We start from the raw sequence: 144,179 nt of genomic DNA, 5'->3' as shown, positions 1-144,179 counted from the left end.
GAAAAAAAAAATGGACATTGTTAGTTAAAAGTTCTTAAGTACTTAATTGAAATGCAAGTTATATGCATGTTAGTAAAGGAAATTATACAACTGAATGTATGCATCTGAAACATCAATATTAATTTAACTATGTTACATTGATTGTAAGAGGGGAGGAGATGTTGTGAATTTCAGTTCATGTCTTTATATTGTAAACTACATTTCCTATGATCCTCTGTGCTGTGTTGTAGTCTAAAGGAATTGCACATGCTCAGTAAACAAAAAGATATTGAAACCATGACTCATGTCTCCTTGTTGTATTTGCAAGCTAAATAAAAAGCTTAAAAAAAAGTTCCATATGCAACAGTTATTATTGTACTGCTGAAAATATTTGTTAGAAAATTCCATGACTTTTCCAAAACATTCAGTGTTAACCTGTTTTTCCATGACTTTTCCAGGCCTGGAAAACACAATTTCTAAATTTCATGACATTTCTGCATGGATTTCCAGGATTTTCATGACCGTACGAACCTTGAGTACTTTTTATACAGATATTTGTCTAAAAAGTACTGAATGTGTACTCTCAAAAACAAGTCTTGTGCTGTATAAAGATAATATTCTGAGTGTTTTACAGTTGGTTTTATATCTCCTGGTCAGACGTTCATTGAGATTAATAGATGTATAGAGATAATATAAAAAGTACTGAACTGAACATTTACTCCCAAAAACACGAATTGTGCTATATGAAGAATAATATTCTGAGTGTTTTGCAGTTGGTTTCATGTCGCTAGATCTAACATTCATTGAGTTTAATGGAATTAGAATATTACAAACATTTACACTACTATGTTTATTTGGAAAAAATTAAAATGTAAAATCCACAAACAGAGCCCTTTGTCATGAAAGGGATACTTTTAACATTTCATATTTGCTGTGATGTCATACTATCAAATGGTTAAATTGTTTAATTGATTTATAGGGGTAATACATTTGATATGAAAAATAAATCTCATTTTTTATTTTTATTCAGCTATTAATTCACCTATTCATGCATTTCCATGTTGGTTTGGCTTGAAAATGTGATTTGCATGGAAAGTTTAATGCGTATTGTCGCAAATGTCAAATATAAAATAACTTAACCACACTTAAGTTTACTTGCAACAACAACTCAAAACAAGCCAAACTATAGTCCTTTTTAGTTGCTAGGTAATTAGCACACAGCAGCCATAGTTCCTGCCAATTGTTTATGTAGTGTCCTTGACTAGCGCTAGCGAATTCAATTAATTTCATATCCGAAAGATTGATAATTGTTATCATACACAAAGACAGTACTACAGAACACAAAAATGTGTTCATTTTCTCTGCAGTGCCAAAGCCTTGATAGCGTTTTTTTCTGAGACTTAATGTTTTTCATCTGATGAGACCTGACTGTGACGGCTGAGGATGTAGTTTGTTTATCAAGTCTTACCTTCCTCAAACTCATCGTCTAGGTTACGTATAACCTCTGTTCCCCGATGGAGGGAACGAGACGTTGTGTAGTAGAAGCGACACTAGGGGTCTCTCTTGAGCGCCGATATATGCCTCTGATCTATGAAAAAAGGCCAATGAGAAGTTGGCAGATGGTATTTGCATACCCCGCCCCCGGACATACGGGTATTTAAGCGGGCAAATACGTTCATTCAGGATTTTTCTGAGGATTTTTCACAACAGTGGCTCAGCTCAGCGACATGGCGGGGAAGACACAACGTCTCGTTCCCTCCATCGGGGAACGGAGGTTGCATGCATAACCTAGACGTTCCCCTTCTGTCGCTCTCTCCACGTTGTGTCGGAGAAGCGACACTAGGGTCCCACTTCAGTCATGTCATGCACTGAGCCGTGTACGTGAACTGCTGATACAGAAGTGGGCAAAACGTGCCCAAACGTGTATTCTTTACGTGCAAAACGTGACCATCTGTATCAGGCTGCACGTACCCTTCCCCAATGCCCCATTAAAGTCATCAGAATCATTCTGGTTACCCTAGAGAGGGGAACAAGGTGATGCTTGCCAACCTGGGAACGGGCCAAGCCTGGCCGGGCCTCTTTTCTCTCTATGTTTCTCGCATAGAGCAATTGTGGCCGGGGCCCTTACATGCATTAAAGGAAGGGGGTATTTTACCCGGTTTCCTATTCTTTCAGGGGGAGAAGACCCTGCGGAGACCACACCTACCCTGCAGGGGAGGTAAAAGTGGCGAATACATCACATGGCCATTTAGGACATATGTGGGGAAAGTTGGCGCAGTGGTAGATCCAGCCTCGTAGAGGGGGGAGTTGCTACAGCACGCTGACCGAGGCAGCTGGAACTGCCTAAGGGTTGGGCAGTGAAAGCCATGCCTCTAAACTCTGTGCTAGGGGCACAAAGGGGACGAGTATTTTGGACATACCCTGACTTGCATGCTGACACCTGTACTTCTGCGTGCGCGCTGCAGTGGCTAACTGGCTATTATAGCAAGCACACAGGTGCGCGCTGTGCAGACATAGATTTCTGTGTGCATGCATAAGATTTGTGATTTTGGTTTTACTGGGGCACAGCAGATTTATACTGGGGCACATGCCCCCTATACTTAAAACTCATATTGGGAATGGCCGAGGGTTGTGGAAATTACTATACACAAGCAGGGTGTCAACTCAAAGCTGAATGTCAAATTTTGTGACATTCTGCCGAGTTTCATTCATTTTTAATGCTAGCGGGTGCTATAACTTAATAAAATCCTACACCGTAAAAAAAATCCTGTTAAATTTATGGTAAAAAAAACGTCAGCACTGGTCGGCAGAAATTCACCATAAAAAATACGGTAACCACATTACAGGCTTTACGGGATATAATTTTGATACCTGTATATTTTACGGTGCATTACCGTCATTTATATTATTAAATAAGAACTTGATATGTTAAATTTCTGGAACTGTAAAAATCAGCTTTTTCACTTTATGTATTGTTAATCACCGTAGTAATTACAAAAGGATGACATGGTTCATCAATAGATGCCCTTACTGGAGCAGTGACCAATAAACATGTGATACGGTGCTCGGTGTCACTAAACACCATCATGCAAAATTAAAATAATGTAATAAACATTAACTAAACTACATCAGATATAACACAGAACACCCCAATGTGCATAACTGATATAAAAAATAAGAAGAAACATAACTATTCCCATAAAATATAATGAAATTAACTGGGTCACTGGGAATTCTGGGAAAGCCTGATTGTTTTTACCCTAATTTTAACAATAATTTACTGTAAAAAGTACATGGATTATCTTGTTAAACATAATATAAATTTTTACAATTAATTATACAGAAAGTCATATGTTTTACATTTACATGATATTACATAACAGGCTGGGATGGATTACCACCCAAACATGTATGAATTTTTTTTTACAGTGTATGTTGGAACTGTGCTCAAAGCAGGTGAAATGTCACACCAAAATGGCTGTCCACAGCATCCAAAGGATCTTTTATGCCAAATTTGATTATTTTGGTCATCTCGCCATATGTGTTTGGCCCCCGACAATAGCTGCTTGTGGCTACATTTATTATTATTATTATTTTTCTGCCCTAAAAGTGCCTGGGCTTCAGAGACCGTACATTGCAGGGGATGGGATGATTGCACCCACTACTCAGGCAAGCAAACACACATTTGTCAGACACTAGGTGGCACTATAATAAGGTCCTTCACTTTTTCTATTATAACTCTGGCACCGTATGGGCTAGAATCAAAATTCTCAACAACAAAAAAAACCTATAAAAATAATGCTATTGGCAGTTTCATTTCCTCATATGAAATTTTTCCACCATTTAGAATAAAAAAAATAAGTTTTCAAAATAATTTGATTCATCAAAGCGCCAATTAATTGGTCAGGCGTCCTCCAATTTTTACGCATTGTCCTATATCTACCAAACGAGAAGGCCAAACGTAACAACACTTAATACACATAGACAACAGGACATTCTGAGGCTGCATTCAACTATCTAACTTATTTTCGAGCGCTGAAGTATATAATATGACGTACTTCAGTTTCATTAGCTGGTAGGTGAGGAGCAATGTCATGGGAGCACATACAAAATGCTATTATATACCATGATGTTAAATATTTATAGAATGGCGGCTGGCCACAAGATGAGATGCCCTCATCCCGAGCTCGGATGGAAGCAAGCAAGCGTGCTGGGGGCGGATGGTCCGTGGGGATTTACCCGGCGAAACTAAGCCCGTCGTCATCCCCAAATCGCCTTCATCGCCAGCCGGGTTGTCCTCAATCCCATGGGAAGGAGCGATGCGGGGGGCTGCTGAATTGTCTTTCTCTCGTAAGAAAAAAGAAAGTCGCGACCGCAACGTTGCCATGGCTATGTTCTTGCAATGAAAACATGAACCATTCATAAAATGCCGCCTGCGTGTGATCGTAGCCCAGGCACGCAAGGCAGCTTTTATCACCGTCAGAAGTGGAGAGAAATCGACCGCATCCAGGAACCACACAGAGGCAGAAAGACATCTTTAAAAAGACGTGTCCTGAAAAGGACTTTCAATGCCTGCTGTGTAATGTTCTTTTGTGATTTGAAAACTCAAACTCTTTTAGAGAATATTTTCTTTTAAGGAGGGGAAAATACTCTTTCAGGCAGTGAAAGTGCTGTCAAAGCGCCCAGGGGCTTAACGAGAGAGAGAACGCCACTGGAAACACGCCGTAAGATCCAACAGCAGTGCTTCTTGCCAACAGAGGTGAGTGGAAATGTGGTGAACTTCAGCTTGCTGTTGCACAACCACTCGGCTCTGAAGAAAATATCTGACTGACAGATGAACGCCGCTTCCCCTTATACCCGTATGTCCGGGGACGGGACATGCAAATTCTGTCTTCCAATTTCTCATTGGCCTTTTCTCAAGAGGTACGTGAAGCTCCCAAGGAAGACCCCTTGTGTCACTTCATTCGACACAACGTCGAGTGAGTGACAGAAGGGGAACTGTAGACTTTGACCTGTAAGACATTCATGTGGTATCCAATAAGGATGTACGATCGCGACCTTACACGATTACAAAACAGCAAAATTATGCATGCTATAAAAATCTAGCAACACATGTTGAGCAGACAGTGCAGACGTTTTAGATCCTGGTTATCTTCTCTCTCCCTCCGGATGTAGTTTAAACAGAGGCATAAAACTCTTGCAATGTCTTACTACGGAAGAGAGCAGAGTAGGTGCATTAATATAGAATGGTGATTAAAACTGACTGGAACTACCTGTGCATTAAACGGTTTTAATGCATGCATTCCATCCAATCAGAATCGAGTATTCTAACAGACCATGGTATAAATATATATAATTGTATTATTTTCCCTGCAGTCCACACATAATGTTAGTAAAAGTTCCACCAAATCAGTCATAATTTAGTATTACATGATCTCTTTCCACTCATGATCGTTTCTGCCCCTCTATCTGAAAAGCTTGTTTTTGGCCTCAGCGTCTTCTTTAACCTTCCGTTTCCTCTAACAACATGCATTATTACTGCTGTTTCTTGGGTAAAGCACACTGTTAACTAAATGAAGATGAATTTTGCATTGTTGTAATAAAATAAAACCTGTACTCATAAGGAGGTAGGATAATACTGTAATCTAGCTACCATAATTTATTCCCACAACTATCAACAGGGTTGGGAGGGTTACTTTTGAAATGTATTCCATTACAGAATACATGCTGTAAAATCTAATTTGTAATGTATTTTGATAGATTACTCAAGGTCAGTAACGTATTCTAAATACTTTGGATTACTTCTTCAGCACTGGTAGATTTTTTTTCACTTGTTTTGACTATAAAAACTGTCTGTTGACTAAAAATACATTCTCTGAAAAAACGAAATATCTTATACAGTGTTGTTCTAAAACAAGATAAATTAAATTGTTCTTGTTTTAAGGATTTTTTGATATTTTTACAGAAAACAATAAAAAAATTATTATCAAGATTACTATTTTTGCCTTACTAGAAAAAAATAAAATTACGATCCAACGTGAATTTTCTTGATAAAAAATATGATCGTGCCTGGTAACATTTGTATGTAAAATGGCTAGAAAAATAATTTTAGCTTAGCATAAAGCTGACAATTTACACAAGGTTTATTTCTATTTCTTCTGCTCCAAACTTACTTCTCTGTCTGCTCGTATGAATGTAACACATCATAGGAAAGTGTTTCTCCGCTGTTCAAATGCACTTTGGATCACATCATTTAAATGGATAAATGTTTTCCTTCTGAAAGCACTAAATATTAAATGAAACAAATGACAATAAAATGCAAAGTAATCTCTTCAGTTCTTTCTGAATTTAACTCTATTCTAAATACCAATGATTAAAATTTTAAATTTAGTGGAATACAGTTACTTCTATTTAGTATTTTAGATACTTAATCCCATTACATGCATTCCGTTACTCCCCAACCCTGACTATCAATATAACAAGTTAGCGAAAACACAACTTTATTTTGTCGCTTTGTTACCTAAATAGCTCCCATTATATCAACGAGGTTGTCCACACTGAAAGCATCCTTTGCATCACGTCACACCGCATCACTCCCAGGTGCGGAGCTAGGGGCCATGGCCATGCCACCCCTCTCGCAATGACCTTTTGATAATTGAAAAGCTATTGTAAACTATTTCAGAGGACAAAATTAGTGTTGAAAAAAATCACTATGAAATCAATAGTCAGTCTCTGCAGTCTGCACATGAGATGTGATCTAAATTTTAAGTGATCACAGATCACTTAAGTGAGTAATGTGACCCAGAATATTAAATCTTAAATAATTAGACCTAAATAAATAATTAAAATATGGTTAAGAAAGTATAGTATGGGTGTGCAATGAGTGATTTTCTCTATCTCTCTCATGCACATGTGCTGAGTAGGTGAGGAGTGTACGAGTGTGTACTACTTTCTATAACTTTTTCTTATTGCTGTTTTTGTGTTTTTGGTTCTTTTTCTTTATTTGTGATAGTTTAGTGAGTTTTTTAGTTAAGGTAGGAGTTTTTTTGTTTGCCGTTACACCGAGGCGTTTGCCTCAGGTGAGGTGTGTAATGCATGGCTGTTACAGGTGCAGAGTATCTGCACTCCCTCACACAGCGTCATGCTGTTAAGATAGCCTCAAACACCAGCATAGAGGAGTGCAGCTTAGCCGTCGGAGAAACTGTTGGTTACGCAAACATTATTTCTGCGTCAAGAATGAACAACATGATCGTGATTTTTCTGAAAACGGTGGAACTCATGAACACGCTTGTGGAAAGTGGCGTGGTTATTAATGGGACATATAACACCGTACTTCTCCTATCAACACCATCCAAACAGGTAATACTAATGTACCTCCATTTATTAAAAATGAATTGTTGTCTGAGATGCTCTCACATTATGGGAAGTTAGTGTCACCAATTAAAATGCTTGAGATTAGCAGTAAAGTATGTAGAGAGTCGGCCCAGTCTGTTGATTCTCAGGCCTTGGAAACAAACACTGACACCACTGTGGTCATAGTGTAGTCACTAGTGACATTGAACAGCATAATGTTGAAACTACTGACACCACTGTGGGGTTACAAAACCTTGATGTAATCACTGCTTTGGTACATATGGATGAAAGTGTTAATGTAGTTGTTGGTGAAGTTGAGCAGTGCTCTGTTCAAACTACTGACATCACAGAAAGCACAACTAGTTTAATTGCTGAAGGGGAAATTGATGCAGAAAAGATGGCCGGTGATGAAGTTTTTAAAACACCTAAGAAGAGAAGATTAAAGCAGTGGCACACAGTTAGACAGACTAAGAAAGGGGAGTTTTCAGAGTTAAGTCAGACTGACACAGAAAGTGAAAGCGATGTGTCTGAATGCAGTTTCTCAAACAGTCTGAACTCAATGGAGCCCTCATGTAGAGTGTATGGGGGTAGATGATATTAAGTTTTTTTCTGAAAAGAACAAAGAATTCACGCAAAGTTTAAGTTGATACATTTTTTTTCGAAGGCTATCGGCTAAAGAAGATCTTTGCAAAGATAAATGCCCTTTCCTGAGTTTACCTGAATTGAGCAACTGTCGTGGAATATCGCGATGAATCTCTCTAAGTTGTAAGAAAACTCTCGGAGTCTTGAGTTCCAGATGCCAAAGTTGTAGTTTATTGAACACCAACAAACATGAGACCGGCCAGCTGTCCTTTCTGACTGTCTTAGTCCAAAACCTCCTCTTCTATACAGTTTGTTATCTGGCATTACCTCATTTCTGTGCCCCTTTGTTATTTTTGTAACCAATGGATACTATTTGCCACCATTATCTCACAGAGCCTTTTGATATCTTTTTACTGGTAGAAACTTGGCTTTAGTCTATCTTCAAGGTCCTTAGTCTCATTATTTTGTTACAGCTGTGTGCTCTTTGTGGCCTCTGCAGCATCAACACTTTTAGTAACCTCATATGCTCTCTCCTGGGTCACACAAAGGCCAGGAAACTCATATAAGTATTTTGATATATAAGAAACATACTAGAATATTGAAAAATATACTATATATTCCCACCTCTGAGACTTAAAAAAGTCTCACACTCTATTTCCCTCAAACCAGAGTGCAGTCACACAAGCTAGCCTGTCCCATTTCATCATGTAGCCAAAGTAGGCCACTCAGTCCACTATCCAATGCCATCTTTATGGGGCTGCACTCTGCAGAACTTGGGACCAAACCTCTCCATCCACACTTAACTAGGAAGGAGTAAAAGATCTCAGTCCTCTAGCTAGCGCTGTGCCTGGGGGTGGGTGACAAAAATCAACTCATTTGTAATAAGCATGTGCATGCAAATGTGAATCCTTGCGTGATGTAGAGTACAATTGATTATCCATTGAGTAGAAGATATATATATATATATATATATATATATATATATATATATATATATATATATATATATATATGCTTTAACAAAACACTATTAAAAGTAACATAGTAATATTTATCCTTCGTTGCCAGAGGAACTCACAGACAATTCCGGTAGCCTGGAGCGCTATCTGGTGGTGTGTTGGAGCAGACAGCGGGTTTTTAAACCACCAGTTTGCTCTTGCAGCCAAGCACTGAGGTGCTCGTCGCTCCTGTCTTCAAATATAGCTCTTATATGTCTTCTCTTGGCAATAACTTCACATATACATTATATGGAACCATAATTATCAAAAATGCTACTTCTATTTGGTTAGATACAGTGTACTAAAGATATACTTCACCAATAAGTAATAAGTAATTGGTTACATTGATAATAGAGGAATATGTCAAAAATAACAAACAAAACACCCTCTAACTCCTTTCTTGAGATGCTACCTATTTTGTTATGTAAAATGAAAGTACAATAGTCTTGCTGTCTCCCTTACTATCAAAAACATGAGAAAAGTGTTCAAAAATAAAATTCCCCTTGCATTGTTATTTTCTTGATTGCTTCTCAGTAAATCTCATCAAGTTCATCCAATCCTGGCCCAATGGTATATTGTCTGGTTGCTACACTTGTTTGCGTTGTCATCATTGATACAGCTACCATTTGCTTAGCCTCCGTTCTAGTCATAATTGATCTCAGAATGGGTATAATACAACATAATAATAATGCAAGTAGGGTCAGTCCCATAACTACTATTATACATATTTTCATTAGCCCCAACTTCCATGAACCAAAAAGATCATCAAACCATTGCCCAAACCGCTGATCTCTCCCTACATTAGATTTAACTTCCTTTCTCAGGTCATGCAGTTTCCTCATCGCCTGGGTAAAAGTTCCTTCTGGGGATGTATTATTTGGTATGTATGTATATACAGCAATCTAAATCTAAACCTAATCACATTATTATTAAAAAACATTTCATCATCTAAATGCCATATTACTGCACAATTGCCCTTAAATTGTCCTACATTCGTGTTTCCTTTAGTTTTGTTAAAGCATTCATACTCCAGTTGACGATTTATTTTATATGATAATGTGCTTTCTTTTTTCTCATTATCCACACGTATTTGTCTAATTTTCTGCCTTCATCTCCCCACCCTATCATCTTATAACATTTATCATATTCCGGATGACCCAAGAATGCCAAACATTCTGCTGGGCAGTACACTGTTCTCCCTGTTTTACCACAATTTTTTGGCATAATACTCAGCGCAATGCTTATAATCATACTGATTTGGGACTACTACAAATTTTTTCAATGGAGTGGGCGAGCACATTACACAGTTTGTCATTTTTGCTTGCTTAGCTGTATATCTGGCCCATTTATACCAGTCATTTTGATTTGCATATTGTAATAGCTCCTCTGTTCCTGCTGACTCTATGGGTTCCATATCATTTTCTAAATTTATTTGCTTTTTCAGTCTTTGGGTGATTATTTTGACAGGTGTCTTTTGAGGCCGATTCTTCGGTTTGTTCTGCTTAGCCAAATTGCTTATCCAGATTCTTTGCTTTTCGGGTTCACCTTTGTTTAGTGATCCAGGCGTTCGCTTCTTTCTGATTTCTCGTGCTATGTTATCTAGACTCTGCTCATTCGGGGGAATAATATTGAAGGTCTGAGATGTCAGTTGTAGGAAATTCATCATACCATAGTCGTTGTGATGGTCCTCAGCCTGGGGAGTCTGGGCCTTAATTGATCGCCTGTCCGGTAGGCCCTGTATAGGAGGCAATACCTGTCCCAAATATGTTAGTAACAGCATCATCAACACTAATACCTCCTTGAGCTTCCATTCTTTCTCCATGTGCCACAACTCTTCCTCGAACAACTGCGCTTGTTGGCCTGTTTCATTTCCTTCAGTTGTTTCTGTATCTGTTTCAGCAGGATGATAACTTTCTTCTTGTCTTTCTCCTTCTTCACCTTCTTGGTCCTGTTCTTCTGTGACATGTACTTCCGCTTCACTTTCTATGCTTTCCTGCTCTACTGCGGCACTTCAATCCCTTTTTCTGCTGCAGCGTGCTCTTCCCCTACTTTCGCTTGTCCTTCTACTTCCTCTTCTCTTTCCTCAGATTCTGTAGCCGGTTCCTGCTGATCTTCTTCTTCCTCGGGTTCTTAGTTTTGTGCTTGCTGCTCTTCTTTGTCTGAATCTTGCCTCGTATTCATCGTTGGGAAGTCCATATTCATAGTTTCTTCAATACAGTCCGTCAAGTGCTCTGTACTTTCTTAATTCACATTCTGGAGTATTTTGTTTTAGGTCAGCTTCATTGGAAAGGCCATCCAAGATCCCCAAGGCTGATTGTAGGGAACCCACTCTGCAGTATGCTTTCTTAGAATTGTTCATCTGGTGATCCTGGTCCTTCTTGGGACGTTTCTCTGGTAGGCCCCATCATTGGGGGCAACACTTGTCCCAAGTATGTCAGTAATAACATCCATATTAATATGTCTTTCTTATTCATTGGTATTGTAGGCCGCAATTGTTTTCCACCTTCTCTCCTTCAGCTGGTCATCCTGTCCTAACTTGCTTCAATGATGGCAACAGCATGACTATTTCATTTTATATGCATAAAGAACACTGTAATCACCTCATATGGTTACATGTTTTATATTAACTAACAGTCATTACTTTCTGCATTCATTTGATTAATATATTAAATGATTTCCTTATTAGAGTCATTTGCTACACACACATTTGTTGCATCTCATTTCTAGCACTAAATAACACATGGGTCCTCTGCCTCCTCCAGGCAGGAGCCAGGCATAGCCTGACTTTGTTCCAATTAAAAACATTAGATCATCCCTTTAGTATCTATACACAACATTTTTCATGGTCATTCACAGAAAGGGTAATTCACAAAAGGCTATAATTCACCACAGAGGAGGTAAACTACCACAGGTGTTCCTTATCTTAAAGCTCCCTACTCATTCACTTATCACATACATTTCATTTCCTCCTGTTTCCCAAGGACTCTCAATGTCTGTATCACATTAATTAATTTTCCCTGCAAGCTAAGCTGTTTTTCATAGTTTCAGACTATATCAGAGTAATTCAGAGTATTAAATCAATAAAAGAATTATCAAATATATAACATATTATTGGAGGAATCAATTTCTCCCAGTTTGGTCTTTCTGTTGCATTGGGCCATTTACATTGATCAGTACTTCATCTGGTTTTTTACATAATTATTTAATCAGTGGTAACACACAATATAATATTATTCCCTCTCAAGAATTGTTGTTTCAATTATTATACCAATTGTAGCCAACCCTGCACCCTATTTCTTAATTAATTCCATTTATATTGTTACAAACAAACAAGACAAGCAATCTTAATCTTTAGTCACCACCATGTATCTTTTCCATTCTTCATTACTTTTACAATGTACATGAGTTCAATTAAAGCATAAGTAAAAGTAATAAATCATCTTCCAGTCTAAATTCATTATCATACAAACATTCCCCATGTTTGTTTAATACTTCTATATAAAGTCAAGCACTCCTTTGTCTGCAACGGTTCTCAAAACTTTACCCCAAAAACCAATCTATAAATAATCCTCTACACAGGGTATGATCCCCTGACAACACAGTGACAGAACGCTTGGTATTTAACACTGTGATAAGTTATTTTAGTAAAGCGGTTATTAAAATGCAGCATTTATACACCCCTTAAAACCCTTTCAAACCTTCTTGGCGGTGACGCCATTGTCAAGTCTTAACCGTCATTGGGTCGCCACCTCTTGCCCCTGGTCTTGATACTGCTCAGTCCTCAATCCGTAATAATTTGGTATCAGTAAACAGATATTTTCTTTTTCAGGGAGTATCACCAGAGAACCGACACAGCCAATGGAACATCTACAAATGCTTAAATATGGAGACAATTCAAAACATGGTTAAATTCAAAAAGCATAATTAAAAATTCATCAATCTATTAAAATTGTCCAAAGTAAAAGTAAAATATGCTAAAATTGAACTCATTTAAAGATCATTCATTTCCATTCAGGTTTTATTTCTGCTACTTTAGCAAATGTTACACAAAACTATGTATCATGGTGGGGACTAACATCAGAACAAAGCCTCTCACGCTTCTAGGAAGCTTAATTAAAAACATCACCTCAATTCAATAATAGTCTCTAGATAGTTTTTGAACCTACATTTATACTTTCAGATGAATTTTCAACTTAATCTCTTTTCTTTAGTATAAACCCTTAACTTTAGATTGCCCTCTGAATATATAAAATCTTTAATCATTGATGAAGATAGCTGTTTGAACTCCTTCATATCATTCTATCTAAAATTATTGTCAAGGCACATCATTTTACATATAAAAATAAAATCAAACCTGAAATAAAACACTTATGAATATTTCTTCAAATTCTGCTCTTGTGTTTCTGTTTCAAGCAGACACTTATCAATTTTAGACTGAGAGTGAGGAGTGGGGCATTACACTGTTTCACAATAATACATTTAATTTATTCTTCAACAGTAAAAATAGTGATATTTATAATAACTGATTATATTAACTGCTTTCAAACTTTCTCATCTCACACCATTTAAAAACAAAACTACTCTCATCAAAAACTACTCTCATCTTACTTTCTTCTGTCCATTCAAACAACATACAAATAACCTTTCTAATCTTTAATAAAACAGAACACAATGTCTTTTTTCGACATTCTCTATATAATCAATACAACTTATGTTTAGCCTTCTGTTTATGCAGAGCTTTACATTTACAACACCTATCTTATTATTAATATATTATAATCCCTTTTTATTATTAAGTAATAATTTATTATTACTACTTTCTCCATTTCTTACACTTTCTCAGGTGAAGGAACTTCCATTCTATCTAATAAAATAATATAAATCAAGTTTTTAAACTAACAGAAAAGTAAAAGATTAAACATAATAAAGTCTTAAAGACAAACATATCTAAAAACATATCTCTTTTCTTGTGTTTTGAAATAATTGCTCAGTAAGATACACTACGTTACTTTTAATTTCTCATGACTCATTACATTATTTATTTATTTATTTTATTTATTTTTTATCCAAATGTTTCATCATCTTTTAACAGTTATCACTATTATACCTCTAAAATTACACTTTCATGTATTAACTATGGCAAACTAAAATAGTAGTAATAGAAATAGACACTCAGTCAGCACTTTATAGCACACACTAAGCTCCTTTTTTTTTTTTTTTTTTTTTTTTATTATGAGGGTACTCTCTGGAAAATTTGGGGGAGTAACCCATCCAATAGGTAACTCTATAACTTTGCCACATGTTTGTAATATTTACTCTTCAAATCAATAAATCAGTGGTTAGCTGCTGGATTTAAACCCGTTGATGGCATTCTGGAAAATCATAAAGTGATCGTGTAAGACTGAAATCAACTTTTCCAGAGAAATTTTAATCCATATTATAAATGGCAAATCAATAATGATTACCAGCAGTAATGAGCGCAGGAAGATCAATCAGAACAATCACATCATTTTCAGTCTTCTTTGTGTCCTGATTTCCTCCTGCAGCATTAGTAACTTCTATAAAATCATCTTTCTCAGCCGTCTGCAATGGTGAGAAACTAGTTCCAGAATGAGTTAGTGAAACAACATACATAATAATAACAAATGAAACACAGAATAGACACATGAATATGAAGTTATTAACGTTCATATATGAGGAAGTTATGATGTTCAATTTAATCTTAACCTTTCTCCATGGGCTTCACCTGCCCCAAGACTAATTTTTAAATGATCCAAATCATTCTTAAATTTATTTTCCTTTAATTTTAGTCTCAAATGCAGCTTCTCAGTGTATCCACGATCAACCAAGACCTATTCTGTGTATACCAAACAAAAATAAATAAAATAAAAATAAAATAGCTATCTATCTACTTTCTATCTTTTTCTAAAGTCAGGGCCCCTTTCTGTCTGTCTGAAGACATCAAGAGAGGCCTGTTTCCCTCAAAGTCATCCTCAATGCCCTCATCAGACAGTCCCTAACAAAAATAAAAAATCTCTGCCTATCTTTTGTTGGTTGATCAAGTTTACACCGATAACGCTGCACTCACAATTAAATTGTTCTCCAGACATTTTTAAAATCATAGAAAATTCAAAAACAACTTTCTTGTGTTTAATTTAATAATGTTAAAATAGTATTCTCTCAAAAACTGGACCAGACAGAACATAAAATGGACACATGAATGTGAAGTTTTCACATTTAAGGTTTAACTGCATAAGATACAAAATATAATTTTCTTATTTTATCATATCTTTGGTCCTCTTTTGCCATTTGCTTTAATATAACAACACTTATCTTAAATACAACCTTGGTTTAAAATACAATTACTTATTTGACTTTAGTTTAGCGTAATACACTCGACTCAAAGCTTTATTGTTTGTCCAGATAATGTGATTTCCCAAATGCAATTCAATCACTTTAAAGTTATCACTTTTTTATAATCTAAATATTCTTACTCATCACTTTGATATAAAAGGAGTTATGATCTGACACATGTCCATTCAACAGCTGCTCCTGCTCAGTTTAGTTAATCTTACATCAGGCTTCATTCATGGCATGAAAAGAACAGCCCAAGAATAAACATTGTCCAGTCCGCTAAGGGTTAACTTTTTGATTTCATGCACATTTTTGTTTTAAAGCTATTTGTTTGTTTATACTGTATTATATTTATCCTTATACATACATACATACATATACATATACATACACACATTTACACAGACATACAAATATAATTTTTATCATTGGTTTTAATTCTACAATCATAATATTTATTAAGTGCCCTCTTTGTTTTTAATCATCAGATCTCTTCTGCCTCTTATATTGATGAAAATAGTCTAAATAGATTTTCTTTTATGTAAATTGCATACATACTCCTCATTAGTTATGCAGCAAAGGATCAACCTCTCTATCTGGATGGATATTTATAGGGCTCATATAACATACACTTCCATACGCTAATCACACTTCAGTCATACTTCCCATACTTTAAAACACAGATTCTCTCACAAACACAGAACCTTTCACACTTTTTACAAACACAAGGCCTTTATAAACACAGAGCTCTCAAAAAATATTATACTAAAACAAACCTATTACTTCTGCCCCTCCTTTTGCTCTCCTCTTTTTATCCCTCTCCTTTATTTCCATAAAAAACACTCATTATTTACAGTGGTTGATTGCTATATCTGTTACTTCTTTTTATATTAAAACTCATGTACTTCCACCCACAGAGGTCACATCCATTTTGGGTCTCTGTTCAAGACAATTTCTACATTGGTGCTAATTCTCCTTTACTCTCCCTATTAAAAATCACCTTAACATTTTTGACTGTATTTAATTTGTTCATAACTCCAGAAATGATCACTAATTCCCTGTGTTTCTATTATTAATCTTTTTAATTCGATTTCTTTTCTCCTCTCAGTTAGTCTCCTCTCAAATTCAGTAACATCTTATTTCCACATTATTATTTCTGCTTCAGGAGGAAAACTGAGACAAGGAAAAAAAAGTATTGTTCTGTTTCTCTGTGCGTGCTCAAAGCCCTCCCTTTACAGCTCCCTATTCTCACTCTAGCAGCCCCTCCCTTCTCTCTTTCCCAGCACTCAGTCTCCAGCGTACTGTAAGAGAGAGAGAATGAAAAAATCAACAACTGTGCTCATTTATCCGAGTCTTATCAACTATACTTCTGGATAACATCCAACTAAATAAACTAAATATTTATTACTACTAATCCTTATTTATATATTTATTATACTTATTTTTATTTCTTATCTCTTCCCCTTATATTTATTTATTATCTTTTATTTCTTTCTTTTTACTCTTTTTGTTATCCTCTTTATTTTCTTAACTTATATTTTCTCTTATTCTTTTATTTTATTATTTGCTTATGTTCCTTCTTTTATTGCTTATATGGTTTCACTTTATTTCTTCTCAAAACCAACTATTTGTTTATTCATGCTTTATGTTTGTTAGTATAATCTTATTTTGTGAATTACAAAACTTTTCTTAAAACATGGTTATACCTCACATACTACTTATACATACATCTTGGGTACAAAGTCTAAACTGGATAATAAGATTATACATTACTTATTTCTTATACATACAGCATGGTCACAAGTGTTTAAACTAATGCATTCATTTTTCTAATTATTTGCTTTATCATGCATTATACTTTCATTTTTGATCACATATGTATTTCAACATGAGCAATACATTGCTTTCACATAAGTAATGCATCATTATCTATGTCTTTATTAGCAATACACACTTAAGTTTTGCATTCTGCTTTATATCATGCATATCTGTGTTTCCCTATCCAAGTCTGCCCTCTTAAAACAACGTTTCCCAATAATGTGCCACTTCAGATTTCAAGTAAGGAATATTCGCCTCCTTGACTGACACTTTCAAATGTCCCTTGTATATATCTATCTCATCTCTATGGTCTGCTTTACAGAGTGTAGTTATGTGATCCACAAATAATTTAGGATCTATGTTCCTAACCACAACATCCAACCAGTTAACAAATGGCCACTCCTGTTCTATTTCTCCTAAATTCACCACTTCAGTTAAGGTTCTCATTAACTCCTTCTTTTTTGCAGTTAATTTTCTCTTCTGCCCTGCGTAATCTATGTACTCTGATTCTTTCCAAAAATGATCGCTGATTCCCTTTAACTCTTTCCAATTCTCTCTCCCACTCTTCAGATCTGCATTGATCTCCAACTTTACAAAACTCGCTTGTCTCTGCATTTTTCTCTAGTCTTGTTCACTGTAATGGAAAACTTTTTGCCTTTTCTTTATCTTTTTCCCAATTATTCTATTTTTCTCTTCTGAATCTTCCCTTCCCTCACTCACAGAGCTGTCCGTTCAGCTGACCAGTGAGCTGAGAGCAAGGCAGGGAGATATCAGAGAAGCCGGTGCCATTTTGCGTCTTTATACTTTTTCAACAATTGTTTTATTCAATTCACTGTTTCAATTCATTTTCCACTTTTGCTCTCATTTAGCATTTCCTTTGTGCACCTGATTCTCTGTATTATTCTGCCTCTGCACACAATACATCATCAACACTGCAATCATGCATTTGAATAAACACAACAACAGCGCATTTAGTACCGTAAGCACACATGCACCAACAACATAGTTAGTCATGCACATTATTCATTATCTCAAACATGCACATAGTTCAACATTTCCCGTTTTCTACACAGTCCGGGTTCCGTCAAACACTTCAATAAATAACTAAATCTAACACCTGGAGGAATTTTACGCGAATTTCACTTCTCCACCCGTGTTAGGATTTTCACCTGTACAGGATTTTCAGCCACTCTTCTGGCAAAACCTTGAATAAATGCACCTAACCGGGAATTTTCACGCGCATCGCTTCTCGACTCACCCTCAGGCTTTTTCTACCTTCTTCAAATAAACTTTCTTAAACTCTCTTTAAACAGTCCCACCCCCCTATTTTTGAAATCTGGAACTCGCCTCTATTTTAGCCAATTAGTTCAAATTATTCTATGTCCGGACTGGCAAAAGTCTTAGGGAAGCTACTTACCGGGACTCGCTACCACAGATCACACAAAAACACCTTAAGCAAAGATGCTTACCTCAGTTTCTGGCGCCGGTGTTTCTGTGCGATTCGTGCAAGCCGTCCCACCAGCGACCTCTGCCCCTTGACCTCAATGCCAGCCCCACGAGTTGGGCGCCAAAGATATGTCGTGGAATATCGCGATGAATCTCTCTAAGTTGTAAGAAAACTCTCGGAGTCTTGAGTTCCAGATGCCAAAGTTGTAGTTTATTGAACACCAACAAACATGAGACCGGCCAGCTGTCCGTTCTGACTGTCTTAGTCCAAAACCTCCTCTTCTATACAGTTTGTTATCTGGCATTACCTCATTTCTGTGCCCCTTTGTTATTTTTGTAACCAATGGATACTATTTGCCACCATTATCTCACAGAGCCTTTTGATATCTTTTTACTGGTAGAAACTTGGCTTTAGTCTATCTTCAAGGTCCTTAGTCTCATTATTTTGTTACAGCTGGGTGCTCTTTGTGGCCTCTGCAGCATCAACACTTTTAGTAACCTCATATGCTCTCTCCTGGGTCACACAAAGGCCAGGAAACTGATATAAGTATTTTGATATATAAGAAACATACTAGAATATTGAAAAATATACTATACAACCAGTACATCTTAATTCCTTTGTAGCAGTATAAATCTAAATGGGACTAGGAGCTCAAATATTTGAGTTAATGAAACAGAGGAATTTAGATGTACTGTTTGCTCAAGAAGCACATAGTGATGCTGTAGTTGATGCCGACTCGTTCAGAGAGTTTGATGGGTTATCTGTGTTAAGTCACAACTCCTCAACTAGTGGTGGGGTCGCGATTTTGTTTTCCAGGTAGTTTTTACCTGTTTCATATCAAGGTGAGGAGATTGTAAATGGAAGATTTTTAAAAGTCAGAGCACATTATGAGATTCGGATTTTCATTTTTATGTGTGTTTACGCCCCGACTAACAATGCTGACAGGATGCTTTTTCTAGACATATTATGTAATGCACTGAAAGATTGTGATCCTGAAGATTTTTTATTGCTGGGGGGTGATTTTAAATCCACTACACAAGCTTTGGATCGGAACCATACAGAACCTCATATGCCCACTTGTAGAATGCTAACTCAAATGATACACTCTTTTGAACTGGTTGATGTGTAGAGAAATCTTCATGGAGATCAGAGGCAGTATACCTGGACTCATGCTTTTGATAATATGTTTTCCTTTGCAAGGTTAGATTTTATTGTTTTAGAAACCAATCCAGTTTGGTTAGGAAATGTTGCATAGTTCCGGTTACTTTCTCTGATCACAGTATGGTACAATGTGCTCTCTTGCTTAATTTTATAAAAGCAAAATGTGCCTACTGGCATTTTAATAATGGCCAGTTATGTGATAAGAATTTTAGAGAGGTTTTTAAGTTTGTTTGGAAAAGTCTATTAGAGAGGAAAAACCTGTAAATCTTTCAGGCAATGGTGGGATTGTGCAAAAATTCAAATTAGGCAGTTTTGCCAGCAATATTACAGTAATGTCACAAAGAGACATCACAAACAGAATGTCACTGGAAAATATATAGTTTGTCTCCAGGAGCAGTTTGGGGGAGATCAAAACCTGCATGTGTTGGAGGCTTTGGAGGCTTTCACAAAGGCTCAAGGTGTTCTAGTTAGATTCTGCTTTCAAAATATTGAATTGATGGATGCACCATCTAAATTCTTCTTTAATTTAGAGAAGAAGAATGGTCAGATTAAGGATATGTGCATTACTTGAAGAGAATGGGATCTATTAACAAGCCTTTCTGAAATCAGAATATCAGGCCTGTATAGATCCACCTGTTAAAACTCTGCAAAAGATCCAGACTATTCTGAATAACTTTTTCTAGGATGAGATGCACTGGGTTCTTCAAAGTCTACTGTATTTAAGAGGACATGGAGTTGTTCATATTCAGAGCAGAACGGCGGCTTTCCGCATGCAATACATCCAAAGATTTCCGAGCGGACCATTGGACTCAACTGGGGAGCAACAACCTTCATAATTTTAAACTTTGAAGGCCCAGGCTTTGATAAAGCTTTATTCTGGATGGACACAGCAAAGATTAACCTCTCCAAGCTGCCAATTATTTTTCTGAACTTGTTCAAAGTATGGACACTTTTCACTGTGAGGAGGGACAATTAAACTGACTCTCTTTTTTGGCTTTTACAGGAGCCCTTGAGTTTTGATTCTTGTTTGGATGTGTCATGTTATGGACATTCTTTTGCTCTCACTAAAAACTTAAGAGTGCTAAGGTAACAACTTTGGGAAACATGGTTGCACTAACAGGTCCAGTTCTCTCAAATGAGGAACTAGTTGCATAAAACCTAGGAATGAGATGGGTTGGACAAGGCGGAGAGATGGAAGGCTTTGATCTCGAGAGAATAGATGGAACTGTTGAATGGTTTCTGTTCAGATGTTTTAAAACCTGACTACCTCGATTCCTTTCCAAGTTTAACTGTGACTGCAAATCTAGAAAATTGCTCAGGCATACTTTTGCAAACAAAAGTGCTAATGATTGTGGGTTCAACGGAAGGAAAATAAATATACAAGAGCTGTGTTAAAGCCTTGAATAAATAAGCTTTGGATAAAAGAGTTGAGACTCCATTGAGGAAAATGCTAGGTCTAGACGATTCTGTAAGACCTGAGTGGAGAGCACTATATAAATCACCACTGCCAAATAAGTGGGAGATTTACAGTGGAGACTTTTTTATGCGCTTTTGTGTCCATTTTATATCCCAGGGTGAGTTAATGTCCATTCTGTTCGATGTATGAACATGTGTTTCATGCTTTTATGGATTGTTACAGGCTAAAAACCTTGTTTGATATGCTACACAGATTATTTAATGGTTTTGGTGAAAATTTCTCCTTAAAGTTTTTTATTTTTGGTTTTAAATATACACAGAGATGGAAATTTAAATGTCAGATTTTAAATGTTCTATTGGGTGAAGCTTAGATGGCCATCTATCTAAGCAGAAAGAACAAAATGGTACAGTTGTATGATTGCAATGTTGCAAGTATTTTTGTAAACCTAGTGAAGGTAATGGTGGATTTTCTGTATTTTAAAGAAATGAAAGACTTAATTTTGTTTGATGTGATGTTTTAGTGTTTAGTAATATGTGAAAATTCTATTGTTTTTGTACTTGATGTAAATTGTTTTGTGATCATTTTTTGTGTGTTTTGTGTTTGTTCTGTTTTTGTCTGAAAAAAGATTGTTTGAATTAAAAGGACTTTAAAATAAAAATTCTCTCTTCCTCCTCTTCTTCCTTCCAGCAATGGCTGGTTCAAATGCAATTTGGCTCATCTATAGTCTTATTACATGGCAGTAACAAATTGCATGATGCCTAATGGCAGTAAGGCTACAAGTACACAGTGCCTTTAACTTTAACCAGACAATCTATTCATATTTAGCTAGGTCTATGAGTTGTTCAATACTGATGCCCATCATTTTAATCCTGTTCTGGGTGTATCTGTTCAGTTTCAAGCCAAGGTAACAAAATGTTACTTTACGTGAGAGCCCCTTATGATTCACATAGCGTACATTCACGTTACGTGCATTTATTGGGTCACTTTCATTAATCTCTATGAAGATATACCTTGGGTAAAAGCAGGGGTTGATTATGACTAGCAGTTGAGATCTACACTGATCTATTTTAATACCGGTTCTGTAATTTACAGTTAGATTCATTCAAACACACAGCACGGATGTGGTAAAGAAACCACTCAACTGAAACCTGTTCGCTGAACAGCCACTGTTCTTAAAGAGAGAGTACCATTTTTACGTTTGTTATACAGCATGTAAACTCATTGTAAATACTACAAATTATCTATGCAAAATGCATATATTTAAAGGGACCACAATAAATTATGATATATTTAACTTCAAACACTCCTTTAGTATCTATGCAAGGGTTTGGTGAAATTCGGGCAATTCTGGCTCGTGCTGTAATATCTTTTCAACTCATCTGAATGATGGGGTGTGTTCCATTTAAGAAGTGAGCATCCCTACACCCTGTTTCCTTCAAAGACTTTACCCTCCGTTGTGAGCGCTTCAAACGGCTGAAAGGTGTGAGGTACAAAAATAGTGGTCCTCTGGTAATTTATGGGGAAATTCTGTTTGGAACAATCCAACAGCTTGGCTACCATTATTATTCTTCCATTGAAAAGCCCTGCAAAGGAACCATTTAAGCATTTTCAAAGTGTCCAAAAACCCCTTACATTGACAATGTTAAAATGAGTTAAGAAATTGTTTTCTAATGTTTGTGATTTTAAACTTAAGCTGTCACAAACCCTTTAATCTGCTTTAATATGCTCTCTTCTTTCTTTCTTTCTTTCTTCCTGTAAAACCTGTAAATGTCTAACTTAAAGCATTTAAAACTATTTTAAACTTTCAGACAAGGTTTTTTCAGATAGATTCACGTATAATTTTTTTGTAATGTAGGGCAAACATGCAGTTATTGCAATGAATAGTATAATAAATGTTTTTGTTCCACAGCCCTTTTATACAAAAAAAAATAAAGCTTAACCATATAAAGCCTAACACAAAAATAGTCTTAATTATATTTTTAAACAAAAAATAGATTTAAAGGTAGATATTTCTCCGCTTCTGACGGTCATATTTGCTGCCTCACGTGTATGGGATGCGATCACACTGAGCTAGACGATCATGGCTAGATGATTGGTTCCTCGGGTCAGGGCGTCACTCACAACCACACCCCCCCTCGGTTCCTTTCTTAACGGAAGTGCATGATGAGCAAGTCTTGGAGGGCATGTTTTACTGCCCGAATCCGACCTCCTCGCTCGTCCGCTCTCACTACCCTCAACGGCGGGGCAGTCCAAGGGTACACGGAGGTCCCCCAAATGGACAAAGTAGTTGCGGTGCGCCCGAAAAACACGGGCACCTGGCGAGATTGCTCGGCACTCCCTTTTGAGGCCTGTAGGACAACGTCGTCCCTGGCATCCAAAGCCTACAGCGCCACCGGATGGGCCGTTTACACTCTGTATGCCATGGCCCTCATGCAAACCCACCAGGCCAAAGCACATAAAGAACTGCACTTGGGTAGCCCTGATCCTGATGTGCTGCATATAGAAAAGTGTCACCAAAAGAGATTTAAGACTTGACTTGGACTTGTGGCAAAAGACTTGAGACTTGACTTGGAATTTGAGTCATAGACTTGTGAACATCTCTGCTTCTAATAGTTTAGTTAGTGTGGCTTTCTTTCTGCTGCATATGCAGAAAGGTCAATGCAGACTGAGCAGGTGTTCAGTTTTGTTGGTTAACTCTGTCTGACAGTCTTGTTTGCAATCACTTGTTTCGAACTAACCACACGGGAGTGTGATGAAAAGAGCATCGAAGAAGGACAACGCCCACACCTTCACTTACAAACCGACATTTTTTCTCCATCTTGCACATAAAATACAGAAAGGGGCGCAGCTACCCATTTCCATTTCATTTCAAGTTTATTTAAAAAATATCTATAGAATATGTGCCGTCTAATTTCATGATCAACATATCATAGCATGCTCAATGGGGTTCTTTAGGTTCTGTTGGAATGCCAAAGGAGAACATTATCTCAACACACTGGTAAAAGGTAATGTCGGTGGAGTTGTTGCAAATGGACACTGAAAGCCAGTGTGCTTTTGTGTTTCATGAGACCCTCATCTCAAACATCCTGTTATGTTTCTGTATGCATCTCCTTTGGTCTAACCGCACAGCACTCAAGTGAATGTAGAAAGGCTGCTGCAAGACGATCATACTTATTCTTGTCGGTATGCACTGTGGTTTTTTAACCCTTCACAAAAAAGGTAAATGCATATGCACACATCTCAAGGTACAAAATGTGCACATGCATGCAATCTAAAACTTGAGCTTCAGTCTTCTGTCATTTTTTAAAAAGTATTACATTGCAGTCAAAGATGTCATCGTATAATGGGACACTGATTCAGAGGTGTGTATATACAGGTTTTGCTAAGATAATGTAAATTGGCTAATTTGTATCTCCACCTCAAAAAACTGAAAAGGTAAAGTGCTGAACAGTAATTAAGAATGAGGTGCAGTCATTGTTTCAAACTTCCATTGAACAAAAAAGATATATTAGCAAAATGGGACCAACAGAAGTCATATCCAAAATTTCCCACAATCATTTATGTATTGACTCACAGGCAAATAAACAAATCTGGAAAAAGGTTTAGAATGTATATGATGTCCTACAGAGTGGCAATATTAAATAAAAATTTAAGAAATTAACCAACAACATGTAATTACAACAAAATAAGATAAAAAAAAAAAAGAAATTAAAAGATACTGTACGTACAGGAAAACATGAACTAATAAATATTCATGATTATGAATATTCTAAAAACATGTTAAACATCTAACTGTAAAATATATATTTTTTTTTGAGATATACGGTATGTTTTATTTCTTAATTTTGATTACAATCATTTTGGCATGCTCTAACTTTTCCATGCACTGACACCCTGGAAAAAAATAAAAGGGCAAATTAGCAAAATGAGAACGCTTTCTTTGCAAGGGTTACCATTTGCTGTTTTACAGCATTCTTTAATTGTTTTACATAGTATATATATAATGTATGTATAATATTCTGTTTTACCATCATTCTTTTGATTGATTTACCATCTGTTCCACACTGAGACATGGATCCACAGAGGAACACTGAAAAAACAGTTAAGATAATAAAATGCACTATATACAGTCACGGTTAAACATTTGCAAAAGTTTGTTACAATCAAATGTATATAATACATAATAATGTACATAATACATGCATAATAATAATACATAAACATAAGAATCTGCTATAGAACATTGTAAAGTTTTATGTTTGGCCAAAAAGCACTATATTTGTCAAACATTAAAAATAAAATAATAGAAAAGAGATAATAGAAAATTGTAGTGAGAGGTTCACTACAACTCCACCTAAATCATGTTGTGCAACATAGGCTCCAAAAATAACCATAAATAAAAAACAATTACATTTTTTTATAAAAGTACCATAAAAGTAATCCATTGGACTCTCACACAATATTCCAAGTCTTTTGAAGCTATACCATTGATTTGCATAAGGAAATTTAGTGTGTTATTTACTGATAATTAACTGGTATGGACTAATTTTATGGTACTTTCATGGTGCCTTTTAAAGATTTTTGAAGCTTTAATGATGCCATATAAAGATTTAAGACCACTATAAACTGTAATTGTATGAAAAAGAACTTGGTAAAGATTTTGTTTTATTCTTGTTCTTTTATGTTTCAAGGACAAAATAACATGTTTGAATGATGGTGAGCATGATGGCGAGTAAATAATGACATAATAAAAATTTTTGAGAACTATTATTTTAACTTTATTTTGTTGTTACATGAATTACGTATAGAATGTATACTATATGTGCCTTGCTACAGACTCTGCAGATGTTCAGGTGCTGAACTAAGGATAAAACTTTGTCCAATGTCAGCACTGAACATTAATAAATGTTACAAAAGTATATACTGAAGACATTACTGGAAAAATAGTAACTGCAATACGGTAGGACAGTATGCCATTCCAAACATGCTCTACATCTCTTAAGGTCTTAGAAATAGAGGGTGTATGTACATCAGTGGTGAATTCTCAGGGCCAGCAAAGCCTTCTCTGCTGGCGTAACATGCCAAATAAATCAATATTTTTCATCCTTTCATTCTCAATCACTTTTTTGCCTATGTATTTTTAATCGCTTTCCACTCTTAATTAATCTACAAACAAATAGAGAAAAACTTACATTTACATTTATGCATTTGGCAGACGCTTTTATCCAAAGCGACTTACAGAGCCCTTATTACAGGGACAATCCCCCGGAGCAACCTGGAGTTAAGTGCCTTGGTCAAGGACACAGTGGTGGTGGCTGTGGGGATCGAACTGACAACCTTCTGCTTAACAGTTTAGTGCTTTAGCCCACTACACCACCACCACTCCCATAACTTCTCAGTTACTGTCATAACCTCCATTCCCTGATGGAGGGAACAAGATTTTGTGTCGATGTAGTGACACTAGGAGTCTCTCTTGAGAGCCTTGGTTACCTCTTATCTTTGAGAAAAGGCCAATGAGAATTGGCAAACAGAATTTGCATGCCCCTCCCCTGGACATACGGTATAAAAGGAGGGAAGCATGCGTCTGTTCAGCTGAGGAGCCAAGAGTAAGATCCCGGCCATTTCAGCGGCTAGTACAGTGTTGTGGCAAGAGGGACACAATGTCTCGTTCCGTCTATCAGGGAACGGAGGTTACGACAGTAACCGAGACATCTGTCACTCACTTGAAGTTCTGTCGATGTAGTGACACTAGGGGTCCCTATCTGAAAACGCCACAACACTGAACCTTATTACGTGGACTGCTGATGCAGGTGCAAGCAAGCTTTCAAAAATAGCAGGTGCATCAGACTGCACGTAACCTTCCCCAACACCCCAAAAGACGTCATGTTGTTCCCCACATCCATGGGGGGGAGCGACATAATTAGTATGAGAGCAGGACGTGCCAGCCGTGGTCTTTTCTCTCTATATGTTTTCTCTCCATAGAGTGTTAGATGCAGCTGGGGCCATCTAACGCTATAAATGCATCGGGGAAGGTGTTCTTTTCCTATCCTATTCTTTCAGGGGGAAAGACCCCACGGAGACCACATCCTGCCCAGCAGGGGAGGTTAACATGTGGCAAATACGTCACATGGGCTTACCAGCTACATATGGAGGTGGCGCATTGGTAGGCCCTGCCTCAACGGGAAGGAGCTCTACAAACACAGCGACCAGGGGGCAGAGGGAACTCTGCCCAAGGGAGACGCGGGTCCGCTGACAGGGGTCCACTGACAGCGTTCCCTTTCCGCTGTCCACAAAAGCAGACAAAGAGCTGCTCAGAGCATCTAAAGCTTTGCGTGTGATCCAAATAGGTGCACAAAGCACACACCAGACACAGCAAGGCTGGGTCTGCTGGGCAGCTCTTGCTGGTTCACTACCTGATCCCTGAAAGGGGTAGTAGGAACCTTGGGCACGTAGCCCAATCGGGGTCTCAGGATGACGTGACAGAGAACTTGATGGAAGTGAGCGCAATCAGGAGGGCCATCTTCAAGGAGAGGGCTTTTAGTTTACTGACTCTTGTGGCTCAAACGGGGCTCTCTGAAGGAACAGGCGTGGCCTAGGAGGGTTCAGCTTCCGGACGCCTCTAAGGAACATGATGATCAGTTCATGCTTCCATAACGACTTACGCTGACACATGACACTGTGTCATGGTGAGCCTCTATGGCGGCTACATAAACCTTCAAGGTGGAGGGGGACAGCCGCCCCTCCAGCCTCTCCTGCAGGAATGAGAGCACTGACCTGACCGCGCACCTCTGTGGGCCTTCAGATCGGGAAGAACAATAATTTGCGAATAAGCTCCACTATAGGGCATAAGCTGCCTTGTAGAGGGAGCTCTGACTTGAGAGATCGTGTCTACGATGGCTGGTGGTAGACCGCATAAATCTTCCGTATACCATCCAAGGGCCAGGCGCGGAGGTTCCAGAGGTCAGGGCACGGATGCCAGAGGGTGCCCCGTCCCTGAGAAAGAAGGTCCATCCTGATGCTGTCGCGAGGAACGTGAGATCCAAGAACCAAGTCTGAGTGGGCCAGTTAGGGGCCACGAGAGTAACTTGTTCCCTGTCCTACTTGACCTTGCACAGGACTTGTGCAAGTAGGCTCACTGGGGGAAATGCGTACTTGTGCAGCCCTTGGGGCCAGCTGTGTGCCAGCGTGTCTGTGCCGAGGGGGAATTCTGTCAGAGAGTACCACACCGGCAGTGGGTGGATTCTTGGGAGGCAAACAGATCTACCTGTGCTCTGCCGAATCGACCCCAAATCAGCTGGACCACCTGAGGGTGGAGTCCCCACTCTCCGCTGAGTGTTACCTGCCATGACAGCGCGTCTGCTGTGGTGTTGAGGTTGCCCAGAACATGAGTGGCGTGTAGCAACCTCAGCCTCTGCTGACTCCAAAGGAGGAGATGGCGGGCGAGCTGCGACAATCAACGAGAGCGAACACCACCTTGGCAATTTATATATGCTACTGTCGCTGTGTTGTATGAGCGGATCAATACATGCTTGTCACAGACCAGCAGCAGGAATCTAGGCAGTTGATGTGCCAACCCAGCCGCGGTCCTATCCAGGATCCAGTGGCTGCGTGCCTGTTGCACACAGTGCTCCAGTCTGACTGGGAGGCGTCTAGTAACTATGATGCATCTGAACACCTGCTGTAGGGGGACTCCTGCCCATAGAAAATAGAGGTCTATCCAAGGGCTGAACAAGTGATGGCAGGAAGGGGTTAGGGTCACACAGAATGTGCTGCAGCGCCATGCCTGAGTGGCATGACCGCAGCTGAGGATAACATATGCCCCAGGAGCCTCTGAAATTGTTTCAGTGGAACTGCTGTACCCGGTCTGAACGTACTCAGGCAGTTTAGCAGTACTCTAGCAGTACTCCATCTATCTCCATGCTGAGAAAAGAGATGCTCTGAACCGGGGAGAGCTTGCTCTTTTCCCAGTTGACCCGAAGCCCTAAATGGCAGAGGTGCCTGAGCACCAGGTCCCTGTGTGCACAGAGCAACTGTTGAGAGTGTGCTAGGATTTGCCAGTCGTCAAGGTAGTTGAGTATGAGAATGCCCACTTCCCTAATGGGGCAAGAGCTGCCTCTGCAACTTTCGTGAAGACGCGAGGGGACAGGGACAGAAAGAATGGGAGGACCTTGTACTGATACGCCTGGCTGTCGAAAGCGAACCGTAGAAAGGGTCTGTGATAGGGTAATATTGAGACATGAAAGTATGCATCCTTCAGGTCTACCACTGTGAACCAATCTTGATGCACGGAGGAAGAGTGTTCAGAGAGCAGAGTCAAGAGGAAGAGAGTCAAGAGAACGTGTTCTTCATGTTTGGAACTATTTTAACTGAAATTGGCCGCATCCCCCAAAGGTGTCCTGTGCTAATCAGAAGTGACTTTTCACATGATCAGCTGGGCTGTATTTTCCGACAGTTGAGTTATGGTCCTTTGTTTCAGACTCTTAAACATTTCCCGCTTAAAAAATAGTGCATCTTTAATCATGAACTTTATATCTTTCAAATAGTACAAGAGACATGAAATTCATTGTCATCAGATTTTTCTTCATACACAAACTAATTTTTACATACTTAACATGACATGTTTTTATGGATGTTATACGTGTAGGTAATAAAACATGAAACTCTCTGGTTACAAAATGGTTGGTTTTACACATTGCATTTCATCAAGTTAAACCTTATAGTTTCCATTCTTATTAGAATGAGATAAATCATGCAAAATTAAAGATTATATTTATCAATAATGGGTGATTGCACATCGCTACACACATTTTAAAGAGGTACATCAGGCTCTAATCATCTAATCAAACAGTTCAAAGTGAATTTCAGCATTATCTAGCAAGGCTAGGTTAAGATGAAATGACTTAGAGTTGTGCAAATCTGATGGTAACCTTGCACAGAAGAAAAGTCTGCTTTAACTGGTTGGGGGTTCTTGTTGGGAGGCTGGTAATTTATGACGTGGAAACATCCACTTCCATCTCGGCTGGAGGGACCATCTCTATTGTGTTCATGAGCAGAAGGCTTGCGATCTCCGCACATAGCAGGGTGGAGGCGTTTTCGCCCTGCACCGAGGTGAAGCGGACGCCGCTGAAGAGGGGCGGACGCCTGGCAAACTGAATCGCATAACCGAGTTGAATGGTCCTGGCCAGCCACCGGGACTGGTTGGAAAGTGTAAGCCACGTGTCCAAGCTCTGGGCGAGGGGCACTAAGGGGACGATCATGTGTGACATACCTGGAGGTGAGGCCTCACGGCGGGGAGAAGCAGGAGGGGGATGCCCTTGGTGAGCAGATGGGGTGCAGGAACTTGAGCCACGGCAGAGCAAGATGTGTTGGATGGCCTCCGTCTGTTTCTTTACCGCCGAGAACTGCTGGGCAAAGTCTTCAACGGTGTCACCGAATAGGCCGATCTGGGAGATGGGTGCATTGAGGAAATTGTTGAAGTCCCGCATTTCAGTCACCGGTGGCGTTCCTGGACCACAATGGTGGCCATTGCCTGTCCAAGTGCACGCGCTGTGACCTTTGTGGCCTGGAGGGCGATGTCAGTCTCTGAGCGCAGTTCCTGCAGCATATCAGGATCAGGTCTACCCAGTTGCAGCTCTTTTAACACCTTGGCCTGGTGGACTGAGGGGAGGATGGAGGGTTCCAGTCCAGCCCAACACCCGCGGCAGTCCGGGCAAGCATAGCGGACAGCTCAGCGTCGGCCTCAGACTGGGCCGGCACACCCGAAGGCACTAGCCCAGTCGAGTCCTCAGCGTCAAAGTCAGGCAAAATGCTCTCCGATGCAGCGGCGAAACTCTCATCCAGCTCGGGGCTCCGAAAGACACATCAGGCTGGTCGTAAGGCGAGCTGGCCTCATCTCTGAACCAGACGAGGTCAGACGAGCATGCTGGGGAACGGGTGGTCTGCGGGGATTTACCCGACAAAACCAGTCCCGATCTGGCCTCCAGCGCCAGCTCTATACCTGTGGGTAGAAGCCGCGACGTGGGGGGTGGCTAGTGTGGCTTTCCCCCGGAAGAAGGAAAGCCGTGACCACAATGTTGCCATGGTCATGTTCTCGCAGTGAGAACATAAACCATCCACAAATGCTGCCTCGGTGTGATCACTGCCCAGACAGGTGAAGCAACGCCCATGGCCATCAGAAGCAGGTAACGACCGCATCCATGAATGACACAAAGACGGAATGGCATCTTGAGAAAGATGCGTTTTTAAAAAGACATTCAACATCAATATGTACTCTTGTAGAGAAATGTATACTCTTTTAGAGGGCTGTCGAAGCGCCCAGTGGTGTAGTCTGCACTGGCGTGCAGAAGAATAGAAAAGCCACTGAAAATGTGCCATATCTCCAACAGGGTATGTTCTTATAGAGCTGAACCACAACCGCCCGGCTCCGAAGAAAGAATCTGTCTGAACAGACGCATGCTTCCCTCTTTTTATACCCTTATGTCCAGGGGAGGGGCATGCAAATTCTGTTCGCCAATTCTCATTGGCCTTTTCTCAAAGATAAGAGGTAACTGAGGCTCTAGTGTCACTACATCGACACAACATCGAGTGAGTGATAGAAAGGGTACTAAAAGTTTATCCAGTCCTAATTTATTTCTTGATGCTTACAAGCAAATTGTGACAACTGTGTCACAAATCACATGCCCAAAGCAGCGTGTGATTTTGAGCTCTACCCCCTCAGGCCTTCAGAATTTCCACAGAATCCCACAACAGTGCAAATGAATGAACATCTTAAGTCAGGTTGTCAGATTCATTAGCCAATCAGATTAATTTATTTGTTCTTGGTGGGTGTGATCTTTAGGATATGTCCCGGCCGAGGCCTTCTAGCTGGCCTTGAGTGACGTAATCATGCTTTAAGTGACGTAATTTGAAAGCGAAGAGTGCAAGATCATCAACACTGCCACCATCGCTGTTGAGAATGAGATCCTCATGGATGTTAAAACACGAGATTTTCTGCATGTCTTTTTATTTATTTAACAGGAAAAGAGGACTTATTTTCACCTTAAGCAAATTGGTAAGTGCTTTTTGCATTGTTATAGAAACATCAGGAGTTTTCTAAGTGTAAATTAGGCTGCTTGAGCATTCAGTGTCGGATCAAGTTTTGAAAAGTAGTGCTGCATTCCATTTCAACTCGGAAAGTCGGATTTTACAAATTCCTACTAGGAAAAGTGCAATGGAATGCATCTTGAAGTCAGAATTACAACTTGTAGGCTCGTGCAGAAATTCTCTTTGATTTCACCGGGATGCAGATGCATGATGTCACACAAACATGTCGACACTCAGGGAGATATATAAAGTAAGTGATAAACATTCACTTTATTTAGTAATATCGCAAAAAAATATTTTATAGCTTGTTTAACAAACGCCTACAGAAACAGGTGTATAAAACATCATAATCTCTTTTGATAATCATACACCTGAAGCACAAATGCTAGCACTGTAGCATTGTTTATCAGTTGGGTTGCTAGGAGACATCTTTAATGAGAGTCAAACCCCTGCTAAACTAACGGGAGTGTTCAGAATATCGGGGAATGGAATGCATTTATGGTCAGAGATATCAAATAGGAATATCCCACATCCAATTTGAATGGAACGCAGCATAACAGTGTACCCTGAAATTTATTGCAAGCAATATTTAAATTGCAAATTTTATTAGATAGATTATTCCAGGTACTATAGACCTCCTTGGTAGATTCATATGAAAAATTTGGATTTTTGATGTTCATTTCACAAAACAGTCATGCTGCAGTTAAAATTATGCTTGCTTGCTTGAGCATTAAGTGAACGTGTTTTTAAAATGTCAATTGGTATTATTAGTTAGCTGCGACATAATGTATGATTCCCAAAGGCATAGGGTGTCTTATTCATTGTAAAACTGTGTTTTCTTATTGCATGAATCACACTGTTCCTAGACAATGTCAATATTCCTAGACTTTAAATGCATGGCCTGCCACTGATGTACATCATAACAGACTTTACAGTACTGTCAAAACCAATATACTTCAGAAAATACTTAATCTCAATGTAACTGTTTTGTTATTGTTATTTGTTATTGTGGTTAGTTCTTTAACTTTTTCATTTTTATTTTATTTTTTTGACAAAAAGTGCATAGTGGTGTATTTCCTGATTTTCGGAACAAAGTTAGCAAAAGACTACATATGCAGAAATGGTTTCTTACCGTTACAGTCAAACTTTCTGCTCTCAGTGTGCTCTGTTGACCTGTTGAAAGGCAAATAAAAAGAGAAATGAATTATGTGTTGACAGTTTTTTCCCCATACAGGTAGACATATCATTACTTGTATGTTATTACTGTACATAGATTAATAGCTATTACTGCATACGTTATTATACATAGAAAACATAAGGCTATGCAGTTTAATAGTAGAAATCCATGTTACCATAGTTCAGAATTTTGCGGGGGGCATCTTTTCTTGAGAACCTGAAAAAAGGTATGTTTGGGTACTATTGCTTCTTATTTGAATCATACATTCATGGTACTGTTTTAAGTCTTGGATATAAAAAATACTTACTCTTTGGACATTTTTTTCCCATGCTTCTCTGAGAATTGGAATGTAGAAAATTACTTTTATAATTGAACAGATTACAAAAAACATGCAAAAATCTCAACAACTGGACCATTTTAGCATTTGCTCCTTTTCATTTTATTTTTTAAGTATTTTTAAGTATTGATTTCTTCCCCCTTTTTAAACTTCATACTCTAAAAAACTTTTGTTCTAAATAATGCACATTTTCACCACATGTGATTAAACTAACATGTACATATTCCGAATTAGATATTGTTTTGGGGTTTGTAATATCTCAGCCCGCAAAGAACCCTATATAGGTATCTGAAAATTGCAGAAAAATGATGTCTTGCTTGATTCAATATAACAAACCTTACACTTGCGTTCAGTTCACCATCGATTGAATAAATAAATAGGTATATATAGGCATACAAACACCTTAATGTTTTCAATATTCCTCATGTCACAACTCCTGGTTTTATGTGTTCAGGACATGCCACTTTGTTTCATTTTAAAGGAATATTCAAGAGAGTTCAATACAAGCTAAGCTCAATCCATAGCATTTGTGGCATAAAGTTGAGTACCACAAAAATGTATTTTGACTTGGCCATTCATTTCTTTAAAAAATAATAATAAATAGCTGTGTTATAGTGGGACACTTACAATGGAAGTAAATGTGGCCAATCCTTACATTTTAAATACTCACTGTTATTAAAAGTACTGTATATCCAAAAGATGTAAACAATATGCATGTTACAGGAATATTTAGTGTGATAAAATAAAAATAAATCCTTTTTGTGTAAAGTTATATCCAATTTTACAATTTCGTTGCTATGACGACATAATTCGGACAATAGTCCACTGCAAAAAAACTATAGTTTAAACAAATTTGGTGTTAAAATAATGACATCAATTAAAATAAAAAGTTTTAACCAGAAGAATTCATGTAAGTGCTTTTAAATTATAAAATGATAAGCTTTTACACTCTCAAAAAATTGTCCCCATTCACTTCCATTATAAGTGCTTCATTGCTATCTCATTAAATTCTTACCTCTGTATAAACACACGAAGAAAACGGCGGTTACAACCATGGTAAGGATTGCTGCCACAAAGCTGCCATACAGAAGCCAGGGGCATAAATGTTCAGACTCTAAATGAGCACAGCACAATTATTTTAGACAATGTAGTTTCATTAATAACTAATAGTGGGCAATGTTCAAGACTTCTAACTAGAACAATGAGAGGACAAAAACACGTAAGATCTTGCTCCTTTCTTGCTGTGTCATCATTTACGTACCACATCTCTTCAGAGTTTCTGAGATGTTCTTGCCATTATATTCAACAACGCATTGAATTTCATCGCCTCTAGCCCACTCTGCAGCAGGTAAAGTAATATGTGCACGTGTGAATTCAGTGGCTGAATCAGTGGAGTTTGTCCAGGCTGACTCGGTCCATCCAGTGTGCTCTTTCTGACCTATAATCCAGTACACCCGGACCTGAGACGGGACAACGCCGATCACAACACACTGCAGTGGCATAAGCGATTTGTTGGTTTCTTGTGGTGAGTATAGGATGGATAGTTCTGGTTTGATGGATATTTGTTCTACAAACAGAGAACAATTTATAGAACTGTAACAGAGTTAAATCATCGAGTGAACATGACATTATTTTCAGTACAATAACTGTAACATGATAAAAGTATCAATACAATTTCTCTCCAAATGTACCTGTAACAATCATCTTGGTTCCATTGCCGATGATAACCACTGAATTTTGATGGCTAGTACAATAGTAAAAGCCTGAATCTTTCAGAGTTGCTTTTTTAAGACTGAAAAAGCATGTTTTATCATTAGACATAGAGGGATGATTAGACTCGCTGAACCTCGAGGGAGCTAATTCACCATTCCTGAGATTCACCTTGTACAAAGTAGCTGTGGAATAGCAATACTGAACTATCTGGTCAAATACACATCTTATTTCAACGGTGTCATCAACTGAGACGTATATGAGCCCCGTGATTGAGTCACGATGAATGAGAGTGTAGCTGTAAATAAGAAAATAAAATTACAAGTTTAAAAACTAAAATAATGCACAATCTGGAAATATATTTAGAATATTGTTCATTTAAAAGACACTTCATTACTTGATAGATGCTTTCGTATAGGCCTATTACAAGCCTCTTATTAAACAAATTAATACATTTAGATAATAGTGAAAAGAGGTTCTTAACTAAAAATGTAAGCAAAAGCGACTTACTATGTAAAGCAGAAATGCCAAAACATAATAGCATCCAACAGCATTGCGCAGTACCCATGTCACCACCTTCGAAGAATCTAATGCACCACTTTTAAATTTAGAAGCAGATAATGCAATCTAAATGTCAAATACCATCCAGTGTACCAGAGTTTGACTGAAAATGGCCTGTAAGGAGATTAGCAATCCCTTACAACTCTCCTGTGGGTGGGCCTTCCTTGTATATATAATTCACTGTTGCCAGAGCTGGGTAGTAACGTGTTACATTTACTCTGTTACATTTACTTGAGTAACTTTTTGGGGAAAATTTAACTTTTAGAGCAGGTTTAAAAGTGGGCACTTTTTACTCTCACTCAAGTATGATGAGTATCAATGATTTATTTTTTTTACTTTTACTTCTTTACAATGTGTGGCACTACTGTCGTTACATTACTGGGTTTAATTTGAATTAATGTGTAATTTCTTGAGAGTATTGAATGAGACTTTTACGAGAGCAGAAGTTCACAGATGAGATGCTCTCACAGATATCACTCAAATCATCAATGCTGCAGCATCAAACTCTTCAAATTAAAACACTTTCTCCGCTCCACACAGTGAGAAAAAGAATAATTTCATCATGCAATGCCTTCATTTAACAACAAGAAAAGTGGATATTTCAAGAATAAAATCACAGCTCCAACTTCAGGCAGCACGCTGAGGTAAGTTTTGGCTCTAATTCTAACGCGGGATTTTCTGTGTAATGACTTGGTCATTTTCAGGGTGATTTTCTGTAACTGGGCTCTTATGACATCAGTTTTTAAGTGTACATTTTTAAATCAGTGCAGCAATATATATCAGTGTGCTTTGTCCTGCATGTCATAAGCAGTATTTATGCATTTACTTCATGCCCACGTAGGGGTACTGGAAACTATCGCAGCTATTTCAGGCAGATTAACTGTATAAATCCTTGTAAACATCCAAATTAATTGTAAATTACTGCCATTCGCGTGATCGACAACTGGAGCGTGAACAGATAGCATTTCTGCAAGTGCACAGCGAGGTGTGTGCACTCACGTGTGAGATATGTGGGTGCGAGGCAATCATGGCGACGAGAGTGGCTGTGTCTGCAATCATTCACTCATTCACTATTTCCTATATAGTGAATGGCAGTTAGTGAACAACATGAGTGAATTCGGATGTGTGTCGGAGCTCTGGAGCTGGTGCAGCAACGTCACATTTGAAATTTTTAAATACCTGGGCCTTATTTGTTAGTCTTATGAAATAATATATTAATACAATAAATCTTCATACTGTTTGTTATTTTTAATATATATATACTGTGTGTTAATATAAAGAGTAAACACATTTGATCAAATACAGAGTACAATTTAAAATGTATCTGTATGTTTTGCCTCTCTATGTGTTATTATGTTATTTTAATCCAGTAATGATTTGTCAGAAAGTAATTTACTACATTCAGCATGAAATAAAACATTGCAGGAGCGAAGGAAGCAGTAAACTCCCAGCTCGTACGTCTTCCCCATGGTGGATTGCGGGAAATTAACCATCATCGAGTGTACTTGAAATGTACACTTGAAATTAGAATGCATTGTGGGTAAGAATGAGTGAACAAAAGTAGGGAACGAGTGGCTCACTCAGAATTCAGACACTCCTACAAAATAGTGAAAACTCGAAATAGTGCACTATATAGTGTTCTACGATCAGGGTTGGTGCCCTACGTAGGTTGTGTACTCCGCATTTAGAGTGTGGTACTGATGCACAGAACTAATGATCTAAATACTTACAACACTGAAAACTGTAACTACACTGAAATAAGAATCGACAAAGGACTTTAAAAGCTATGAAATAGCAAAAGAAGGCATTATATTTCAGCATTATATATAATGTCCTTGTTGGACATTTTCTGTAATAATTACTATAAATGTTTCCAAACCTCTCTTCTTATTGTCAAATTAATCCAGATCTGACAAGAGCCCTTGAAGGAATAGTTCACCCAAAAATTACAATTCTCATTATTTACTCACCCTCATGCAACCCCAGATATATATGACTTTCTTCTGTTGAACTTAATTGAAGATTGTTAGGAGAATTTCTCAGCTCTGTAGGTCCTTACAATGCAAGTGAATGGGTGGCAACATTTTAAAGCTAAACAAACAAACAAAGATAAATCAGAAGTTATGTGATAGGTGTAGATGAGAAACAGAGAAACAGATCACTTTCACATTCTTCTTGTGTTTTTGGTGATTTGCATTCTTCTCTGCATATCGTCCCTGCTGTCTAGCAAAAAATGACAAATATTGATCTGTTTCTCACCCACACCTATCATATCACTTCTGAAGACATGGATTTAACCACTGGAGCCTGTATGTGCTTTTTGGAGCACCAAATTTTTGGCCTACAGAGGTAAAATATTCTTTATTATTATTATTATTTGTGTTCTGCAGAAGAAAAGACATACACATCTGGGATGGCATGAGGGTGAGTAAATGAAGAGAAAATGACTTTTAAAATGTGATTTCAAGTGATAGCTCAGCCATAATTTAATATTCTGTCATCATTTCTCTACCTTCATGTTGTTCCAAACAAGTGAGAGGCTTTGTATAATGTGGAACACAATATATGTTTTTGTAATGTTAGGGACTGAAAGTCTTGGTCACCATTCACTTTCAATATATATATATATATATATGTTTTTTTTATTATTATTATATATATATTTTTTTTAATTCACTGAAAGTAAATAGTGACTCAACATTTAAACATTCTGTCTAATATCTCCTTATTGTGTTGCATGGAAGAAAAAGATCATATGGGTTTGGAACAACATAATGGTGAATGATGACAGAATTTCCATTAATAATAAAAATGATTCTGTAGGAGCTGTTCAATGTGTAATATATAATGAAATATAGGGGAGTAAATGTCAATTATGTCATTTGTGAAAGTAACGAGTTACTCACTCCTTGAGTACTCTTTTAATTTGATACATTCTTACTCTTACTCAAATAAATATTTATGTTAGTACTTTTACTTCTTGAGTAATTATGTTTTTGAAGTAATTGTACTTTTACTTGAGTACAGTTTTTGGCTACTCTACCCACCTCTGACTGTTGCAAGGTGATAGGGGGAAAGACCTGTTTCACATCAGTCTTCCCAGTGGTACAGGGCTCAATACAATGGTATTAACTTATCATGTTGTTCATGATGCTTATGGGTAACATGCTGCAAAGATACAGTAGCATCAACACAATACTTTAATTGAGTGGTCTTTGAAAAATGGCCATGCTTGATATTACCATATCTCACCACTTTTGACTGTTTGATGCAGTTCTTTGTTCCTGCATTTTATAGTTTTAAGCCTTGGAAATACACTTTCAGTCAATGTGCCAATCTTCTCCAAAGGCTATCAATATCACTATCACCGTAGAAAGAAAACACCTTTTCTCACTCCCAGTGTGAAAAGCTCCAAAGGAAACCATTGTTTATTTTCGAAATGCACATCGAGGAGTGTCAAAAGTTTGCAAAATGTGCAAAAAAAAAACAAACAAAAAAAAACTGTATTTAAGAGTGTACATAAAACTTATGTCTTTTAAAAAACAGACTAAAAGCTAGACGGTTTTTGGTACAAAAAGAGCAGAACCCACTCAACAATGGAGTCTGGAGTTTGTCACGTCAAGCTGCGCTGACAACCACATTGTAATTCTGCTCCAAACACAATCCGTCCACTAGTCTAGTGCCTCTAGTGGCAGAAGGCTTTTATATTTGAACATTTGAATTTTTCCGCTTATACTATTTTAAATGTATAATTTTTAGAAAATCAGCTCTTGCCTATTCAGTCACAATACACAGATGAAAAATTATTAAGAACAAGAGTTCTGAAGAGACACCCATATAGCAAATATTAAAAATATGAGTAAAGCAATAAATACATTCGTATAAATCCTGTGATGGGAGACTGACCCACGGGCTCACCATGACACACGTTAAGTATGAAAGGCCTATGAACTCATGAAGATGGACTAAGGGTCCAATGATGATATTGTATTTTTGGGGTCAATGCTTTTCTCCATATCACGGTGTCGTTTTGTGGTCCGTTCTACATAACGCAGCAGCTCATTTTATCTTATCGCGGCCCATTCGGCCAGTTTCGCGGCCGACACACCGGCCCGCTTGGTTCTCTCGATGGCCAGTCCGCCCCTGATTGGCCCCAAAGTGTGTCGGCCCACCGGGAAAATGCCCGGTATGCCAGATTACCAGTCCAGCCCTGACAATAAGGTAATATTGTCAAATATTACCAATAATCCTTTCTCAATATGTGCTCTAAGCAATTCACCAAAATGTAATTTGATTTTCATAATCAAGGTTGTAAAGCACTACAGGCTGCTATAATAAGGAACTAAACAAGACTGCAATGTATCAATGATGTGGGAATATGGTAACTTGCTGTAATTCAGTTCAATGTCTGACTCATTTCATTTTCGTTATTGTTTACTATGTTACATTTAGAATACATATAGTTTTGCAATTATGTGAGCCCATTTACTGGTAAACCAATCATAACACCCAAAACAATTTAGTTATTTATATGGCAGTCAGTAGGAATGCATATAGATCTGCAGTCACGGTACCCTCATATGTTTATACAGGGCATTTTTTACTTTGGACTAACCACATGGTGCTCAGAAAAAGAAAAAAGAAAAAACAACAGAAAGGCCATCATGATACCCATACATTTTATTGTTTACTATGGTTTTTCAACCCTTCACAAAAGTTATACTGTACATATGCCAAAAATCTCAAACAAAGTGTTGCTTTACTGTCAAAGACAAATTACAGTGTAAAAAGTGGTAATTAAGGGGTGCATAAAGCTACCTCTGGGCCCATGGGCTTGCCGTTCCGTGGAGGCCCCCTTGTCAGTCGATCAGCTGTGGGGAGGGGTTGGGGGGTTGTGGGGCAATTGTTATATTAAGGAGATGTTGCTATCTGATCTAACTAGGTAGCAATCTTAAAATGGGTTTTGTTGGCGTAACCTTTGATGTTAGGTTGATGTTAAATAATATTGTTGACCTAATAAAACCAGTTAATGTCAACCTTACCACATTAAGCACATTTTTAAGCAAAATATTTGTTTCAGTGCTATGGCACAATGGGTCACTGATTCAATGTTAACCGATTTACTGCTTTACATACAATGGCACCAGATGACATTATTTTGATTCTGCACAAAAAAAGACATCTGATATCGAACTTTCATCAGATTTTATAGGAGAATTTTTGCAGTTCCATGTTGCACAAATCTTGTAGGGTCCACTACATCCTGTTAAGAAAAAAGGTAAAGATTACTGATATGTCATTATGAGTAAAAAAATAAAACTGGTTTCTTCACAGTCATTCAATTAGAGATGCAAATGAATGCTTCAGTGTTTCAGTCCATAAGTTTAAGTATGAATGGTGACAAGTTAATAGTTTAGGCTAGGAGTTTTCGAACTGGAGCGAGGGGGTGCTAGAGGGTCCATGGAAAATTTTAGAGAAAGAAAGATGTGTTTATAAATGTAAAAAAAAAAAAAAAAAAAAGTGACACTTTACAATAACGTAAAGATATTTTTTTTTAACAGCAATTATTAATCTTAGTTCATTTTAGTTAATAAAAACACAATTGTTCAATGTCAGTTCATGTTAGTTCATACGTGAGAAATACAACTTTTGTTTTTAAAAATGTATTAGTAGGTACATTGAAATGAACATTATCTAAGATTCATAAATGCCTGATATTGTTCATTGTTAGTTCATTTTAACTCATGTTAACAAATGGAACCTTTGTAAAGTGTTACCAAAAATTTTAAAAAGGGTAAAATAATTTTATTTAAATTTAGATTTAAATTTGTAATATTTTCTCTTCCGGTTTATACATTTGACATTATTTAAATATTATGTATAAAAAAAGATAGGCCTACACTGTCAACTTAATACAAAATAGGCTAAATATTTTCCCGATAACTTTTTTACATTTATTTTGGCTTTTGTAGGCTACAATAACAATATAAAAGGCTATTTAAATTGTATTTATAACATCACACTTATTTTTCTCAAAGTTATAATATTGGCGTATATGCATGAAAATATATAGCAACCTTTAGGGTATATTTTATATAACAATTTAGCAACTCAGATTGATATTGTGCAACATGTCGTTGTCAAGGAAGAATCCACAAATATAGCTGTAGCCTAAAGTAATATTTCTCTAAAGCAAACACAGTTACCATGTTCATTTTTCATTGTAGGCTATTTGTTTTTACCTCGAAGATAGTGAGCGAATGCGATCACCTCTACAGCAATGATAAAGATGCTCTGGAGCCGCTACAGCAACAATGCGCATGCTGAATTTAAGCCTGATCTGTTAAATAATTGTGTTAAGACAAGCATGAAAGATGTCACTAATACTGCTGAAATGTAGCCTTTGTAAGAATGACTTCACCTCTAATTTGCAGACTTTTGGAGATGGTCTGTCCATTACATGCGATAATGCATTAAATTTCAAGACCCCTTGTCCATTCCTCAGCTGAAACAGAGGCATGCGCTTGGTTGAATCGCTGTCGTTTGTCCAGCTCGACTCCGTCCATCCAGTGCGCTCTTTCTGTTCTATCATCCATATAATCTGTTCTACCATCCAGAAAATACGGTACAATTGCGGTGTTCAGAGAAATGAATAGATGGACGACGACAGGATCAAGACCCTGTCATGGCCAACCCAATCTCCAGACCTGAACCCCATTGAAAACATCTGGAATGTGATCAAGAGGAAGATGGATGACCACAAGCATCAAACAAAGACGAGCTGCTTGAATTGTTGCTCCAGGAGTGGCATAAAGTCACCCAGCAGCAATGTGAAAGACTGGTAAAGATCATGCCAAGACACATGAAAGCTGGGATTGAAAATCAGCGATATTCCACCAAATATTGATTTCTGAACTCTTCCTAAGTTAAAACATTTGATTATGTTTAAAAATGTATATGAACTTGATTTCTTTGCATTATTTGAGGTCTGAAAACACAGCATATTTTTGGTTATTTTGACCAGTTGTTATTTTCTGCAAATAAATGCTCTAAATGACAATATTTTTATTTGGAATTTGGGAAAAATTGTCAGAACTTTATAGAATAAAACAAAAATGTTCATTTTACTCAAACATATAATAGTAAATCCAGAGAAAATTATTTTACAGTGGTCTCTTAAGATAGATAGATAGATAGTTTTCTATCTATATACACCTGTTAGATACTGAATTTGTATGGAATATGTCATAACCATTGCTGGTTATTTTATGGAATTAATTTGGTTATTTTTGGGGAACCAATTCGTTCTATTTTTATAGCCATAAAATTACTTTCTCAGAACGTTGCTGATATATGATAACCTAATTAGAACTTATACAGAACGTTCTCTAATGGTTATTTTTAGGTTTTATTTTTAGAACCATAAACAAAGCTTTCCAGAATATGGCAGGAAGGTTTTTTGTGTGTGTGACAACTTAATAAGAACGTATTTACGTTCTCCATACACACACACACACACACACACACACACACACACACACACACACACACACACACACACACATATATATATATATATATATATATATATATATATATATATATACATATTTTCATAATTTGTCATTATTATATAGGTATTTTTATAGACGTTGCAGAGAGGTTGACAACAATGACTGATTGACAGTCACTGTAAAAAAAATCATGTTGTTTTTACAAAAAAAATCTGGCAGCTGTGCTTGCCAGAATAATTATGTAAAAAATACAGTTAAAATATAACACAGAACACCCCAATGTGCATAACTGATATTACAAATATGATGAAACATAACTATTCCCATAAAATATAATGAAATGTAATGGGTCACGCAGGGAATTGTGGGAACGCCCGATTACAGTTTTTTTTTTACTGTAATTTTAACAATATTTACTGTAAAAAGTACATGTACTCTCTTATTCTTTTTACCATTAATTATACAGGAAAATCTTACTTTTTACATTTAAAAATTTTAATTTTTACATTTACAAAACTACTGTATCGTCTTTTAAAATATATTAAATCTTTTTACTGTTTTACAGTTAACATTTGTTAATCAATTAACATATTTACAGTATTTTACTGTTAAAGTTACAGAATGTTTTTTCAGTGTACATCATTTAATTAAATGTAGAAATAAAGATCAGTGTATGGAATGTGATGCATTATATTAAACAGATGTAAAACGCATACAATATTCATATTATAGCCTACATCTAAATAAACTACATTTAAAATCATTTTAAATAACCTATATTTGAATACATCGGGTTACGCCAGCTAAAGTAATTTTAAGGGCATGATCGGGCTTATTAAGGTAATAATAATAATAATAATAATAATAATAATAATAATAATAATAATAAATGGACACAAGTTGTGTGTGCAAATGTGTGTTAATGACAAACATTTTGGGATGTAGCCTATTTATATAAATAGAAATACAATTCACTTACTTTCTAAAGCAAAGAAGTAAAAACCCTGTTCCAACTGCCATGACGATAATCCAAAAGGTCCAGCGTTCACTACAGCTGGCGTTTGTGAGAATTGCGCAAACTGTCCAAATCGACATGCGAGCGTCAGTGAGATTCAAGATCACATGATACTGATAACGTTAAATTACATGCAATTCAAGTTAGACCTAAATGCATTCTAATATAAAACATAAACACGCCACAGGGCTTTACTATAGCCTATTTAGGCATTCATATTTAATCTTTTAATTATAATGCCCGAATTCTACAGATCATGCACTGCAATACAGCCGCAATCTTCCACTGATGCTGACAAGATCTGCGGGGTGTCTGATCCATGTCATTATAGCATGCACTTTTTTAATATATTTTCAAATTGGGACAAATTAAACTAAACTTACAAATACATAAATCGATAAATAATTAATAAAATCATTAAAGGAAGACTGCATCACACCCAAACATTGTTGCACATGCACTGGCCACTTAACGACCATTATGATTGCACACAATAGTCCTTTATTTAAATCAGACAATGATATCATAAGCACACCATACAATTCATTCTAGTCAAACAGACAATGAGCAACATAGCAGTGAAGCGCACAAGCAACCATTTGCGCGCAAAAGCCAGTTTCGAGGTCGGTGCTAAGCCTGAAATCTTCTTTGCTCTTATTAGTAATCTCATCGCCCGCTTGTCTGTGCTCGTTTGTGACCTACTGCACCTATAACAGCGGAACCCTGAGCCAGCTATGCCGACGACAGTCTTGGTGATTATTGAATCCAATGACTTGCATAATAAGCGCAGTAAATGTAAATACAGCAGTGGGGACGGGACTTCGGAGAGCTGCCAAAGTAATCACCTGAGTGAATAATGAGATCGACCTTTAGGCGGCTTAAATAAACACGGAATGCGAGGACAGTCGCGTTCTCTTCGAAGTTCTTCTGAGGAATAAAGTATGTTTCATTGTATCACTTCCGCACGGATGTGATATTAAGCGTTTGATTTGGTGAACTTGTGACTCCGTGATAACACGTGTGACCCTGCTGAATGGTGTAGCCCTCCTCTTTTATTTTAGATTACCACGAACGTTACATTTAGGTGTCAACCCATAATAGAAGCCTTTGCTTGGATCTTGGATAGGAGAAATCGAGGTCAATGAAGTTACAATAACCTAGTTTGTCGAGAAAGCTTGGTAAGTTTACTTTTTAATATTTTAAAATAGGTTGTGTATGAATGCTATTAAACCACACAGCTAAATACATTTACTGTGCATAATCTTATGTAAGAAACAAATAAATAGCCTACTATCCATTACGCCCATATTGAAAAGTGTGTGATGGTTTATAGTTAAACCAGTGTGCATATGTAATGGGAGCCAGCTGGTATGCTGTGCAGTGTGTAATCCTCACTCCCCTGGCCTCAAGAGGCACATTAGCGACTGACTGTAGAGGCTGTAGCCTTTAGCCTCCTTGTTAGCATGCCCGCCTCCCATGCCAGAGACAGGTTTGAATCCCTTGGACAGCAGGACAAATTAAATTGGTGCCGTGACCCAGATGGGAGTGAGGTTTAGGAGGGGTGAGTGTAACCAGGGATGGATTACTGACCGGGCCAGTGCACTGGGGCCCTTGACTGCCCAGGGGGGCCCTAGCCTTTAAGGTTGCGTGATCCAGTTTGTCGATTCCCCCCACTCGAACCCATCAACAATGAAAGAGGCGCACTAGCGACTGACGTTAGAGTTTGTAGCTTATGCCTCCTTGTTAGCGTGCCCGCCTCCCAAACCAAATCCCATTCTTATTGTATAGTTTTAGGTATGCCTTCTGTTTTTTGACAGCATAATACACAACGCATGAGCCTTTTTGAACAAACATGTCTCATAGGGCTTTGGGCTATACATGACATATTTCTGTATAGTGTTCAGACATGGTCAAATAGTGACGGTTTGGTCTCCCTCATATATACGTTATCAAAAAGGAGCTAACTGGTGAGGGGAAATGAGGGAAGATGCCCCCTTTATGAACAAGTCACATTTACTTGATGATAAAAAATAAGATATTTAGAAATAAATTTGTCATAGAACAAAAAGTAAAAATGATGACAAAGAGTAGTCTTACCACTTGGCCATCTTAAACTTGTCCCAGCTTGTGTTTTTTTATTTTTTACAGAATTTATTCCATAATAAACAACATTCTTTTATATTTTCACTATTTAGTTGAATAATTGAACAATAAAAGAATCCCAGTCAAAGAGAATATTGACTCTAAATAATAGACAAACATTAACATGTAAGTGTAAATCACCAGAAAGTATCATTGTATCATCATTATCCTAATTGTTTAGAATCTAACATGGTAACAGGTTCGATTCTATAAAGGACCAAGAAACTTTTTTTTTTCTATGTTAATAATATTTACCTATTGTCCTTAAACAAGGAACAAATGTTGAAATGTTACCGGTACCTCGGGACTGCTACAATTGTTAGTTCCAGAAAAGGTTAGCCCTATAATGTATGTCACTTACTCAAACTGTGGCTGAGAATGATGAATGATGAATGATTAAGTATAAAACAGACAGGAGCCGTAATGCTGTTCTGTGTCTGACCGCTAGATGGCGCCAGTTCAACATGTGTGTGTTTCCCCCCGTGAACAAAACGATTACAGATCAGACACAAAGATACTGGCGGTCACATGAGTTACTCTGGATAATAACGAGTTTAAGACTGAACAGCGGCTTTATGCTTCAGATTTTTTATTAGATCAAGTGGTTTGCCGGTTTTAGTGCAATACACATGGACGGAAGACAATCATAACTGACACGAGCACAATATAACAGATCCCGGAGACGCACCTTTGGATGTGAGTACAACCATTAAATCGTTGAACAACCTTATGAAAGTTCAAATGCATTGATCTAATGTAGAATTTAACCCTACGGATAGTAAAGACTTTTACTTTTATGACTAAAAACCTCACCTGTTGTTGTAGTGTTCGATAAATGACAGTAAAGTGTGTTTGTGCTGAAAGTGGACGGTTATACATATGTTATTAAAGCGCAATGCAGAGATCAAGAGTTTAGTTGTACAACAATGTAAACTCTTGTGTGTGTGTGTGTGTGTGTGTGTGTGTGTGTGTGTGTGTGTGTGTGTGTGTGTGTGTGTGTGTGTGTGTGTGTGTGAATCAAACAGAGGTTTTAGCATTTTATTTGCCTGTGAGATATGTAAGTATTTGAACTTTGGAGAAAAGAGAGATGGAGGGAGAAAGACAAACACATGCTTCTGTATGTCCATGTTTGCAGGATGTTTGTTTTTGTTTTGTCTGGAGGTCTTGTCGGTTGCTCACAGTGAGAAATGGGCTATTAGTTCACCCAAAAATGATCATTCTTTTCTAGGACTCTCACGATTATGAAATTTGGCTGATGATTAATTGTCAAACAAATAATTGCGATTATGACGATTAATTGTCTGTTTGAGGGCTATAATGAATAATTGTCATATAAATTGTCATATTTCTTAAGTCGCATGTGTGCTTCATCTTAAGGCATTTTTCATATTTAACTCAAAATATGTAAATCAAGTAATACAATAGGGATATACTAGATCCTTTTAAGGCTTTAAAACTATATGAATGATATTAAAATGTTTTTAGATATAATATATATATATATATAAAATCGTGACAGGCTTAATTCTTTCATCATTTTCTCACTCTTATACTGAAGAATATTTTTAAGGATATATGATGTTTATATCTATTCAATGCAAGTCAAGTCAATGTGATCCATAACTATCAGCCTCTAAAAAGTACATAAAGGCAAATAAAGAAAATCTAATCTTCTGAGGTGGTATGATTGTTTTTGGGTAAGAAACGGACTAAAGTGTATCTTCATTAGCACTATAAATCATGACATCTGTAGTCTTGGTGCTATGGAAAACATTTTTAGTACCTTTACCTGAGAAAGCTACTCCATCTGACCTCAATGACTTCTGACCAGTTGCCCTAATGACACATGTCATGAAAGTACTGGAAAGACCTTGGACTATAGATAAAACCTGCTTTAGACCCTCTTCAGTTTGCTTATCAGCCTTATGTGGGTGTGGACGATGCTGTCATCTACTTGTTGCAGCGTGCTCATTCTTACTTGAATGGTAGTGGTGGCACTGTGAGAGTCATGTTTTTTTATTTCTCCAGTGCCTTTAATACAGCGCGTCTACTGTCTCCTGGATTGCTGACTATCTGTCGAATAGACCCCAGTTTGAGCGGCTGGGGAGCTCCTTGTCTGATACAGTGGTTAGTAACATTGGAGCACAACAGGGGACTGTCTTGTCTCCAATTCTGTTCACTCTGTACACCTCAGATTTCCAGTATATCTCTGAATTATGTCACCTGCAGAAGTTCTCTGATGATTCTGTGTTGGTGGGGTGTATTAAAGATGGATGGGAGTCGGAGTACAGGGAACAGTTAGAGCTCATAGACATTATGGTTGAGGGGGTTTAAATTGATGACACTACAGATACTTGGGTGTTTACTTGAACAACAGACTGGACTGGAGGACCAACACTGATGCTATGTACAAGAATCTGTCTTCTCTCAACATGATCCAGAGGCACAAATCACCCAAACTCTCTTTTCTCTTGGTTTTGTTTTGATTTCTTGCTCTGTGCACAACAAACCTTACATCTCAATCTGCCTGGAGCAGTATTGGCGGTAGTTTTGTTGGATTCTATTCAGAAAACAAACGTGCCAAAAAATTTGCCATTCTTTCACCACACCTTTGCACGTCAGCTTTAATCATGTTATAACATACATCAGCACACAAATAACACCAGTGCTGCCTGGTAATCGTATCAGTTGTAGTCATGGAAACTGTGCATGGGGATCAAAGCTTTCAATGGGAGAGCAGTTTTCTTCCTCTTCACTGACTCATCGTTTTCCTCCAAGGATCAAAACGAGTTACCTTGCACACAAATGCCACCACCGTTTTCCCCTCAGAGTATCAATGAATGCTCTTCAGGAGGCAGATATTTCCGCATCATCTTGACGTAAGGCTCATGCTTGTTTGTATTTGCCATCATATCATGTTTTGCAGCATCTTATGTTTGCTCAGTTTAGTTTATAGTTTTTTCCTCTATTTTAAAATCTTCTATTACAGCATTGGTTCTTCGCTACATCAAATGTGCTACATTTTTTGTAATTTTTTTTTTTAACCTTTATAAGCATGATTTGACTATTTATTGGGTTAAACCTCTTAACAATTTTAACAATCATATAAAGGAGTAGTTAGCCCAAAAATGAAAATTGTCTTAATTTAATCACCCTCATGTTGTTACAAACCCATATGCCATATGCACAAAATTAAAATTTTAGAAGAATTTTGACACATTGTGCCAGAACAATAGTCCTTAGGACTTGTCGCTATATTCCTAGTGTGCTGCATTCATGAAGCTCTTTTCCATCCAGTGACAGTTCATAGTGATCAGGGTAATCTTCCACTAATCTTCAAAAAAGTAGTTTGAACTCATCGATGCCAAATGCTGTTGGTGCTAATGTGTTGTAACTGAAAATATGTGCCATTTCAAATATGCAGAATGGAGAATGAGATTTGAGGGCTGCTGCAGATGGGAAGCTTTTCTATGCCTAAGTCATATGGACTACTTTAATGGGGTTTTTTGGTCCTGTTTGGAGCTTGTTAGACATGGTCATTATGAACTGTCATGGAGTTCTTGATATATTGGCGGCCGATAATTTGGCATGAAATATCATCATGCCAGTAGTGAAATTATCCCCGATATTTTTGACCATATTTATTTATGATAGCCTAAATTTGCTTGCAGCAGTAAGTGTTAATTTATTGTTTCATTTATTACATTATTACTAGGGCCGGGACTCATGGATTTTTAGTATACCATTGAATAATGACTGAATACATAAGCTTAAGCAACAAAATATTGTTTATTTTTGTTCAACCAAGTCCAGCAGACCAGTGCAATTTTTGCCATTAAGTGTAGCAATAGCATATTTAGAAATATAGTACATTTCAGAAATTCAGGTAGCCTATAGGTATAGTAGACCTTCTGTAAACTATGTTTTTTTAAGTAAAACACAATACTTTCAAGTACATTCAGAACATTGGAAACCCTGACTATTAGAAAACATCTCTCTGTTGCTTCAGAGGCCATAACAGACTACATAAAGAGTTCAACATAAAGTGCCAGTTGCACCAACAACATAATACATAGTCCAACATAAAGTGTACCATTTAAAATAAAATAAAAAAAGTGCCAGTGATTGACCTCAGTGCCTATTCTTCCAATATCCTGATGAAAAATAAATCTCTCCATTCGTTTTTTATAACAAAATTTCCCATCCACGGGGCCAACCAAAGCGGTCTCGTCAGCTTCTTTGTTCATGTTCACTGTGGTTTGTTGTTGTCTGAAGTCATGAACGCTAGTTGGTGCTCCAGTATAATCGGTCCGCCGAAACTCATCCAGTGAGAAACGTTCCGCAGTGCAAAAATAAGTGTGATTAAAATGCGTAAAATTTTTTTAACATGTTATTTTTTGTGTAATTAATTAATCTTAATTAACACGTTAAAGTCTGTAATTAATTAATCTTAATTAACGCGTTAAAGTCCCGGCTCTAATTATTACATGTTTCTCTATGTTTAACCTTGCAATTTTTCAGATTACCATAAATACTCATATAAATGGACATGATACAAAATGTACCGTTAATACTCATAAATGGGCATGATGCAACGAATGCATGTGTAATATCATTTATTTCTCATTCAAGTCATCATATATCCATAACCTCTTTTTTGGGATTTTTGGGCTGCCGCATAAAAAGTTTCACATTCAAATTGAAAAGCTCTCCTTTTACACATACAGTGGACTAATTACATTTAAATGGTCTCATTTTACAGATAACACGCTGCATTTTAAGAAATGATTGCCATAATATTATATATGTTTTAGGGCTGCACGATATATCGTTTCAGCATCGACATCACGATGTGCGCATCCGCACTAGTCACATTGCAGAACATGCAATGTAGTAAGATAAACATATATTCTACTAGTGTAATGTGGGTCCAATTTGTGACAAATGTTTTCAGGCCTTATTTAGTTATTTTATGTAACTAAATGCAATAGTGATGGGGTTCTCTAAAAAGTTCAAATTCTAAGTGTTCAAATGATAGCACATACATAACTTATGCATCCAGGGACTTTAGTGTTTGAAGTGATAAAATGGCTTGCCAAATAGCACCTCCCCACAGAGTTTAATAGGATAACTTAGTCACTTCTAGGTCATGTTGCCTCCACCAAACCTTAAATAGCAGCAGTTAAGAGTGGGTCAGGAAGTCCAGATTCCGAGCTTTTACTAAAATACCTTGTTATTCCAGTTTAAAGAGATTTACACAGAAAGAAAATGATCGATTATCTGTGTCAGCCACAATAATCTGTTAATTATTGGTTATCTTTATCAGCCTGATAATTCCACATTTGTACGTCCCTAATCTATTGTATGTAAAAATAAATAAATCAATAAATAAATATATATAAATGCTGAAAAAATAACAGCAAACTGATTAGAAATGACATGAGGGTTTCTTGTTTTTGTTTAATTATTATTACTGATGATGAACTGTTCTTTTTAATGTTCAGCCCTTTAAACCTTCACATAGTTGTGTGAAATATTTGCAGTGAGATATAATTTTTACCTCCACCCCATCTTGAATCATCTTTTCCCTTTCTCCTTCTCTCTCACCTTTCATCCATCTGTCCATCTATTAGCCCTTTTCCACCTAAATGCCAATGGTTCGCGTGCTGAGCCTGTGCTCTGTTGGTTCACGGCCGGGGCAATCTGGAGCCTTTCGTAAACCAGCTGACTTAAAAACCAAACGGTGATGTAATGGGTTACTTTACCTGCTCATAAACAATCATGGCACGTCACAACGATGTTTGTATACAGCTTTTACTCTTGTATATATGAGGACATATATAAACATACGGATTAATGCAATCCAACGTTATTACATTGCTTAACAAAATTGTCAGAGATGACATCTACGCTAAAGACAACAGGTAATATAATTACATTATATTGTATGAACTATGGCTTAACTTGCTAAATTCTGTAAACTGTAACAATGGAATCATTATTAACATTGGTTTAGGAGATGGTTATATTTGGAGTTTTGCCATAGCATATAATATTATGTTTACGTCTTGATTGAGAATCCATAAGTTTACAACACATTGCCTCAATCTTCCGAAGTTAGAGTAGCTGGTCAAAAACGCCCTTACTGAACAAAACAATGCACAAAATAAGAGAACAACAGTGTAAGGAAAGTTAACAAATATAATAACCTACTGAGATCAGCAGCAGAGGACACCGACAAATCTGTGTTTATCACGAGTGTGACTGGCTGAATTTAATGTCCCGTTTGGATAGTAGGCTGGTCGGTGTCAGAGACCAAAACATTGTTGCTCCATCTACTGTCACATTTTTTTAAGTCCTTCTTACGGTCCCTGCACTCCCTTGAGTGTTTTTCAATTTGTTTAGTATTTGGTCAATTGTCTGTTTCAAACTGGCATGCATAATTTCATAGTTTCGGTTCTTGTGTGGGGACCAGCAAGCTTTTTATGGGCCGATATTGAACCAGGTTTTCGGTCCTGGAACAGCCTTTTCTGTGGTGGAAACAGTTCAAGAATTTCCAACGGCCCTGGAACCCATGTCAGTGGAAAAAGGCTATATGTGTGACATTTGAGAGCTTATCAAATCTGCTGAAAATTTATTTTCTTTGGCCCCGTGGGCACCCCAGTCAGCTTCAGAGGTCTCTGCTTAATCATGTTATCAACACTGGGCTTTTTATTCACCTTGTGAACTCTTTGCTCACTTGCTTTATTAGTTATCTCCACCCTCAGGTGTTTCCCTGGTTAAGTTTCTGTTGGAATGTTGTCCCTGATTGGCTGGCATACCCCAACTAATGTCCCGCCCAGAGCCATATAGAGAGAGAGTTGCGACAACGGAAGTTCTAAATGCTTGATCGTCACGTGATTCACGTAGACTTCAGATAGTTTCAGGAAGTGCTTTGGCAGGCATTTCAAACTGTTAGAGTAGAGTGACAGAACTGCGATTTCTGGTAATTAGTAGTCAATAAATGCATTTATTTTATATATTTATGTAACACACCGACATATGTTTGTAGCATGAGTATGTTGTTACAGCGATGTTGTTTTTTAAAGATCAAATCAGCTAATATTTGAGGATTAGTGTTCGCTTACCGTTATTTGCGTTATTTGCCTTATTTCAGGCTAGGGTTTCTGTTGCCTTTTTATGTTACCTCATGTTCATTGTTTTCATTAATCTCATGGTAACTAAAGTCATATTTATGACTTTTCAGATAGTACAGAGACAGGCTGGTGACAGGTGATTTCCAGCTCGCACCGCACAATGGGTCAATGAACTATTAACTATTAGCAGCAGTTACATAAATGTAAAATTTAGTGAAATGAAGCTTATTGTTTACAATTCTTACAATTCTATATATAGTAATATAATTATTTATGTATTATAAATATTATATATCTAATGTATAATTCTTACAATACTTATTCATATACACAATATATTCAGCTTTAAAACAACTTAAGCATACTCGTATGTAAACTGCCGTTCAAAAGTAATGAGGCTGAAAATTCAGCTTGGCATCACAGGAGTAAATTACATTTTAAAATACAATACTTTATCCAGCTCCAATCCTTGCCTAATCTGTTAGTTATCCGATAACATCCCTTATCTCCTAATTTAATGAGTAATACTCAACTATAAGGTTTTAATTTACAAGTTATTTTTATTTAGATGTACTGATAATATACAGAATAAGATAATATTATTCTTTAAACGTCTCACCTTTTAAAAGTGCGTCGCAAACGGTTTGTTCTGCTTCATCTCTACTGCGCGGCATGTGTTTGCTGCTACTTCCGGGAACTACTGAGAGGCTCCATTGCTGTAAAAAAAAACGTTCCATTGGAGTCAATGGAGTTGTCGCAACTCTCTCTCTATATGGCTCTGGTCCCGCCAAAACAACTTGCTTTAGGGCTTGTGCATGTCAGGTCTTGATTATTATTGGAGTCTTTGTGTCAAGTATGGCAAGGATTCCTTCTGCAATTTGATCTTGGACCTGTAGATATAATATCCATACTTCCAGTGGTTTATTTGCAGTAGTTCTCTACATGGCCTCACTAATGTCAGAGCTGTCAGCAAGACCTATGAAATTATTTTTGTGTTAGATATCAAAGAATAAGATACACATAATTTTTCCATACATTATTTTTAATTGCCTTCTAGAAAGACTACTTGTTTCTAGAAGTAGACAACAACTTAATTTACTAAATTGTCATCCTTTAGGCTACTTCATGTCTGAGCTGCTCTTTTCTATGTAATGAAAATATATTGTGTCACTAGTCTGTCAAGCTCTAGAAGTGCATAAAAAGCACCATAAAAGTAGTCTGTATTAGAAGTCAACGGATATATTTTCCAATGTCCGATGCTGATACTAATATCAAGGGAGCAGGATGGCAGATGACTGATGTAGACCATTACAAGCATGTCAACAACAAATGTATCCTTGTTCAGATGCTCACAATTATTTCCTCAGCGGAAAGGTTATGAATATTGGATCGCTCCTATTATATCAGTGAAGCTGCCTGCGTGACCTGCGGACAAAATAAGGATTTCATTTTTTGTGTTTCTAATTTCTAAGTCATTTAGGATAAAAGCATCTACTAAGTGACTAAATGACTTGTGCAGCTTCATTCATTATAATAGGACTGATCTATAGTCACTTTAAGAGCTCTACCTATCTAACTTACAATTAGTTGGCATACATTTCATTCACCTACCAGAGATAAGACGTGTGTTACAGTTGTTAGTTCTGCACATATCCAGCCATCTCGCTTCACTGAAACGGTTCATACATCCATTTGTGGTTGCTTTATTGAAGATCTAAACACTTTCATTTCAGTTAGTTCCAGTCATCCAGAGAGCATCCAGTCACCGAACAACATGGTCCAAATTTCAATAATGGCATTTTATGAAAATCATGCTAAAGTTAGTAATGATAGTCGTGTTAAAGTCGCTATGAATGAAGCTTCTCCACTGTTGTTTTGAATAAGGGTGCGTTCTATTCTCACGTGATCATCTCTTTACCCTTCGAAGACTTTACTATCCACTCTGAGAGCTTTGAAAGGCTCAAAGATGTGAGGCTCAAAAATAATGGTCATTCGGAACTCACTTTTTAAGTAATTTTTGTTCGAAATTCTGTTTGAAGCGATCTTACAGCATGACTATCATGATTGCTCTGCCTTCAAAATGCCCTTTGGAGGGTGATTTATGCCATTTGGAATGCAGATGGGTTCGAAAACTAGCAGGAATTGTTCAAGGAACAAAAAGACCTCACTTCCTTAAACCGTCTAAAAAGGGTCTATAAAGACCAATATTTACTTTTAATCACTTACATTTTGAAGAAAAAAACAACAACTTTAAAACAGATTTTTACTGACACAAGGGGTTGGTGACACTTCTGTTAATCTGCCAAGTGAACATGGTTATCGGCTGATACTGATAATCGCTAAATGGCCAAATATCGGTTGATATATTGGTCATAGTTTAACTTATACTGTATATTCAATGCTATAATTTTTATTCCAAGTCTTTGAAAATCATAGCTTTGTGTAAGGGACAGACCAAATGTATTAATATGCTTTTATTAATATGTTAATTTGCTGTCATTGTATGGAAATGAGCAGCTCAGAGATTCTTCAAAATATCTTGTGTTCAACCAACCAATCTCACAAGACATGAGGCCTAAATATAAATAATGACAGAATTTTCAGTTTTAGATTAACTATTCCTTTAAGAAATACATATTGTCATAAATCTCAATTTGTGTTTATTTGGGCTTAAACTAAAGATATGGAAATTTTCCACAGTATAAAATGAAATATGTAAGTTATGGGTGAGAGGTTGTGCAGTCATCTACATCTCCTTTTCTTGGTTTTAAAACAACACATACAGATAGTATCAAATGATCTTTAAGTAGACAAGAAGAGAATCTATGTTAAATTAACCATTGCTTTACCTTGAAACTCTTCTTGACCCTGTGTAGTTTTCAGTCTAAATTTGGGACCGCCAGTTTAGGCTCACTGCCTGTTTCGCTTGTGTATTTACGTTTCTGCACCCTAGAGCTTGTATTTTTAATGCAGTATAGTATGACATGCATGTGACTGTATGTTTAGTGCAAGGCAAAGAAAAGTACAGAAAGGCAGCAAGCTCCAATCTGGTTGTGATGTCAAGTTTGTTGTGTTTGTAAAGAGCTTGCGTGACTTCCTGCACTAGAGGTGTCACCTTTCCACACAAACATGCAATCGTGACTTGAACATATTGACACAATGATTTTTTATCATTTATCAAGAAGCTGAAGAGATCATTGTCATCAGTGGCTCGTCTTGAATTCTGTCTAAATTCTCTATGTGCATTCCCTCTGTGCATTCCTTTTCTGTCCACTTAGCATGAATTTAACATGACTTTGCTGGTAAATTTTGTAATTTGTCTAACTGTCTTAGAGAAGTGGATACAAATTGAGAAAACACTGTGGCACAGTTGGGTCCGAGAGGATAAAGAGGGACATATCTCTCTCTCGTCGCACCACCGTCCGCCATCGGCCTTTATCCCTCTCTGAGGCTTAATTAGCCTGATAAGGGACCGGTGTGTATAATCACAACCCGGCCCCTCACTCCGCCCTGTCACATAGTCATATTAGATAAAGTGGACACAGAATAAAGCCCCGTTTGCACTTAATATTAAGATTAGAGATGTTACCATTAGATTAGAGCTAGATTAGAGATGTTAGTCCTGTTACCATTATTTTAAGAATACTCTTTTACCAATACTTCCTTTTCAGTACTCGCCAATACTGATACAATACCTGTTTTTTTAGGAATTCCATATCAATATCGTTTTATACATCAGTATCGTTTTGTACATCAATATCGGGTATCGTTCAAAAAATTTAGATACCAATATCTTGACTTCGATACCGGTTCCTAAACAATACTTTTCGATAACAATTTCATGAAATCCGTTTTAACAAGATTACAAACATTACCTCAAAATACATTGGTTTTATTTTTTCAGTTTGTTGACTTTTTTTTACAGACTCAAAGACTCATCTCATGAGCCTTCTGGTCTCCTCATGCTAGTGGTTGCTGGGGCAGAGGCTATAACATTAATGTGAAGAGAAAACAAAACAAAACAAGAAAGCTAAACTGTTAATTCAGCCAACCCTAAGGATAAGTACGAATAATTAGATATCTAGTTTAATGTACTTTAAACTTGATCAGTAACTGTCAACCGTAAAGCATTTTTAGCATCGATTTAGCTAGCTATCTATAGCCATACATCCAAACAATATCTAATGTTATGTAGGTCCCAGTTTATAGGACTATGTCACCGTGCACAGAAACATTAATTTAACAAGTACACAATCATGTACCACTACAAGTTAGCCAATTTTGTTTGTTGGTTTGTTTGCTAAAGGTTAATCTTACCTGTCGGTGTCCCAGTCATAGCACCGCTGCATTCATCATTAGTTTTGGAGGAGGATTCGTGTGGTGGGCATGTTCAAGGAAGCTCTGTATCAGGAGGACGCTGAGAGGATGACTGCACCAACTCGGTCTTCTTGCAGTCGAAGATGGAGCAACTTTCTGCTCTTAAGTTTATTCCGTGCACTGTCAAGTGCTTCATCAGATTTGTCATGTTGCCGGTCTTGGCAGCAATTGGTGAAATGTATCCACACTTTTGATCTTTTCCACATCTTTTACATCTATGGTGGTTGGGACACATACACACTACAGCTTCACGTGTGAGCCACGTCTCTGGGCGAAACCTGCGTAAACTGGTGTTTTTCCTTGATGACTAAACACAGCCAATCACCGGTACTTTTAGATTTGGGTACAACTAGCATGCTACACTGACGTTGACGAGATTAACCCCTTGGTCGGTGCCTAAAATGTATCAAACTCGATACCAGCCCTAATTATTATTAGTAGTATTACATTGAATATTAAATAAAGTTACATATTTGTGTTGTATTTTTTCCATTTAAATTGAGCTTTTATTTTTCATGTAGCTTTTATTTTGAAGTGTTTCTGTGTTGTTTTGACAGTCGCTTCTCACTTCCAGAAATACAGGTCGCTACGTGACCCATGGTCTCATTTTGAAGGCTGTGTGCTCGCATTTGTCTCGTAGCTGCTGTAAATAGGACCAAAGTTATGGCCACAGGTAAAGTGGGACTGCATCATGGAAATCAGGAAAAACACACACAAAATCTCTACAGTTGTAAATTGTACATACAGAAATGCATGTAATGGCTTTCCCTATTTAGACTCTGGCATGGATGTTTTTGGACTGGTTTGATCCTGCCACTGGCTCAACAAACAGCTCTTGGTTAAACCTATTAAAGAGACTTGTCCAGTAATGGACAATGGCAAAGATTTTGCACCTTGGGCTTTGACCTGTAAGCAATGCTTCCAGGCGCCTATCAGTCTCAATTAAAAGAGGCTACTTGATAGTATTTGAGTAGTTTTTAAAATTACAGCTCTCAGTACATATGCAAGACGTACTTGGAAATCTGAGCTGGTGGCAATTCAAATCCAAATTTTTTAAGTGAAATCTCTGTCGTAATCAGATATTGATGTTATATTCTTCTGCATATGGGACCACCTAGTGCCTAAAATGTTTTTGAAGCTCATGTTGACAGCAGTAACTGTCCTCCCCTATAGTTAAAGTTTTTATTAATTGTTTTAATTTAATATAACGGTTTATTTTTGTTTTAGATAAAAAGAAGAATACGGAAAATGCAACAATAAATGTCCTTTATTTGCCACCGTAGTACTGGGCTCTTGCCCACGGGTCACTAACCAATGCATCTGGGTAATTTTATACTTGTGTTCTTGAGAATTGCAATCGAACTTCGGCAGTGGAAGATGATGTCGACAAGAACATAAAACACGAATGTACATTGAGGAACAGCCAAGGTCATTGGTGATTCAGAAACATACAAACTCTTTGATATCCTATTTTAAATTCTTGTTTCTTTACAAAATACATCAAAACAAGAATGGAAATTGCATTCACCAGACTATTTCATGGGCTGTTTTACATCTCTGTGATCTTATAAACTGAAGAACCCTGTTGAATGATCACTGAAAAGGTGGAATGTCTTGTGCTGTCACACTAGACAACTTGCATGCATCTCTAGAATTTTACACTTCTCAGAAGATTGTGTAGCACTCATCTGACTTTTTCTCAACCACGTGATCACTATATGTTGGTTAATAGCATCTGGGTCTAACATCATGCTTTATCAGATGTGAATGCCTCTATTGCAGTGATCTAGATCTGCTGTCATAAGACAGGAAGTCAAGAAATCCCATTCATCTCTGTCAGGTGGCTGACTAATGCATCAGGATTGTACTAGCACAAACAAACTTTGGCTGGTAGTTTATAGTTTGTTTGTGCTTCAATGCATCATCATAGGAGAGGTTAGATTTTGGGCCTGGATCAAGAGTTGTATACTGTTTTAAAATAACCTGATACTGCTACATGAACCATGTTTCCAACATGAGCAAGCCTGATTAAATGCAACCACTGGTAGTAACCAACCAGTGAGTGCATTTTTGAAGAACTAATGGTGTATTAGGTAATTGTTATGTGACTGTTCTGGTTACTGCTAATGGGTAGATTAATATCAGTGGAAATAGAGACTTGTGACAAATGTGTGCTAATCCATATGAATGAGTAATTTAGGTTTGTATGATGACAGGGAGATTCTTTGGTCAGGAAGGTTTCAGAATGTCATTGTAATGCAAAATAAATAAGAATGGCTAGCGCATTGTGTTGTGTAGGTGTGTAGTTGTCGAAGCAAGTAGCCCTCAAGCCAATGGACAAAAGCAGTGACAAAACTTCAGTTTCCATCCTCTCTTTTTACAATGACAGCTACTCATGTCTCTTGGTATTGTGCAGACACGTCATTACTATGGCAACTGATGCCAATATAGCAGATATTGACTACACTGTCTGAACGCTGTCTTGATTTCATAACATGCAAAATGATTTAAAAATTGGATTTATGTGTGAACCAAGCCATAGAGACTTGGTGGTGGGCTGTTTTGATGTGAGCCAGTAATCAGCCTCCTAGCAACTACCCTGAAAACCCTAGCAACAGCACAGCAGTGTGTAAAAACAGCTGCGTCCCCAATAGAATACTTCTGTACTATTAAATGCTGTTTTGTAATATGGTGAAAAGTTTATTCACACTGAAAATTGCAGTGTATAGTGTGTCATTTTGGACAGCTTCAGAACACCTTATCAACCATATAACAACACCCTGGCAACCACCCTAAACACCCTAGTATTTTTATTAACTGAAAACAAATTTCATGTGATTCTCTTCCAAATAGGTGGAAGGAACGTTGTTCTTTTTCCCCCTTTTTCTTTCATGATAGTTTTTATACTCATAGTTAGGCTGTATCAAATTTTCACGTCTCGATAATTGCTGAAGCTTTTATTACGGTATACAGTATTATCATGGTATTGAGTTACATTACAAAAAAACAGGATGAACAATTAACACTTTATTGTTGTTCTTTTAATAACAAATGTAATTACTTTTTCAGTACCAAACTGGCCTTTAAATGAACAGATAACAAAGAACTTTGAAAAGAACCCTGAACGTTTAAAAAACTGCCATCAACACCATAGATGCATCAGGACAGACCTAGTCTTGTTGAGGCTATATTGTTAAATTAAGGCTAGACTAAAGTTATCCAGCCAGCTACTAAGCTACAACAATAGTATGCATGTTTTTTCAGGATAACAAGCCAGCTGCTAATATATAGCTAGGCGCTAGCTACACATTTGTAACCGCAAGGTCACTCTCACTGTATGGCAACGTACAATTGCGTTGCATTTCAACTTGAAATTAATGTTGAAATCATCATTGTGCCACATTGTCATTATTACTTACAGGACTTAGTATCAGCTGATTCCAACAATATTTTAGTTGTTACTACGAGACACAAATGTTACTGTGTAGCTTTTGGAGTTTTAGCAAACTGCTTTTCGGGCACTTGAAAGCAAGCTAAACATTATCAGCAAATGGCAACAAAAGTTCACTTCTTTGTTATCTTAGTTGTCACTTAGCTAGGTGTCTCTTAAAGTGTTGTCTCTCAGTTTTCAAAACCAGTTTGGAAAATCAAGCAGAACTGTCACAACTTACCTTTTATCTTGCTGAATTGCACGAAATGATTGTCCCACAAATGAGAACATGTGCGAAGTGTTCCCGCTTTTCGCAGCAACTTTTCTGCCACATGTTTTACACAAAGGGAAACTATCTTCAACCAACAATCCCTTTTTATGGAACCCAAAACACTTCCACTCTACTGACTTGACCCTATTAAAAGGCGGATAAAGGGTCGGCTGCGCTCCTCCTTCAGACATGCTTCTAGTCCATGCTGGTTTGTTCACATCAGAATGCGCATGTGTCATTTGTGCCACATACACGCAGTGTTGTGAATCTTAAATTGATGGGATAAAAACAACTGTGCGATCAGAAAAATCTAAACAATTAGTCTAAAAGTTTATCTTGAATTATTTACGGTATTTTGACGTGCCTACGATAACAATATCGTACATATTTATTATGTGATATACCATCACATGCCTAGTCATAGTAGGACGTTGTTAGTCCATTATAGCCTAGAGAACACTCCACATCAATAAGTGTTGAGTAAATTTGGTTAGCCCAAGGCAAAGGATATGAGTCAATATGTGTTTTGTTCTTGGGTCACAGGGATTTCCATCATACAGCCATTAGCCATTAGCAGCAAAATCACAGCTAATGGCATGACGGCAAATCATGTGGTTTTAGCTGTCGTCCATTGACTGCTCTTCTTAAATGAATGCAAAATACTGAAAGAGGAAGAGGCTGCTGTCTTCAGAGGAAGTAATGACTTAAGTCACTTGACGCGTTCGCCTACAGAGTCTAACATGCTCTCATTTGTTCCTGTGTAGATGAGATGACGGCAGACTACTTTGGCTGTTGGAAGGGATGTTGCTGTGGGTTACTAGGAGCTGAAAGGTTAGGAACAGAAGAACCCAACACTGACCGATAGACCAGTCTCTGGATTTGGCTGTTCTGCTCAGCGGCCTCCTGATTTGTGAACAGGATGGTGTATTTAGTGTCACTCTGTGCCTGTTTGCTATTTGTAATTGTCCTCAGCACATGTCATGTCATCCCCCGCCTCTCTTTTCCCATGGGTAAGTTTCTAGAAGTCTTTTTTTCTATATATATATATAGAAAAACACTTAAAGATTTTTAAGCTGACGTTAAAGAAAGACATGCAAGTTCAATCATGCCAATAATATGAAAATAAAATAACTTGCAGACATTTAACTGCTGTTTTCCTTGTTTGTTTTCGTCTGTAGTAGTAACTAGGTTAAATAGATAAATGTTAGGTAAATTAAGTTGTTCTTTAGCTTCTATAGAATACAAAGTGATCAAACATCTCTCCCTCTTGAGTTGCGAAGCACCTCTTGTACAACTGTGGTGCAAAAATGGTGCCGCTCAATTAGCTAGAAAGCAAGGAGCCTTGCTAGTATTTGAATTAATATATATATATTTACTGTATGTATATGTTTGGGCTAACATGCTTCACATCATCAACATTTGCTGCTCCTACAAATTGGACTAAAAATGATTGGCATTTTTTCCATAAGTTTTTACATGTAAAATATAGGGTCTGTAACATAACTCAATGTGTTAAATGTTGTCAAACATTTAATTATTTGAAATGCAATAAATATGAGTAGTTTAAAGATATTATACACTGCCAGTGCTCATTTTTGCACAGTTTTTTGTTTAGTCATAGTGTCTTTTGATGAAATGTCCTTTAAAAATTGTCAACATTTCGTCACATCATATTCATAAATTGTTGTCGTTTTACTCTGACAAGAATGACATATAGTTTTCGACATGAAAATAATAATTTTAGTTGATGATGATGTGCAAAATGGACAAACTGGGTCAAACTGTAACAGACCAAACTTTATTCATATATTTATAACAACATTTAGAACAAAAACTTTAACATTTTCTAATGTTAAAATGTATCAAACATATAAGTTGTGTAGTGTTATTGTTGTGGAACCTGAGTTCCTGAAATAGTGAATAGACTGAAGTATAATTTTTTTAGACGTTACCCTGTATTCTAATTTTCGCGTGTAGGTTGTAGTTGTCGAAACAAGTAGCCCTCAAGCCAATGGACAAAAGCAGTGGCAAAACTTCAGTTTTACAATGTAAAAACTTCTTTTACAATGACTGCTACTCATGTAGCATGTTTCTTATGGAAACAGCTTATTCATAATGTGTTACGCAACGCAAATTACACATTCTAAATAGCGCATAATTTAGTTCAAGTTCATCTGTTCATTCGCTTCACTGTGCAGATGTTAGTTGTTGTATTACATATAATGTATGTTGTGGATATATTGATTAAACTCATGTATAAATAGGATGCCTATAATGAAGTATTTACCCCGTTTTAAAGCAGTTCATTCAGCATGCTCAGCCCAAGCAGAGAAATCCCCAACATACTAGATTAATGTATTAGATGAATCCATATCTAACCATCTTCTACAGTATATACAGATTCTCAAGATGTTTCTTCTTCTGTTTACATCTTGCACTTTTAATATCTTGCAGTATAATTTTCATCTTGTCATATTTTTGTTAATAGTATGCTTTAATAAAATGGTTTAATTATCATCATGATTGGCCTTTTTCATCTCGTCTTCTTTATCGTTGACGAAATCAAAAAACCCTTTGCCAACGAACATTTGCGTCAGTGATTTTGTTGAAGTGATTAACACTATACACTGCACAAATAAATCGCATTGAGTGTAGATGAATGCACATAAATGATAATTTACAATTATTATATTTTTAAAAAGATAAAATGTGATTATAATAATGATGACAAATTATTAAAATAAATATACACTTTTACATTCTTTGACAGGTTCTGTTTAGATCTATTGCTTGTTCTGCACCTGATCAGCAAGAATGTAGGCCACTATTTTTGTCATATATTTGTTTGTGATGTTTTCTTAGAGAAAGATATACATGTCACTTTTTTTATTTAAAGTTTGAGCATTTATATTATGTATTAAATAAAAAACAATTCGCAAAATGTAAAAAAAAATAAAAATAAACACAATTTTCTGCCATACTTTGTCATTTAAGTGTTATTACATTGAATCGAGATTATAGCGATTTGTGAACCTCATTATCGTATATCGAACCGAATCGTGAGACAATCGTCCATATCTAGTATTCACTATCTACAGAGATTTACAAATAAATAAATGTTAGAATCACTTTAGCTTACAAATCAATGTTAAAGGAGAAATCATCAAAACCTTTAAGCAATCAAAGTTGTTTATTCAACAACACAAATACAACAATAAAACAGCAGAATATAAGGACGTACTGTAAATGGACTATGCACCACATTGTGCCGGACAGTTGAGTAAAAAACAACTCCCGAACAAACAGTTAACAATCGAAAGTAAACAGATACTGAACATACAGAGATACAACTTAGCCTTTTAGTGCTGGCCTAACTCATGAACTTATTTATAACTTGAACTGTTATACATATTAAACTAAACCTAATTTTGTACAGTATGCACAAAACATGTTATTGTTTATCTTTAAATATCAAAAGGCCTATATAAATGAATTTGAAGCAAACAAAGCTCTACATGTTCCCTGTCAAGAAGCATAGAGCTAAAGAGAGATCATAACAGATATGTTTGATGTAAATCATATTTATTGCTCTGGTTAGAAAGCATATAAATTGATGAAACTTCAAAAGAATTATGGTCACAGAGAAGGAAGTAAAAGCGGCTTACTTTGGAGAAACGAAGTAAGCATGTAAATGAATCCGCTGATGTAGGTAAAAACAGTTGTTTTGTTTCTTTGTGGCTTTTTTTTTTTTTTTTTAATGAATAGAGGCCCTTGTTCTCTGAACCACAGTTATTTGATAATAGGCCAGTCCATGGGTTTTTAAAGCAAAGCTCAATGAGGCTGACCTGGCATGTCTTTTCTGTGAAAGTAATGAGAATCATTTGCAATGAGCTGCTTCTTAGCTGAAGTGCCCAAACGGAACAGAGAGACAGGGCTGCAGATGCTTACTCATGATGGCTTTGCTGATTCAGAAACAGTCATTTGACCTGTGAATGTGTGCTGCAACACCACATGCAACTTGGGTTGCAAGTTTGTGAGGATTAAAGGGTTTAATTGAGGCTTGTTGGGTCCCTGTGTCCCTGCAGTACCAAGTACAGCCAATGCCAGGATGAATCAGGTCACACTTAAGCAGTAAGGTGACACCTGCAAACTTAACACCTCTGCTGAGAGTTCTAAACTTACAGGATGCTCGTAGTACAGTGAACTACATGTCAAAAGATAATGAAAAATTTGATTTCTCATGATAAGACTCCTTTAAACATATCTTGCATAACTAATCACGAACTAGATGATTTTGTAAGTCTAATCAGTTAGAAAAGACTTGGACCACTATTCCAGGACAGTCTGAAGGTCTGTGCTGAGTTTAGTGCATGTAGTTTTAAATTTTGGCCTTGGTTTAGGAATTTTGAAAAAACCCTGAACAAAGTTTGTAGAATAACAGTATGTTGGCTTTGTCAAGCGAACATAATTAGGAAGCAGGAAGCAACAGAGGTACAGATAGGTAGCCAAATGAAGTTTCTCTACACTGCTGTTTTGTCACATTTATGCTTTTTGTTTTAGGGATTAGAGATGCACCGATACCACTTTATCTCTTCTGATTCTGATATCGGAAATCTCAGTATCGGCCGATACCGATCCAATACCAGTGTTGTTTTTTTGCATAATCAGTTTAGAATATCTTTACATTATTGTGAGGAACTAATTGGGAGTACTCTTTAATATGTAAAGAAACACAAACCTCTATCTACACATTATTTCACTATAAATGTATAGCCTATTAAGAAACACTATTATTAACTAGTATACTGGATAATGTAGCAGCAAAATTAACAGTAATTCCAGAATAAGTCTTCATTAGTCACCGTTTAAATTATTATTTTTTTTTTTATTATTCTGCAAAAAAAATGTTCAGCTTGTATCTGGACTTTAAAGGATTCAGATCTCCTTTTATGTTCAATTTAGTTGTAAGACATCAGTCCTCTTTTCATTCACACAGTTATTTTTTGGAACCCATTCAGTTTAAATATGGTTTTAAATGCTAAACAAATAAGAATATATTATAATAGTAATATATAGGAATATATCTCAATCGTGAACCTTTAACTTTTAAACCCTCTCGCTTTTATTTTGACTTTCAGAACTCTCCAGGACGTCCTGTAAGTGTATGTTTGTAGTTAAGTTTACAGTAGTATAATCCACTTCTTATTCAAATTCTGGACAACTGCACCTCCGGTGCCATTCTAAATGCATATTATAAGTGAACCAAACTATTGAGCATCTACATCTAAGATGTTGTTCATGAGTAGTGCTCAAATATTGTGCACCATGTGAAGGCTAAAAATAGCTGCAAGTGTGTGTGTGTGTGTAAACAGAGCCTTGTGCTGAGTGTCACATCCATAATCTTTACATGCCTCACAGATGAGAGAGCTTCCCATGTGAGAAAATATTATTATTTTAATTCTGTGAAACAGTTTTGAAACCAAAACCACTATTATGTGGCTCTGAGAAGCCAAGCTTTCCTTATAAATTCTGTTTCCTTGTCTCTCATTCGCCGGAGAGAATAAGGTTTAATACACTCTGTAGAGTGCAGAAATGTAATAACTAAAAAAGTGATTAGAGCCACTATTACATTTAGAATAAATAGTTATTTCATTAAGGGTGTTTATTGCATTTACAGCTAAAAGTCATTACATTACATTCCATTGTCCTTACTCCTTAAAAAACTGGTAGGAAAAAATTGTGTAAATGTATAACTCTTGATCATAAATGTAATAATACACTTTACAATAATTTGTAGGGGTTACAATTAGGTGTACTTATGGCTAATAATTCATTTATGCATTATAATCACCAATATATATATATATATATATATATATATATATATATATATATATATATATGTATATATATATATATATAGATATATCTATATAGATATATATTTATATATATGATACAACGAAGATAAGGCCAACTGGAATGTTGTTATTTATGATGCAGAAACAATAGGCTATTATGATTAGATTAAAAGTGCCACAGGTGTCAAAAAGTAGTCTGTGGCATGTTAAGGATGGTTTGGTAAATTTTTGGAAAACTAGTTTAAGCTTGCATTTACATTTTACATAATGGATGCATTATTAATATTGTAAAACAAGGCAAGTGTGTATTTTTTTTCTTTTAAGGTCCAGTTAGAAAATCACTCTCTCATTCAATATTTATCTTTTGTTTAAATGAGCTTGTTTATTTTTCCATTGTTACTTGTTTTTTAGCACATTAATTATGACCAGACCCCCAAAAAATCTGAATTCTGTGGAATGGATTTAAACATGGTAAAATGTGTTTGCTAGAGCTGAGAGTACTATATTCGTATTGGTAGATTAAAGCATATTCACATTAGCAAAAATATTGAATAAACAAACACGCAGGGAACTTTGTGAATGACGAGTATTCCTATTCTTCAGAATTCTGTGGATCTTTCAGTGAAGCTCTGTGGGCAGAGATTCCATGTGGGCCTGCTTATTACTGGATGAAGTTATGATAACATTGTCATGTGAATGCTGAAGTGTAGTAAAAAGTAGGAGGAGGAGGGATAAGTGCTGATGTCCTGCTCGCTCGGAAGGGTGCTTGGAGAAGACAGCTGGTAAGCCATGACTGGCCTGGGGACTAGCATCCCTACAGAGCAGAATGGTTTCTTCCCTGGGTTATGACAACTAACAGAGAAGACATTATCATTCTCAGCCAAATAAGAACTGCACTTGGGGCTGAACCATGCTGATTTTGATGTGACTTATCAGTCGATAAACTTTGATGTCAGAAAGCTTCCTTCCTTGACTTCACTATCCTTGCTGTCAGCACTTTCCCAAACACACAGCGAAGGCCCTGATAGCGGTTTATTTCTGCAAGCATTGGCAGGAAGTTTTGAGATACTCATTACTGAATAGTTTTGTTGCATAACACCACTTCTGTCCATCTGCCCTAGAGTGCTGCATGAAAATCTTTGGATGAATTCATAGAGTTTGTTAAATACACAGTTGAATATACAGTTCTGGCATCTGTCTATCTGTCCAATTTATTTTGACTCTTAAACTGTGCAGACCTTTGATCCATTAAGTTAATGTGATTTTAATGTGAAATGTATTTATCCAGTCCCATGCTTACAAAATGATCGAAAGGGATTGGGGTGAAATTAGAATTAAAATGTATACAGTATCTTCAGATTTACATTATTATATTATTATTAGTCGTGTTTCGTTAAAAAAAAAAAAAAAACTATATATATATATATATATTTATTTTTTTATGGCAACATTCCACAGCCTGCAGTATTATGTACTAGATGTATTCACTAACTTCATGTAGTTTCTTGTGGTTTGACATTATGATATTTTAAATGGTTTTAGAATTTCAAGAAGTGTGTAGCTATTAATGAATGCGATAATGAACACTTTCTCACAGTGAGCAGTTTGTTGTTTTTGAACGCTGTGGCTTGGCGTTCTCTGTTCAAATACGGCAAAGCTTTTTTAAAACATGCATATTTTCTTTATGTTTCCTGTTCAAGAGCTTACAAAGTGTTAGAGGGGCTTTTGGGGTACTCTTTTAGACCTGACAGTATTCAGGTTTTTTGTTAGCTAAACCACTTCAGGTTTCACTCCCCAAGTATGTCATCATGGCCCATACCAATGATGTACAACCCCAGTTCCGAAAAAGTTGGATATGCATAAAAATGCTAATAAAAACAAAAAGTGCTTTGTAAATTATATTCACCCTTTGCTGTATTGAAAGCACTACAAATATGCATGTTTTACCTTGTGAATTTGATTGTTTTTGGAAAATGTACAGTCATTTCACATCAGATGATTGCAACACTCCAAAAAAGTTGAGACGGGCAATTTAAGACTAATAACAATTTGATGTGTTCAAATAAGGTGATGTGAAACAGGAGATGTTAAACAGGTGAGGGAATCGTGTGGAATAGTATATTAGGAGCCTCCAAAAACAGTCTAGTCCTTATTGGTTGCCCCCTGCCCTCCCTTCAAGAACTGCACACTTCCAGAGTTAGGAAAAGGGATTGAAATGTCACTCTGGACCCCACTCACCCAGTCCACTATCTTTTTGAACTGTTGCCTTCTGGCCGGCGCTACAGAGCACTGAGCATCAGAACTGTCAGGCACCAGAACAGTTTTTTCCCCTCAGGCTATCCATCTCATGAACACTAAAATCTGCTCAATTAAGAAATAATTATGTGTAATACACAGTTTAATCTATTTATATTTATCCAACATACCCTACCTCTTCTGCCATTACATTCTCTTGCTTCTGTATATACACACACACACACACACACTACCGGTCAAAAGTTTTGAAACACTTGACTGAAATGTTTCTCATGATCTTAAAAATCTTTTGATCTTAAGGTGTATGCTTAAATGTTTGAAATTAGTTTTATAGACAAAAATATAATTGTGCCACCATATTAATTTATTTCATTATAAAATTAAAATTGAATAAAATAAAAAAAGTTTTTGAAATTGATGACTTGGACCAAATAATAAAGAAAAAAAGTAAATAAGTGCCGAACATAGATGGGAACTACTTCAATACTGTTTAAAAAGTATCACAGGGTGATTCCTCAAGAAGTTGGTTGAGTAAATGTCAAGAGTACAATTCTGCAAATTCTAGGCAAAGTGTGACTACTTTGAATGTGCTAAAATATAACACAGTTTTGATTTATCACAGCCGTTGTGTTCTCTGGGTTAAAGATGACACAGAACATCCAAGCTGTTATCATTGTCAGGTCCAAAAGCCAGTGTCTGTATGGGCCAGGGATGTGTCAGTGCCCATGGCATAGGTAACTTGCACATTTGTGAGGGCACCATTAATGCAGACAGATATGTAAACATTTTGGAGCAACCTATTCTGCCATCCAGCACATCTTTTCCAGGAACGTCCCTGCATTTTCCAGCAGGACAACAGCAAACCACATACTGCATAGATTGCAAGTGCATGGCTGTGTAAGTAGAGAATGTGGGTGCTAGACTGACCTGCCTGCAGGCCTGACCTGTACCAACTGAGAATGTGTGGCGCACTATGAAGCAAAATGGCAACGAAGACCCTGTACAATTGTACCGCTAAAGACCTGCGTAATTGATGAATGGGGAAATTTCACTTTCTAAACGTAATCAATTCGTGTCTTCATTGCCCAAACGCTTAAGTGTTATTAGAAAAAATGGTGATGTTTCACGGTGGTAAAAACTTGTCTGTCTCAACTTTTTTGAAGCACGTTGCAATCATCTGATTTGAAATCAATGTGCATTTCCAGAAAAAACTAAACAATGAAACTCACAAGGTAAAACATCATATAATGTGTAGCTGTAGTGCTTTCAATATAGCAAAGGGTGAATAGAATTTACAATCAATCCTTTTTGTTTTTATTCAAATTTTCCATACTGTCCCAACATAATTGGGGGTGTATTATTTTGTGGTTGTCTTTACTCTAACATTTATTTTGGCTCTTTATCAAGCTAAAAGTTGAATGTGATCAGACAAAATGGAAGCAAAATTTAGACTGTTTTGTGTGACTGTTTTGCATAACTGGTTATACAAGGAAAGATGTAATAATTTGTAGAAACTGTTGTGTATTTACAATTTAACATGAAACTGCATTATGTGGCCAAACCTACTTCAGGTACATTAGGTATGTAGGTAGGTTCAGCTGCCCTAAGGTCAGTCCGATGTTCACGAAGGATGTCAGAGAGCCAGTGGCTGGGTGGTGTAATACGTGCTGGGCTTGAGGAGAGAGGACAGATGTTGTCTAGACAGGTTGTTAAAGTAGAGCTTAGTGTGTCTGTGGCAGTGTTTACATCATGGGTGGAAAATACATTTTGTGTGGGAAGAGAGGTAGAGACAGCAGTAGAAATATGAGAGGGTGAAAGAGAATGGCGGTTACTGCGAGAATATTTCAGTTGGTACAGTTATGTGTAAAAATGAGGTCCAGCTGGTTGCCTGATCTGTGAGTTGCTGTGGTGTGTAGTCTTTCCAAGTCAAATGAGGCCAGAAGAGTATTCAGTTCAGTGGCCCGGGGCTTGTCTTGGTGTATGTTGAAATCACCAAGAACCAAAGTTGCCTGCCATCCCCTGGGAAGGAGGACAGCAGGACATCCAATTCCTCGAGAAAGTTTGCCAGCTGACTTGGAGGGCGATAAATGACAACAACATGTATTTTATAGGTTGCATTGTAGTAATAGCATGGAATTCAAAAGTAGTATTGTTAAATAGAGAAGAGTGTGGTGAAAAATTCCAGTTGTTATGAATGAGCAAACCTGTTCCCCCACTCTTAACGGTGTGTTGAGGGGGTGTGAGAGAAAGAGAAGAGGTTGGAGAGTGCAGCAGGTGTTGCTGTATCCTCTGGACGTATCCATGTTTCTGTCAGTGCCAGGATGCTGACGGTGGACTGTGTGGCAAAGGCTGGAATGAAGTCAGCTTTGTTCACAGCTGACTGGCAGTTCCAGAGTCCCACTGAGAAGGGGAGCGGAGCAGGTGCTGAAGTGCAAAGTGGCCGTAGGTGGTGCAGGTTGCATTTTGTCTTGCATCTATATTGTGTAAACGGTCTGTAACAGATAACAGGTATGTGCTTGAAGGCATATGTTATTCGTGAAGTAGACATGTTAGTATGTACAAGGAAAATAAGAAAAGAGATCAAATTAAAAGATACTGTGCTAGATAAGTGCTATGGTGAATGGCGCCTTGTTGGTGTTCTTGCTCGGTGGACTCGAACACGTAGACTTGTTGGTCTTTACACAAGTAGGGCTTGACATGAGGAGGGCTTTACACAAGGGCTACCACTTCCGCTGCCACTTCTGCATCAGCATTCTCGTCAAATACATAACACGTGGGCAACCAAAACCTTGTGTGAGGTGAACAGAGTACGAACAAACACGACTTCACAGCAAATACATCATGCCACACTTTAGTAGAAAATAATACTCTAAAACAAGTGAAGCACTGTTTATAGACACTAAAAACAACAATGGTTTTACACACACTGGACAAACAACTCTAAATCTAGCAGCGAATACCCTGGGACAAGTCAAAACAATATTGCACACACACCAACACACGTTTAAGCGACATGAGTTCAAGCCAGTAAACAAAGTCTAGCAATGAATACTACATTACAACAAAGTAAAACAATGAAATAAACACAGTTACACGCAACTGCAGACTCCTGTAGATAAATCGCTCCAAAAGCGCCCATCTGATGCATGTGTACTTAGAATACCCCTAATAATAAATCTGCTTTACCTTGGACAGGTTGACTAATTCAGTTGCAACATAGAGGTCTGTGGAATATTTGCCAATGATAGGCTTAGTGCATGATATGAAAAACAAAACAATACACTGCCTTCTAAAGCCACTCTTTATATTGGCTAATCAATGCTATACTTGTCTGACACATTTTAATCTGAATTATTATATGTATTTAACATATTATATTAATATTTATGTAAATATAATTGTTTAGAATTGTTTAATCAGCAAATATAGATTTTTTTTATTTGGGGGCCTTTCTTGGAAACATATATGCAGCTAATTTGATTAATCATATATAATGCAATTAATTTAATAAAAGAAATTATCATTTGACATCCCTTATTTTGAATGGCTGTCAATGGACACTTTTTGCCCTCAGAATTATGTAGTTAGTGAGGGGCTTACTGGCCCATTCCAACCAACCAAACCTTGACGTCTTATCCCAAACCAACACAAACTGTTCAACCGCTCGACACGCAACCCATGATCAACATTACTGCTTGCATGAATGCCTGCCTACTGTGCCTAGCATGCTCGTTTCTGAATGTAGATCATGTAGATCATCAGATATATCACCAATGGCAATAATAGTGCTGACAGGTGCCGTCCACCCCTCATGCATGGTGCTTAGATGTGTACATTGTTTAGTTGCCAACAGAACAATCAATCTACAATTCATGTAGCCACATGGGATTTTTGATCCCATTGTTCTCATTGTTCTGTGTTGACAAAGGCTTGTATTGTGGTTTAGTTATCAGCTTTACAGTAGAATTTTTGCATGCTTGCACACATGTGTGTTTTTAAAGGATTATTGGCCTTGAATCAGCGGTTTAACTCACAAAAGCTCAACATGAGGCGGATGTACCCATATGTCTTTATTGCCTTTTCAACCTAAAGGAATAGTTCACCCACAAAGTTCACCCACATGTTGTTCTAAAGCCCTTTGACTTCCCTTGGAACACAAAAGAAGATAATTTGAACAATGTACTGGTCTTTTTTTTCATGCTATTGCTAAGAGTAGGGACTGTAGCTTTCAAGCATCAAAAATGACACAAATGCATCGCAAAGTAGTTCATATGACTTAGTAGTCATAAGTAGTTCATATTGCATTAAATATAAGTTTTCTGAAGCCATTCAGTGCATTACGTGAGGAACAAAGCAAATTTTATGTCTTGATTCAATGGATATCTTACATTGGGTGAATGAGACAAGTACAATGTCTGATTTGTGAAGGAATCTTTCTTTTGAGTTGGCTCTTTTCAATGAATTGGCAGATTTGATTCACAAAACCTGTCTGAATAATTCATTCATGACTTATCCGGTTCTCGTGTAGTGTTGGGCAAGTTAATTGTCATTTCTTCCTTGTTCATTATTGCAGTTTCTCCATTGACTTGTTAGCAAATCTTGTCACAGAAATGCAAAAAGACATCCTCATGTTTTAAAAATCTTCTACATACAGTACATAATATTTTAGAAACATGTAAGTAGTGCACTTAAAAGTGATGAATGTAATTGAAAGTCAGTAACCGTAATCTGATTGCAAGAATTTCCCTTCTTTTCAATAACTGCCATGAGCCTTCCATCCATGGAGTCGGTCAGTTTCTTGATCTGTTAATGATCAACTTTCGCTGAAGCAGCAACCACAGCCTACCAAATGCTCTACAAAGAGGTGTATTGTCTTCCCTCACTGTAAATCTCACATGTGAGAAGGGCCCACAAATTCCAAATAGGATTTAAGTCAGGTGAAGAAGGGGGCCAAGTCATTATTTGGGCATCTTTGAGGCCCTTACTGGCTAGCCAAGCAGTGGAGTACTTGGATGCATGTGATGGAGCATTGTCCTGCATAAAGATAATGGCCTTCTTGAATGCTGAGGACTTCTTCCTCTACCACTGCTTGAAGAAAGTACTTTCCAGAAATAGCAGTAGATTTGGGAGTTGAGTTTCAGTCCATCTTCAACTCGAAAAGGTCCAACTACCTCATCCTTAATGATAGCAGCCCATACCATACCCCTCCTCCACCTTGCTGACACCTGACTCGAAGTGGTGCCTGTGTCCATTAGTGATCAAGCCATGGGCCCATCCATCTAGTCCATTAAGAGTCACTCTCATTTCATCCGTCCATAAAACCTTTGAAATCTTCAGGTATTTCTTTGCCCAATCTTGACGTTTCAACTTGTGAATCTTTGTGGTGGTCATGTTTCAGCCTTCTTGACCTTGGCAATGTCTCTGAGCACTTGGTACCTTGCACTTCTGGACACTCAGGTTGCAGTTCTGGAATATGTAGCATTGGAGGATAATGGGTTCCTGGGAGCTTCACTTTTAATTCTTCTCGAGTCTTTTGCAGTAAATGTGTGCCTTTTCTTCTCCATGCATTTTTTGCGCCCCAATTGACTATTTGCAACACAACTTTTGATTGTCCGGTGGTCACGCCTATTCAAGAGTGTTGCATCCGTCTGAAAGGCATTTTACAATTTTTTACTTTTCAGTGTCAGTTAAATCTCTTTTTTGGCCCATTTTACCTGAGGTAATGAAGCTGCCTAATAATTATGCACACCTTGATATAAGGTGTTAGTCACTTTTGCCACACCCTCCCTCTTTACACAAATACATATCACCTGAAAATTATTGAATCTGGTTTGGAGTTGGAATATATGGTTTGAATGGAAATAATGATAAGATCAGAATACTCACATGCCTAATAATTGTGCATGCAGTGCAACGGATGTTTTTTTACCAATAACTTGCGGATTTAAAGGGAAATAAAATAAAATAAAGGAAAATGTAATAAAGCAAATGAATGGACATGCACAATAGGGAAACAATTATGAGCAGCATGCACACTAGAAGCTCAGTTACAGCACTAAAATAACTCAGAATTCTGCTCTAAACATCATGTTTAGAAATCATGAAAGTGCGTTACGAACGTGACCGTTATGCTTCAAATCATATTACTGTATATCAATGAGAGAATCACAACCATCAACACTCCTTCTTGTGCTATGATTATTCTGATAGATGACTGACTATTGCTTTGGTCTGTGACTTGTTTCAAGCTACTGCATTTATAGCCAGCATTTGAGAAGGGACCATTTTGACAAACTTTGTGATTTGAACTCTAATATGATAAACATAATTGCTGAGCTACTCTGCGTGTGGGATTTATCAGTGAAAAACAAATTTCAGTCTGTTCCTCACACAAAGCTATCCTATGGCAACAGAAGTCATGAAATCTAGGGTACAAATCAGTTTTATGCTACTTTCGAGGTGCTTTTGCCTTTTGAAAAGCTCTAGAGCATGTACAAACAGTACATTCTTCAAAAATGTTCCTTTTGTCTTCCACAGAGCAAAGAATTTTAAATGGTTTGCAAAAATTTCATGTCAAATTTCAAATAAACTTGATTGTTCCGAGATATATATATAGGGAAGATTATATATTGAGGGAAGACCATGTAACAGAAGCAATTCATGGGCTGCTTTAGCAAGTGTTTGCTCTGAGCAAGCAACACCAACCACATTCACTTTTACACACAAACGTCAAAATTGAGGTGAGCAATTCATAAATTGCAGACACAACCGTGACAATTTAAATCTAATTATACGTCAACCAAAAGAACAAGAGGAATGCATGACAAATAAGAACGTGAAGAGTCTTGACTATAAAGAATTAACTGGAAATCAAATTCTTCATACGCTTCAAGAATAGTCTTCTCGGAAATGCCGTAGTGCCTTTCATCTCGAGAGATAGACTTCACGCCTCTTTGCTTCCTCAAACCTCTCCAGTTTAAAGCAAGATAAATTTGTGTCAGACATGACTGTGAAAAGCACATTCTGAGCTTTGGCAAGCATTGAAGAAGCAATAGCCAAATATCCTGCTTGTTCTGGGCAGGGTTGAATTAATGTTATCTTGAAAAGCCAGCTTATGAGGTTCAGCTGTAGCTCTGCCAGTCACTAATATTATTGGTGTTCACTAAGCAGTATTACCATTGCTCATGCTGAGGTCAGGGATTTAAACAAACCCCTTACCCTAAATATTACAAATTGGCACATTGGACATGAATGACATCTCAAATCGTGCAGCTTGAAGAGCTGTCTATGCTTTCTACAACTGATGTTTGCATGGCAGATGATAAAATATGCAATAGGATCCCATAGAAGAATGTAAAAGTCTGGTTTTAAGTATTATCTGTTAGCATACCTGTTGTTTCCCCAATATCACCCATAGACTCAAAGACTCACTCTAATCAAAACATATCTGATTTTGACTTATAGGTTCACTTAGTGTTCTTGTAGTTGTTTGGCTGCCCCCTGGTGTTCTTTGAGTATTTGATCCCATTTTATGCTCTACTTTTCCGCTCTAGTTCTGTGTACCAGAAAGTAATTTCCTTGAGTGTTTATTTATAATACATATCTCGATGGCTCACTTTATAGTAGAGCTGCAGGTTTGACATAAATCTAATGCGACACCTGTGATAATATTTTACATCAGCTGATGTCAGTGGCAAATAAATGTGCTTGGAGGAATGTAACAATTCAGTGATAAAGCCACAGTATATGTATCTAATGTAGCTGTCGGGATCACTGTATTATAACAACATTGAGCTACTGCGCTTGCCTGCTTTCATTAACTCATGTAGTGACCAGAGGTTGAGCTACAGAAAGTCTTTATCCGTCACTCTGAAGGACTGAGTTGAACATTTTCTGTCATTGTCTTTTTTTTATCCTTATCCATTCTACTTTTCATTTCATAAATAATGTGGGTAGCATCCATTATAATGGAATATACAGTACATATCATATATAGGCTAATAGATTTATGACTCAAGCATGAGTACTTTGAATCAGGAGTTATAGGGTGAAAATTCTACCTATGAATCAACCGCTGGGATAAAACATGATTTTTAAACATGTACAGACATCACAAAACTTCAGTGTGTCAGATATCAAGCACATCAACACAGTTAATACAAGTTCTCCATTAAAATATTGGAGAATCCAAAATCAAAACTGATGCACTAGGTTTAAGTGGTTTTCTTGTTTATTTTTTATCTGTCAAAATAATGGAAAGCATTTGAAATTATCAGTCAGTGTTTAAAAAAATTGATAAATGACGGACAATTTTCGGTTAAGCAACACATGGTAGTGACTATAGTAGGGTCGGTCAGTCCATCCCAAGTGGTCCAATAATTGTAAAGTAGGTTGCTTGACCATTTTTAATTATCCTAATTTTTTTTGAGTGATTACCTCTATGTATTGGTATTGCAAAACCACCAGTTGGGAACCTGAAATTTGTCCTCTATAGTAGCATTCTGCTGTAACAATTTTGAGTTTGAGATTCAACTGGTTACAGAGCTAGAGCTAGTAGAAATCTGGGGGAAAGCCTATTTTATTCATGCATTTTGAGAAATGAACAGATCAGTTTTTGTTCCAAGAAGCTTGGACCATCCTTAGCAGAGATACCGAGTAAAATAAAAATAAAGAACTGGTGGTTTTGCAATACCAATACATAGAGGTAATCACTCGAAAAAATTTGGAAAATGGTCAAAAAAATGGTCAAGAAACCAACTTTAAAATTATTGGACCACTTGAGATGGACTGACCATATAGTAATTAAAGAGATAGTTCACCCAAAATGAAAATGATCTTATAATTTACTAACCCTCATGCAATCCCAGATGCGTATTACTTTTTTTTCTTATTCTGCAGAACATTTTTGCTCTGTAGGTCCTCAAAATGCAAATTAATGTTGACCAGAACTGAGCAACATAGGCAACAAAAGACAACATAAAAATAATCCATACGACTTCAGTGGTTAAATCCATGCCTTCAGAAGTGATATGACAGGTGTGGGTGAGAAACAGATCAATATAAAAGTCCTTTTTCACTGTAAATCTCCACCTTTGACCAGCAGTGGGTGGCTGAATGTGAAAGTGAAAGTGTAGATTTTCAATAAAATAGGACTTAAATATTGATCTGTGTTTTACCCACACCTATCGTATCACTTCTGAAGGTATGGACTTATACACTGAAATTGTATGGATTACTTTTATGTTGCTTTGATGTGCTTTTCGGACCTTCAAAGGTCTGATCTCCATTCACTTGCAATGTGAGGGCCTACAGAGATAAAAGAATACATTATTTTAATTTTCTGAATGCAAATAAATTAATATTTTTGTTTTGATTTAGTGGAACTATGACATTCCTTGACAGGTTTTGTGAGATTTACCCATCAATGAATTTAAAATAGTGGTAATTAATGGAAAGTCTGATATAAAACCATTCATCTGTCTGTAATATGGATTATTAATAGTGATCATTGTTTTTTCCTCTGTGTTGCAGGTAGTCCAGGTCGTTCTCTCACTGTCTTCACAAATCCTGATGTTTACAACACCACAACGCTGTTGCTTAGCAACAATGAGGACACCTTATTTGTTGGAGCTCGAGACACCGTTCTCTCTATAGATGTCAGTCAGACTGACACTATGACCATGAAGAAGAAGGTCAGTGTGGTTTTCTGTGGTACTTGGTACATAAATGGCTCAAGGATATTACATATATAACACCATATATAACCTAATAATCCAAATAACTATGTGATAAGCTTTCTTTGAGTGTGCACAAGCTTACCCCATTTGCTTATTTCTTTTTTACGTCCTATTTAAGATGGACTGGTCGCCCTCAGAAAAAGACCTAGCTGATTGTTCCATGAAAGGAAAAATGAAGGTATGGAAATACATGTTAAAGATAAATTCCTATACTTATATTCCTACATGGAGAAAGATGTGTTAGGTAATGAAAAGTAATACAGTCTGTAAATGAAGCAGTCAGTGATGGCTTTAACTGAATCATTATCACTAGGTTTGACAACCACTTTCATTTAGTTTTAATAGATTTAATTTTTTTATTTTATGTGAAATAAACTGGGAAAATGTCTTTATTTCTTAACCGAACACCCTTCTCCACCCCTAGCCGGATTGTTACAACTTTGTGAGGGTTCTGCAAGTGCTCAACTCCACCCATATGTACACCTGTGGAACGTTTGCCTTCAGCCCACGCTGCATCTACATCGTAAGACACTCTACATCCATCTTTTTAGCTTTCTTTTATTGGATTTAAAAATATTTTTGTCCTGCTTGTCTTTCTATTAACTAAAGTCAGCATGAAATCTTAATTGACCCTGCTCACTTTCTCAATACATGTTACTCGTCTTATTGTGCACTGTTTAACAGTGCTCGTTATTCAAAATAGAATAACCCAAATTGCTCCGCCTCTGAAATGAGATGCTCTTAAAGGGTGACGTCCTGGTCAAAAGGCCTCCTCAAAAGTTGGTGCCGGCAAACTTGCATTCAGATCTTACTTAATTCTGGTATGGAACAACCACTTTTCACAATCCAATCAACTCGTGAAGGATAAAATCAAGTTTTACTCAGAAATACGTCACATTACGGAAGTTAAATGGGTTGCAAATGTTTCATGTTGACTTCAAGTGTTCATGGATCCATGTTTGTGTTGGGATATTACATAACCCTGCTGTGTTTTAAATATGTTAATACAACATGCTTTATAGACACTTATTAGTATGTCATTAGTAGTATTTTGTTTTTGTTAAATGCTTTTCTGGTACAATATACTTTTAAGAAACTTGCGTGCTTGTCCTTTACCATTGACCATTCTGTAATCCTTTCATGCGAACACAGCAGCCTTGAGTGCTGGTCCCTTTCTCAACGTGTGTGTGTGTGTGTGTGTGTGTGTGTGTGTGTGTGTGTGTGTGTGTGTGTGTGTGTGTGTGTGTGTGTGCATGTGTGTGTGTGTGTGTGTGTGTGTGTGCATGTCAGTACAGAGATGTGCATGCCACATAATCAGCCTCGTATTAGATGGGTCAGCCTTTAAAGGATTTTGTTTATGTTCTCTCCATCTATTTGACACACAAAATTGTGCAGGGGAAAAGTGTAACGTGTATATGGTTGGAAATCAAGAACTGGTTCTTATTTATAATTGGATTTGTTTAAAAAAAAAAGTTCTAAACCAAATGATTTTTATAATGTTTGGTTCCGTTAAAGGAATGTTCCGGGTTCAATACATGTTGAGCTCAATCGACAGCATTTGTGGCATAATGTTGATTGCCAAAAAAAAAAAACATTTTCGACACATACAATGGAAGTGAATGGGGCAATTTTTGGAGGGTTTCAGGTCAGAAAGGTGAAGCTTATAATTTTATAAAAACACTTACATTTATGTATTATTTGAGCTGTGAAGTTGTTTAAATCATCATTTTCACAGTCGTCTATTATAGGGTTTGTTGACATTACATAGTCTCCATTCACTTCTGAAACCTCGATTTTTTCTTTTTTAAAGAAAAGGGGGGCAAATCAAAATGTTTTTGTGGTAGTCAACATTATGTTTGAGCTTATCTTGTATTGAACCTGTAATATTACTTTAAGAGTTCTTGACCATGTGTAAGGATCCCTGCACTAAAATGCTAACTCTTAATATTATTTAAAAAATGCCAGTGTTTCTTGTTCAACTATTCAACATGACCAGTGTAGTTTGATTCACAATAAATGACTCTTTTAAATGAACTGGTTGAAAAGACCATCTTTCTCGACTCAAAAGTTCAAAATCAGTTCATGTGTACTTAAGGCTTAAATCATTGTATTTACTGACTGTTAACTGGTTGTTAATATAATAAAAAAAAAAAAAAAATGTTGTAATAATATGTAGTTTGATTCAAAACAAAATGAATCATTTTAATGGTCATTTTTTTAAATGTGCTCCCCTTCCACAGAATGTAAAGACGTTCTCTATGGCCCTAGGCCCCAGCGGTAAGCCCGAAGAAGGCAGAGGTCGCTGCCCTTACGACCCGTACCAGAAGAACACGGCCATCACTGTAGGTAAGAATTCATCCACTGCCTGGAGCACGTAAATCAGACGTGAAAGAGAGAGAAAGGGAAAAGCAAAGAAAGAAATGGTGAACGGACACTCTTAATCCTCTTGCTCTTACGTCCTAACCCTGATCTACTTATCTTTGGGTGGCCGACATGTGACTTTAGAAGCCTGAGAATATTCACTTCACATTTACCACTTCAGCTGTGACACAACATTAAACAATCATTCAATTAATCCAATCAGGCTTACAGTCTAATTAAAGTCAAGGTGAATCCCAGTTGGCACACTGTCCATCCTTTTTTATTGTGCCAAATAAGGATTAACACATCCTTAATAATAGTGCATTGAAAATAGTATCCAAAATTTGCCTGGATGGTGCAGCGTTTGGAAGTATGCATTTGTGCATGCTTATTTGGCTAATATTACTCCATAATAAAGTATCATAACAGTAGTCTATACATGCACCTCATTACAAGTCTTTTGAAGTCAGATGACAGCATAATGACTATTTACGTCATAACTTCATCAACGGCAAACATTGGTATTCATGTGTCACTTGACCTATCGTGACGCGGTATGTTTGAGAATAGGTTACTACACATGATTAATCTTTTAGGGTAACATATTTTGCTAGAAGCTGACGACTGAAAGTATGAATGCTTAGGAATGATATTGATGCATGTTTTTATTTGTACAGTATGTGATTTCACACAGTATAATATGTTTCATTGTGTGTTTCAGATGGAGAGCTGTACACAGGAACAGTAGCAGACTATAGGGGGAATCGACCCGTCATCTCACGACACTTGAGTGAGGGCAGCCACGTTGATCTCAAACTGGATGATACACTCGGGTGGCTAGAAGGTATGAAAATATTTGTTTATGCTGTTTGCTGCCTAAAAAGCAAAGTATAAGCAAAAGAGATTAGACTGAGTTTAATTTAGCTGGAACAAGAGAGCTGTTTTCCTGACTACTCGCCATTTATGCATCATTTATCTTTTTTCATGCTAATGAAATTCCAGATCCTACATTCATCAGCTCCACCTATATTCCCAGTGAGGAGAAGGTTTATTTCTTCTTCAGTGAGACTGGAAGAGAGTACGACTTCATTGACAAGTTTACTGTGTCTCGCATTGCCCAAGTTTGCACTGTAAGTGTTACATAAAATAATACATTTCTAGTATGTGCATGTAAACTCACAGAGCACTTTATTAGGAACACTACGGCCCTTGCAAAGTTCCTGATGTGGTCTTCTGCTGTTGTAGCCCGTTCACCTCAAGGTTCGACATGTTTTCTGAGATGATATTCTTCTCACCGCAATTGTACAGAGCAGTTATCTGAGTTACTGTAGCCTTTCTGTCAGCTCCAACCAGTCTGGCCATTCTCTGTTGACCTCTCTCATCAACAAGGCATTTCCATCCACAGAACTGCTGCTCACTGGATGTTTTTTGTTTTTGGCACCATTCTGAGTAAATTCTAGAGACTGTTGTGTATGAAAATCCCAAAAGTTCAGCAGTTACAGAAATACTCAAACCAGTCCGTCTGGCACTGATAATTATGCCACGCTCCAAATCACTGAGATCACATTTTTCCCCATTCTGATGGTAATTGTGAACATTAATTGAAGCTCCTGACCCGTATCTGCATGATTTTATGCACTGCAGCCACATGATTAGCTAATTAGATAATCGCATGAATAAGTTGGTGTACAGGTGTACCTAATAAAGTGCTCTGTGAGTATATACTTGTGTGTGTGAGCTTGTTTGTAAAAATAGTTTGAAAATACAAACAAAAAACAGCTTGACAATTATGCACTTATGATTGTGCAATAGTGTAGTTCCTGAAGTAAAAATCCCATAAATGTTTTTTTTTTTTAAGTGTATTTTGCACTGTAGCGTTCTTTGTATATATAAATATATATATATATATTTATTTTTCTTTTTTTTTCTTTTTTTTTTGTTATTACAAACTTGGGTGTCTCAATAAACATAAATGTTGAGAGTGAAATGTTTTAATCTGGAACATTCTTTTAAAATGTCATTGGTGTTCATTTATGTTTAGAGTGATGTGGGTGGGCAGCGAACTCTGCAAAGACGCTGGACCACCTTTGCCAAGGCTCAGCTACTGTGTCAAGCTGACCAAGAACTGCCATACAATGTCCTGCAGGATATTGTCACCCTTCCACCACCAGAGGGCACTTCTGAGGATGAAACGCTGTTCTATGGGATTTTTAGTTCTCAGTGGTGAGGAAACATGCTTAGATTTATTACAAGAGCTTTTTATTCCTATGAAATTAGGAAGGGTTTTTTTGTTTTGTTTAAATAAATGTAACCCAATATTTTCGCTCTATTTTTTCTCTATAATTGATTTGTTTTGGTGTTCGTAGGCAGGTGAACTTGGGTCGTTCAGCGGTATGTGCTTTCAGCCTCAAGAGCATTAAAGAGGTGTTTGGAGGAAACTACAAGGTTTTGAATCGGGACACTTTAAAATGGAGCACACGGTTGCAGGAGAAAATGGCAAACCCTGGAGAGGTTAGTGTCATAGCATCCTGAGAGTGAAGCTGCATTCAATGAGTTTAGTCTCATGAAATATATCACAACATTTGTCTATTTTGGAGAACAAACTAAAAATTATTGACGAGCATAAACATGTATTGCATAGTCAGGACCTAACTCCTCCTTGATCAACTTTTCATAAAGTGTTCTCAGTGATTTGATTCTTGTCTCAGCTCATAATCCCAAGCCCAAGCTTTCCACTCCTCATAACCAATGAACTAATGCTTATGGAAGGGTTGAATCCAGTACTTGGTGTACACATGGTAGAAGAACTATCTGGGATATCCAGTGTTCTTTGTTTTATTTTGGTTTGGTTTCTGGTAAGGGTCAATAAAGTAAATTGAGCTACTTGTTGCTCATTTTGCTTGAGTATATCATCCCTGTATCCCTGATGCATAATCTGCTGGAGATCTGCAGCACTGTGCATCCCTTACTTTTGGGCTCCAAGGTGGGTGGGGAGCAGAGGTGAGGAAAATAAAAACCCAAAACATGGCTACACAACACCTAAAAAAAGTTTCTTGGACCTGGATACCGACTTTACCTCAGAAAATAGACGTGCTCTTGTGCCGAGTAATTCCCATTTCACTACACAATATGGTATTGCAGGAATGGCGGTAACAGTAAAGGTAGTGAAAAAACTATGATCTGGACAGATTCTGGAGTTCTCCTCATCCAACTTTGAACTACAGTGACGGAGTAATCCGAACTAGATCAGATTATCATCCAATGGAACTGTCGTGGTATCAGGGCAAATTCTACGGAGCTGCAATTATTAATCCTCTAGCCATATAGCTTCAAAAACACAATTACCACCAGACGTACTCTCTCTTTTAAAAGGTTTTAACACTTTCGGTCCCAATGACAAGCGGGTTTACGGTGGTACAACCATTTTATATTAAACAACAAATTACGTTAAATAAATCTTGTTGTTGGACCATGATATGTGTTCCCTTTTAATAATCGCTGGGATCAAGTCATTTACACAAGATGCCGGATAGGACATGCAAGAATCACACACCAATTTTTACTATCAGGAGAAAATTTCATCTTGTCAGAACCCACTATCCATTAAACATATTTTACTGGACTGTCATACTTCTACACATCTGAGGAGCCTGTATTATTCAGTTGAAAAAGGTTTTTAACCAGGTGAATCCAAATTTAGTTTTTAGGTTTTAAGGAAAAATGTATCTTAAACACCTTATTTAAATAACTAATCCTGGCTCCCACCATGAATATAGCCATAGAAGCTGGCATGGCGTGAAAGAAAGAAAGAAAGAAAGAAAGAAAGAAAGAAAAGTTTGAAGGTTGTCCTTAACTATTTCAAGCTGGTCAAAGTTCATCTTTATCTCCACAGTGTGGCCTCCATAATGCGTCAGACAACACGCTGCGCTTTGTTAAGGAGAACTTCCTAGCTGACAAAAATGTTCCGCCAGTTACTAAGGGCCTATCAATGGTGTCTCCTGATCAGAGCTACAGCAATATCGCAGCTCAGAGAGTGCGGGGAGCCCACGGCAGAGATTACACTGTGCTCTACTTGCTCACAGGTAAATATTGGTGTATCATAGTCTGTCGGTGTTCAGTTAGACTGCATGATAATGCATGAGTTTAAACCTTTGTCAGTAGGTTTATTGAAATATCTGTAAAAATTGGAAAATAACAATGCCAAATGCATTGCTAATCCATTGTGTTACACATCTGAGGACCTGCACAATTTTTAACAGATAGTATTTCATACAGCCTTTTTTAGCTTATCAAAAGAGAGTGTGGCTTAAACAAGCAGAAGTATGTTATAATGTCTTAATGTTATAATGTATACCACTTCAGACTAAACCCGGGTTTTAGTTATAATTCTAATTTGCTGTTAATTAGACCATAAAGCAACACCAGTTGCATGAACAGTTCTCTTTAAAGGGATAGTTCACCCAAAAAGTTTGTATGACTTTCTTTCTTCACCAGAACACATTTGAAGAAAATAGAAAAATATCTTAGCTCAGTCTTAGCTTAGCTCAGTAGGTCATTAAAATGAGTGTTCATGGCGATTTCTCTTTTGAAGCTCCAAAAATCACTGACAGTCAGCATAAACGTTATCGACTCCATCAGTTACATTAATGTGTTCTTAAGTGATACGATTGCTGTTGGTGTAAAACAAGATCAATATTTAAGTACTTTAACTATAATCCAACACTTCAAGAGAGGGTGGAGTCCAAGCGGTCTCTCGTCTGACATATTCGTGTTGTCATGGATACAGACGTAATCTCTTTTTCTCCACTCGGTTGAGACATCCAAGATGAGCACACAAACGCACCATTGTGAGTAAAGAAACAGATAATTACAGATCTAAATCAAAACCAACCAAGCTACTATACGCCGTTCCTCTTTCTCACTTGTAAACAGCGCTGCGCTTCCGGTTGTGATGCACATGCCTAAGTTCTCAAGTGATTCAAACGGCAATGTGATTACATCACACCCGCGTACCGCTGCTCACCGGAAGCATGCCATACTTAGATATTGATCTTTTTCGCACCAAAAGCGATCTTATCGCTTTAGAAGTCATTAATTTAACCACTGGAGGCGTATGGATGAAGTTATGTTGACTGTCTGTGATTTTTGGAGCTTCAAAGAGAAATCTCCTTTCATTTGCATTTTAAGGACCTACTGAGCCGGGATATTTTGGTAACATTTTACAATAAGGTCATATCATTTTTTAAGGGCACCACAGTTATCTTGTAAAGGTTTACCTTATGCTTTGACCCCCAACCTTTTGGCTGACGTCCCTTAAACTAACCGCCACTATCCATTATAATTGGTGCAATACCTATACTCATATACTGCTATATAAAAGACTGTGAGCAAGCCAAACCACATCAAAGAACTGAGTTTGATTTTGTGCCTTGTTTTCTTAACCCTTTTTCCTTTGTGCCCCTGTTAGACTCAGGTTACCTGCACAAAGCTGTGGTTCTGGAGAAAGGAGCCCACATCATTGAGGAGATCCAGGTGTTCCATCAACCTCAGCTAGTGAAAAACCTCCTGATTTCAATCTCAAAGGTAACTTTCACTTCACGTGTCATTTATTGGCTTTACTCAGAGGCTAACTGTCAGTGTGTGTGTGTGTATTTATACATACGCTAACACAGGGCAAGTTACAATCAATGTATACACAATATCTGACTCTCTACCAGTCTGTTAAAGCCTAGATTTTAGCTCTGCACACGCTTAACAAACTGCATGACAATTTGAACCTCCTGAGACCCCCGCGTGACTGCTGTGTGCATTTTACATTTCCCTTTTTGAGTTGCAACTAGTAGCACCTAATAAATAAGCAAAAAATAAATTCTTGAGCAAATAGAATTGATGTCCACATATGTGGACAGTGGGACTAAGTTGTGTCAGATTTTCATCAAATAATTTATTGTGTTCAGAAGTGTTAGTCAGTCAGTCAGTCATGTTTTAGGGACGTTACAGACATTACAGCTGATTTCCTGTAAAGCTGTGCCGTAGGAGCACTTCACGGAAATCGACGTCATGCTGTTGTGGCACTTAACACGGTGCGCCAGAAATGTAACCCTTAAATGACAGTGGAGAGTCTTGTGAACAGTATTCAGTCTGTTTTAAATCGTTAAAATTATGTGTTGCATATAGCGAAGCCAAAATACAGCGTTCACATGTTAAAGCAGATGTATGCTGGACATTTGTTGGCTGCTTTTCCTTCACTATCCTTCTCAAGTCATCGATTAAAAATATATTTTTTACCAAACCTTTATGACTGACATTCAGATTATGATTAATTTTCAAATTAAAACTACTAGTGATGTGATTTTGTTTTTAAATCAGGTCCAAAGACCCAAAAGTTACAGCATTGTGTAGTATTCTTTTACTCATAATACCATAATAATAGTTGCTACACAAAGTTTCTCATTGCCCAATTCATGCCACAACCAAGTCCTTACATTACACTGCTACTCAAATGAAATGTAAGTGTTCTCCTCTCTCCTGCAGGGTGTAGTTTTGATAGGCTCTTCAGAAGGAGTGGTGTCAGTACCTGTGTCCAACTGCTCATACTACTGGAGTTGTGCTGAGTGTATTCTAGCCAGAGACCCCTTCTGCGGCTGGGACCCTGTGATGAAAGTCTGCACAGAAATAAATCAGAACCAGCTGTAAGTTATTCCATGGTATTTTTTAAATGATCTTAGGTCCGTTTTTATTTTTGTGGTTATTTGAGATTTTCATTATTATTAACGTGGTATAAATTATTGTTCGAATTCCAGACCGCTATTAAAACAGCATGTAGACAGCGTTGTTACGTGGTAACTGTTTTTTCTCCACGCTGACCAGGATGGGCCAATCACAGTTGTTAAATATAACAGGATGTGGACTTTAAAAATAGTCTTATAGAGACTGCTGAGGCAGATTTCCATTCAAAGTTATGAATCCTCGCAGATCCATCCATCCATCCATCTTCAACCGCTTATCCAAAGTCGGGTCGCTGGGGCAGCTGCTCAGCAGGGGGGCCCCAAACTTTACTATCCCGAGCCACATTAACCAGCTCTGACTGGGGGACCCCGAGGTGTTCCCAGGCCAGTGTGGAGATGTAATCTCTCCACCTAATCCTGGGTCTTCCCCGAGGCCTCCTCCCAGCTGGACGTGCCTGAAACACCTCCCTAGGGAGGCGGCCAGGGGGCATCCTTACCAGATGCCCAAACCACTTCAACTGACTCCCACGGATGACTGAGCTACTCACCCTATCTCTAAGGGAGAAGCCCGCCACCCTTCTGAGGAAGCCCATGTCGGACGCTTGTACTCGCTACCTAGTTCTTTCGGTCATGACATCCTCGCAGATATCAGTTTTTATTCAAAATAACTTTCCCGTGTAAAAATTTTTTCTAATGAGATTTAAAATGTTTTTACATTTAAATGCTGATTAGTGCGGGGGGGGGTGGGGGTGGGGGGGGTTCACTTTTGTTTCATTTCTTATGTTTTAAAAATATATAGACATAATTAAAACGTTTAATATATTAACACAGAATGTATACACAAATTAACAGAACAATGTAATTGTAAATGAAAAATACAATTTTCATTGTATTTTGAAATAAAAAAACAGTTCGTGACATAAGGGTTGAAAGTAAATGAAGTTAATCTTTTCGATCAAATTATTGGCTGACATGAAAGTTTTTTTTTTAAAAGGGGGTGTGACCAAAACAATTTGAGAACCACTGGTATAATGTGTGCCAGTTGCAGATGTTTTATGCGTTAACATGAATAGCTTCAACATTGTTATGCCCACAATAAAAACATTTCAAGATAGGAAAACACAAGAGTGTGTTCTGGCCCCAAAAAGTATTCGGGCACTTAAGCCACACTTTAATGCCTGGATATCAGTGTATTTGATAACTGACTTTAAATAGCCAATGAAAAGAATCACCTTGACACCAGTTCATTAAAAGTAATAGACAAAAAGTGAAGTTGATTTGATATATAATGAAACCCATATATTTTTAGATGTGGCTTCAGTGTCCGAATAACTTTGGGGCCACTGTAAGAGTTCAAAAACATTTTGAAGTTGGCTTAAGCAATGCATAGATGGGCTAAACTGATCGTTCTACGTCTTTTCATTGTCCTTTCGCAGTGTCCAGGATGTAGACGGGGGTAATGTATCGGATCAGTGTAAATCTGTGACCCCCAGGTCGCGCTCGGGCCAGGGCCGATCCCCCTCAGGTGAGCAGAATCGATGTATAAATGTTTCCATGTTTACACATCAATGCATGAATGTGTCTGTTATGGGGATTTATAACTTTAAGGTCTAAATTTCAGTCCTTGTTTTAATTATACATGATAATTACAGTTGGCTGCAAATCTTTTGTAACTGTTCGTACCATTTAATAAGTATACTTAGATCTTTGAGTGAGTTAATACTGTTTATGGCACTTTCCATGAAATGTAGATTTACCTCAGTGGTCTTGACCATCTTGACTTTATCCAACAATTAAAATTATACAACAGAGACATTTTTCAGACGATTATTTTTCAAGTTAAGATCAATCAACAGTATTTGTGGCATAATGTTGATTTACCACAACATTTATTTTGACTCATTCCTCCTTTTCCTAAAGAAATCTGGGTTCCAGTGAGGCACTTACAATGGAAGTGAATGGGGGCCAATCATGGAACGTTAAAATACTCACTGTTTCAAAATTATAGCCAAAAGACGTAAACAATATGCACATTAACATGATTTTAGTGTGATAAAATCACTCACTAATCTTTTCTGTATAAAGTTAGAACCAATTTTAAAACTTCGTTGCCATGATGATGGTAACGCTGTAATCTGGGAAACTCGCACATAGAATGCTAACTTCTTGTGGCAATGCTTTTGAAGTGAGTATTTTAACATTGACAGATTCTATTCATGGAAAGTGCCATAAAAGACGTCTGTGTCGCCATTGTGGTGTCCTGTGTATACTGACACTTGACCCCTGACCTCCTTAGCTGTTTGTCCTCCAGGTGAGGTAGTCTCTGTGTCTTTAAACGAGGTGGTACACCTGCTGTGTCCCAAAGCGTCACACCTCGCCAAGCGCCACTGGGAGCGTCCAAACAGCCAGCTCTCGTCCAAAATCTACATTCAACCAGACAACGGCAGCCTCAGTTTTGTTGCAACTCCATCCACCCTGGGACACTACCTGTGCCAGTCTGAGGAAAACGGCTACACCCAAACCCTCATCGTCTACCACGTTAAACAGAAAAGCAACCCCACCATTCCACCAGTCACCCCGAGCCGCTCACAGAGCACCCTGGCCGCTGATGCAGGCAGTAAAGACCCGGTCTCCACAAACAGGTGGATGACACCCACACGGGCCGAGCCAAAGCCTAAAACTGAAGAGCCTGAGCCCACTGTTGCTTACAATGATACGCCGGCAGTCACCACACAGAAAAGCAGGAACTTTACTCGCTGGTTTGAATCAGAAGTGAAGAAATCTCGCATGAGTGAGCCTGGTGAAAACCTCCAGCTCGCTGACAAACCCAGCTACCTGCAGGAACTAGTTGTGGTGTCCGTTTTGTTAGCTCTGTGTGTCAGCGCCTTGCTAACTATCGCCCTCTACAAGTTTCAGCAACCGTGTCACAGCAGGACGGTCCCACAGACGCCCTCCTCTTGCAGGGATGCTGAGAGGGGCAGAGCTGCAACGCCCCAGGAAAGAGAGACTCTCCGAGGGCACTCGCCACATGGGGAAAAGCGGAATGGAAAGGCACCCAATGGACGGTCACATAACGGTCAGACGCACAATGGCAAATCTCCCATTACACTGAGCAACAGTATGCTGAACGGCTCGAATGGCCATCTTCCCAACACACCCATTTGAGGGCAGATGCGCTGTGTTTAAATTATATTCAGTTTTTTCTGAGCCATATTTGGGTTTGTGCGGTGTCAGACCTTTGAGCTTTGTTCCTTTACCACTTTAGTGGCACGATCACTTTGCACTCGGAAAGAAAAGAAAACTGGAAAAAAAAAAACACATTGCAACCTTTAACAAACCTTTGGAGCTGTAAGACTCAAAGATCTGCTCTTGGACCTTTCTAGAAGTTGGTACAATTGTAAATTTTGTGGTTTGTAAATATTTAAGTTGTAATTTATGTGACAACTGTTTCTTTCAGTGTAAATTGTATCATAGATCTTAAACCTCTCTCAAACCACTTTCAGACAAACTCAAAATGAGATCAAATTTCATGTTTTTAATTACGCTCAACTTACATTTTTAAATTGATATTTTAGTCTAATCAGTTCAGTTAAATAAACCTATATTACAAATGTACTTTTGATGGACCTAAATGATAAGACATGTTTAGAGAGATCGCATAACTAATTAAATTATCATATGTCTATTATTAACAGGTAGCTGAAAAATGAAAGTACTTTGGTTTACTTTGTAAGCTTTTAATATCGACTTGGGGTTGATTCACTAGTTCCTTTCCAAATTTTCGTAATTTCCACGTTTGTCCATTATAACATAGTTTCTTGTTGTTCAGAGTTGCTACGTTACACATCGAATTTCATATTATTCTAGTTTATGTGGGTGATTCTAATGAAGCCAGTCAAGAAAATGTCATGGTCCAATTTGACTCCAAAATCAAAAGAAACAAGAAAATATTTAGCATATAGAAAATGAAGCCTGTTTTTTTTAACCGTTTTATTATAACCATTTTTTAACCATTATTTATTATATTGTGAAATTATTTTAATGCCAGCAGCGCACATTTTAGCCCCAAATTCTCATTACTGCAATGGGAAAAATGATGGTCATTGTAATATTCTCATTACCGCAACATGACAAAAACTGATTTACTAATTATAGTAAGTACTTATACAGCATAGTGGTGCTGACTTGGTATTGTCTTTTATTTTTTGCTGATTTTATAAACAAAACAAAAAACTGTGTACATCATTGTGCATCATTTTTACTGTAATACAGTGAAAAACTGACTGTTACGGTAATTAAAATAATCACTGAAAAAATTACGAATAGTAAAAGTCAAATGTCCAGAGGCTTAATGAGAATTTGGGGGGTAAATGTATCCTGAAAATAATGTCACAGTGCAAAATATCTTGAATGTAGGCTTCATTTTATTTATGCAAAATATGATTTCATATTATTATTATTATTATTATAGGGGTTAAATATGACCTGGACGTTTTACTTGATAGGTTTCATGAGAATCACCTATGCATATGTTCTATTTTCTTGTCTAATTCCTAATTTTGAACATTTAGACAACATTCTTCTGTTAACACATTTCTTTTTTTTTCATAGTCATGGCACCAATTGAAAAGAAAGCTTTCAAAGACAAAGTGGTTTAATGTAATTGCTGAGAATTTTGTATGTTTATTGTGTAAAGAGTTCGGAATCAGGCATGTGCAAATACGGGTACTTGTTGATTTGTTCATTCAGTTTGGATATTTCTCTATCATTTATTTCTAGATATATATCTTAATATTGAAATGATACTCAAAAAAGTATTATTATAGTACTCTGGACCTGATACAGAAGTGTGTAGCCTGGTTACCTCTATCGAATATTTGGGCTGAACTGCAACCAAATCCACTGTAGTGAAAGGGACTGAACCAATCACTTGTCCCTTAGTTTGTTTCCCAGGGCTGCAATGTAACGCTGAATGGTACAGAGTTGAAATCCTCATTATGGGGAAATCACTTGTAAATTGCCAAATGTTAATTTTATAAACCATTGATGGATAACATGTTTTGTTGCTAGACAGTTCTTTCTGTGGTTCAAAGAACATTAAATATTTGTCTTTGGATATCAGTCCACTCAAAGCCCAAATATGTGAAGCCTTTCAAAGGACTAAATGCATATACCTGCACACCACTGTTTACAAAATTATTGTATCTTTATGTTTTATTTAAAAGTTAATAGACAGTTTGAAAATAAAGATTATTTAAATAGTTTGTCTGCAAGAAGTTTTCTTTTTGCTATCACTAGGTTGCACCAAAGGATGCAAGGATGTTCCTTGAACAAAACAAGCTTCATATTTTTCATTTTTAAAGCAGATGTTTGTCATTTCTGCACCACTAGCGTCACCAAACAAAATTGCAAAAAAGAAATGTTGCTTTCAAACAGCTTTTTCCAATGTCTGCCAATGCTCACTCAAACAGATAGCCCCGCCCCTAACTGCCGCCATTGGTTGAGTCAATGTAGTTGTGTCAGGCTGGACAGGCTGCTCAAAACAAACACTTCTATAGCAAATTGCATAGCCACAAACAGGGCCGTCACAAAGTATTCAGAGCCCCCTTCCGATTAAAAAATACAGTTTAGAATTTGATGTGGAGCCCCCAGGATTTGTGGGCCCCTGGAATCATTACTACATTTCACCCCACTAGCTACGGCCCTGGCCACAAACACCAAAGACACAGTGTTTACATTTTATGAGGAAATTGACCTATGAATGTCTGATCATATTAGGGTGGGATAGGAGAAAGCAGGGGTGTAGATTCCAGGGGGGATGGGGGGAGGTACCCCCCCCATAATCAAAACAAGCAAGTACAACCCCCCAAAAATTTATACCATTATCAATGGAAACATGTAGAAACTTCCAACACCTTCCAATGTTCAAGCCAAATCTACGCCCTTGGAGAAAGTATTTAACGTCGAAAAATGAACGTGTCAGCTTTAAATGAACAGAACAAGTTCATCATAAGTGCATTACTGGAAATGGAAGTGGAGCGTAGTTCTAGCGGGAAGACCAGCAGGTGCACATCATCACATCATTAGCTTGGTAACTCCTAGCCAATCGCATGTAAGCCAATGCTTTATAAGTCCGCTCACAATCTATCACATTGCTGTTTCGGTGTGCTAACACTGCAACCTCCACCTCCCCACCACCACCAGTTTAGCCCTGTCCCGCAGGGGGGTAGGCTCCTCGCCCCTGCCTCCTATCTCCGGCAGGACATGACGGTTACGGGTAGGACGGGGCCTACGCCAAAGAGAGAGACATCACCTCCCGTTTTACATCTATCAAATAAATGGCATCTCAAACTTCACTCAAGCCTGCTTGTCTTCCCGATAGAAATTGGATTTCTGTTTTTTTTTTTTTTTTTAAATAATTACATATTACTTTACAAGATTTGTCTTCATCTCAACAACTAAGGAAGTTAAAAAAAAAATATTATAATAAAAATAAAAGCTTCAAATAGCGAGCGAACCACGCCAGTCGAGCATCGGTTGATTTTATCAACTTTGTCTACGCGCAACGTGCGTGCTTTGTTTATTATCAGTAGCAACGCGTTATAAGCGTTTTTTCATCACGTCGATGGTAGTACATTTGAGGAGTGAGTTCTGGAAGTTGCCACAGCGCCGCATCACTTACAGTCTGCCTCCATCCCGATGCAGAGCATCACGCACGCGCGCGCGCGCGCACACACACACACACACCTCACTGCGGCACTGCACACAAGCGGTGTGTCACACTCACAGTGAATTAAGTAGTTCTTTCCCTTTACCCGCATCGCAGATGGAATAACTGAATGCCGTTCTTCATTTAAAGAGCAAAATATAAGGCAACGCATTTTTATTGAGCCGAGGAGAGGTAAGCTTCATCGCATCCTTGAAAACACACGTGTGTTTGAAGGAATCTCTATGTGGTCCTCGGCCCCACCTATGAAGGTGCTCAAGGATACAGTCCGTGCTAATTTGGAAACGCGTTAGAAAGATTATTAATCGGACACCCGTTCTGCTTATAAACGTTATTCATGTCGCAGTTATTAACATATTGGGAACTAAAGTTGCATGTCATAGTGCGGGCCACTGCGGATGTGTATGATGCTGCACGTTTTCTGTCTTATTGCGTCTATATTTGGCGCCTTCTCTCGAATCAATGTCAAATCTCTATCATGTGAAATGTTCTCTTAGTAGTTTAAAGTCTTAATACAAAGACATTTTTTGTACTTTAGAAATGTGCAAGAATTTTCTCTCAAATCGATTAAAAAGGCAAATGATGTCTCTGGAGGTTTTATAGATACAGTTTTGAAAGGATTGTGAATAGTTTTGTTTTATATACTATAGGCTTACGTGCTTTATTTCAATGGCAAACGTTTTAAAATGTGCTATGATGGGGTTTAGACTGATGTAAAAGAAAACGACTTGAGTGCTATCATTTAGAGTAATGTTACACAATGGGTTTACCTGCATCATACTAGAAAGAAATGAATGAGAGGAGGCCCTACAATGTCCTCTATGTTGTAGCCTATTCTAATTAAACTCTTTAAAGCTTATTTTCACCCCATTCAAGTTGAAGAATTTTCATGTAGCATTAATGGCAAAGGCCTACATTTAAAGGAATAGTTCCCCCCAAAATGAAAATGATCTCATTATTTGGGTCATGCCATCTCATGCCATCTTCCTCCTTCTGCGTAACACAAATGAAGATTATTTTTGTTAGAGGATGTGTGATGTGTTTTTTGCCCATGCAATGTAAGTCAGTGAGGTCCAAAACTTTCAAGCTCCAAAAGGACATAAAGGTAGCATAGAATTAATCCATAAGACTATAATATTAAGTCTCCTTGGCAGGTTCATTAGAGATGCTCTTTCACCCACTTTTTGTTCTTGATGCATGTGCAGAGCTACATAGACAGATACAGTGTTGCCAGGTTTGCGTTTGTTTCACTCCTATTTGGGCTATTGGGAAAATGCAGACATGAATTAAAATGATAAAGTCGCAAGTTGAGTTTTTTTTTTTCTTCTTTTTTTTCTCCGAATTGTGCCAAAAGGTTGATGATAAACACTATAAAAATGCAATGTTGGGCCGGATGTAAAGATTTATAGTGAATAAGGGCAAAGGGATAGTTCACCCAAAAAAAAGAAAATTCTTTCATCATTTATTCACCCTCATGTCATCTCAGATTTGTGTGACTTTCTTTCTTTAGCAGAACACAAATGAAGATTTCTAGAAGAATATTTCAGCTCTGTAGGTCCATAAAATGCAAATGAATGGTGATCAGACCTTTGTAGCTCCAAAAATCACATGAAAGAAACATAAAAGTAATCCATATGATTAAAAGTTATCCATATCCAGTGTTTAAATCCATCTATAGAAGTGATATATTGGGTGAGAAACAGATACAAATGTAAGTTATTTTGTTACTCTAAATCTCCACTTTCACTTTTACATCTGAAAGTGAAAGTTAAAGTGGATATTTAGAGTAAAAAATGATTATATAATGTTCTGTTTCTTACCCACACCTATTACCTCAATATTGCTTCAGAAGATATGGATTTAACCACTGGAGTTGTGGATTATGGTTATAATAACCATATGGTTATGGATTACATTTGTTTCCTTTATAGGATTTTTGGGGCTACAAAGGTCTGATCACCATTCACTTGCATTGTATATGGACAGACAGAGCTGAAATATTCTTCTAAAAATCTTCATTTGTGTTCTGCAGAATATAGAAAGTCATACACATCTGGGATGGCATGAGGGTGAGTAAATGATGAGAGAATTTTCATTTTTGGGTGAACAATCTGTTTAAAACGCCCAAAGCAATCATGTCCCTTCAGAAGACATGAATTAAACCACTCGAATAGAGTACATTTATGCTGCATTTATGTGCTTTTTGAATCTTGAAAGTTTTGCACCCCATTCACTTGCATTATATGGACAAAAACAGCTTGTACATTCTTCAAAAAATGTTCGGCAGAAGAGAGTCAGGTGAGTTTGAGATGGCATGAGAGTGAGTAAATAACAAGCTAATTATAATTTTTAGCTGAATTATCCTGTTAATATCTGTATTGATTCTTTGTTTACCCTCTTAAGTTTAGTTCCCATTCATATAACCTGTTCTCAAACCATATTTCTGATATTAACATAGACACGCCTCAAACTGACGGACATCAGCATGGGCATCGAGAGTCAGGGCCCCATCCGGCCCACAGGAAATCTCATACCAAAACAAGTGAGGACATTTCAGAAGGTGGAGCCAAAAGCCCTTGGGGTGAGTGTCAAATTCAACAGTGCAACAAACCCAGAAATTGTAACCCGCACACACACACACAAGACGAGACAGTCACAATATCGGAGGAAACTGCTTTATTCCACAAAGCGTGCAACAGTACAAACAGGGCAAATCCAGAGAAGAGTTGTCGAGGGAAGCGTAGGGTCAAAAGCCGGGGAATCAAAGTCGAGAAAAGGGGCAAATCCGGGAAAGAGTGGTCAACGAGAGCGGGAGGTCGAAGCCGTGAATCAGACACAACTAGACGGGACTAGTGGGAGCAAAAGACAGGGGAACAAGGAGAGCTGGCAAGCTAAGGAGTAAACCAGAGGAGTACAAAACTAGACGAGACTAGCGGGGGGCAAAGATACGGGAAACTAAACACAATAACCAACAGGAGTGAGACGAATGTGCTGTGGTATTTATAGAGGCGAGTGCAGGTGTAAACAATGATGTGGTGATTGAGACGAGTGCAGGTGTATATAATGTTCTGGCGATTGGGAGCGGGCATGTGAGCCCGAGGGGCGAGATAGTGTACGAGCATGTGAGCTCGTAGGAGCAAAAACGAGCGTGAAAGCTCGAGCGAGCAAAACGAGCGTGGAAGCCCGAGGGAGCAAAACGAGCGAGGAAGCTCGAGGGGGCGGAGCGAGGGAGCGGGGTTCGTGACAGAAATGCATTGAATGCAGAGAAAGTGGGCTATTTATTAGTTTAGGTCCTTTAATATAATATCAGCAATTTTTGCTCATTTCCACAATATGAAAGGTTAAATTAAAGAAGAAGAAAAAATGCTCGAATGGCTCTTCAATAAATGTATCATGACCAATTAATGTTATTTGATTTCAAATTATTCTACTTGTTTACAATTGTTAAACATTCACCTTCTCAGCTGCATATAAGAAATTCATTAACGTCACTGTTCTGTTGTTTCTTTCAGTCCATTCAGATCATCATTGCTGTCTTGTGTCTGTGTTTGAGCATCACTATTCTTCAGCTCTATGAAGAGGTCCACTTCACTCCCGATATCATTGTCGTAGTAGTGATTGTTGTTCTGGTAAGATGAATTTAATTTGATGTGAAAATGCCCTTAAAGGAATAGTTCACCACAAAATAAAAATTCTCATTATTCACTTTCCTTGATGCCAGCCCAGATGTGTATGACTGTCATTCTTCAGTAGAACACAAATTAAGATTTTTAGAAGAAGATAAAGCTCTATCAGGTCCTGCAAGTAAACGGGTGCCAGCACTATGACGGTCCAAAAGTCACATTTAGGCAGGATAACAGTAATCCATACGACTCCAGTTGATCAATTAATGTCTTCTCTAGCAAATCAATACAAATAAATGTATAATTAAAATGTTTTTAATTAAATAAATGCTTCTTTCCAGCAGTTGACGCATCATGTAGTTGTCACGTGACATAAGCACGTCGACGAGTCTGCGCAAGAATTCAGAAGCAATGCTTATTTACAACAGAAGAACAAACGTCACACGAGAGTTCAGCCATTTCAAACAGAATAAGAGCGCTGGACGATAGCGCCGATTTAAAGTTAACAACTTTTAATTAACAACTTGTTTCTTAGATTCACTTCTAAAGACATTCATTGATCGATCGGTCATGTGGATTACTTTTATGCTGACTAAATGTGACTTTTGAACCATCAAAGTTATGGCACCCGTTTACTTGCATTATTAGAAGGACCTGACAGAGCTCTATCTTCTTCTAAAAATCTTCATTTGTGTTCTGCTGCAGAAAGACAGTCATACACATCTGGGATGGCATCACGGTAAGTGAATAATAAGAGAATTATTCCTTTAATAAAACACAAATGCAGGACTGCCTGATTCTAGATTAAACATTATTTTTAAAGGTGCTACTTGGGATTTTGTGAACTTGAATTGTTTTTTAAATCTGTTGTTTTCAGTTGCTTGTGTCTGGATCGATTTTAATCCACGCTGGAAGGTTCCCGTCTCTGTTCTGGGTAAGCACATAAATACTAATAATAATAAATTGCAGGATAAATACACCTTATCTAACTGCTCTGAACCTGTGATGATGTGTTTCTGTATTGTAGAGTATAGCAATTCCTTCTCAATTTTTTGAAATGACAGTAAACAGACAGTCTGTATCGTCTATATTCAGTTTAATCTTTGTTCTGGAAAAGACCATTAAATGCTTCACAGTTATTGGAATACTCCTGTAATCAGCATAATCCATAAACTAAGACAATAAATGTTCTTTTTCTGTCATTATGTCCTAGAAGCACTGAAGCTCTTTTTTATGTTTATTTATTTATTTTGTATACATTTTTTTGCACAATGATTATCAACTCATTAGTTCTCAGTCAAGTCTTTAAAATAGCACATAAGGGCACATTACAGATCTGTATGTGCTATATATTTATTTCTGTTCATTTCTTTTATGTAAAGCACTTTGAATTACCATTGTGTATGAAATGTGCTATATAAATAAACTTGCCTTGCCTTGCCTAAAAAAATTCTGATTCTGATTTTGAAAATTCTGCCAATGCATGTGTAGATCTAAATGAATATACAATTACAGGGGATTTTCCGAATAAGGTGTTTATTTAAAGAATTCAGATTAATACATGCATATGCTGCTGCTTTATTTGGATATCGGATAATGGCAATCGTATACATGAAACATACATAATCCGAATACATGACTACATTCCGATTAATATGCATGTAAATCTCCAAATCTAATCTGACTCAATTAATCAAGCTATGTAAGCAGTGCTGTAATTGTTGTCTATGTGAAGGTGAAAGCCACACTTGTTGCTCACCTGGTTAGCGCAGCATGTTCCACTGCCGTTCTTGGCCTGCTGTCCCGCCACCTGCCTTACCGTCAGGACACGTACCATTGTGAGCACTGCAGGAGAATGGAGATCTATGCTGTGGTGAGCACACAAAACTGATTCTCTGTTAATGCTCTGCTGGTGGTGTTGCATTCTGGTGAATAGTAAATAGAAGATGCATGCATGTGGAGTTTTAGGTCAAGTGGGAATGATGAAACATTTTAAACTGGGAATGATGTGGTGAACTGGCTACCTCATTTTCTTACAACAATCTTGTTACAGTTTTTTCTTTAAAACATTTCCTTGATGGCTTTTCAAAGGGCTGTACCAAAGTGCAAAACATAGTATCTTCAAAATATGAAACATTCAAAAAGAAGGAAAGAATGAAACATAATTTGATGTGTGTCTGTAAAAAGACCAGGCTCATACCTTCAACCCAAAATATGTCATTAAGGTCATTAGCTTTTAAGAATGGGAATAATGTGAAGTTTATTGATGACTACAAAAATGGACAAAATTTGCTGGAAATATTTGACCAAAACTGAAAAGGCTTTTACAAATAGATACATCAATACAGTCTTTTTGGGTGACTTTTGCTTTGATTAAACTTTGTGCAAAGGGAGAGAAACTTTCAAAATTGTTACAATGCCCTTTTTATTTAATATATTGAACATATTACAAAGCATTTTGGAAAGTGTACAGAATCTTTTTAGCCAGTATAAAGAGCTGAAGTTAAGTTGTTGGGATGAATAAGCTTTTTTTACATGATATTAGGAAATGTGAGAAAAAGATATTCAGTTGTGAATAGTCGTTTGGTGTGGGTTAGTGAATATGCAGCTAATATGATTTGTTGAGAATAATTGCACAAATGGACATGGACATTTTATGCTCGGTGGTGTATTTTTTGGTTTAACATAATTGTTGAGATATTATATTTTTTTATTATATATTATTTCTATATTTCTACATGTATAATAATTTTTTATTTTTTACAATTGTCTGTTTATTTATTATTGCTTTATAAAGTTATAGTGTGTGTATTATTGTTTTTATTGTTTCAATTTTTTACAGTTAAATCAATTTACCCATAGGTCTCTTTCATCTTACATTTAATTAAATTAAAAACACCAGAATACAGAAATAAGCTTAAAAATGACCCTTTGCACTTGGTACAGACTTTTTCCATGCTCGAGAAAATTAAAACATAAAAACAGTGCCCTTCCGAGGTATTTGGACTGTGACACTATACTTTTCATATTTTGCCATTGTGGCCATTCCTTGTTTGGGGGGGAAATTTCCTCCCCTTTTCTCCCCAATATGGCATGCCCAATTCCCAATGCTCTCTAAGTCCTCATGGTGGCTTAGTGACCCGCCTCATTTTGGATGGTGGAGGACAAATCTCAGTTGCCTCTGCGTCTGAGACCGTCAATCCACACATCTTATCACGTGACTTGTTGAGCATGTTACCGCAGAGACCTAGCGCATGTGAAGGCCCACTCTATTCTCTGCAGCATTCACGCACAACTAACCAAATGCCCCACCGAGAGCGAGAACCACATTATAGCGACTACGAGGAGGTTACCCCATGTGACTCTACCCACCCTAGCAACCGGGCCAATTTGGTTGCTTAGGAAGCCTGACTGTAGTCACTCAGCTCGCCCTGAATTCAAACTTGCGGCTTCAGGTGTGGTATTCAGCGTCTTTACTTGCTGAGCTACCCAGGCCCGCCATTTTGGCCATTCCTAATATGTTGTAAGCATGTGCTCAGCCATACCACAGCCTGCCACCATAAAGGTGCACTCAGTTATTTTGAAAATAAAGATATATGTAAAATCATGAGCACTCACATGAGATGAAGACTCCAGTCATATCAGTAACCTTATAAAAGCTGTTTTTTTTATTCTACACGGAGAGGGTCCGCTTATGGGGGCTGCCATGTTAGAATCACATGACCAGCTAAACTCTACTTGTTTAATCTCAGTAACCGCCCTGTTATTGGACACTTTCACTCTTGGATTCAATTAATCATGACTGTGAATAGTACATTTCTACAATGGCATCAGTTACTGAAAACTATTGTGTTTGAATGATGCTGCATCCACACTTGGTGTCAGTGTGCCAAGACGATATATACAAAAAAATGACTGGGTGTACCTTTAACTCTGAGTTAAGTTTTGTCTGACTGAATTGTTTTTGTCAAGCAGCATTTTAAAAAGAGCTGTCCAATTACTTTCATGTTTGATGTCACAATCTCAGAAGTCCAAAAGCTTTCTGAGGGCACTGTAGTTTGTCAAGGAAGCCAAAAAACTGTAACAGTTTTTACTCGATCGGTTAATTAGGTTTGCTGGGCAAAATTTCAAACTATATTTACAGTGCATTAAACAGAGCTGCAATGCTGTATTTGTTAAGTGAGCCTGGTCTTTGATTCAATTCAACACCATTTTGTCTTTTGTGTCTGCTTTTCCAAAGCAACAATATTGTTACAAGAAGTGCACTTATACTGTCGAGAGAAACTGTAAAGTAAGTAATTCTGATCTTTATGTTTTTCTTTGTATGAATGTGCTCTTTTTTTGGTAATGTATTTCACATGAAAAAACATGAACTGAAAGTGACATCACTTGTATTCACTTGATGTATTACAGTCGTTGAGTCAATTTTGGCTTCATTTCGAACACAAATTGTATTCCTTGTCTCAACAGACACAATACATCTACATGTATATGTTTACTGTCTTTACCAAACAAATATCATCAGTTTTATGTATATTTGTGCTTGAGCCACTTAGGCCAGGCATACACTGTGTGAGTTCTGACACTCGGGAGGTCATGAGCCCCTGCACATGTTACCGGCCAGTTTATCTGATAACCGTACAGATCTAGTGGTACACGACACGACTTCACAACCTGGCAAATTCTGGAGCAATCGCATGAATTTTCGCACTGTGTGATTTCATAACTGCATACATCAATCATAATGTCAGTGTGTTGCTGCCAGATACTGCATGATAATAAAGCACACAAAATGTTAAAGAATAAAAAGAAAGTGTGGAAAATTCACTCACCCTTTCTGTTGATTATACTTGGACGTAATTTAAGCTCAAACGTGACATTTAGTGCAGATTTCTGAGTTATTTTAGTGGAGTTGGCAACCTGTATTATTCAGCTTTAGATGTAGCCGACGTCCTTCTCATCTTCGTCACCGCTTGCATGTTGATAGCAGACATGCTGAAGAAGATCTGTGAGGTCTTGTCCATGTGAATGTGCTTTAAAGCCATTTTTAATTGACATTTTTTATAAAAGGCACCTGTGACCATGTTTAAGCTAAGGAAGACTGCGCCTTATATAAGACCCATCCCATATTCCATGTTCATGTGAAAGTCTGTGTAAAGATGACATTAGACAAAGTTTCCTATTGAGATTTGATTTTCTTTATCATTTATATTATCAATCATCAAACATGTCATATGTAACAATACTCACATACAGTAACTAGCTCTAACTATTTCACACTATTTTTAAAGGCTTTAAGTATATAATAGTAACATTACACTTGCTTGTAGAACCCAAGAGCATTGTGCAGAATATATCAACAGCCCCTATTTGTAAAACTAATATTGTAGGCTTTCTTTTATACAGTCTTTCATTTGAAAATAATCAAATGTTATTTAATTTAATAGCATGGAAGTTCGGAACAACCTACTGTACTGTTATCACACATGCCATGTTAGAAGATTTTTGTGTCAACAGTCTATTTAAATACCTGCCGACCCTAGACTCAGCAACCTTCAGTGCAACTGTAAATGTAAAAAAATACAGCCAATTAAAATAAGTGGGAGGCTCTATATGCCACCCACCATTTTTTAGGGTGGAATGGTAATTTCGGCAAATAAGCTGGATTCAGCCTCGTCCAAACACTTGTGTATTTACAATATAAATAAATATATCCTGTATATGACAGACAACACACAACAATACTTCTCAGACTGTTAAAATACTTACAGAGTCTTAAGTGTATATACGACTATAAAGTTAAGTACTTCCACAGTTTGATCCTCCATTGATTGTACTCCACAGTCCAAGCTTAGTCCAATTATCACTGAACCATTAACTCCCCCTGTTGTTCCATGCTGGTTTCTTATATACCATTTATCAAATACTTTCTTATTCCTGTCACATGACTTCCATGTCACAGGGAGACCAACAATATTTAAAGGCATGCACTTAAAAAGAAGATAAAATGGACATAGGCAAACATGTAAAACATTATATCAAAACACTATTACAATAAAAATCAATTTTTGAACATAGTGTAAATGTTAAACGTTGATGTTAAACCATGTAACTGTGTGGCTATGCTACATACCCCCCCTTTGGCGTCTGAGGAGAAGTGATCTATAGGAAGCCACAAGTCCATTGTCCATGAGTGGGTTATCTTTCTAATGCATGGATAAATGTCTTTCAAGTTTATTTCATATGGCTAGGCCCACCCATGTTGGCACTATGATGGACTATGAACCAGACTGGGCAGCCTGAGGTAGGCAGCGCACCTCCCACCTGGTTCCGATAATACCCAGCGTTGTCTTGCCATTGTCCTTCTTTATATCATTCCCGTTCCCTTTCGTTGTCATTCCTTTATGGTCATAGCAAAAAGTTTGATGCATTGAGGTTGATTTTTGGTGAAATGATGGGTCTGTCATGGCAGAGAATTTTTTTCCATCCAATTTTCTTGTCCATTGGCCAGCAGCCCCTCTCGTACTTCCCACAGATTACACAGGACGATGGATCCACAGTAGGTGGGCCACCTGCACCTGGGGAATAATAACTTTTCTTTTATCCCTATTATCCCTCTAGCACTCATATACAGGATACCGTGGTGTACCTCAAATCAGGACTGACTGGTCTGAGTCTTCGTGGTAGAGTGGGTATATTTTAGCTGGTTGATGGTGATGTCATCTGCTTGGGCTCAAAGAATTTCCTCCCTGGAAAGGCTGGCCAATGGGTCATCATTCATAAATCCACAGGAGATGTCCTTACTCCCTCCTTCACCTGGGGCTTTGTCAGTGTTGCTCTGATCAAAGATGTTCTCCTTGCTTGTCGCATCTGCTCTCCTTTCCTGGGTTGAGAGCATAGAAGAGTCTTTTTTCGGGTTGGCCAAGTTGATGTACAGAGTCATGGGTTGATATAGTGGATGAGCTGTGGATGGGACCCGGATGATTCGAACTAGAGGTAGATTTGTTGATGAGAAGGTTGCTGTGCTGTGAGGGTGAGTACTCTAACCTTTAGCTTCAGCTTTTCCCCCACTGTTGATCTTTTCGTAGAAGACAGTTCACAGCCTCTCTCTCTAGTATTTACATTTATGCATTTGGCAGACACTTTTATCCAAAGTGACTTACAGTGCAGTTATTATAGGGACAATCCCCCCGGGAGTTAAGTGCCTTGCTCAAGGGCCCAACAGTGGCATCTTGGTGGTGCTGGGGCTTGACCCTCCGAACTTCTGGTCAGTAACCCTGTGTCATTTTACAGTCCACAGCCTCTCTACAACCCAACTCACAATTGACAGAACTAGTGACAGAGTCTTCATCATTTAACCAGTTTTAAAACATGTTTTTTAAGAGCCTTCACCTCAGATCATAAATGTTTGCATTGACATTGATTGATAGTATCAGCAAAATCAAGGTTTTTCCTGATACAATTGCACCAACCAAGTTCCATCTTTAAGATATTTGTTTTTTACCTTTACAAGATCTGTGATCAAATCAACCTCTTCATTAAAACCAGCCACAGCTACACTTTTTTCCTCAGATGCCAGAGGCTGGGGAGGGGGTCTATGTAGCACTGCCACTTAATGAACATGTTTTAACATTCTCTATGTAATATTCCATTTTATATAATGCATTTAGAGAGTTTTTGATGTCTTTACATGTTCTTAAGGTCTGGTTTTACTCCTACCTTTAATGTGTATGAAGTCTTTTAAGCTATTTTACTTCCTGTCACAGGAGGTCACATGACAGAACTGTATAGTTCACTTTAAATAATATTAATAAACCTGAACTTTATTACACATTGTTGCTTGTTGCTTTATTCACACACACACCCTCTTCCCACAACTGGAATCAGGACCTCTCTTTTATTGTATAGATTGGTCGTTGCGGCCGATCGTTACAGCTTTATGAACAATCAGTTTTTATTGATTTTGTGAGTTGTAACACCTCCTGATTGGTTGACTTCAGATAGATCACTATGGAATGATATTCCGGACATTATTCAAAAGGAATTGCAAATTGTATTTGCAATTGCGTTTTCAATTTGTGGATGCATAAAATATGACATAATCCAAACGCAATTGCAAATCGCGCATTACCGTTTGCATTTTCGTTTAAGCGAACGCACAGTGACTGCCAAATTTCAAATGGAAAAGCAAAGTCCGTTTGCAACTGTGTTTCCCATATCTTACGAGTTTTGGCCCTGTGATATTTAAATAGCAATTTCAATTACCACGTCTGCTTTTTCACTTTCTCAGCGTCGCGTATGTAGCCAGCCAAAACTCAAATGGAATACTAATTCCCTTAGTATTTCCATTTCCGATGCCTTACACGGAAACCTGTCAATCAGGGTCAAGGGTGGGATTATGCTATGGGGCGTGTTTGTCTTGGGAAGTGACGTCACTCACAGTCGACGGTCAAGAGGTGATGCCCTGAACAGACGCCGGTTTATCAAATCAAATCACTTTATTGTCACACTACCATGTACACAAGTGCAACAGTAGGTGAAATACTTGTGTGCAGTTCCGAGCAACATAGCAGTCATGACAGTGACGAGACATATACCAATTACAGTAAACAACATACTTACACAACACAATTTACAAATCAAATGTACACATACTTACACAACACAAAAATTATATACAATGTACAGTAAACAATACACACAATATACAATACAATAAGTAGGAGTATATGAAATATATATATATATATATATATATATATATATATATATATATATATATATATATATATATATATGAAGTAGTATATTGAGGAGAATATGTTGACAGTCCAGTGTGAGATTATAGATGAATAAAGTGCAGTGCTAATTATTGATCGTGATAGACTGTTAGGGACTTTGCTTTTCCATTTGAAATTTGGCAGTCACTGTGCGTTCGCTTAAACGAAAATGCAAACGGTAATGCGTGATTTGCAATTGCGTTTGGATTATGTCACATTTTATGCGTCCACAAATTGAAAACGCAATTGCAAATACAATTTGCAATTCCTTTTGAATAATGTCCGGAATATCATTCCATAGATCACCAAATCGGCTCATTCAACCGCTCACACACCTGTGCCCAAATGTTTTAGACAATTAAAAAAATTATCGGGCGGTCCTGAGCTGCTTGTAAGATGCTCGGCTCTGCTCGTAATTCCTCTCACACGATGCGAGCCACGACCACACCAAGCACCAACGATTTCCATGCGTTCTCTCCCGAATGGAAAAAATTGGTCGGGAGCTTGAATGACAGCCTTTAGTAGAGTGGCTAACAGTGCGTTAGCTTGCAGTAACAGTGTTTGTTTTGATGGTTTGGGTCATTAAGATTGTGTTGTCAGTTTTGCACTTTGGGCCAGTTGTCTGAATATGCTCTAAAATTAAAGAAGCTGTTAGATTTTGACTTGTGAATATTCAATATGCCTAACTGATGCATACCAAAGTTACCAAACAAATGATGAATTGATTGACAAAGCCACCATATATGCCTTATGTTTGTGACATAGTTAGACAGGGTTCATGGCAGAGAAAAAAAATGGGGAAAAAAACACAATGCTTATTCTTTCATTTTCTATCTGTTTCGTTTTGGTGGCCTCAGCTCTTGATTGATGGCTTCTTGGCAACCTTGGTGCTGTTTCTGGTGGTGGAGTTGACCATCTGCATTGTGACTATTTTGTTTGGACTCAGTGCTCTGGCTAAAGGTGGCCTGCAGGTCAGTTAAACATGTGCACAATAAAATACTAGACTACTTAACCCTAACTCTAACCTTAACCAACGCAGAGAGAGAATATGTGATGACTGTTCAATTTGGAGGCAATTGTGGTGTTTAGTGCAATTAGTTTGGTAGATTTTTGGTATAGCTACATGTAAAATTCTTCATACCATTGTGAATTGTAAATATTACATCTGGTGAAATAACTGCAGCTCTATTCTATATTTGTTCTGTGCATCTGTTTCTTAGAATTACCTGTACAAATCTGTGTTTAACTTAAATAATACAATGATAATCCATTCGTTTCTGCAGTTGCCTGGTTTTGCACAGCGTTTGGCCCAATTTCAGCCTGAGGCGGACACCCCTAGCCAACCCCAGGTACAATAACACTACCCTTACAAAAAAAATGGCTGTAGTACAAGTGTGGTAAACTGGATGCAGTTGTGCGACACAGCTAAAAATATAAGTGTAGAATTTATAGTTATAGTCACTGCTACAGTGTAGTTGTATCTCAGTTTCAGACCAGTCCAACATAGCAACACTGGCTCAACCAATGGTTTAAGTTTGAGGTGGGACTATCTGTTTTCCACCCAATGGAAGACTGGTTTTAAGCCATTAGTTTTGCAATTTCATATTGCAAAATTTTGCAAGTCCATTAGTGGCACAGAAATTACACACTTTAACTTTGAGCAACCAAACTTCTGTCTCTTCCCTTTCAAACTCCAAACTCTGTAGGTGGCGGTAATGGTCTCCGATGTGGAGCCGATGCCAGAACGTGAGCCTGAGCCAAAATCTGAGCCAACAGAAGAAATTCACAGCCCCCCGACTGAACCTCAAGTGGCCCCCATTGACTCTATTACAGACATTTGACACATCCTGTTCATGTGCTCTGTATGAGCATGCAGAGATCAAAAATGGTTTTGCAGTGGGATTTTTTATTTATTTTTAATTTTTTTGTATTTCAGTGGTTTATGAAATCGACACAGTAGGACTTTGCAATATAAGTTGATGTCATTATCCTTAACGATGTATTTACCTGCTTTAAAAGGACACAGTCCATCTGTGGCTGTCAGCTGATGTTGTTAATCACTCATGCGCAACATTTATGCCTGGTAATACGATGCAGCCTCTATCTGGATAATGTACTGGGTGATGAAAAATCACATTATTATAATATGTAAAAGCAGTGAGATAATTGGTTAAAATAAAACCCCAACAGGCTACTCAAAGAATTAACAATTATTGCAAATTTGCATAGTATGCAAGGAAAACATTACAAGGAGAGCATGGAATGTAATCAACTGTTAGGTAGTTTGTTAACTGGATGGCTAACTGTAGATATAGGGCTCTATTTTATCTAAGGGCGCTAAGTGCAGCGCTACGCTGTATCCAATTATCACGAGAGCGCTAATTCTAATCGCAATTTTCATGCCAGTGCAAAGTGCAAGTGGGCATGGGTGTAAGTGTTTGTGCTCTCTGTGGGTGTATGCACGCAAACTGTGGGTGTGTTGTATATAAATGAATTGTTATTTCCTGAGAAATTCTCAGTCAATGTCATTGTGTGTTTCAGAAGCACCTCTATTCTCATTGCAAAGTCTAAATTCAGTTCCTATATTTGCTGTTCGGATATTCCACCAGCAGGTGGAAGTCTGAAAATATATTGGAACATCAAATTATGTCCCTGACAATCACTGTTGTAGCCGTTTTATGAAGAAATGTGTTTTTTTTTTTTTAGATTTGTGTTAAACTTTCTAGAGGTAAAGGTTTATTTTGCAATTATTGTATGTATGATCTAATTTGTATTAATATTTTTCCACCTGTAGTCGTAAAGTGATTTATAAGTCACGTCGAAATAGGCAGGTTGAAAAAGATGGAGAGGGTGAAATGTTTAGAATTAGGGAGGTGATAATTTATATATTATGATCCTATTTTTTATGTAGTTTGAAATTTATTTTAAATTTAGAAATAATTTTTGGTTTAAGATTTTCATGTTTCAATAATTTACATTTTTAAAGCAAAATCGACCATAAGAAGTTGCATGCGTGCAAATATCCACAGCATAACCTGAAAGGCTGATACAGTAATGATATGTAAGTCACTTGATAAATATGATTAATAATACTTACATTCACTATAATATAACGGAGCGTGCAAATCCTGATGAAAATCACAATTATATGTGTATAAAAGAAGCGTCACTGTCATTGAAATACAGTATGCCTGAAATTCAACAAAGACGCAGTTAATGCATGAAAGAACGTTAGTCCATACAGTCAATTTACACTACCAACTTCTTATGAATGTGCTGTCTTTGTTTATTTTTCTGGTGCTGGACTATATAACAGGACATTGACAGTGATAACCGGAGAAAACCTCAGTATAAAATTGCACATGACCGAGCCCATCAGCGTTTTGAGCTAACGCTCTTAAAATAGGGCCCATGGATTCTATGTCATTACCAAGTTTATATAATGTTATAACTACAGAACTGCACAGTTTATTGTAATACGTTGCAGGTAATCTATATGTTAAGTAAGAAATGGCACCAGACTGACCACTGATCTGCCACAGTAAATACACACATGGAGCAACACTATGAAGAACAGGGGGGGGGGGTTGCTACACTGTAAAAGAAATTACAAAGTGGTGACTTTGTAAATTATAATGTGGTGACTTTAAACAAAACAACTTTTTACAGCAACACATAATTAAAACACAGATTAGAAACAGATTATGTGATCAGTGATCAAACTGAGCATGCTCAAAAGCCTGTGTTCAATCTTCACCACCAAACTTGATATTGTATGTGCTCACAGTTTAAAACTCTAAGTTGCTCTGACTGAAATGGCATAAAAGTTGACTTAATTGATTGTTTTGAGTAAACTCACTTTTTCAATATTAGATAAAATATTAGAAATTGATCTTATCTGACAAAATTTAAGTTGGATTTTTTTTTTTACAGTATGTATTTTTTAATATATTACTTAATATAAAATATACTCTAAATTTTAAGTTTGTTTGGCCTCATCAGCAAGGGTGTAGATTTGGCTTGAAGCGTGAAGCATCTACATGTTTCCATTGATCATGGTATAAATCATGGGGAGGTTGCACTTCCATGTAACTGTGTGGCTATGGGGGTTTGGGTTACCACCCCTGAAAACTACGCCCCTGCTCATCAGTGTTATTTATTAGAAATCTGTGATATAACCTGATGACTTTTAGTATTTATCTTAAACCCATAGTTTCTCCAAAAAAAATTAACAATATCTTTACATAGTAATGTAAACTGGTCTGAAATGTTTTAAATAAAAATAACATTTACACTTATATCTTATGAAAGGAAAAGAAAAAAAGCTCCTCACTGTTGATCTTAAGAATCACTTCCCTGTTGATATGATGTACTTCCTGATGTCATTCGTGCACTTTTTATTTACATATAGAGCATCTTTCTGGTATGTGTATTTATCCTATAAAATGAAAAGCTATAATCTAAAAAAAAAGCTATAAGCTATAATCTAATATATTTTACAGATCTAACAAAGCTGAAGCATTTTTATTTTTCTTCTTTACCCAAGATGTGTACATGTTGTTTCACTTTTTAAATATACTTTCTCACCTTGTTTGCACTAGTTTATATGACGTCTCAGTCCAGATATGTTCTGGTCTTTTCACTCCTTATCATCAGTTATTCTTTCATTCTGATGTTGAGCATGGTGCTATGACTTCAGTTTCCATTAGATGGTATCAAAGAAACTGGTTTGACATTTGTAAAGCAATCTTACAGTGTTTGAAAAGTGTTTTAGGTGCAGAATGATCTCATTAAACCACTTTGTGCACCAAATATGTGAGATTACTGTGTCTAATTTTACATTCTGACAGTAAGCTGATATTTGTCATAGTGGCTTTAATTAAGGGTACTCTTGACACACACTCACGCCGCACACACACAAAGATCAATGTTGACAGATAAACACTTCTTTGAGATCCCATGTGTGATAACACTTGGAGTAAAATATGTATGGAAGAGCACAACACTCAAAAATGGTTACAGGAAACTGCCCTACAAAGCCAAAATATAGTAAGTAACGATATGAAAATGAGAAATAAGGAAAACATTTTAAGGAAATAAGGAAAAGGTTTTTTTTTTTGACTGTCCAGCCAAAATCTCTCTTTTTAATCTCCAAATCTGAACAAAGTTGAGCCAAACCCATATATCACAGGACAGATCATAGTCTAAGAGACCCTCTTTTGGATTTTCAGTAACTCGGTTATAACAAAATATTAGTTTGTTTTGCCTTTGCTGAGAAATAAAGTTCACGTTCCTTATACCATGACCACATTTCTGGTTGTATACACTTGCGTTATGAGCAGAAATCTGTGACTGATCCTTGTCATTAAAAATTAAAGTGCGTAAGCACCTATACAAATTATGAACAACCAGTTTCTCTTATATTAGAAACATGTCTGTTTAATAGTAATCCTCCCTGATTAATAAACTATAAATAATGCCTTTGTTCTCTCTGATCATCTTGTGACGCAGAACTGTTACTAAAGATAGAATTGGGTGCAGCAATTCTTGGAAAATGCTTGGAAACCAAACACAAACCCCTGGTTGTCATTACAGAACCAACAGTGTAGTGATGCTAGACCAATATCAGGGTATTTGTCCAACTTTTAGAGTGTGCTGAGGATACTGCCATGGTTTAGTCTGCTTTGACACAAGATTTTTCTATAAAAATTATTTTACATATTTCAAGATTTGCAAAGTACAAATTTCCATGAATAACATTTTTATTAAAACGGAGAAAAAATAAACATAAATACACAAAATCAACTTTTAACACCAGCTACCACCCCTCCTCCTCAAAAGCAGTAATCACCTCTCCCAGACTGTCTGCCGCTTTAGGGGGGTGTATGCTACTCCCAAAAACAATAGAGAGCAGGTGGACCAGCTGTAAATACTTATAGAACTGAGATCTGGGAATCACAAAATGTTTAACCAAATTTTCAAACGATCTCAACACTCCTCTCTCATATAGGTCACTGAGTATAGTAACCCCCTCACAATACTAAAATGTCTTGGTATATAATTAAGGGTTCAGCAAAACCTCAAGGCAATTTTTAAATAAATGTCTGAATTAAACACTCTGGACACTTTTGTCCATACCGAGTGCAAATGCGAGATAACAGGGTGTAACTTAACTTCTCCAGTTAGTTTGATAGAAAGGCTTTGCAATGGCAAAATAGGGGCAGGAACTTCCTGTTCAATACAAAATCGAGGGAGGGGCTCTCTCAGGTGGAAGCGACCAATAAGCCAAAAATATGAGACTGAATTCATAATAATAAAACAAAATAATGGGTAGGCCTAGCCCACCTTTGCCAATCGGCCTATGTAACTTGTTAAATTTTATCTGAGACACTCACCATTCCAAATGAAGGACTTCTCTCTACTATCAAATGTCTTGATATAAGAGAGGAGGACATCTATAGGGAGTGACTGTAGCAGGTAGTTGAATTTTGGAATACAACACATTTTAATAACATTAACCTTCCCAATCATAGATAAATGTAATGAAGCCAACCTGCCCACATAACTCGAAAACCTTTTTATTAAGGGGTCAAAATGAACTAATTTGCAGTCAATAAAATGCCCAGATACTGAATAACCTGTTTGGGCCACCGAATGGCACCCGGCTAGAAAGCCGTTACTGGGCAGTATGCTGTCAGAGCCAAAGCTTCGGATTTAGACCAATTACATTTGTATCCTGAGAACTTAGAGAAGGAATCAATAATTCTGCTGCAAAGCCGTCTGGCCCTGAAGCCTTGCCTGTAATTACCTCGCCAAGCTCCTCCAAGGTTATCTCAGAATCAAGAGAAGTTTTTTGCTCAGTCGTCAGTTTAGGAAGTTCTAATGATTCTAAAAATGTTCTAATATCTTCATCAGTAGATGAAGACATGGAACTATAGAGATCTTTAAGATTGATTAAAAACAGTATTAATATCAATGGCAGAGGTAAATATTTCACTATCAGCAGATTTCACTGAGGGAATAGTAGTAAAGGACTCTCTCTGATTTGTATATCTTGTCAAAAGTTTCCCTGCTTTATCCCCCGACTCAAATTGTGACAAAATAGTGTTATATATGTATTTCAATCGGGTCAATTCTCTGAGGCCATCAGACAATATTCGGTGCTTCAGCTCTGCCTCGGCACTTTTAATATTTCCTTCCAACTCCACGAGTTCTCGTGCTTTTGATTTTTTGATGAATGAGGCATACTGTATGATCCGACCCCTAAGAACCGCCTTAAGTGCCTCCCAAGCCACGCCCACAGAGGATACTGAGGACCAGTTGGTCTCCATATAAACATTGATTTCAGCCTTTAACATTTGATGGAAATCAGGATTTTGCAAAAGGGACACATTAAAGTAGCAATATATGATTTCTTTTTCTCCATATGTGACAACACCTCTAAACACAAGGGGTGTGATCTGAGGCTAAAATGTTTCCAATTGAGCAATCAACAACAGATTAAATGAGGGATATAGATATCGAAAAAATATATATATTCTAGAGTAAATCTTATGGACTGATGAAAAAATGTATAGTCCCTCCCAGATGGGTTTAAAAATCTCCAAATATCTGTAAGACTAAGATTTTTACACATCCAGAGAAGCATCAATGTTGCTCTAGGGGTATTACACACTTTTGCTTCACTATGATCAAGGACTGAATCCATCAATAGATGAAAGTCTCCTCCCAATATTATATCATGAGGGGTACCAATAGCATTCAACATCCCTTCAAGATCTATAAATAAACATTCCCATCCCATATCTTCTGAAATTTTTCAGCTTCCTGCGGGGAAAAATGTGTTTCTTGAAGAAACACTATATCATATTTCTTATGTTTAAGAAAATAAATAACCTTCCTTCTTTTCATGGGGTGCCCCAACCCATTCACATTCCACGTGGAGAGAGACAATCCACTCATATTAACATTTGACATTTTGACATATTAGAAAATATAGATTGTGTCAAAAATAAAATTATAAAGACCACATTCCCCATTAGTGCAACAATCAAACCCTGAACTTCATCTCGAGCAAAACAAACTGAAAAAAGAAAAATGTTACAAATGTATATTGTCAATGGTACTGAAATGATGAATAGTGTTGAATATGTAATTTTATTAAATTACATTTACAAAAGTGTTGTTAATTAATACATTTGAACCCTTCATTTTGAAGGGTCATGAGAGAGGTCATGAATTCATTTCCACCTGTGGGAGAATGTCTCCAGCACCTTCTCTCAAATACTTATTTGAATATTTGGTTACACCTATTATTGTTTGAACTTTACGTCTTCGTTGTCTATGATTCTTTCATCTGTAGTGTTCTCAATAGATTTCAATGACTGTTAATGCAAACTGACCTTATTGGGCCGTAAGGGATAAGCAATGCTAGTGGAAGAGCTTGTGACGTCTAATAATGTCTCTAGAGGTTTTACCTATTCATTGTATACAAATATAAATATTATGTAATATTTGTGACAATAGATTTGGAAATAATTTTTATATATAGGCCTATACTCCCAGAGGGCTGGCTGCGAAACGAGTCGCGATGTGCCAAAGTGGGCCGAGACAAGTTGAAGGGGACGCAATATGCAAAAGGGGACAGTGAAACACATTTGGTATGTTTGTCACCCCTCTGCAAGTGTGACACCCTAGTATTGAGAAAGAACTAATCAGTGTCCAGAGATTTTGGACAGGAATTTGTAGATTAACTTTTGTGTATGCAGCCCAGTTTCTTGACTACAAGGACAACACCACACAACACAACTAAGATAACAAAACACTATGCCTATATATGCTGTATTATCTACAGTCCAAAAGTCTGGACAACTAGATAAAATGCCCCTTTTTGTGATGATAAAATATGGTAGAGAATGCATTCACTATAATACTGAACGCAATTACTTTCCCTTAAATACCAGATGACACAAATGGTTGGCAACTGTTATGTGACTCATGATGAAAGTTTATTAATAAACATGTGGACCTGCTGTACCAATTTTTGACCAGTACAACGGGAATTCTCCCAATCACCCGGTTTGCCACTATGACCCTGAGTTGGCTTGTGCAAAGCCTAATGATGATCCATGTTATCCCAGCATGATCCAGCAAGTTGTGTGCATGAAGTCCATTCTTATGTACAAAGGAATTAATTTGACAAATTTGCTTTATTGTGATCTAGAAATAGTGCAGAATCTTGAATGTTTCTTATTCGTTTAACATCATAGCATTTGATTGTTTTGTGTTTTTCAAAATTCTAAAACTTTATTTCCAGTTTCAAATAAAATTTTAAATAGCAAATTTTAAATGTGGTTTCATACCATTAGACTCCACACTAGATGTTTTTTTTATGTATTTTGTGCAATGCAAGGCTCAGATTTACACATATCATGACTGTGTTGGAGAGTATGCTCAGAAAACTGCCCTAATAAACAAAATCACAGCAATAAGTTTGGAATTTCACAGCTGTGTAATCATATTGACAGAAACCTACACAAACAAATCAAGTAATATATATAAAAAAGTGAATTTAATCACATTTCTGTATACAGTTTATTAAGTGTTGCCATGATGAATATATTTTTAATTGTTAAAATGGTATTTCAGAATTTTGTAAGTTGCTTAATAACATATCTCAACAGATTTTCCCACAGAAATTATACATGAGTGTTTATGACATATGTCATAAACACTCATGTATACTTTCTGTGGGAAAATCTACAATACAAATGGCATGACATTTAATGCCTTGAAATCAGGAGATGCAAAAAAGTAGACCATCACTAGTATCAAAAATATAGCCTTTAAAATCCTCAATCAGATGAGCCTTGTGAATTAAAGAGCTCTACTCTTTAACTACAGTCTGTACATTACTGAGGCAAGAGTTACTGTATATAAGAGTTCATATATTGGGGAGAACGGGGCTAGTTACAATATTTGGCAAATTTTCACAAGGGCTAAATATCAGTACGTTTTCAAGTCAAAACTTCAATTAAATTAATGCTTATATTCTCTAGCAGCGGTGTTTTCTAGGCTGATTTCAAACACTTATAGTTCAGAATTTGATTTCCACTCTTCATATTTTTGTTGTAGATCATGGGTAAACAAGTGAACATGCTAAAACCATACTTTGCAATGGTCAGATCTATTATGAAGGTAAATTCTGACAGAAAGGTAGAACTATGGTCTCAGGACCAGGGTATTTTTCACAAATGTCAGGTCAGGATAAGTTGCCACATAAATATTTATTTGCCAATTTATTAATTGCAGTTTCTGTTGGCTAAAACAATGGTTTTCTATTTCTGTATGTTAACTTTTAAATCGTTATATCATTTTAGTTTTACAAAATGAATTGTGCTTCATAATTGCTTTACTATATGTAATGCTGGAATGCTTTGAAATTGCCAAATACATTTTAATTACAGATATGTTGTGGAGGACAACTTGTTTATAAAATGACAAAACTCAAAAACAAAACTCAAAAACAAACTGGTATAATAAATAAAATAAAATCACTGGTATAATACTTTATTTTCTACATGGTAATGATGACACTTTACAAGGTGCACATTGCAGAAGAGTCCAGCATCTTCTGTACCATTCTGAACCTTCATTTGCATCTGTTTCTCCATGGCTCTGGAACAAAGACCACAGTAATTATGTATATAAAGACAGTATATGTACAACAGATATTGACAATGTGATGTCAAAATTCCTGAACATTTTCTTTGAAATGTTATCAGTATACTGATGACTTGAACCAATGTCAACATGCTATATTCTGCACAGAAAAATATGTGACCAATATGACAAGTCGTGTGAAAGCACTCTAAGCATGTCAGGTTTAGTTAATTATTTCATCACATAATTTGTTGCATAGAGTAATGTCCACACATAGTAGGTCAAATCTAGTGCTGTAAATGACATGTGAAGTATGAGTTTTAATGGCTAAAGCCCCTCTCTTGTCTTTTAATTGAAGCACTATAAGACACAATTTTTTATTTGAAGATGGCCCATAAATTATATGTATTACACTGCTTGGCCAAAACAAAAAGCAAAAAAGTCTCTGTTGGTATTTAAGGCAGTGTTATGATCTGGAGTTGCTTCAGTTAGTAAGGTCTAGGCTCAGCAATATCAGCTTATATAACCTGGATGTACTGAACGGCCATGTTATCCCATCAGTGGATTTTTTTCCCTGACGGCACGAGCATATTCCAGGTTGATAATGCCAAGATTCACTGAGCTCAAACTGTGAAAGAGTGGTTCAGGGAGCATGAGGAATCATTTTCACACATGAATTGGCCACCACAGAGTCCTGACCTTAACCCCATTCAGGGCTGGACTGGTAATCTGGCATACCGGGCATTTCACCGGGAGAACCGTGCCAAGAAACCGGGTACCCAACAACCAAATGGGCCAAAATCCCGGGCTGATTTCTCTTCCCAGTCCAGCCCTGACCCCATTGAAAGTCTTTGTGATGTGCAGGAGAAGACTTTACAGAGTGGTACGACTGTCCTGTCATCAATACAAGATCTCAGCCAAAAATGAATGTAAAGCCAAAAGAGGTCAAATGAAATATTAGAGTATGCAAATACATTTTGGCCAGTCAGTGTATTATTATTATCGTGTAGAGCCTTGTTTACAATTGTAGAAGTAACAATAAATGATATAATATGTATATATTGGACAATCTATTAAATACTGCCAATGACATTGGCACAAACTTCACATGAGTACTATTAACTATTTGTCTCAGGGGTGGTTGACTGTAACAGTTTTTTAATAATAATAATAAAAAAGTCTTCTAAGGGGTTAGCTCATACTTCTATTACAGTGGTGTCCTGCTTAGCATCTGCCTGGGTTCAGCATATAAATCCATGGGCGGTTGCCCCCCCGGTTCTCCCTGCTGAACAGAAGACACATTCTAGGTCAATGACCATGTATATCTACTATTGTAATGGTTAAACGACATATACAATGTCTCATAACACAGTGTGGAGTTTAAAAATCTTGACCATTGCCTATGACTCGACTTATCAGAACTACAAATAATTATTTCTTCAAGGTGTAATGAACCTCAAGAATGACATAATGAATGACATTTACCTCACAATTACTGGCCATCTCAATCTAAGCATAAAGCTGCTTTCTTAAGTGCATTGTATGTAGAAATATCTAATAAAAACAATTGTCATACGGATCCTACATTTACTAATGATAATTTTCAGTATTCAAATGAAAATGGCGACCTGATTCAAATGTATGTAAACTACATGGTTTTTAATTATAGACAAGTGACATGAATTTGAAAGACAAATATTTATCAGGCAGACAAAATGAAGGGTTGTAGAGATGTTCTTACAAAGACTGGGAGGTTTTGGTCCTTCTGGATTGCGTGTGGATTGTATGGGGGATTGTCGAGATGTTCTTTAAAAGATGTTCTCTCATAAGGTGCAGGTTCTGTCTGCTTTGTAGTTTCTTCCTTTTTGTGTTTCCTCCTACAGCACCAACAACATATCTGAAAAGAGAATTGAGATGTCATATTTTATAATAAACCTGGGCATGTATCAACACTGGCAAAATCCTCTCCAAAGTGTTTAAGTAGAAAACATGATTCAAGAAAAAATCCAGTCCAGTATGACCTTCCCATTACAGCGTCATAAATATGAACTTTTATATTTGGTTTTAGCAGAGGTTTACAGAAATAAATGGTATTCAGGCAGATGTTGAGTTCTACGAAAGCTTTGAAATAGGAATGGACAAAGTTCTGAATTTAAGAATGGGCTCCCTTTCATTCATGAGTTGGAATTTGAAACTGGTTAGCCACGCCCCCCATGATGTTGATTGGATTTTGAATTGGAATGACAGGAAGAGGACTTTACTAAATAGTAATGCAAAGACATTCAACAAAGTTTGTTGATTCAACAAATTAACTAAAAAGAGACTTATTAGGAGCTCTGTTTAAGGTTTCCATTTCACAAATCCTTCTAAATTTAGGGGTAGCACTTTACATTAACATTCCCTTTGTTATTGGTTTATAAAGGTGTTTATTAATGACTAATAAGCCGTTTATAAATGCATAATAAATACCTGAAACATGTATAACAGCATGAAAAAAATTAGCTTTTCATGCAATACTTGCCAAACTTGACATTTCACCTCACATGTTATAAATGCTTAATAGCACATATTCAAATTTAGAACTGTATGAAAATGTACCATAATGTAAATTGGACAAATATGTTGCATTTATTAAGGAGTTGCCAACATTAGAAAGCTATACATAAAGTTGAGTATCATTTAATGGTTGTTAGGCTGTAAAATATACTGTGAATGAGCATGAAGACCTAAAAGTGTTTTTGTAGAGGACTTTAGGTAGGTAAAACCATTTTCTTTTATAGCGACATAACAAGGAATCTGACAACACAAGTGAGTCAAGACATTACAGTAATTCATTGTAACACAAAGCGGACTGTAACAACATGACATTCCCTCCTTTTAATTTCCCTATAATAGCATTGTGACAGAAATCATAATATAATCTCATGTTTCAGGAAATACCCCATATGTTTTGAGGTAAATTAAAATGAAACTTACACCAGTTAAATAATTTCTTTGAATTTCATTCCATTTGAATTTTCCATCCTTAAATTCAAAATTTGAATTCTGCATCCTTGCTATTCAAATTCAGCAACTCATCACTGAATGCTGCATAATCCTGCTTTGAAAGCAAAATATATAAATATAAAGTTTGTTATTTTTACCAGTAATATAATGAGGATGAGTAGAACCAGTAGAATGATGCAAGCCAGCACCAGCAAACCAATGGCCCAACCAGGAACCCCATAATAATTGTGATGCATCAGTGAGTCAGTGGCAATGGGCAGGATGACGGTCTGAGTGCCATTTCCCCGTTTGGTGGTGTTTTTTTGCCCAGAAGATTCTATGGTGGTAGAGTGAAGATTTTGAGACAGAATTGATGGAGAGAGACAGTGTAGTGCTTTTCAAAGTAGAATTGGATTGTGTTTGTGATATGTTGGTCAGTCACCTTTTGATGTGGAATATGTAGTTCCTGCTGGCCTTTTGCTGGCCCCACCTATGTCCTTGATTGCAGAGTGAGTTGTTCTAGACATAGGAGTTGTCGAAGCTTCTGTCTTTGGATTATACCAAATAGGTGTGACTGTTTCTGCATAGAAAGTTATATGTCAGAATTAATTTTTGTTTTAAAAATGGTCTCAGATTTTTTTGTAATCATATTTTGCATATATTTGTTTGAAGCCATGTCCGTGCAAAGAACTCTTTGAATTCTTTAAAATGTCACACACAGACCTCAACACTTGGTACATGAAATACGACAAAGGTAACAATCAAGTAACTGATAGGTTTTGGTAGAGTTGTACATATTTTCAGCATTATTAACTTAATCTAAGATATGTTTTTGGAAAAGATGTGTGGATACTCACCACCGGTGAACTGTTTGTTCAATTCAAGCCCGTTTGGTCGAGGATTACTTTCAATGGCCAAAAGAAACAAATTTTTGACCACAATATTGTTGATAAAAATGGTCTTAAATGATATGGTGCAATTTGCGATCACAGACCCCTTACTGTAATCAAAACAGAATAAAATAAATTAGCAAATGATTGTCATATGAGTGATTATTGAAATGCATTAACATCATACATTTGCATCCTCGTTTAATTTAGGGCCAATTGATTAGCATTAGATTTACCTGAACCGCATGCCTGTCACTCCTCTGTAGGTGTTTCTTGTGTTGCAGGAAGTGCAATTAAAGATAACGTCCAGCTGTGAAGGTTTAACAAGATCATGTTTAGAAGTCATGTTTTATGGTAAAATTGTGAATAGTGTAGGATAATTGATACTTCTAGTTACTCTATGCAGTTTTATCTTGTGTTTTGTAAGATTTTACACACTGCAATATTCCAAAACTGCACATTCCATAAATTGTGAAAGATAGTTGAGGATTCTATATATTAGAAATCCTATTTCCTCCTCTATTTCTATATTTCCAGTGAGGCTGCAAATTCTGGAATTGTATGGATCATTATAATCCTGCTCTATATTCTTTGTGGTTTTAAAGTTCACAGAAATAAAATATTTTGAGTTAAATTTCAGTCTGTCCTCCGAATTTGAATGGTCACAGAGATAAACCACTATTCATCGGCAAATGGGATAGTATGGCGGCTCCTTAACCCAGGTACAGTGGGGTCGGCGACCATACCCGAAAGAAGCCGGAGGATTACGTTAGGTAATTAGTTTGGAGAGACATTGACATGATGATTCAAATCTGTCCAGACTTTATTGTAGAACACGTTCAAGTCTTTTTCCATGAAAAACAAGTAAGGGTCATCGTCCCACACATACCCCACATCCGTGTCATACAGTTTCACTTCAAAATTTGTGAACTTACTCAGACTGTTTTAAACCCAAATGCTCCCGGATAGACATTTCCAGTTATTGTTATCTACATTAACATCTGTAAACTACTTCCGGACACGCCCCTTATCAATCATTTTGACATTTACCAAATTATATTGACTACTAATGGTACTCTTTGTCCTTTCTGGAGCTTGACAGTCTCAGTTACTATTCATTTTCTATGTAATATTACAGTTTTGACATTCGGCTAAATCAATTATTTTGTGTTTGATGGAAGACAGAAACCATTCAAATTTAGAATGACATTAACATAGAATTAATCAAATATTTTGCATGAATAATCCAATGTAATTGTTGTAAAACTGTCTTGTTTTTTTTTTTCAATAAAAGGTTTCTGTTCACTATAAAACTTGATGCATTGAAAATACTTTCACCTATATTCAACACAAAAGAAGACCTACTATATAGAAGGTCTATAAACGGACTCAAGAACAACAGTATTTTAATGTTCAAAGTGCGCATATTTGAAGATAAATTATATTCACATTCTGCTTGTAAACTACTATAAACAGATTACATATCAATGTCTATAAATAAAAAATATATATATATATATATATATATATATTTCTATTCAAATTGAATGGTATAATTTCTTACAAAAATTGAATTAATAAAACTTACAAAATTTTGTTGTTTTATTTTGTTAAAGATTCAATTAATGGAATTTTGTTATAAAATAAAATGCATAAATCGTACATTTAGCTTTTGAGTGCAGCTACAAAGCAGGGATTATGGTTTCTACGTACTATACTGAAATAATTACTTTTAAAGCCCTCATATTTAATAACTGTGTTGATTATTTAGTAATGTCCTGTAACCCTCAGCCGCTGCCCAGCAAGTTGCTTATAAGAGCAAAATTGAACACACTTTACAGTGAGTAAGTAAGTTGGCTATTAATAATATTAATATGAATGTAACATTAATCAACAACATATATATATTCAGAACAATTACATAATATGTAATTATTTTGCAGAGCACTTTGTAATCACATCTTGTTATTGTTGTTGCTATTATATTTACTTTAAGTAACATGTGTAAAATGGACACTGTAACTGTAATCACAGATTCATTGAAAGACTTACAGCTCCAACCACCTCTGCATACATCTGCTTGTACTCTTTAGTGGTCGGGTTGAGGAGCGAGTCATTGAAGATGCGGTTGTTGATCTCCACACAGAAGGAAAATAAATATGTAGGCATGGGGTAGATCTTTGGGGCTGGCTGGATTGCTTGAAGAATATCTGAAATGGTGATGGGTTGAGCACCTAGAAGATTCAGGAACAGACTTTAATATGTAACATGAATTACTCAAGCATGTGGATAACTCCGTCATGACATTACATGACAATGAATTACTGGCTTGTTTGCTATTCAAATTCATATTTCATTATTTTATACTTTTAATTTTAATATTACTTTTTAATTTTATAATTTATTAACAGACATTAAAAGTGAGAAATGGCTGTTCTAGAAGTAGTCAGAGTGTATATTGTTGCCCTTTGTGAGACCAAATATAAGAGTGGCCAGTGGCCAACATAATGCTGTATGTAGCCTGCAATGACAGCAAAAAAGATGAATGATCACTAATTTTACACAATGTTTATTAAAAACTCAAAATAGCCAAATACTGGCTGATAAAATATTACAATTACTATTATGTGGTACTATTAACAACATTCATCAATAACTTCAGAATTGTTATCTGGTACTGATTACAAATTTCAGGAATAAAATTGTAATTGAAAACATAATCTATTTTGAATTACAATATTATGTAATCTAATCTAATATCTTTTGGATCACGTCTGATCTAACTCATCTAGTACTGTCTTGTATCATTTTTACATAAAAATACAGATGAAACTTTCTTTCTTTCCTTTTCTTTTGTTACTTAAAAAAACAAACAAACATTGAAAATATTTTTTGAAAGATTAAAAAAAGAAGAATTAAATGGAGATCAATAAATTCTGAACTAATCTGATTATTACTATTTTAAAATGTAATGTAATCTCGTTACAAGTAATTGATTTGAAAAGACTTTATAATAAGGGTTCATGAATAATCATAAATTGATACCTGAATTAATACTTGGACTAATCAATAACTAATGAAGAGCTAACTTTAACTATGACTCAGTCAAATGGATTCATGCACCCATGTTGCCTAAGGTGGCAACAGCCACCTAAATTAATGTTTGATAATGCAATAAGTACCATGGGAGTAATCTCCAAAATTGTCAAAGTTATCAAAAATCAGGTTTTTGCTTTTATTATGGGGTATGGAGTGTAGATTGAATATATATTGATATATATAGGCGCTAGCCTGCCATTGGGAGCAACTTGGGGTTCAGTGTCTTGCCCAAGGACACTTCGACATATGGAGTCATGTGGGCCGGGAATCGAACCGGTGCGATTAGTGGCCACCTGAGCCGCAGCCGCCCCCAAATGAATATATATGATTTAAGGAAAAAGAGTAACTTGTGAAGCATTTATAAACATCTTGATGGAAGGTTTTTGTAACTTTTATATATGCCATATATTCTGGTGGATTTGTATTTTCAAATCAACACCAACTTCAAAGAATCTTTGTTTTATATTTACCCGGGCTGAAGCAAAAGGATAAGTATCACCTGTTTATCGCATGTGTATTAAATGATTTGTTAATGCAGCATCATGTCATAACTTTACTTAGAGAGGCACATCATTATTTACTCATTAAATAGTAATGAAAGGAAAGAGCCATTGATCTGATTATATAATCCATATTACATGTAATCTGTTACAACCCAGCACTACAAGTCTGTTTTTTTATTATTATTTTTTTTATTTACAAATGAGCAAAATAAGCTCCAGTTTTACATCTTTTTAATGATCAAATTGACAAAATTTTTGTTATTTTACTAACACTTTTAACTATACGCATATAAAACTGATCTCTATTCAGTTTAATAGAAAAAAGTATATTTTAATATGACACTCAACTTTAAAGCGTAATGATTAGTCTAGCACTGCAACTGTTCTGTTGTTGCTTTTGTAATCGTATCAGAATTGTTTTTCTTTTGTGATTTGTACCCACATAGAAACAAAGCAAGGTAACTGTCACAAAAACTATTAAAACAGAAAATGGTTTGGAAAAAAATAACCACAATATTTTGTTACTATTTTCAATGAAATCTTGAAACCGTATCAGTTAATGGAAATATCATTACTTACTTGATGCAACAAAAAGCATGATGCAAAACGCTGCCCCGGTGTAAAGTAACCCAGTCTGCCCCATCCTGAAGAATCTCAATCTCTGTATGATGTCTAAAACCAAAGTCTAAATAATCAGCTCAAATTCACTGAATGATGAAGTATTCCTCTGGGTGAATCTGAAGTCACGGAGTGGTACTGATGGTGAATGAAGTGTAAACTTTAATTCGAGGAGCTTTTATCCAGAGGCAGGGTGTCAGCTGTCGTTCCATCATGGATGAAGGTGCGGTTTTTACAGGCCATGGGCAACAGCAAAAAGTTGCAATGAATGATGAATCATATTCTAATTCTTTTGTTTTACTCTCCTCTTTTGCATTGTTCATCACTGTGATTCATGAACTGGCATCAAAGTTTGTTTGACCTGTGCCCACTAAACCACCTTAAAATGAATGCGTCAAATCGGTGTAACTTGGCAATATTTGGCCAGGGGTTAATGGAACAATGGTCTGCTGCACCTTACTGAGAGGGATACACGTCTAACATCACTGCACAGGATGTGTTGTCACGGAAACATAATGTAAACAAGTGAAACCACCTTTTAACCACCTTTTGACCCCCCTGCTGACCCAAGAAAACTCTACCATTGATGATCCTGAGGCTCATGATCAAAATAAATTGAAATCCATGAAATAAACATGAATTCATAATGTGGGTGCAACGAGCAATAGACCTGTTTTTATGAAAAATCTGTTTTTTTTGTTTTCTAAAACCAAAGTGTACCAAATGTTTTTCAGACCATAAAACAGACTCCTTATGAGTACAAATCAACTTGCAACCAATTTACAACATAACACATCAGGAACAATGGAGCATTCACAATTTTAGAGGAAATTATTCATTACAAATAAGCACAAAGAGCAGATGGTCATGTTTCCAAGTCATTTGAAAACAGCAAAAGTTATTCCTATTTTAAAAAATGGAGATAGACATCTTTTTTTCCAATTACAGACCAATTTCTCTGCTTTCCCAGTTTTCAAAAATCATAGAGAAATTATTTGTACACAGGCTTGATAATTTTATAGATAAACACAATTTATTGAGTGATCATCAGTATGGCTTTAGAGCTAATAGTTCAACCTCAATGAACTGAAGAGATTTCCACTGGAATGCATAATAATGAATATACTGTGGGGGTGTTCCTAGATTTAAAAAAAAGATTTGACACTATTGATCACGGCTTATTAATAATGAAACTGGAGAGATATGGTATAAGAGGAAAAGCCTTCTCTTGGTTAAGAAGTTACCTTGTTGATAGATATCAATTTGTACAAATAAATAATGTTAAATCAGACCTAATGAAAGTCACTTGTGGTATTCCACAAGGTTCGGTGCTAGGACCCAAATTGTTTGTACTGTATATAAATTATATTTATAAAATGTCTAAAGTATTAAAAACGGTCTTGTTTGTAGATGATACAAATTTATGTTGTTCGGGGAAAAATTTGGAACAGCGTCTGGATACAGTGGAAATTGAATTGATAGTCTTAAAAAAGTGTTTTGAAGATAATAGACTTTCATTGAATTTAAGTAAAACAAAGTTCATAATATTAAGTAATCGGCAATGTATTAATACAACTAAAATTAGGATTAATAATGAGGAAATAGGAAGAGTGTTGGAAACCACATATAAATAATGTAAAACAGAAATGTCTAAATCTATTATAATATTGAATAGAACAGATTTTTTTTTTAATGAAAACTCATTATATATACTTTATTGTTCACCCATAGTTCCATACATTACTTACTGTGCGGAGGTATGGGGTCAAACATATAAAGCCAACATAAAGAGAGCAAAAAGGATTGTAAAAAGGGTTGACTATTATAAACCAAAAATGTATTTACACGCTTTATACTGTATATCTGTTAAAGGGGTAAGCCTATGGAATAATTGTGACAAGGAATTAAAAATGTGTAGTTCACTTTATAAACTCCAGAAAATGTTTAAAAATAGAGTGATAAATAACTATATAACTCAATATGAATCATTTGTGTAATTAATACTTTGTTGTATGTAAAAACTATTGTATTAATGTCTGAGATGTGTACCTTTGTAGTTATGTATGCACATTTGGGGAAATGTCTTATGTAACCGTTTTGTTGATCTTGTATGGATTAAATTCACTGAGAAAAGTGACACTCATTAGATAAATATGTAAAAAGGGTAGGCACAATAAGCAAAGGCTTCAGCCAACACCCTTTCGGTTATTATGTATATTTTAATTTATTATGAAAAATTGTATTTGAAATAATTGAAAATTTAAGTCAGAACCACCAGTTCTGTCTGAAGGGATGGGACAAATATTCCAGCAACTTATTGTGAGAAGCTTGTGGAAGGATATATACCCAAAACATTTGACCCAAGTTAAACTATTTAAAGGCAATGCTACCAAATACTAACAAAGTGTACGTAAACTTCTGACCCACTGGGAATGTGATGAAAGAAATAAAAGCTGAAATAAATCATTCTCTCTACTATTATTCACATTTCACATTCTTAAAATAAAGTAGTGATCCTAACTGACCTAAGACAGGGAATGTTGTCTACGATTAAATGTCAAGAATTGTGAAAAACTGAGATTAAATGTATTTGGCTAAGGTGTATGTAAACTTCAGACATCAACTGTATCTCCAGATTTGTTATTCAGTTAGGCTGTATATCAGTGTCAATGTCAAATTCCATGTGTATAGGCTTTCTCATAACATTTTCTAATGTTACTTTAAATTTCATCCATGTTTGTGTCTGGGTGCTGATCAAATCTATTGAAGATGTTTTGTAGCAACAGGATTAAGACAAGAAAAAAATATCTCTGTCATTTCCTAATCTGATGAGGTGAGATTTTCATGTTTTACTTTCACACATTACTTTTCATATTTCCTTATAGTTACTGGATATACAATGACTGTAGTAACTGGCCAGTTAATATAAATGCTAATATACAAACTTAATGTTTGATCTCTGTACTTATTAACATGTCCCGCTGCACATTCCACTAATAATTATTTGAAATATAAAATTTCTCACACATAGTTATTATAACCAAGGTGTATTCTAAAGATATAAATTTAAAAATCTCTTTGGAGATTTTTGGACACATCCTCAACTGGAAAAATGCTTTTAGTTTTTTACTTAAAAATAAAGAAAAGTTTTCATTTAACCCTCCTATTGCGTTTGGGTCATTTTTGACCAGGTAGAGGTAAATCATAATTTTTATATAGTTTACCACATAGTTTTTCGTAGGAGAACCAAACTTTGTCAAGACTAACAAATGAACATAATTATTATTTATTTATTTTTTCGGATTTTTTAAATAAATTATTTAAGAGATGTAACCATTTATATAAAATGGTTCAATTATTTTGCGTTCCCAGGTCACTTTTGATTTTGTTTACAATCATGCACACACACATAAACATACAGTCTCATGCACACTTGCACACAGAACTGACAAAACAGATGTAACAAATATAACAAATAAATTATCAAAGGAAAAACTTCCTAAAGGGAAGTGTGGCAAGAGCAAAAGTTCAAGCATACATAGTCTGAATAAGGGATGAAGGGAGAAAAGTCTACATTTTACTCGTAAAGAAAACCCTAATGAATCCCCATTTATAACTATAAAAGCCATTTGAATTTCTGTAAGGGATGCTACTGTTCTTTTCAGTAAGGAAGTTAGCACACACTATTGTGTTAGAGAGTGTATAAACAGAATTAAGTCCAATAATGTGCATAATCATGAAAGTAGTAGATGGCACCATAATGCCACCTGCTGGAATGGCCTTAGTTATGCAAAGGTGATATGTTTAATATGTATGTCGGCTAATAACCTTTAGCTATGGGTCATATTAACTAGACTACTCAGAGAGCAGAATCACATAATGAACTTCAAATCTCTTCACTTTTTATTCTTACTGCAGATAATTGTAAAAAAAAAAAAAAAGAGCATAATCCTTTATTCGCCTCAATTATCTCAAATAACTGTGATTGGTTCATCCTGTCCAGCGCTGAGAAAAGTAACAACTAACACGTGATGTCTGAACAAGCTGTCTTAACAACAATTTATACTTGCATAATTACACGTTAATAGCTGTATTGAAAATACAGAATGAAAAATTAAAATAACCTAAAAAATATATTATTTATAACAACTTCCGTGCAGCAAAGCTCTGCCCATTTTAGACCCACAGTTGCATATTTACATTTTACTCTACATATTCTGTCTTCTACATAAAAAAACATTATAATACACACTTAATTACAAGTGTAATAGCAATGTAAACCATTGCATTCGGTTGCTAGGAACTTTTCATGTGAGGGAAGTTTCTGGTAGGACTGTAAACTGAGTCGGACCACACGTGCACATGTGCTGGATGTAAACACAGCAACCCAAGTTTTACAACTAATGACTGTGCGCAACACACATGGCCTGCCTTACAGTAAGTGTGTAGCTGTTACACACAGAGTCTATACACATAAGTAGTGGACAACTCTTTGAGTTACATGAATTTGGCCCATTGAACCTGAAAACATTTCTGAGGTAATCTGTTTTGTGACTAATATAAAATAATTCCATGGGTTGTACATCTGTGTGATTGTGTCTTGCTTGCATAATGCATAGTGTTTTAATTGATGTTAGTTAATCGTGCACCTATTCTTATGTATTGACTGTAGAGCTAAAGAAATCAAGTCATGGCAGGAAGGGGTCATTGAAGAAGCTAGTTTACCTTCAATGTGGATGCACTGGTTTTTGGGAGAGGAGATACTTTACCCACAACTTCACATACACCTTCTCTTCTGTTTCCTGTAAGTATTACGAGTGTTATTATGTTGTAATATGTATCTGGCAGTTTAAAATCACAACCAGGTCGTTATTACACATGTACTGTAGTGTGCTATGAATGCCTTATATAATTGCTTATAAAATGTAAGTTTAAACCAGCCTGAAGTGTTGTGCAGGTCAAGCTGGTGTTCAGCTGATCGGCCATTTGGTCGCCCCAACATAACCTGCTGACAAGTGTCCAAATCCTAAGCTCTAAAACCATCAAACCAGACTAGTCTGACCAGTATAAACCAGCCTGGTGCCTGCTCAGACCAGCAAACCCCCTTCAAGGAAAGTTATTATTGTTACTATTTATGTTTGTGTGTGGTTACGCGGCTTGCAGTGGAGATTATATTTATTTTTCACTATGATATTTGTGTATTCTCAGTTTAAAGTCACTATACAGTATCTGACTTCTGCATCTTTGCTTCTAGCCTATGCAGTTTCAGCCAGTGCCTCTGCCTACAGGAGAAGAGTCAAACATGTGATTGACTTTAATTTCATCACTAATACTATTGAGATACAGATGCTGCTACTGAGATGTTGATGTCATATTTCTGTTCTGTTTCATTCCTCCTGACCACGAGAGGCGGTGCATAGCACTAGTGGATAATCACAGCGGCAGCCAGTCGAGAAAATTTATCAACAAAGTCATGTCATGACGCAGACCGAGCCGCAAGTATAAAATCCACAGCAGCTCGGTGCCTAGCCTCTTTCGCTTTCTCGCTATATGATAGGTCGATTTCTTCTCCTGCGCTGTTCAGTGAAGCTTACTTGACTCAAACTGGTACAGCACGCTCTACACCATCATCAGGATGGATTTCTCATACTTAATATGTGAGTGCATTTTATTTTATACTGATCGTTAATGTCGGCGACAACCTGTTGCTTCACGGTACTATCTGGTAGCTGGTGTGTGACCGCACTTAGGTTACAGTTCCCCACAACCTAAAAAGAAAACTGTCCTGCATACTAACAGTTCTGAACAGTTGCTTTCGAAGACTGTTGCTAATCTCTCTTCAGAAATGGCCGAGATGAAGCATCTTTTTCAAGTTCTCCAACCTTCATTATCGGCCGTGTCTACTGAGAACACACCAGTGGATGATGATTTCCAAACTCCACATAATATTGATTTGGATGTGCTTTCCATGAGTGCCTCCAATTCGCATTTTCATGATGAGGAATTGGTTGATGTTGCTGTGCATACTGATACTCTACTGAAGCAGGCAGACAAGTCAGTCTCCTGCATAACTTGTGCAGAGAATACTATCTGCCAGTTGCTTCTTGCCTGCAACACTATGTTGGGGTCAGCAAATGTAGACTTCTCTGTAACTCAGTTTCTATAGACAGCAGCTCTATTGGCCATGGGTCATTTGACTCATGTCAGACCCCTGGGTTCTGGCAACTTTGAGCAGGGGATATACTCTGCATTTCCGACACCAGCCATCCAAGTTTTCAGGAATTCTTTCGAAAGTTGTCGAGGATACAACGTGTCCAATGGCTCCTTCTCTAGAAATGTGTACTCTGTTGGAGAAGGGAGCTATAGAGAATGTTTTTCCCCTCAGTCAGAGGGATGAGTTTTACACCACGTACTTCCTCGTTCCAAAGAAGGATGGCAGTTTTTGTCCAGTTCTGGACTTACAATGACTAAATGTGTTCTTAAAGTCACTTAACCTTCGAATGTTGCGCACAGCCGATCTTCTTCAGTCTGTGATGAAAGGAGACTGGTTCATGCAACAACTGCTTTGTGCAGCACAATGAGCTAGTAGCTAACAGCTAACGGTCGTGTTTAAGATGATGTCAGGGCAGTAGAAGCGATCAGCCTATAATAAATATGACATCAGCCTATAATCCCACCCATGTTGAGGCGGCACTAAACTGCAGTGGAAAAGCAAGAGCAGAGTCAAGTCGAACCGTAACGTGAAGTGGAAAAGTGCCAATACTTGCCCGAGTTAAGGTGTTATATTGCATTTGAATGTGCTATATTATCCACTTATTTTACAATTTAAAAGTAGGCTAAATGCACATTCTTAAGGGGTATACAGCTTTGAAATAAACTAAGCAAAATTGTTACTGCATATTGAGCTCAGAAATGGGTAAGCAGATGATTTCATACAGTATTTCGTGATTTCTATTAATTAGATATCGGACCACAGCAGAATAGAAGTGTAAAGCGAGTCTTTATGTGAGCACTTACCCTGCCGTTCACTCGTTCTCCACCTATGCGTTTACACCAGACAGCCAGCAGGTGGCGAACTTCACCTCAGGGAAAAAAAAACAAAATGCATGTAAAACATAAGCTCTTACAATAAGTTGCTTTTAGGTTTTGGCAAGGACAGTGTCATATATTCTTAATTCATATTAGGTAATAATTTTAAATCAATTTAAGATTTTTCTAAATAATTTCTATATTCTAGAATCTTTAATTAATTCTGAAATTTGTACAGCATGTCCTAAGAGTCCATTTTATTTTGAGTATGTCTTGTCAGGCTTGTGCTCAAAAAAATTAGCCACCAGTTAAAGTAGTTCACATAAAAATGGAAAATGTACTTTTACTCGCTCATTTACTCACTCTTATGTTGTTCAAAACCCATATGCTGGGTTTTTCTTGGAACATAAAAATAGATATTTTAAGCAGCTCTATTCCATAGAATAACAGTTTATAGTGAGCAGGAGCTGTCGAGCTCCACAAAGGACAAATACTATGAAGTATTATTAAAGATTCAGTATAAAGACAACATAACAGTTGTCCATATGACTCGTGCATTATATTCCAAGTTTTCTGGGGCCATACAACAGCTTTGTGTTTAATGGACTACATTTATGGTATTTTTATCATATTTGTTTTCTTCTTCTCTTTGGACCTTGACAGCAGTATGGTCAATAAGAACTGTTTTGGTATGGAAAAGAGCAAAACCCAAAAATGATTAAATTTGAGGTCTTTATCGCATTTCAAGCCTTTATTCAGAAAGTTATTGCATTCAGTATATTAAATGACCAAAGGTCATAATGGTCCTCATTATATTTGTGACCTCAACCCCCAAATGGTTTGGTAACCCCAATGTTCAAGTTATGGTTACGGCCTTGGTTCTGAAGCTTACTTTTCACAGATGAACATGGTGGACTTCACCTCAGCAAGTCAATATTTATGCATGACACATTTCTGTTTGGCTACAGGTGAAAGTAAAGTGGCCAACATTAAAACATTTCTTGGATATTTTGCTTTACAGATATTTTAAAGAATATTTGTCAGCCACCAGTTTTTTCTTTCAGAAGTCTTTGCAAAAAAGGCCCTAAGGTGTGTTGAGATATTTATCAAGAGGACATGCATACATCAGTGTCAACACACATCAACAGTGCTACAAATCTTGCATGTGGCATTTTCCATTAGGGCCTGAGAAAAAACATGTTATACAACACTTGTCATGTGCTGTGAAGGACAAGGTTTTGGAATGCAAGTAATCAGACAGGAGAAAATTCAAAACCCCAGGTCAGATGTCACCTTACCTGCGACGTGACCTACAACACAACAAGGTATAAACATTTGCCACAGCCTAGAGGAGTTTGAGCAAAAACCTTGTTTACTTATTGGAACATCTTTGTACCAGCATGTGACTTTGTTGAATAAACAGATATGGAACACTGCTTATAGCGTAAGGCTGGAGAAAATATGTACAAAGGTGAAGTGAAATACATGCAGCCCTGAACTCAAAAGTAAAGGTGATTCATTTAATATAATATTGTTTTTAATCACAAATCAAAATTGTTTTATAATTTTGCTCTGCTCTAACATATCTCATTGGCTAAATATTGCTCTTTGTGAGAGCGATCTATCTGTCAATTCTGTTTTAACCCTGTAAAGCCTGACAGATGAAAGAATGATCAGAAAATTCTCTCTCTCTCTATATATAACTGAGGCCCAACAATTCATATTTGTGTAGGATATTTGTTATTTAAGTTTTTCTTAGCCCATACATGCTACAGTGGTAAATCTTGGGGTATTATCAGAGGACTCCTTGGGCTTTGTTTGAGAGTATTGCCATGACAACTTCCTCTCCGTGGTCTATAAATATGGATTGAAATGTATCACAGTTCAATTCAGCACATTAAATACAATATGAATTAAAAAATATATGTCATATGTATTTTATGCATCAAACACTATAGTGATGTTTTTAAAAAGGTAAATTGTTAAACTTTTTTGCTGTGTCTCAGGATCTTATGGCAAGATGACATAATAGCCTATAATGTAAAATAATGAGATCTTTATAATTACAGAGCAGGCTTCATATATAAAAATACACAGACATATTAGGTCACACTTTAAATATATCTTTAAAAAAAAGTATGTCAAAGAACATTTTCAAAGCTCTGTGATTTAAAAAAAATATTTTATAGTGGGCATGAATTGAATGGAATGGTGATTGAGAGATATACCTCAAAAGCATGTTGTATCATATTTGATACAAGTAATTTCAGCTGGCTTTTTCAATAAAATAATATACAACATTTTAATCAAGCATAAGGTGCTTACATTCAGCAAATGCTCATTTTGAAATATCAGTAACAATATAATACTTATTGTCACTTTTACTTTATTAAAAGAAGCTGTCATTTACCCCAACATAAGTCATTTTTGGCGGAATTCTACCGGCATTTTGAATATAACAATATAAACATTGAAACCACTTATTTCAACGTTCAAAAAACTTTTCCAATAATTCATTAATAATAGTGCATGTCATGTTTACAATCTTATGATGAACATACATTTAAATAATAACATATTTTTTGTTTTCCTATCTTTAAAAGCATGTGATTCAGGCACTGTCTGCTCTCTCCTTACAAATCTTTTTTTAGTAAGTTGACCCTTCGCTAAGCTCCACCCCCTTGTTTACAGTTGCTGGCTCTGACAAACTCTACATAACTCCCTATTGGAATGAATTGAAGATTGCCAGGAACAATATGTTTTTTTGGCAAAATATTCTCAAACGGAATGGATAATATTTTTAAGTGGGCTGGTATGAAGAGTGACATTGTAATGCATATTTATCTGAAGTTTTTTATAAATTCAGAAATTGTTTAATTACATACTAATTTGATTAAAAACTGTGGAGACTGTAAATCAGAATCAACACAAATGATTATTACGGTCACTTGAAAAGAGAAAAAATTTATTTAATAGCAATTACACAATGAATAACTAAGTGAACAGATCTGTTTATGTCTCATAACGCACTCATTTTGATGCTATGAACTGTTTATTTACTATAATTGTTACTATGACTTGAATCAACACAAATGAATAAACGTTCAGTTATTATCTTTAATTTACCTTGGAGCAAACGTAGATGTCATTGCAGATGTTATATGTTCATTTGGTAATGAGTGCTGACACAGTTTAATCCATAACATGCTCTTCTCCAGATTCATTTAAAGATTATGTATAAAAAACATTTATAAAAATCCTCTCTGGATACCCGCAGTAACTCGTGTCACTATTACAAATTACCCCGATACAATGGTGTGGTGGTGATCGGGAGAAGAGAATGGTGAGGGTCATCACCTGTCATTGATTGTCTCTAACAGCTGTTTGTCACTGCAGTGAGAGTGGAGATGGATGCCTCACCTCTGGAGGAAGTATTCAAGACCCTCGCAGCATCCACCACCTTGAGCTGCGTGCAGAGCAGGAGCAGAGGTTCATCGCGCTTCTCCTGGCCCAAATAGAGGACCGGCAGGTGCTCCGGAGCTTGCTACCCCAGGAGGAGGCTGCTGCTTTGACCCCGTGACCACCCCAGCCCATGTCCCGCTGGTCAAGATGGGGCCCCTAGATGATGTGGAGGCCTTCTTGGAGCTCTTTGAGTGAACGGCGGGGACCTGCAGTTGGCCAAGCACCCAGTGGGTGGTCCACCTACTACCATTGCTTTCCATGGAGGCCCAATTCTCTGTGCACCTCCTGGTGTACGCATACTTGAAGACCATCCTGCAACATCGTGGGACACCCGAGTACGGTCCCCCGTTTGCCTTTGCCCAACAGCTCCGGGATGCCTGCCAGAGGGGATTACTGGCTGAGTAACGATTGATCTGGTGGCTTTGGAGCAGTTTATCGCTCAACTTCCGAGAGGGACTACAGAGTGGGTCCAGTGCCATTGCCCGATCCAAACAGCTATCCAGCTGCAGAGGTCCACATGGTGGCATATTCGGGAGCTGGTGAGCACCGAGATCCTTCTCTCTCTTTCTCTTTTCTGTCTCCCCTCCTATTCCCTCCCCTTCCTTCCATCCTGTTCCTCCTTCCCGGAAATGGTGGGGTTCCCCCTCCCAAACCAGCTCCCTGGCTTCAGAGACTGCACTACATGCCGGTTTCCCCTGTCCCTCCCCGCTCTCATTCCCAGGTTGGTGAACCTGTTGTCACGGGCATGAAGTTTGGGCCGGTCTGCTGGAGCTGTGGGGAGCATGGAGGTGATGGAGGTGGGGACTTAGTTTGGGTTGGAATTAGTTTGGGTCCCAGACGTGCCATAGGCCACCCCAGTCGAGCTGGGACATACCGCATACCTGTGAGTATTAAGGGGGTTACATACCAGGTTCTTGGTCTTGCTTGTCACAGGATGAAGGTCAGGTGTGTGCATGGTGATAACCACAATTATCCTGTAGTGACGATTCAATTCCGGGGACAAAAGCATAGTGTCAAGGCTGCAGTTAGTCCCTGCCTCACTCCCAAGCAATGTCAGCTCCACGTCAGGATGATGTAAGGGAGGAGAAGTCTCAGCTTCCCCAGCCCTTAGAGGATTCCCTGTGGGGATTTCCCTCTCGAGCAAATGCGAGACGAGACACTTAGACATGCCTTTGACCAAGTGAAAGTGATTGATGGTCAACGTCTTCAGCCAGATATTTCACTCTCATATCCGTATTTTTCTATGATAAATGATCGGTTGTATCGAGTGATGCAGGACACTCAGACAAAAGAGCATACAACACATTTGTTGATATCGATCAGCCGTTGAGAAATGCTATTCCAGACGGCTCATCTTAATCCGATGGTGCGTCACTTAGGGCAAGAAAAAACACTAAATCATCTAATGGCCCATTTCTTTTGGCCGGGCATTCACAGGGATGTTCGCAGGTGGTGTGCGGCATGCCATGAATATCCGCTGGTGAATCTGCTGGCCACTCCAAGAGCGCCTTTGCGCTTCCTTTGATCGAGGTCCCCTTCGAAAGAATTGCCAAGGATCCCGTTGGGCCATTAAAGTGGACGGCTCGCAGGCATCACTTTGTGTTGGTTCTGGTGGACTACGCAACATGATATCCAGAAGCAGTGCCTCTGCACAACATTTCAGCATGTAGTGTTGTGGAGGCACTCTTCAGAATCATCTCTAGAGTGGGGATTCCGAAAGAAATCCTAACCGATTAAGGAACTACTTTAATGTCACTTACACTACGTGGGGCGGCTGTGGCTCAGGTAGTAGAGCGGGTTAGCGGATCCTTTGGCAAGACACTGAACCCCAAGTTGCTCCCAATGGCAGGCTAGTGCCTTGCATGGCAGCTCTGCCGACATTAGTGTATGAGTGTGAGTGTGTGAATGGGCGAATGAGTCACAGTGTAAAGCGCTTTGAAAACTGATAAGATTAAAAAAGCGCTATATAAGTGCAGACCATTTACCATTTACTTGAGCTGTACGAATGATTGGGAATTGAATCAATTTGGACAAGCGTGCAACACCCACAAATTGACAGCTTGATCGAACAGTTTAATTAAACCCTGAAAAACATGATTTCCACATTCGTGCACGAAGATGCTTGGAACTGGGACAAGTGGCTTGAACCCCTGTTATTTGCAGTTCGAGAGGTTCTGCAAACCTCCACGGGGTTCTCCCCATTTGAATTATTGTATGCCCTTAAGCCTTGCGAGGTCTTAGACATCGTGAGGGAAAATTGGGAGGAGGGATCTTCAAACAGCAAAAATGAAATTCAGTACGCTCTTGACCTGAGAGCAAAGCTCCACACATTGGGTCAGCTATCATAGGAGAATTTGCTACAGGCTCATGAACGTCAGTTCCGGTTGTATAACCGGGGAGCACAGCTACAGGAATTTACACAGGGAGATAAAGTTCATGTAGTGCTACCCACATCAAGCTCTCAATTACTCACCAAGTGTCAAGGGCCCTTTGAGGTTACACAGCGATTGAGGAACTCGATTATGAGGTTAGATGAATGGATAGGGGTGGGGTGTGGCAAATTTACAACCTCAACCTCTTAAAACCATGGAGGGAGGTGGTCCCCATGTTTTTGGGGATGGTGGTTCCGGAGAGGGTGGAGCTCGGACCGGAGGTGAACTTTAAAGCCAATCAAGGCACCCTATTCACTTACGGAGACCACCTCTCACCTTCGCAATTCATGGATATGGCCCAGTTGCAAAGAGAATTCTCGGCCATGTTCTCACCTCTTTCCAATCATATGAACCTCATAGAACAGCATATTGAAACAAACCCAGGGGTAGTGATACGTAGTCGTCCCTACCGATTACCCGAGCACACACAAAAATGTGGTTCAGGAAGAATTAAAGGCCATGCTTGGTATGGGGGTAATAGAAGAATCCCATAGTGACTAGGCCAACTCGGTGGTGCTGGTTCCTAAGAGCGACGGCTCGGTTCGGTTCTGTGTGGATTACAGAAAAGTCAACGCGTGTCTAAATTTGATGCGTATGCAATGCCTCGCATTGATGAACTGCTCATAAAGCTGTACATTATGGCAGGCCATTGTTATATTCTCCTGATTTTGCTCTCCCTTTTGTTTTACAGACTTATGCATGGACATGGGGTTGGGAGCTGTGTTGTCCCAGGTGGTCGAGGGGGAGGAGCGCCCAGTGCTGTACATACGCTGGAAGTTTTCAGCGACAGAGGCGAGGTACAGCACCATTAAGAAAGAGTGTCTTGCCATAAAGTGGGCAGTCCACGCCCTTCAATACTACCTCCTGGGATGGGCTTTCTCCCTCTGTTTGGACCACGCCCGACTACAGTGGCTCCATTGCACGTAGGATACCAACACGTGGATCAACCGTTGGTATTCTTCTACACTTAAATTTCAAGTTGATCTACAGGCCAGGGACACAGATGGGTGTTTGGGGGGGGTGTACTGGGCAGGCTGGATTGCTCCCTGGCCGTGGGGTATATGGTGGTGGTGGTCGAGCGCCTGCTTGCGAATGGAGAGCGAGATAGGGAGATGAGAATGGTGAGGGTCATCACCTGTCATTGATTGTCTCTAACAGCTGTTTGTCATTACAGTGAGATTGGAGACGGCTTAAGAGTGAGCCAGATACCAGTGTGGGAGAACGAGCTGCAAACATGCACACCCACAGACTGTGTTATTTTGAGTTTGCTAAAAAGCGAGTTTTGATTTCTAAAAATAAAAACACACTGAGTTGGATTTCTCCCACTTCCTCCTTTGTTGAAGAGCTACGAGTACTAAGAGTACTCAAACACACTTTGTTCCCATAGGCTGCCATTGTAAAATAGCTATCATGTGTCAGAGTAATGGCAACAGGGCAACAGTTGCTAAGATATGATTGGTCAGAAGTGCTTTTAAGGCAGGGCTTAGCAAAGGGTCAATTCCACTAGATGACAGCAAGTACAAGAAATTTTCATTTTTTCTTTCACCTCCCACAATATACAGATCAAATTTGTAGGTGGTGCTGTAATGCAGCTGAGCACTCAATTGAGTGCTCGTCCATAGTCATTAAGTCTATTTTGTAATCCCACACACCTTCTTTAATGTTTCATTGAATATCTTGGTCTCTGAGTGGAATAGAAGCTTAATCTATTGATGAGTTTGGAATGGCATACTCTTAACTATTTCTGCCATAGACAGACATGGCAAAGTAGTAGAAGTATTATAAATAGTGTGTTATTCCGAACTCACTCTCTGTGTCGTTGGAAAGCCGAGATTTTCAGTCAGTCATCAAGCTGATGGTTTGTTGATCATGCTTTTTCTACAAGACTGCATATTTTGTTCAGGACATCTGAGATATAACAGTGGATTATTTACCCAAGCAAGCTTACAGACAAGTAAATCATGACTCATTTAAAAGAAAACAGCCTAAGGTAAGAGTTAATATAGCGTCTGTTGCTATTTGGGCCTTAAGGCAGCAGTGATCGAAGCAGACATGAGATGTTTGTCTTTGTGGCCTTAATGAGATCATATTTCACTTCACAATTCTTTGACAATCATTCATACTGTGGTGTTGTGGTGTCTAAATATAACTGCATAAGCATATATTTACAGAATTAGAACTTTCATTTGATATACCTTATTTCATTTGAAAAACTAAGGTGGCGCTCATTTGTAACACAGATGTTTTCAGGCTGTGGCAGGGTGGAGGGCGGGCCGGGTCGTGATTCCGTACACCCGGCCCATAATCAGTCTAATCAAGCCTCAGAGAAGGATAAAGGCCAACTGGAAGCTGCAGTGAGAGAGAGATTTACGACAGCTGTCCAACACCTTTGTGTGTTTGTCTTTTTGTTTCAGTTTATATTAAACTATTATTTATATTCTCAAGCCGGTTCTCGCCTCCTCCTTTCCATTAACCACTTTACACAGGCCTTATCTTGTTATTTTATGGAACATACATACAAAAGTGATGGAGTTCTGTGAAAAATAAAAATTATACCATATATGAGTGAACTATGTACCCAGCCACCTTTTAGTTTTAAGTGTAAACTTATTATTTACTCCTGGCCCCACCCATGGTCCTGCCAGCGAGTTTAAAGGAGTTACTAAAGGATTAGTACCGGACATTCAAATGGAAATGTGCCAGGCCATCAATGGGAAATTATATGTAAAAATCCTTGTCCAGTAATCATGAACAACTGAAAAGACCATGGAAAAAAATTAATTGGTGAAAAAGTGGGGTAGCATTGAATAGTAATATAATCCTAGCATTATAGTAATACAATAGCATTGAAAACAAGGCTATTCATTCTTCATTTTGTGTTGTAAATATCAACATAAAACTTAACATTATATGTAAATTAATATTTGTAATCATGCACATTTCATTACAAGTCTAATTTATTGGCCCAAATCTTAGTTCATTATTCTGCACATCTGAACATTTGGTGTGCATTTTGTAAGTGGTGCTGTACTATGCAGAGAAACCGCCTGTTGCTTGGACTGCACCGGTCATGTGTCAGGCAGAAGTCTGTAAATTTCAGCTTCCAACTGTTCCCATGTATTTAACAAGCATTCACCATTACAGCAAGCTTTATATGGAGCATTCCAAAAACAAGTCTCAGTATGCCATGCATGACACTTCAAAATTTCATTATATTTCATTAGCACAGGCTATCGACTTTGACAAGTGAGATTTGACAATTTTCATTTTAAGTAGATTGGCAACAGACTTTTTTTTATTTTTGTGAATAGTATATTTACATAATTGGGTGACGTATCATGTTGACAACATGTGAGATGAGAGCATTTGTGTGCACAGATGTGTTACTTCCTCTTCCACAAAGGACATTGCTATGTACACATTGTGCCTTTGTGGTGAGACTGAGAGAACGCAGTGTACACCAGCAAGTTTCAACAAGCAGAACAAAGTTTATGCACGTATTGCAGCTGAAATAACTAATTTTTGCTTAGTCCAGCTCACGCAGGATCTGACTGGCTTTATATTGACCTTGTTCATAAATTTTCTTTTCTTTTTTCCAAAGTGAGGCACACTGTAAATATGACTTTGTTGAAATTAGGATTGAAACAGTCAAATCAATTCTTGTTTCATGTTTTCTCTTTGTATTATTTTGCAGATCAGAGATAGGCGGGATGATGAAACATGCTTAAAATGAATTCTTATTAAAAAATGTTTTATCTACACTTAAAACCCTAATAGGTCAACATTGGTCAATTGATTAAGTAAACCTGCTCCCTAAATTGAACTGAGAAATCGCATTAAGATCACTTTAAGGGATAGTTCTCATTTACTCTCAGCCATCTCAGATGTGTATGACTTTCTTCCTTCTGCTGAACACAAACAAATATTTTAAGAAAAATATCTCAGCTCTGTTGATACTCACAATGCAAGTGAATGGTGATCAGACGTTTGTAGCTCCAAAAATCATATGAAGGAAACAAAAGTAATCCATACGTGTTTAAATCCATATCTTCAGAAGTCAAGTCAAGTCAAGTGGTTTTTATTGTCATTTAACCATTAAAGTTAGTACAGTACACAGCGAAATGAGACAACATTCCTCCAGGTCCATGGTGCTACATAAATCAACATAGGACAAACACAGAACCCCATGAGACTACACAGACTAAATAACATTTCTACATAAAGTGCACGTGCAAACGTGTGCAAAAGTACGGGAGAGTACAATAAAGTACTAAAAGGAACAGGACAATATTCACAGTAAGAGACAGTGCAGCACCGACCAGTACACATTTGTAATCAGAGTAGTGCAAAAAGATGACACTTTCTAAAATGCTAAATGTAAACATAACATACTATGAAATAGTGTTCTATGGACATAGCAGTTATTCAGGTAGCAGCCAGGTATAAAGTGATAATGAATTAAAGTGCAACTCTGGACATTGTGTGTGTTTGTGTGTCAGTTCAGTCCCTGAGTATTGAGGAGTCTGATGGCTTGGGGGAAGAAGCTGTTACACAGTCTGGCCGTG

General features: G+C 37.2%; 4 protein-coding genes and 1 long non-coding RNA gene across 9 annotated transcripts; 2 read left to right on the top strand and 3 right to left on the bottom strand.

Annotated features, from left to right (window-relative positions):
- Positions 1-24,127: 24,127 nt before the first annotated feature.
- LOC127650345 (uncharacterized) lies at positions 24,128-36,100 on the bottom strand. 2 transcript variants are annotated; one of them, XM_052135701.1, is made up of 9 exons: positions 35,926-36,100; positions 35,397-35,713; positions 34,967-35,272; positions 34,721-34,819; positions 33,676-33,703; positions 33,544-33,584; positions 33,324-33,364; positions 25,138-25,199; positions 24,128-25,003 (listed from the first exon to the last, which is right to left on the bottom strand). In XM_052135701.1, the coding sequence occupies exons 1-8, from the start codon at positions 35,967-35,969 to the stop codon at positions 25,140-25,142; spliced, it is 936 nt and encodes a 311-aa protein (XP_051991661.1). In that variant the 5' UTR covers positions 35,970-36,100; the 3' UTR covers positions 24,128-25,003; positions 25,138-25,139. The 2 variants fall into 2 exon arrangements, with proteins under 2 accessions (XP_051991661.1, XP_051991660.1); XM_052135700.1 differs by having other exon boundaries at positions 25,161-25,199.
- A 4,559-nt stretch (positions 36,101-40,659) lies between these two features.
- Positions 40,660-42,417, bottom strand: LOC127650357 (uncharacterized). Its single transcript, XR_007971433.1, has 3 exons — positions 42,398-42,417; positions 42,219-42,316; positions 40,660-41,239 (listed from the first exon to the last, which is right to left on the bottom strand). It is a non-coding gene; the product is annotated as an uncharacterized LOC127650357 (long non-coding RNA).
- Positions 42,418-45,569: 3,152 nt separating this feature from the next.
- Positions 45,570-94,034, top strand: LOC127650593 (semaphorin-4A-like). Of its 3 annotated transcripts, none has more exons than XM_052136094.1 (15): positions 45,570-45,683; positions 62,626-62,871; positions 79,510-79,670; positions 79,834-79,893; positions 80,140-80,238; positions 81,956-82,061; positions 82,798-82,920; positions 83,079-83,206; positions 84,118-84,299; positions 84,443-84,587; positions 85,969-86,158; positions 87,544-87,659; positions 88,611-88,768; positions 90,241-90,329; positions 91,101-94,034. In XM_052136094.1, the coding sequence occupies exons 2-15, from the start codon at positions 62,781-62,783 to the stop codon at positions 91,967-91,969; spliced, it is 2,517 nt and encodes an 838-aa protein (XP_051992054.1). In that variant the 5' UTR covers positions 45,570-45,683; positions 62,626-62,780; the 3' UTR covers positions 91,970-94,034. The 3 variants fall into 3 exon arrangements, with proteins under 3 accessions (XP_051992054.1, XP_051992055.1, XP_051992053.1); XM_052136095.1 differs by lacking the exon at positions 45,570-45,683 and adding an exon at positions 47,184-47,343 and having other exon boundaries at positions 91,116-94,034; XM_052136093.1 differs by lacking the exon at positions 45,570-45,683 and adding an exon at positions 47,184-47,343.
- A 1,522-nt stretch (positions 94,035-95,556) lies between these two features.
- On the top strand, positions 95,557-112,738 carry LOC127650822 (uncharacterized). 2 transcript variants are annotated; one of them, XM_052136464.1, is made up of 9 exons: positions 95,557-95,705; positions 97,990-98,112; positions 99,044-99,160; positions 100,032-100,088; positions 100,890-101,027; positions 103,395-103,445; positions 108,792-108,905; positions 109,218-109,283; positions 109,641-112,738. In XM_052136464.1, the coding sequence occupies exons 2-9, from the start codon at positions 98,017-98,019 to the stop codon at positions 109,773-109,775; spliced, it is 774 nt and encodes a 257-aa protein (XP_051992424.1). In that variant the 5' UTR covers positions 95,557-95,705; positions 97,990-98,016; the 3' UTR covers positions 109,776-112,738. The 2 variants fall into 2 exon arrangements, with proteins under 2 accessions (XP_051992424.1, XP_051992426.1); XM_052136466.1 differs by lacking the exon at positions 103,395-103,445.
- Positions 112,739-117,758: 5,020 nt separating this feature from the next.
- LOC127650686 (uncharacterized) lies at positions 117,759-128,242 on the bottom strand. Its single transcript, XM_052136275.1, has 9 exons — positions 126,653-128,242; positions 124,524-124,705; positions 122,708-122,781; positions 122,439-122,581; positions 122,024-122,161; positions 121,740-121,918; positions 120,338-120,493; positions 119,799-119,881; positions 117,759-118,611 (listed from the first exon to the last, which is right to left on the bottom strand). The coding sequence occupies exons 1-8, from the start codon at positions 126,714-126,716 to the stop codon at positions 119,804-119,806; spliced, it is 1,014 nt and encodes a 337-aa protein (XP_051992235.1). The 5' UTR covers positions 126,717-128,242; the 3' UTR covers positions 117,759-118,611; positions 119,799-119,803.
- Positions 128,243-144,179: the final 15,937 nt, after the last annotated feature.

This window comes from Xyrauchen texanus, chromosome 10, assembly GCF_025860055.1.
Source record: "Xyrauchen texanus isolate HMW12.3.18 chromosome 10, RBS_HiC_50CHRs, whole genome shotgun sequence".
Taxonomy (NCBI): Eukaryota; Metazoa; Chordata; class Actinopteri; order Cypriniformes; family Catostomidae; genus Xyrauchen; species Xyrauchen texanus.
This window is presented reverse-complemented; position numbering and strand designations above follow the sequence as displayed.

Excerpts from the sequence above, each read along its gene's own strand:
- LOC127650593 (XM_052136094.1), top strand. The coding sequence starts at position 62,781 with ATGGTGTATTTAGTGTCACTCTGTGCCTGTTTGCTATTTGTAATTGTC. Across the intron at positions 62,872-79,509 it reads CCGCCTCTCTTTTCCCATGG|GTAGTCCAGGTCGTTCTCTC; the intron begins GTAAGTTTCTAG and ends TCTGTGTTGCAG. Across the intron at positions 80,239-81,955 it reads GCCCACGCTGCATCTACATC|AATGTAAAGACGTTCTCTAT; the intron begins GTAAGACACTCT and ends CCCCTTCCACAG.
- LOC127650345 (XM_052135700.1), bottom strand. The coding sequence starts at position 35,969 with ATGCTGTTGGATGCTATTATGTTTTGGCATTTCTGCTTTACATA. Across the intron at positions 35,273-35,396 it reads AACCAAGATGATTGTTACAG|AACAAATATCCATCAAACCA; the intron begins GTACATTTGGAG and ends CTCTGTTTGTAG. Across the intron at positions 34,820-34,966 it reads AGAAACTCTGAAGAGATGTG|AGTCTGAACATTTATGCCCC; the intron begins GTACGTAAATGA and ends GTGCTCATTTAG.
- LOC127650822 (XM_052136464.1), top strand. The coding sequence starts at position 98,017 with ATGGGCATCGAGAGTCAGGGCCCCATCCGGCCCACAGGAAATCTCATA. Across the intron at positions 98,113-99,043 it reads TGGAGCCAAAAGCCCTTGGG|TCCATTCAGATCATCATTGC; the intron begins GTGAGTGTCAAA and ends TGTTTCTTTCAG. Across the intron at positions 100,089-100,889 it reads GGTTCCCGTCTCTGTTCTGG|GTGAAAGCCACACTTGTTGC; the intron begins GTAAGCACATAA and ends GTCTATGTGAAG.
- LOC127650686 (XM_052136275.1), bottom strand. The coding sequence starts at position 126,716 with ATGGGGCAGACTGGGTTACTTTACACCGGGGCAGCGTTTTGCATCATG. Across the intron at positions 122,782-124,523 it reads ATGCAGAGGTGGTTGGAGCT|CTGGACGTTATCTTTAATTG; the intron begins GTAAGTCTTTCA and ends AAACCTTCACAG. Across the intron at positions 120,494-121,739 it reads TCATCCTCATTATATTACTG|ATATGTTGTTGGTGCTGTAG; the intron begins GTAAAAATAACA and ends TTCTCTTTTCAG.